Source organism: Tinamus guttatus, unplaced genomic scaffold (genome assembly GCF_059628265.1).
Source record: "Tinamus guttatus ecotype Peru unplaced genomic scaffold, ASM5962826v1 Tinamus_guttatus_pri_ptg000035l, whole genome shotgun sequence".
NCBI classification, from domain to species: Eukaryota; Metazoa; Chordata; class Aves; order Tinamiformes; family Tinamidae; genus Tinamus; species Tinamus guttatus.
In genome coordinates, this window is record NW_028288569.1 from 8,910,072 (window position 1) to 9,050,994 (window position 140,923).

A 140,923-nucleotide genomic window follows, 5' to 3' on the forward strand; every position below is an offset into this window, starting at 1 on the left:
CTGGCCTGAAGGGAAAGGATCCTTTGCTTCCCAGGAGATGAGGAGCAGACCTCCTTGTTGCACACTGACTCATGCTCCAGCGCTTCCATAGCTCTGAAAAGAAAGTGCTCAAGGGCTACCTGCTTTCAAAAACCTCACATTTCTAGCAACTCGAGCTCTGGGGAATGCTGCAAGGATAATTTAAGACCCTGGTATGCCTTGTTCTAGGCCCTGTCAAACATCTCTGCCCTGCCAATAGAGAAGGAGAAGGTCTTAGGATCATGGTCAGCTGTACTAGGTGACCATTCAGCCCATTAGCTTGGTGAGGGCTGTTGAGGAAGAGGGATCAGTACCAACATGTGGAGCTGCAGCCCACTGAGTGTTTGCTGACTGTACTTCCACTTGGCAGGGAGTCAATTTGGGCAAATTGGAGTAGCTAATTTGGGCAAATGTTAGGGAAGAACAGTACGGTTATTCCCAAGCTTAAAGACAACCCAGCCTGTATCTTTTAACATTGGCACTAATCTTTTAGAGTAAGCTGTGCTTGCTTGATATGCCAATATGCAGTACAGATCTGCTGACTGCATTATGAAATCTGCTCTTTTGTGGGAGCAAGTGTCAACTATTAATATAGTAAGTTAGGCAGGAACATGCTCACTTAGATATGCAGTTGTCGGGTGCTCATCACAATTTCCTGGACTGATGTTTGGGGGGAAAACTGGAGCACTGATGAAACAACATCTAGAGCAAAGTAGTAAGTTGTGTTTATCATTGACATCACACCATCTAACATGTGCTCTGCCCTAAAATCTGTGTCCCCTGGGATGACTTCGGACATCCCTAACCTCTGAGCCACTTCAAAGAACAGCCTATAAATTTCTTTTCCTCAAACTGGTGACCAAGCAAACAAGCAAAAACTTTAGCAGCCACAAAAATGTGAGCATAACCCACTTTCTGCAGAGCAGAAGCATTTTACAAACCTCTACTTATCTTGACATTGACTCTCCAGATGAAGGCCTTCAGAAAGACCTGCTGCCCCATCTGCCTCCATCACCATACTCTAAAACCTAAATTATTATTTGTATTACAGTACTGTCCAGAAGTTTTACCCAAGACTAGACCCTGCTATGTAAGACACTAATCTATAAGGGAAAAAAGTTCTTATCTCCCTATTCAAAACGGTAAGACAAACAGAGTATAGGATATGATAGAAACAAAGCATGAAGAAGGATTCACAGGCCCCTCGGCCACTCAGCAGGTCAGGGTTTGTGTATAGCGCAGACCTCATGTTGTCTGACGGAGCCCCATGATTTAGCCTCCGTCTGGGCCTGCTCTTCAGATGAGGAGGTCCAAGCCAAGCATTGCTTGGATTTTGCCTATGGCTGTTGTTCCTTGAAGCTCTCTTTTGCATAGAGTTGTCCATAGCGAGGTCTCATCTGCATTAGCTCTCACCTCACATCAGTCAGTAGAGATCTCCGAGGATCCAGTGAAGAGCTGCCTCAGTGGGGGCACCTGGTCCTGCAGACGCTGTTTGCAGAGTCTTGCTGCTGTGACATGCCTTGCACCCCGGACAGACCGCTTGTCCTGTAGGGTTGAAACTCACGTCTGTCTGCAGAAGGCAAAAGAACAAGAGGTCTGCTGGGCCTCTGAGGGATGGCAGGTGGAGAGCAGGAGTGCATGGCTGAAGGGGAAGGAAAGGAGCCAGTTATGGCTTTAATTCTGTCCTGTCAGCTAGTTTTCAAGTTGCGGCATCATTCTTTGCAAGATAGCTGGGAGAGCAGAGAGCCAGTGTAATAAATGTGCATGCTGCAAGCAAAACGTTCTCATTATATAAATATTGTGTACCTCCTTTCTTGGGTGATCTGGGCCTGTGCTCCTCATGCCCCAGAGGCACCAGCTTTTACTATGCAGGCCAAGGATGAACTCTTAACAGATGCTGCTAAGGGTAGGTACATGGCATACATGACACAAGAGGACACGGTTGCTCACCTCTGCGTGGTCAGTGCAGAAGTACCTCAAGCAGCGCAGAGGAGACACGAGTAGCTGTAGAAATACAAAGAACTGCTCTTCCTCAGGGCTCAAGACCACATTGAACAAATCACTGAGGACCCACAGGGGTACACAAATGCTAACCCAACTTCTGCATCTGCATATATCCCAAGATGGAGCTGCCGTGATAGCAGGACATGAGCAGGACTGATGGCAGGACATGAGCGGAGCCAGCCTGAGCGCCCCACTTGATGGTGTAATTGGGAACCATCTCTCAGGACCATAGGGTTGCTTCAACATCTGGGCAAGTCCCCCTACCTCTCCTTTCTGCCCTTTGACTTGACAGCACTGCTTTGGGAAGCAAACGGGGATGGGGCTTGCACAGGCTTCCTCCTCTGGCACCTGCTTGTCTGCTGGGAGTTGCAGGAGAGCTCTCGGGTGCTCGTGTCCTGCTGCTGGATGAGTAACAGCCTGCACTGCAGTCAGATGGGGGCTTTGCATAGAGGAATGCTTTGAAACACATTGTTTTAATGGCATTTTGTTGCCAAGGGCTCTTTGTGGTTGGATAAAGAGATGACTCCTTTCCCTGCGCTGTAGGGAGAGGAGCACATTTGAAGCAGGACTCCTCAGTTTTGTGAGTGGGTTTGATCTGCAAACTGAAGAATTTAATTACAGAGGAGATGTTAGATGAGGTGTTGGGGCCTTCTGGCTACTCCCGGGCTGAGTAAGTGCCTTTGGAGTGGAAGAGCAGTGGGAGAGGCCAGGCAGCTGCAACAGTTACAACTTCTTCTCTACTGTCTGCTCCCAGGTTTCTCCCCACGCATGAAGGACTGGCGGTTCACACCGACTCAGCTGTTGCCTTTGCTTTTGTCCAGCTGAATTAGGTTGTGAAATGGGAAAGGTGTCCAAAAAAAATGGGTTGTGGCATTCCCCTACCCTGCACATAGTGAAAATAATCCCTCTCCCTTTGCCAGCGGAGGGTTTCTGGGAGTCTCCAGCAAGACGAGGCAAGGGAGAACTGGATTATATCTGAGCCTGCGAATGTGCACACTCCGTTCCCCAAGTGCGTGCTGCCTCCTAAAGGATGCGGGGGCTGCCGCTGGGCCCCGCGCCTCCGCTCTGGCCCATTCCCTGGCTTTCATTTACCCTCCCCGCCTGAGGTGCCAGTGCTGCAACGCCAGCTGCCAAGGCTGGGAAAGGCTTGTTGGGCCGGTGCCGACTGCCCCTGTCCTTACTTGTTTCGGGGAGGGCTGATAAGGAACGACTGGAGGTGCCCCTCGAGGCGCCAGCCGGAGAGCGGCTCCCAGGCCCTGCCGAGTCGGGGGCGAGCGCGCGGCACAGGCCTGTTGGAGCGGGTTCGGGAGCCCTCGCCCGGGAGCATTACTGCCTGCTCCTGCAGGCAGGGTTGAAGCCTCCCCAGAGGTTGCTCCAGAGAAATGCAGGCCTCCCCTGCTAGAAAACCATGGAGAAATACAGGCCTCCCCAGCAGGAAAACCATGTCTCTCCTTCACTTGTCCCCCCTGCATCTGCCAGACTGGGTCTCTGGGGTTCAAATGCAACATTTTCAAATCTCTGCTGGTGTTGCCGATCTCTCAGCATTTTGCAATCTTGGAGGTTTTAGTGTTGACCTGTTTCCCCACCGGCACCTGGAGAAACGTCTAAGTGGGGAAGGGTGGACGTAGTCCTGGCCTGTCCCTGTGTGTGCAAAGGGCAACCAGGCAGTGTGCCAAAAACTCACAGCAGTCTGTCAGAGAGAGCTACAGCCAGGCAGATCTTACCCAGGAGCTCCAAGCTTTGTGCTTCCAGAGCGTTTTACAAAATACACACGTAAATAAAAGTTAGCAATAGGTAAGGTAGATCCGAGGAGGAGGAACCAAAATAAAGACCCTTAAAACGGCATGTCTGGGGCACACCTCAAAAAAATGCCTCTTCCAGAAGCTTCTGAATCCACTTTCCAAAGGTTTTTCTGTGGAGAAGCCCTTTTTTTAGTGTCCAGCAGCAGAGCCTCTCCAGAGGCTTTACTGGGGGTCCACGGGCCCAGAGGCTGCTCTGGCTTTGTTACCCTCTTTCACACAGAGGGATGCTCCTCGCAGATGTTTGTTATCAGCAAAGCAAACAAGGGGGTGGAAAACAGACAAACTTCAGCTGGCAAGAAATGCAGAGGGAAATTCTCACTGTCTCCCTGTTAGGCTTGTAGAGGGAATTCTGGAAGCTGCTGCTTTTTGTCCCATTGTTGCAGTTTATGTTCATAGAGCTGCTCTCTTTAATGAGACTATTAGATCCCAAAGCATGTTGTACATTTTACTCTGTGAGAACAGTTTGCGTTACCCATTGCACGGCAAAATGTGGCAGCTGTGGCACTGGATTTAAAATCATGGAATAGACTTTCCTCAAAACAAGCGGTTTTTAATTTCTTTTTTCAATCCTAAAAGAGTTTGTGGTATTTTCCATACTGAGAAATGGTCAGTAACTTCCCTATAGCTAATTCTGAGCTTGGATTTCTTTTATATAGTGGACTTGTTCCCATTGCTACAGGAAAATGTAAACTCCTTGTTCCCTTCCACTTCTAATACTGCAAGTGTGGTCTGTAGCAAGTGACAGTATTTAACATAATCCATAGGTCAGGATGATATTTAGGTAGACATAGGCTGAGCTGGTCTGCAGCTAACTTTGCACTGAAAGTTTGAAGTGAAAGTTTCTTCTAGAGGCATTTGGTAATATGGGACCATCACGGATTTTTCTTCTCAGAGAAAGCGTTGACAGTCTCTGCAAGCAATTAGAGACAAATTTCTTGAGGGGGAAGATGTCCCTCTTATTATACTTCTGTAGAGTACCTAATACTAAGGTCTTAAAGAAGTTTCTGTAAAAAAGTAAGAGAATAAGATATTATTTATTTTCCATTACTGGGCAAGTAATGTGAGGGCAAGCTTTAGTAGATAACTGAGTTAATAGCAGAGACTTTATTCTCCCAGGTTTGTGTTGGGTGAGTCTTTAGAGAGGATCTGATCCTTTCTGTGAAGCACCTCTCAAGCAGACGCATCTTTTGCTTTAAAAAGGTGTTGTGGATTCATAAAGCAATTTCCAGCTCAAAAGCATCTCAGTCCTTTATGAGAGAGAGAAGTAGTAGACTTCCCAGCTTGGATCATTGCTAGGGTTTTTAAGGATCTCTTGTGCTTAATAAATGAATGGTTGATTCCCTTCTGTTCTGCTTCTCCTGGTATCAGCCCTCCAAGGCCAAGTACTTGGCAAGCGATTTTGGTGTGTCACTTGTCCCGGTGTATCTTCCTGGTCCTTTCACTGCATACAGTTTTCTCCAAAAGTGACTAAGCATTTAAGTCAAGGGTTGGGTTTTATTCTTTTTTTTTTTTTTCCTAACCCTAATCTAGCACAGACACTGACCACAGTCATGCATTTGTTTTGCTCCCTTACTTCCAAATGCAGTCACATAACAATAGCCTGGAAAAAAAAAATAGTGGCAGCATTTTGGTCATGAATTTGTTTCCTTTTTTGGGCTGGAAGAAGTGGGTTAGTGTTTGGGTGAAGAGGGTGCGAGCTCCAAGCCATCCCCTCCAAGGCTGAAGGGTGTTTAAATGGGCCCCATCCTGGTAGATGAGTAGTCCTGTGGAAAGGCATCCTTTAGCACTTCCATTGCTTTGGGGCCTCTTTCTGAGCCGGCCCAAGGCATTGCTTGTTATTTATATAAGCCTAAAGTCTTGTACAGACAGCACTAAACAAACTTTGTCTGCTGCTGCCAGACAGAGAGGACAAGAAGAGAAGTGCTGCCTCCCATATCAGACTTATTCAGCAGTAGGACATAATTTTTTTCCTCAACAGACAGCTCATAGAAGGTGCTGGGTGTTGTTGTAAATGGAAGTGGGTGAGCAGGACCACACTGGTCAAAAGGGGCTTTGGTGTTAAAATCTAAGACAACACAGGCAATGAAATCTTGGAAACCCATGCGTGGTTCAGTGGATTTGGTCCTTACAGGGGAGAAAGAGAAAGCAAGTGGAGCTTATGCACAGCCTAGAGAGCACCGTTTGATAAAGGCTAGAGCAGTAGGTGAAGTTTTCAGATCACAGGAAATTTGCTTTAAGTATTTATTTATTTATGGCTTTGCTGAGAAACTTTCAACCAGCTGTGTTTAAAAATATAACAGTAGTGAGATACTTAAAAAAGGAGTTAATCTCTCCCTCTCTCTGACATGCCACAGAGTGCCAGCTGTAGTGTAAGCAAAGCAAACGCCGGGGAAGTGAAATGACACGGCCCTGCTGCCTGCGGGCCGAGGTCGGCTCTGGGAAAGCCAAACCGAAGAGAGGACCGCCGGGATGCCGCGGGGACGACCCTTCTGTGGTTGGGCCTGAGCAGCTCCTCGGGGCTCCCCAAATCTCCATGGTTCCCAAGGGGAGGGCGGTGTGGCCGGCTGCCCCCAGGGCATAAATGCCGAGTGGTGCTTCTGCAAAGCCTTGAACTGTCTCTGACACCGCTGCTGGAGAAACGCTGGAATGAGGAGGAGGGAAACCAAGGGCTTTTGTACTGAGGAAAGGAAAACATCCTCTGCATGTCCATGGGTTCAGCACGGACAGACTCCCAGACTGGACTGGTTACTGTTTGATTTTCAAATGCTTCTTTAGCCAATCTGATTTTTTTTTTTCTTTTTTGGGTGGTGAAGTTTCTTTTGTCAGCCTGAGCATCTTCATCTGGTCCACCCAGCCCATCCATAGACCGTGTACAAACAACCCCTGAGGGCCAAATTTCCTCTGGCATTCCTGTAGCTCTACCATGGCCAAGCATTCCTGCTTGGTAGCATGGGCAGACTGGCTGTGCCGTGTCCTCCAGCCTCCATGGACAAGGGCTTGGAGGCAAGAGAAGGCGAGGGAAGTGTTGCCTCACATCCCAGGGCACTAGAAACGCAGCCCCTTGGCATAACAGAAGTAAATAAGAGCATTTGGTCTTGTCTGTCCCCAGGAGGAGGCTGGCAGGGAGGATAACACTAGGAAAAGGGGTGACAAGGAAGGGTGTTTATGGAGTTGTCGCTGGTCCATCCACAGAGCAACATCTGCATTAAGCAAATTTCGAAAAAAATGTGGTAAAAAAAAATGTATGTAGTGATTGATAGGAATCACTACAATAGTGACAGGAAAATGTTTTGAGGAAGATGATAGCTCTTATAATGATGATGGGGGTGGCACGTCATGGGCCAGAAGAGTAACGCAAGTTAGTTTTAGCCGTAGATAGGGGACCGTGTGGAGACTGACTCATCTCCTCCAGCCCCTTGGCTTCAGCTTCAACATGACATGAGATATCACAAGACAAAAATCTCCTCTCCCCACTGTTTCCTCTCTCCACTGTTGGTAGTTAATCAAGATTCAGCTTTAATGACTTCCCTCTACTCTCTCTGCTTCCTCTCCCCCTGCCCCACACATGCCTGTTTTTATATTATTTTTTTATGCATTTCTTTTTGGCAGGAGTTAAAACGCAACAAGCATTTGGACCAAGATGAAACCAGTTGAGGAACATGTTGGGCAGTGCAATGCTTTGTTCTGAGCTCGGGGGGAGACAAGGGGGAAGGGAGGGAAGGCAGGGATGTCATTTCCCAGATGGGGACCCTGCCAAAGATAGTCTTGCTTTGCAAAGCAAAGAATATTTTGAGACTATCCCACGTTTAACCTTTTGTCATCCCCCTTCAGTCATGTGGGGGAAATCTTTGTCCTAAAAGGCGGCTGCATTGCATTTTGTGGCCCAGGTGACCTGAGCGGTACCAAGCAAGAGCCTGCTATTCTGACTAAGCAGTGATGACTGTTTGAGGTGTGGGTTGCTGGAGAGTTTAGTGAGCAGATGAGAAATCTGCATTTGTTTATCTGCGAGGATCCAGAATCGGCGTGATTGCTGTTCAAAGTAAGTTAGCCTTTTCCTCGCAGGGAGCCGGGCCTGCTGTGCTCTGTTTCCTGCCCTGCCAGAAACACCTGGAGAGATTTGGGATGAAACTCAGCTTTGCTTTGGCTGACTCCCATCAGGGGGGCAGAGAAGGCTTTTGCCTCCCGATGTGAGCAGCGCTTGGGAAGCACCTTGTCCTTCCGCACCTCCTGCCGAGGGAGCCCTGTGAAAGGGGGCACTGCTGGCGCCGGGGCAGCAGCGAGCCCCAGGTGTTTGGGGCATGGGTTGCTGTGGGATGGCTTGTCCAACAGCTTGGCCAGCTGGCGGGAGAGCTTGGAAGTCACAGCGCTGCCTTCTCCCCACTGTTTCCAGCCAGGCAAAATCGTGTTGCTGCAAAATTGGTTTGGGGAGGAGAAGAAGAGGACCCTACATAGTCATGTTCTGCTGCACTGGTGACTGCCGTGGGCCATAAATATTGCATGGTGCGTAGGCTGCTGATTTACTTGCCCCAGGGCTGCTGTACAGCAAACTGAGGGTGAGGGAAGATACAGAGGAAGGAAAACTAATGCAACAGGATCTCATTATTAAGTTGTTTTCCAGATTGTAAATACTTGGAGCGCTTGTGTCAGGACTCCAGCGGAGCTCATGCCCTTCCCAATTAAAAATCCCAAGAGTGTGAAGGCTGGTGCTGGGCTGTTTATTGGTATGGATATCCAGCCTCCTTGACCTGGATGGGATTCTCCTGGGAAGCTCCTCCCCGCAGCCCAGATGTTAGAGGGACCCAGTGCCGCATACAAAAACACATGAGATGACTTTGTATAAACCCAGGCCGCGTCACTATTCACTGCCACCAAACCTGGGAAGCCCCTCTCTTTGCAGGAACCAGTGGCCTCTCAGGCCCTCCAAATTCTCACAATCCCTTTTGTTCAGTTAGAGGGAAAACAGCTTTCCTAATCCCCCCGCCAACCTCCTGAACATAAACACAACTTTCAGCTCTAAAGGAGGTGTCAGTGACCTCAGGCTGCAGCCCGTAAACGCCTTCCTCTCCCCGGCAGCCTCTGCTGTAGCACGTGAAGTTTTAGCCTCGTGCACCAAGTGCATCTGGCCCCAAAAGTGCTGAGGGGTCTTGCTCCGATGCCTATAACTGGGATCAGTCATTATCATGGAGGACTCCCTTAAGCCTGGAGTTCAGCTCCATTTCACGTGCCAGAGTTGGTCAGTTTAGTATGAATACACTGCAGGAAAATCCCCGCTATCCTCGCTTACACACAAACCTTGCATTGGATGAAAGTATTTTGAAGGGGTGAATTGCTGCTTTTTCAGCTAAGCTTCTGCAGGCTCTTCCCCACGTAGCTCAGACCCCTGGCTATGTGAATGCCTGCGGACAGGCATAGCTGGACCCTGGCAGCTGTCCATAAGGCATTTACAAATGGTGCCACATTGACTCTGTTGAGGCTGCTTCTCCGTTTACTTAGTTCTTGGCAGCGGGGCGTTTCACTGTTTGCTTGACATGCACTTGCCCTGGAGTCTGTGATTATGGAGCGTTTAGTCTGGCAAACCCCGCCTGAACTGCCCTGTTCTCTGTTGTCAAAAAGCTCTTGGTTGCTGTCTCCCTTAACCGCAGTGTTTTGTGTGCGGTGCAGACTCTGTTTCCCTCCCCTGCTTATTGCAGTCAGCCTGCCCCTCCCTGCTTGATTCTGTTACTGAAGCTGCAAGTCTGGGATGCTGACATGGCTATTTTACTCATCCAGAAATCCTGGGGCTACTAGGAAGCAGTATATATAATAAGCCTGCATACCTATCTAGCACTTTGCATCTGAGAGCCTGAAATTGTCTGACTCATGTTCATCTGGTTACTGCTTGTTCAGTGTAGGGGGGGGCTGCTTTTCCTGTTTTTGCAACCTGGAAAGCTGAGATACAGCCAGGGCTATGCTTTGTCTACCAGATCAGAAGTGATTCCAGAAATGTGGAGTAATAATCTTCATGACAATGAGTGTGGGCCGCCTCCTTGTCCTGTGCTAAGCATAGTTTGCCACCAAAAGTAAAGAGACCAGACAAGGTTGGCTGACTGGCTTTGAGCAACACCTTATTTCAGGTGATCCATAGCTTTTCTGGCACTCCAGTAAATACCCTCCGGGTCAGGGAGCAGCTGCAAGATTCCTGCAAGGTAAGTCACATACCTTGGCTGCAATCAAGTGTCCGTAATACAGTTTGTAGGAAGGATGATACCTAAATCTTATCTGTTGTTGTCAGTTTTGTTGTGGTTTAGACCAATGTTGAGGCACGAGCGTTGATGCTGGTTCTGAGGAAGGGAAAGCTCTTGCCTTGTTTCATGGATGGTAAAAGGAAGGTGAAAATGTATCTGCAGGTGTGTGAGCCGTCAGCCAGGCCTGTCAATCTGTCCAGCTGCTGGCCTGGTTTGGACACAGCCAAGGACCAGGTAGGACACTGCGGGCTTTGCTACCACCTCCAAACATAGCTGAGGAACCTTGCAAGATATCCTGGACAGGCTTACGGTTTTGAGCGGAAACCATACATAAACAACATAAATTGCTGGATTCTACCCCAAACCAGGCAAAGGGGTGGGCTTCTGTTTAGTTCTACATGGAGAGGACCGAGAGGAGAGAGGTGGAGGAAAAGCTATAGTAATTCTGTTCTTAAAGATGGTGGATCCCATTCCCATGGCTAAAACGTTCCCCTGTGAGCAGAGGAACATCCGAGCTGACATCCCCTGCATGCTTGGTTGCAAGAGGAGGACTATTTTGCCTTCCATCCTTTCATACAGGGACAGTTGAGAGGGAGGAGGGAAAGGACAAGAGGATTTGGCCACATATATGTCCTAAACACCTGTAAATTTCAGTGGAGGGGACAGAGGAGTTGGGTGTTTCTTGCACTGCGGGGCATGCCTGCCTCCCACCCCAGAGCGCAGCGTGTAGGGAGGCAATTCAAGAACGCATCAGAGTGAGGGGGGATTGCAGGCGCAAGAAGGTAGAAGTGTATTTATTTTCCACATGTTGTACCAGAACATGCTACATTTTGCTTGGGAGGGAGGACAGAGCATGTGAACGGAGTTTCCCTCCCCAGGGAAGGGCTGGGGGAGCGTGTCTCACCGCGAGTCAGAATCCATGTGTACAGCCTCTCACATGTGTGTACTAGGGTCTTCCTTATGGCCGTGTTCCTCCCTAGGGGCAGCAGCTCCCTCCACTCCACTTCTCCCTCTGCGCTTTTATTCCTTTTCGCAAGGAGCGGATGCCAAATGCAACCTCACAGCTGGCTCTGCTCCACATGTTTGTTTTCTGTGCGTGCGCAGCGCTTGCCAGCTCCCATTGCGCTGTTGCTCCGTGGCGGCGGTGGGGAGAGGAACGGGAGCAGGCCACCACTTTCCAAGCCCTTATTTGTTTAAAGCTTAAGCCTGTTTGAGAGTGCCTTTTCGGAGTGAGGGGTAAGTGGCAGGGGCGGGATGCAGGGGAACGGGGAAAGTAAACTGTGCGTCAAGGGAAGCGAGTGCTGCAGCTGGAGCTGCTGGCGGGGCTCACTGTGTGAAGAGCCTGGGGAGGTGCCTCGGGCGTCACACTCACACCTGGCCTTGCTCTTCAAACAGACAGAGAATCACAGAATGGCTGAGGTTGGAAGGGACCTCTAGAGATCATCCAGTCCAGACCCCCTGCTCCAGCAGGGACACCCAGAGCACGTGGCACAGGGTGGCATCCAGGCAGGTTTGGAAGATCTCCAGAGAAGGAGGCTCCACAGCCTCTTTGGGCAGCCTGTTCCAGTGCTCTGTCACCCTCCCAGTAAGGAAGTTCTTCCTCACACAGAGGTGGAACTTCCTGTGTTTCAACTTGCACCCATTACCTCTTGTCCTGTCACTGGCCACCACGAGTGTGAGAGGGCCGGGAGGAGAGCTTCGAGCCAGGGACCAGCCTGCACAGGCCCCGTAGCATCGTGCCTGCAGCCAGGCCTGCACAGCAGCACCTTGGCATTTGGCAACACCCATAACATCTTGTGCAGGCAGTCACTTCTGTCTCTTCATTTTGCTCAAATTCAGCTTCATCCTCCGCCTTTTTTTCCCCTCTAGTGACACGGGGGAAACTTGTCCTTGCAGAGAGTGCTAGAGGCTTTTGACCTGCTCCCATAACAAAAGTGATTATTGTTAGTGAAAAGCATTTAAGTGGCAGCTATGGAGAGCAAAAACTCCAATTTATTCCAAAGTTTAAAAACATACAAATCTCTTAAATATGATCTTCAAAGGAAAAGAAAAATGGGCTCATGCTCATTTGCATCCCAGCAACAAGTCATTGCTGAAAGGAGTTCAAACCGGAAGGCAGTTTTTCTTTATGGTGGTGATGGGGATGGCTCTAAAGGCAGCCATCTGGGGATTAAACTTTGTATTGATGTTACTGGTGAGGACTTTGTCCTGTCTCTTTTGTATGCTTTTCTGGATTTTGATTTTTAGCTATGTTAAACTAGTCTTGCACTTGTTAATGCAATTTCCTGGCCTGCTCCCATTCAAGTCATGGCAAAGATCCCATTGATTTTAGAGGCCACAGGATCAAGCCCTCTGTTATGAGCTTCTAAATGCCTTGCTTTTGGGATAATCTGCTGGGGGGCTGACTTGTAATAAATTTGGTCTTTTACTATTAACTCTGCAATTGTTGTAGGTGCCTCTGCTTCTCAAATAAAAACTAAAAGAGATGAAAGAGGCCTTGAGTTTCCTTTTTTGTTATCTCTTTCTTTTAAACTAAGCTACAAAGGGATTGCAGAGTCATTCAGGTAGTGCAGGCTACCAGAGTTTTATAAAAGTTGTGGACACATAGGTGACAAAACACTCGTCCCGGTCAGTGTGGTGGAGCTGTGGGTAGCTGCGTGTGCCACCCCTCTCCCCAGCTCCCCTTAAATTCCCAGCTCCCCCACTTCTCCCACCACTCCGTGATCCCCTCATCTCTATTTAATATTCCTTTTTTTTTCCCCTTCCTGCCTCTTCCCATTTTCCTTGGTACCTCACAGAGCTTTTGCCCAATGTTATTTTCCCTGCTTCTGTCGAGCCTGCCTCTTCTCTGACCTCTCTCTAACCCAGCAGGCAATTAAAGCGTCAACCTCAGACTGCAAGTTTTGTGTTTTTTTGTTTGGAAAGGACGGGAATGGAAAAACAAAAGCAGTGCCCCAACTAATGTAAGCTAGCCACAGGCACATCTGTGTGGCTGCAACCGATGACGGCTCCTGGTGGGAGCTGCCCATCCCAGTCGGGTTCCCTTCTGGTGCAGCTGGTGACAGGGAGGGGAATAACCTGATGCCAGGCACGGGTTGGTGGGGGAGTGAGCAGTGATGGGGCTCAGCCCCACGCTCAGCCCCACACCAGCAGCGGCGTAGGGCTCGCTCTGCCTGTCCTGCAAGTCCCACTGCATCAAACCCTGGCTAGCCCAGAAACCCAGACTGGGCGAATGGGTGTTGCTCAGGTGGATGCTGTACTTTATTCCCGTCCTCTTGACCTATGATTACACTGTTATTTTTATTTATTTGCTTGCCTCCCATTTTTAAAAGGCTTGTTTATTTCTCCGTAATTCCTCTTTTCTAAGGCCAAGAAGGGCAGGAGCAAAAGGGAGCCTTCTACCTTCCTGGCTTGAGGTTAACGGCTGGGGGTGGCAGAGGGAAGTGCGTCTGGTGTCACCTGTGCAGTCCTGAAGTTGTCTTGGCATCGCAACTGTCCTGTCTAGTGCTACCAAGGGTCTCTGCAAACCTACAAGGCACAGGCCTGTCACTTATGCTGCCTCTGGGTGAATTTGGGGAATACAGAGTGCCATGAGCAGATAAGAACTGCTTCCTTGGCCCCATCTGTCCAAAGAGGAAGAAGATATAGATAGGTAAGTTCTGTTTATCCTCAGTTGAAGGAGTTTGAAACAAGGGGTATCTGCCTAGTCTGTTGTGTAAACTGTCTAGGGCATAGGCTGGTTTTTGCTCTCTGTTTTGTGCAGCATCTGTCACCATACAGCTCTGACTGCATTGACAACAATCTCCAGGTTTAATTGCAACTGGTAGTTTTTTTGTGTGGCGGGAGATGGGATACTTGAGCTGATAGGCAAGTAATGCAATTCAGTAGATCACCTGCATTAGATTTAAGATGTGTTTTATAAGGCACACTTGTGTTGTTGGGTCAAGCTTTCATACTTTCTCCTCTGTGGTGTTTCTCGTGACAAAGATGCAATATTGTCTCTTTGCAAAGTCCCAGATGAGTCTGAACATCTTGCTGTACCATGACTCTTCGGAAGTAGATAACTGATTGCAAGCATGTGGCTACGTCTCAGTTTTATGGGGTGATGCTGACCCTTTCTCCCAAACCCAGCACACAAACCCGGGCTCCCCAGGCCACCCTTGGCATGCCAACTTTGGCTGAGCCACAAGCCCGTGTAAAATTGCTTGGGATCTCAAAGACTCTCAAAACTAGTTGTTCAGCAAGGTTTGCCAGGTCCCTGACACTTGCTTCTCTAAGTGCTGGAGATGTTCGCTCTTTTGGGGAATTTCCAACTTTCTAAGTTAGGGTGTTCACTGAAAGGTGGAAGAGTCTTTCAACGTTTCGAGGAAGAAAAGTACAGGGAACACAGAGCAAAAGTGACTCTATGGCAGCTCTCCCAGGTCACGATTGAAGTTGACTTGAGTCTTGGGAAAGGGTCTTGGCCACTGCCACATCCTGCGCTGGCCCCAGGAGGCAGATCCGGTGCCTGCTCTGGGACTGCATTCCCCTCCTGCGCTGTTTGGGGAAGGAGCCAAGGGGAAGGCAGGAGTGCGTGGCTTGTTGCGGCAACAACATCTGCTTCCGAGGTGCACTTTGTTCCTCAAGAGGCTGCGCAGCATGCTCCATCTGCGCCTTTTTGCGTTCCTTGCACCGCCTTCGGCACAGGAGCGCGGAGGCGCCGGGGGAGGCGAGCGCGTCCCTGCAAGGAGCCGCCGCGGCGCCCCACGCAGCGTCCTTGCAGCGAGTGTCTTGACAGCTGGCCTGCCGCACGCGTATTAGTGGCCGCTTCCCTCTTGCCCTCCACCTCTCCTTCGTGTCGCGAGGAGCGCCTCGCCTTTCCCCTGCCCCCTGCCTGCTCCGAGCCCATGTCCCTTCCCGGAGCCCCCCGGCCTCTCCAGATTAGAGCTCTCCAGGGACTTGGCCCTTTTGAAAGGAAGAAAAAAAAAGGGGGGGGGGGTAGGAGGAGGGAAGGAGGGAGGAGGAAAAAAAAAGAGAGAGAGAAAAGAAAGAGGGGGGAGCAGAAGAATGAAAACAGACCCAAGGGGCAATAGTCCCTCGAGCCATTTCACTGCATTACAATGAATATGGACTCTATTAAGCTCCGTTCTGCCTGTTAGTGTCTCCCGGGGCAACCCAGCTCCCATATGGCAAGCATGCAGCAGATGAGGGGAGGCCCCCGCGCCGCATTGAGCGCCCGCGCCCTCGCCAGCACCCGCGCCCCCTCCCCCCGGCGCCTCACACTTGACACTGCCTGTGTTTATCCAGAGCAGAAAAGGGCCCGGGCTGGGGGACGGGGCTCTGGGGCGGGGGTGGCCCGGGCACTGGGAGAGGGCAGCCGGGAGGGGGCACGGGAGGAAGGGACGGGAGTGGAGGATGGAGAGGACGAGGCGGCAGCGGCGGCGGTGGTGGTGGTGGCAGCAGTGGTAGGGGGCTGCGGCGCTCATCCATATTCAGGAGGGGGGTCTTGAATGGGCAGAAGAGAAATAAAGCAGATGGAATTCGTGTTAAAGAACAGCCACAATCGCCCTCCAAAAACAAGGAAAGAAAAGCCCACTGCCCTAAAGGAGCGCGGGGAGCAGCGTTTATCCAATTAGCAGGGTTGTCAAATTGAATTTACTCAGAATGGCGGGGGGAGCGGGCGAAGGAGGGAAATTAAGTGTCTAGGGCATGGGGGAAGCACTATATTGAAGAAAGAACGTGGGTTTTCTTTCTTTACCCTCCCCCTCACACACACTTTAGCTGGGAGTTTTGTCTTTTCAAGGGTCCGTGCTGTTTTTGGGCACACGGAGCGGCCCAGTGAGCGCGGCTGTAGCGCATGGCTCCTCTCCGGCCTGCCCTGGAAGAAGGGAGGTGCAGGGCTGGCATCGTGATGCCCTGCCAAATTTTGCTTGGACATTTTATTCCTCCCAACCTTAAGCATGAATTTACCCTGAGATGGGGTGATCAAGGGCCATGTTCCCTGAGCCCTGAGCTGAAAGCACACCCTGGTCACGAGTAGTCAGTGCTAAGGGGGAAACCCAACGAGCTTTTATCCCTGCGTGCGTGATCAGTGTGTCGGTACGTCCATGGCTTCAAACACAGACACGCAATGGTGGGGGCTGCCTCTCTCTGCCTCCTCCTGACACTCGGGCTTCTGACTCGTCCGGGGCAGCGAGGACTTCCTCGTCCCCATGCATTTGTGGGGGCCAGGGGGCGCCTGTCCTGCACCAAATCCCTCCTTTGCCAGAAAGAGTGAATGTAAGCAATGGTGGGAAGTGCTGAAATTGAAATTTGGGCTGGTGGTGGGCTGAGGTTACTCTTGCGGGTTATGGTTTAATGGGTTTTTGGAGTTGCAGTTTGCTGCTGTGGTTCCCAGGTGCCATCCGTGCGAAGGAGTCGTGCAGGGATGTTGCAGCTGCATCACCTGGGTAGCGTTTTTCAGCTTGAGGATGTGGTTTTTGTGTGCTTGCTTGTTTTGTGTGTGTGTGCGTGTTTTTTTTTTTAAGATCAGCTCAGCTTTGAACACAGGTAAAGTGCAATTTCATGAGTCAGTCTGAGCACCCAAAAGGCAAGAAATGTGGATTATGAAATGGAGAAGGTGCCTGTCACCTGCAGGCTCTGAGTGTGGCAGCGTCCTTGAGCGTCGCAGTGCTTGGTGCTGCCCTTGCACTTTCCCTTAGAGCTTCAGGGGGTCTTAGTGCTTTGCCTTCCCGGGCTGCCCCTGCCTCCCTGCCCGGAGTAGGGCCAGGGGATGGTTCCTATTTGGGAACCCTGTAAATCACCAGCGGCGAGGCAGTAACACGGACTGCATGGCCGACCCTTGTTAAGCAGGAGGGGGCTTGGGGCTGTGGGCAGCGTTTCCTCAGTAAAACCTTCAGTCTCTAATCAGCAAACACCTCTCGTGCTGCCTGGTTTAATTCATTCAGGTCGCATTTGCTTTCCCGCTTTATCTCCCCCCTCTCTACACACACATGCACACACATAGCCCTTTCTACCCTCTTCATACTTTCACCCCCTCTTTTATATTTATACATATACATATATATATATATATATATGCTTTTTTCTTGCTCCTTTCCCTTTGCAGTCTTTGCCATCTCCTTACTGCTGCGTCCAGGCATGTACATGGACTTTGGCGTGTGGCGGGAAAGTGAGCTGACAGATTTTACACCCACCACCTCTGATGAAGCTCTCATTAATTTTATTCTCTTAACGGCCTCTCCTTTGATTTACTGGGCTGTCTGAAAGGGACTTGGAGCATTTGCTTCACTGACAGGAAATTGTTATTTTAACCTGACAGGAAAGAATTTAAAAAAAAAAAAATTCTTCCCCTGCTGAAGCTCTTCAGATGATCTTAACTCTTTCTTTTCCAGAGTGGCACTTGAGTGCGAGGTTTCGAGACTCGGAGTCTCCATGGCAGGAGGGAAAAGCGCTGTCAGCAGCCAGGGGTATTTCTTCGAGGACCTGCCTTGAGGAGAAAAGGTGGCAGAGCAGGCTCCTGGTGCAGGGTGGCTGGGGTGCTGCTCCATGCGCAGCTCCCTGCCCAGCAGCACTCGCTCTGGAGCGTGGTCGGAGTGCATGAGGCACCCTCTGCCTGACACCCCTGCCGCCTTTCCCCCTCTGCCAGCTCTGGGGCCGCTTGCAGGGATGCGAGGCAGATCGAAATCTGCTTGGTTATTAAAGTTCCTTGTTTTGCGCTACTTACAGACTGCTTAAGGGCAACATTTTCAAAAGGGGTCAGTTCCCATTTAGGCATCGAAATAAGTTGGTTGCCTATTCAGAAGAACTCAGCATGTCAAGGACTGAATGCTTTTGAAAATCTGGCTTCAATTGTGGAAGCTGAGAATTTCGAAATCTGGCCCTGGATCCTAATAGTTCTTTTGGAATTGGTGTTTTCATTCATTTTCCTCATTATTTTTATGCTAGCCATTTACTTTTTGTACTTCACTCAGCTGTGAAAGAAATGGCCACATGTCCCTATTTAGAGCTCATGCTCTGCCTGGAGGGTTGAGGAGGTACCATACACTTGTTTCTACACACCTTCTCTCCCCGGTCTGTGTTCAATACTGCTTAATCTGCCTAGTGCATTGGCCAAACTTTTTGATCTTTCCTTTTTTCTTTTTTTTTTCCTTCCACCTATTGCCCTTCATCTTTTTACAGAGCTGGGGACGGCCAGTTTAGTCATTGCAGAGATATGCCTGGGTGGTCCTAACTCATGAAGGGTCCGTTACACATTTTTGCTCCTTTGCCCTCCTGGCCAGAGGTTCTGCGCTACGGAGAACTGCAGGGAGGTCTGGTTCTGGGGGGGAACGTTTTCGTCTACCCCAAGAAATGGGCTCCAAGAAACAGCTCTCTTCTCTGTCCAACATTTTTCCATCCCTCTGCCAAACTCATCCAGATAGGACGAATGAGTCAAGTTTATTCTCTAGCCTTCCAGCACTGGGAAGCAAGAATTAAATCCTACCCCAAAAAAGTTTCTTCTTCTAGTTTGGTGGACAGCTTCTATCTCCAGGGTATCTTATGATGCAAGGTGCAAACACTTTAAGTCTAAAACTTTAAGCCTAAACAAACTCAAAGTCTTTTCTAGTTCAGTTTAATTTGTGGTGCATTGGTGGTGTTGGTAGTGCGTGCTCTAGCATGGATAGAGGTCAGGCACTTTTGTTGCTGCTGTGGTTTTGGTGGTTTGCCAGAGATGGCTATAGTGTAAGGTGGACCACTGTGCTAGTTGTCTTACATAGGGAAATGAACTCTAGTTTAAGTAAGTCACCTTTTAGATGCTCTTCAAGCTAATAGCTACAGGGTCTAGTCCTACTGTATGTGTTGGTTGATTGGTTGGTTGATGGGGAAGAGTCTTCAAAGGCAAATTGTTGAGACTTTCTTTCCTCGTCTGGGGAGAAGAGTGATGCAGGCAACGATGAAGAGCATGGAGCTAATGGTTAGATGTCCCTACTTGAGCAGGGGGGTTGTTCTAGATGATCTCTAGAGGTCCCTTCCAACCTCAACCTTTCTATGATTCTATGGTTACCAACAGGGCTCTTCCACGTGTAGTGGGACTATGAGCTGCAGTAAGCAGAGTATAACTGTACGTAATCATTCTGGGTGTCATCAGCCTGATGCCTGAAGGAAGGGAGCTCTGTCCACGCTCCTGGCCCTGTCAAGCATGACCTGATTTACCCTGCCTCTCAGCAAGGTTTATTAGCTTGGGCTGATGGCCACGCTAGCCATAGGTACATGACTTCTGGGAAAGAGCTGGCTTGCATCTGGCCCATTCAAAAGGCACGCAGAGCGAGCTCTCATCAGCCTTCAAAACACCATGTAAAGACGTTCTTTGTGGCATTTGCAAAGCTCCAGCTGCAAGTCTGCTTTTTTGGCATCTCTTCCTTTTGCAATTCCTCCTCAAAGGTGCCTTTTCTTTTTCCCACCTCCTCTCAACTTGAAGCTAGTGTCTCCTTCATGGCTTGTCTCCAAAGCAGCGCCCTGGACACAGAGGGGCAAGGAGCCAGCTCGTGATGCTGTCAAAGGGACAGCACAGTTTGCGGACATGCACCCGAACTAACTTTCTCAGTTCCTGCTGTAGCCATGTGGAGCTCAGCAGAGCCAGCCACGGGCACTGTCCTGAACACTGTGCTCTTGGACCTTGGCTGGCACCATGACTTAGGTGAAGTTGTTGGAGGGTAGCCAGGTAGATCTCCACAAGTGCTGTCGTTCCCAGCAGTAGGTTGGCGTTTGAATGACTCACCAAGCACCTCACAGAGAGTCTGTGTTGGTCCTTGCTTCACAAGTCTCTCTTTCAGAGGTTTTATCTGATGAAATTTCTCTCCCTTTTCTGGCTGAGATGGATATGGAATGGATGTGCTCAAGCCAGTGATGACTAGAACATAGTGAAAGTAGGTAATATTGCTCTGCAGGATCCAGATGCTCTTGAAGATGGTCACTGTGATTAGAAAGCTGACTCTGTGTTTGCAGAGGGAGCGGGAAAAACAACTGCTGATTGAGCTGGCTACTGTGGTAACTCTGTACTTTGGGCAATTCTGATGCCAATGTGGACACACCATGGGAGCAATTCTGAAACACCTGTAGACTTACAGGTCATTTTCTAAGGGCTGTTCCTGGAGGTAGCTGAGAATACTGTAGCTGTGTTGTGATTTCCATAGGGGGATACCTCTTCTTGCTCTCAGCCCTTCACTCTGCGCTGAGGATGAATCCCATCTTAAGTCAAAGGCATATTGGATGGTAGCTTCTGGCTCTAGCCACCTAGATTTTTAATCCTTCCTGCCCGGTTTGTCTGGTTTAGGATTCATTCATGACAGTTTCTCCAAAACAGGTGCTCAGGTGTGGAGCTCTTCACAGCAATGTAGGTTGTGACAGGTGGCCTGGGGCTTCAAGATTTTTGAAGATCATTGATGTTTTCAATGTGGATCTAGTGGTTTATCCAGATAGGGCATTTCAATTCAAAATAGGCTGTGCACTTCAGGGAGAACAGTTCATTTGAATTCTTTCATACATTGGATCTCTTTATCTGAAATAGAAGTAAAGTGTGATAAGCCAATTTAGCTTAATCCAGCTTTAACACAGGGGACTGAATTTAAACAAATTTGGAATTGGTCATTTCTCTTCTCCTAAAAAGGTGTATCCTCTACTTCAGAATAATTCATTGTAGAGAAACTCTTAGATCACAGATAAGGAGTGATTTGCCTGAACTTGCACATGGGTATGCTCAAATAGTGGCATGGTCAAAGGAACATACAGAGAAAGTGGGGAATCAACTCTGTTTTCTAGGCTAAGGTTGTACTTACATCTAATTTACTTTCTTTTTAAGATAGATTGTGTTCTGCAGACACAACCAAGAAGTGGCAGCAACACTTAGTGCTCCAGTAGCGTTTTACTGAAAGTGGTTGTTTTGCTCCTGAAAATTGTATGATATTGATTGCTGACACAATACAGGCACTTGCTTTGCTAAATCTGAAATGGTGAAAGGGAGTAGATGTGTGCGTGTGTGTGCACGAACACGTAAATTTGTACTGAGTACTGGGGATATGATGTCTTGAGAGACTAACGACCATGCTTGGGGAGATGCCAGGGAGGGAACTGCTGGTGTCGGCATCTGAAGCCTGCTCAGCCCACGGATTTGGCGAATCCCTGGGAGTTTGAGGGATATTGTTAAAGAAGCCAGGGGAAAGCAGAGGAAGGCGAGGGTCTCATGCCATCATCTCTCTTGTCATCCACAGGAAGGTGCTGCCCCACCTCCACTGCATCCTCTGAGGCAGCTTATGGGACCCTTCCCTGGGTGCCTCTGCTCCAGAACATGCTGCATGGGATGGCAGTGACACGTGGAAGGAAGAGACCAATGTTGCCCATCCCCTGCCTGATCCTCACAGCTGCTACCTGCTTGGCCACGCTGAGTGAGTTTCCTTTGTTACTCCTCTATTCCATCTTGGTTTATGTTTTGTGTTGAGGCAAATAAAGGCTATTAAACTCAAGACACCAGATCCCACTCCTCTCTCAAGAGCTTTGGCTTCTCCCATCTCCCTAAGAGACATTTTACAATGTCCAGCCTCACTCTGGAGGTGATTTCTCTCTCCATTCCTTTCTCTATAGCCTTGACCAAAGGTCTGGGTTCAAACACTCCCCAGAAGGATAAGGGGTTACAGCTGGAGTTAGACATCTCAGCATGACAGTGGCAAGGAGAACTGGGGCTGATGTGCATCTCCAACCATTAGGGCGGTGTGGGGGGCAAAGGGGACTGTGCAGCACAAGTTTAGGCAATGACAAATGCAAAACATATCAGCAATAGTTTTTCCCATCTTGCGTTTTGCTGAGACTCAGGATTTTCTTACTTCCTTTTCTTTCCTTGGGTGTAGGTGAATCTCTGCGCGTCACTGTCCAGCCTGCCTCCATTGTCCAAAAGCTGGGGGGCTCAGTCAGCCTCGGGTGTGTGGTGGACCCCCCCAGGGTGAACCTTACCTGGAGACTGAACGGGAAAGAGCTGGTCGGATCGGATGACGTGCTGGGCATCCACATCGAGCGAGGGAAGCTCGTCATCGCAGCTCTCAACAACCACACCGTGGGCCGCTACCAGTGCATTGCTCGTGTGCCTGAAGGAGTCATCGCCAGTGTTCCTGCAGTGGTAACCTTAGCCAGTGAGTAGTTTCAGTCTTCTGCCATCCCCTATGCTGCTCGGGCTTCCACTTGTGCATCTTGAGAGGTTCATTCAAACTCATGTGTCTGTGCTGGTGCCAAGGGAGTGCTCACTCGAGCCATTTTATAGCATTTCCTACTATAGACCAAATATTGTGTTTTTGTCTGGCCATGACTTAGGAAGTTACTCTGCATGGCAGGCTACAGACCTGCCCTGTGGTGAGTTTACAGAAACCCACAAAGAGCAGGAGCAACATCAGCTAATTTTGTGTGTGTCTGATTCCCTGACTTCGTGTTGACTGAGAAAGGGTAACTCACACCTACTGGTAGAAGGAGAACTGCCCTTGTTTTGAGTCAGAGTCTGATCCTCTGTGACTTGCTGAGTTCCTAACTGAGATCACCAAAAGGTACCTGCTGGTGCTGGTCACTAAGCCATGGCCTGGGCTGTTACCAGCCAGGGGTCAATATCTACTATCTTTTGCTGCCTGCCTGGCCTACAGAAAGCATGAGTCCCTTGCCCCACTCACCCTGTACTGCCCCAAATTCATATTAGGGATGTTCCTACAAGAAAAAGGGAGAGTTGAGGGAGGTGGTGTCTTGTTTAAGGAGGGCTTTGAATGTATGGCGCCAGTGAAGGCAGAGGCCTGCATTGGCAGGACACTGATACAGAGCAGCAGAGTATCTAGAAGCACTTGTAATATAATTTTTATCTTTAAGGGGCAGGATGCTGTGTTTACTATAGCCACAGGGATCCCAGTGGGGCAGGCTCTCCTTTCCTGGAGGTTTGTCCTCTTTGTATTAAGTTGCAATGGCAATGGCAGGTAGCAAGGGGCCACCTTGTTTCCAAGCTACAGATTTGGGTGCTTTGATGCTGTCTCTAAGCTCATGTCCTCCTCATTGCTGCTGTCTTGTGCACACCTCAACCGAGGAGATGTGTGTACATAGTGAGGAGCATCTTAGACTGGGGAACTGCTCTTATGGGGTCAGGTTTTTGCCAGATGTTATGCTCAAATCGGAGAAAGTGATGTATTTGGATGCACCTGAGGAAGGACAACCCACGCCTGCTGGTGGAAAGATAGAGGGAGGGAAGGATGGTGGGAGGATGGTGGAAGGGGAGAATCGCCCCTCTTTGGCAGCAGAGTCTGCTGCTCTCCAAGACCTGTGCAGTTTCTGACAGCAAGTTCACGCAGAGGAGACTGCTCCCCCTGGCAGTTGCAGGGCTGTCTCCTGCCCCCTCCTCTGGCTTGGGGAGGCCTCCATCTCCCTGGAAAGGGGGAGCTAAGGTTTAAAAAGTGAAGGAGTGAAGATATTTGTGTAAAGCGGAGCTGGCTTTGCTCTAAAGCCAAGAGCTATTGGCTTGTCACTGATACATTAATCAGAACTGAAATGTTTAGGCCGGGCTGGGTAGGAGGAGGAGAGGGAAAGTGAGGGAGAGTCCTGAGCTCCAGTGCAGGGCGGGAGGGGGTTGTCACCCGGCTGAATCCGTCGGGGAATTTGGCCGGAGCTCTGCACCGAGATTAAGTTTCGGAGAACACATTCCAGAGCAGAAAGGGGGCTGTGTGTGCCGGTGGCCTGGCAGAGGGAAGAAGAGGAGGGGAGAGGTGGATGGGATTACTAGGGGCATGGTTTGCATTTAGAAGAGCAGGGTGTGCTCCTCAGCCTGATCTCTTCATTCCTGGACTGAAATTCCCCCCACAGACACATGTACTCCTCCCTACCCCCAGGTTGGCCTCCTAGGACCAAGCACTGCTGTTTGGCCTATCTGAGCCCTCTGCACTGGAGTCAGTGGTAGAGGAAAGGCAGATCCTAGCGCAGGAGGTCCCACCATGTCCCTCAGGACAGATCGAAGCTCTAACCGAGTCCACTTTGATTTAAGTCCACTTTGCAGCCCACACGAGTCTCGGGAACACGAGATGGAAGCTGCTGTGAACAGGTCCGATCAGAACTGATCTGCCCTGTGATTATTTGCACCTTCACAGACCTCAGCCCTCTTCAGCCACTGAATTGTAACTAGTCCATGAAGGAGCCTCCCCTGCTACCCTGTGTGGCTCCCCTGTCTGTATAGGGGAGCCCAGTAGGCAGCAACTGTGTAGGAGCCTGGTAGGCGTCAAACACAGATTTGGGCAGTTTTGAGCAACAGAGAGCTCCAGATGGGGAAGGTTTGACAGTTGGTGAGTGGAGCGAGAGTGGGAAGCCCTAGAAAGGTGGGGGCCTGAAGGTGTAGGAGGGAGATCTCTCTTTGTGGGGCCAAGGGGAGGGAATCAAAAGAACAGGTTCATCTCAGTGAACTTTCTAAAGCAGCTCTGCGTAAGTCTGAAACAGCAGAGTAGGCAATGATCTGTAGTGGGACTGAGTTTGAGAGCAGTGGCAGCAGATGCGCCATGGGCTGCCGCTTCAGTTCCAGACCGTGTCTGCAGGGCCCTCCTCAGCGCTGGACTGGTGAGACCCTCCTCTCGGGGGAAATAGGGAAGCCCCTGGCAGGCAGGCAGGGCAGTTTACTTGCCAGATCACCTTTGGGGCTGAGAGGTGTTAAAATAAAATCGCTCTGGACGTTTTAGCCCCATCCCAAAACATCTTGGGTGGAGGGAGAGAAGTGATGCTGGGCTGTGAGTGAAACATGCTGGAGACACGAAGCATTTTCAAGGTGTTCTTTAGAAGAGGGCCAGGTTCATTAGACAAGTTGTCTTACTAGCTTTGGAGGAGGTAGCTGACATCTTATGGCTACATTTTAAGCTATTCCCCTATTTTTTCTCCCCCCCCTTTGGGAGAAGTGCCCTAGAGCACCGCAGACTGTGTGCGCCGCACTCCGTGGTGGCAGCCTCATGCTTTACTGACCCTCAGCGAGCAGGTCACCTTTATCCTGCTGACAGCTGTGGCCTTGGGATGGCTTCCTGCTGCCCACGTCAACGATGCCTGTTGGCATTCCTGCGTCCATCTCGTTCTCCTTGGGTTGGAGGGCTGGCTGAAACCAGCAGTCCCTTCCTCAGGCAGAGGGGAAACAGGTTATCCTATAGCGAGGGCCCAGGGGAGCAGGGATTTGCAGAAAGGGAGGACTTCTTAAAGGAGCAGCACTTCAGCTATTACATGAGCAATTTGGAGCCCGTTCTGGGTTTTTCTGGGTGAGGAAAACGTCCCAAATCTGCCCCTTTTTGGGACGAAGCCGCGCAGAACGTGCAGCCGCTGTGGGCAGGTGGCCCCTGGGCCCTCCTCTGGCCGGGGCCTCTCTCCGCCCGACTGCCCTGCGCGCTCGGCCGGTGAGCGGCACGGAGGGCTTCGCTCGCCCCGCGCATCTCCCCAGGGCCTGGCCCCGGGGCAGCGGTGAGGCCAGGAGTGGGGTGAGGGAAAACAGAGGTGGCGCTTCCTGCGCTGCCGGCCGGGAGGAGGGAGCCGCTGCAGTGCAAGGTGACACGGGGAAGGGGGATGGGGTTGGGGAGATCCTGCCATGGGGACCTGGCGGGGCAGCACGGCCGCTTCCCAGATGGAGTGAGCAGAGGCGAGAGCTGTAACCCTAAGCTGCTCCGACAGCCAAGGAGGGATTAGCAGGGAGAGCTGCTCCCGTCACCATTTGGGCCGGAGGACCCCCCTGTCCTGGCCCTTTCCTGCTCTCCAAGGCTCTACCTTCCCTCCCTGACCTTCCCTTGCCCTTGAAGTGAAGACAACAGGGAAGAATTTCACCTTGAGGGGCTGCTTCTATTTACTATTGCTTTTTTTGTGTGTGCGTGTGTGTGTGCAAGTTATTTACGGCCTCCCGTTCGTTTAATCTGCTGCGTCTGGCCTGTCTCGTTCCTTGGCCCCGGGCCCCGGCTCGGCTGGCTTTGCTCCCCAATGACAGCAGCTCGGCCAGCCGCAGGCCTGACCCTCCTCGTGCTGCCGCTCGCTCACGGGACCACGGGATCACGCCTGTGCCCGCGGCGCGCGCGGACGCGGGCAGCGGCCTTTGCTTGCACTCTCTCTTTCTAATAAAGAAGGAAAGGAAAAACTTGCTGTTATCTCAGTGCAGCTGCGATGTGCAACGCTCCGCCTGCCTGCAGCGCCTGGGGACTCGCAGCCTCCCTGTGGTCAAGGATGTCGTTTAAGGACAAGGCCCCGTGTTTGTGTGTGTCTGCTGCCCTCCGGGCTGGGCGTGCGCTAAAGCAGGGCTAGGAATGAGGCAGGAGAGCCATGCAGGCTGTTGAGGAAGCACTGGCCTGAGGATTTTGCACGTGACCACCTTTCCATACTCCCTCCCTTGGGGTTGTCCCCATCCCCAGGGTCCCCGTGGCATTGGGATGTGGCCCTGCTCTTAGAAAAGCAAGTGGACTTGCAGCACCCTCATGGCTTCCCCCATCTGCAGGTCTAACTTTAGAGAAGTCCTTCTCTGCTCCGCACCCAGTGCAGACCGGAGCTGCCCTCTCTTACCGGTCTCTTACTCTTCCTGACATCCAAAACCTGGTGGTGATTTTCCATGCCGGGAAGGCTGGTGTTGCCTGGCGGGCGCCGCTGCCGCAGGGGCCTGGCTCTGCTCTTTCTCCTGCCTCCCTGGCTCCTGGGCCCCTTTCCCCTCTTGTGGGGCTGTGCGTGTGTCTGCGCAGATCCCTGCCAGCGCTGCTGGAGCCTGTGCCTTGGCTCCGAAATCTTAATTTGGATGTGATGAATTCGGACCACCAAGGCGCACATTAATTTTCCTGATGCTCGTTTATATTTTGTTGATCGGAGAAGTATGTGTGATGTGGGCAGGCAGACACTGGGTTCTCGCCTCCTCTCCACCTCTTTCCATTTCCGTGGCTCTTACTATTTTATTCCATGATCAAGTAGAAAAAGCGAAGGAGAGAAAATAAGCAGCTGCCTCCCCCTCCCTTGCAGTAACTTTCGTTGTCGAAGGAGCAAAACGTGCTGCCAGCTTCTCACAAGTCAAGAGAGTTAACCCTCATCTGGCTTTAATACCCAGTGGAAACATGGCTCCCCTCCTCAGCCTGTCTTAAAGGATTAATCACATTTCTGAACTTCACTCTTATTCCTCCTTTTTATTATTATTTTTTAATTGAATGATGCCAAGAAATTCCAGAAGTATTAAGCATGTTCTCTGCAAATCATTTTTATGACATTGCAAAACCTCCCCTTCTCTTTTCAACCTCCTCCCTGTTCCTCAAATCTGGGCACGGGAACACTCGCTCCCCCGACGGCCCGGCAGCGTCTCCAGTCGCCGTTCGGGGAGGCTTCTGCGCCGCCTTGCCAAGAGGACTGGTTTTTATTTAAACTTTATAAAGGGTCTTGCTTTAATCAGAAAGTCTGTTTGAGAAATTTCATGTCACTTTTCCATGACTGTGGGTGGGAGAAGCTTGGAGCCAGAGTTGTCTTTTGCTCTTGGAGCGCTGCTATATTTCCCAGAGAACAAAAACACATTTTTGTGCTCACTGGAGCTGCCAAGGGAGGGCCGTGTGGAGTCCACTCTCCACGAGCCCTTGTTTCCCCCTGCCGCTCTCCAAACTGCCCCGGGTCACAGGCACCGCGTGTTTGCCTTGGTTCGGAGGGGCGGCGGAGCTGTTGACAGCGCCTGGCCTGGCTGTGGCTGGCGAGGGATGCAGCGCGTCGCCCTGGCATGGGGTTTTGAAAAGAAAACGCGGTCTCGGCCTGACTTAGCGGCGTGCGGGACGCGGCCTGCGGCCCGTCGGCACTGCCGAGCCCCGGCGCAGCTGCGGGACTCGCTGCCGCCAGCGCAGCGCTGTCACCCGTGGCCAAGCAGACTGGTGCAGGGCGCTATACACATGCGCGAGCGGGGCTCTTTCTTCCAAGGAGGGTGGAAAAATCCCAGGCAAGGACGCGCAGTTTTTTCCATCGCAACTGCCAGCCTGTCGCTCCCCAAAACTCAGGGCCCCTTCCCTCGCGGGTGAAATCAAGCAGACCTGGCTCCAGCCTGCACTGCCATTCCCGTTTCCCAGATCAGGCCTATGAGGAAAACAACTCCCCTCACGCGGTGCCGCCAGGTGCTGCCGTGTCCGGAGGCTGCCGTGTCCGGAGGCAAGGGCAGGGACGGCGGCTTTTGAGGAGGGGGCGGCTGCGCCGCACAGGCTGGACATGTGCTGCAGATGGAAGCCCTCAGGCGCTGCCGTGACAGCCTCTTCTGGCCCAGCAGCTGGGAGAAAAGCAGGAGGGAAGGGCAGAGGGCTGAGCTGTGGGGAGCTCGAGCCTGGGAAAACATCCCCCCCTTTCTGATGAGCTTCCCAAATGGATGTAGCCAGCAGGCAGGTGCAGGTGCGTGGTCAGAGGCCTCTCCTGCTGAAACCCCATCCCTTCCTGCTATTCTGCTACTCTCATTTACTTCTTTTTTTTTGTTTTGTTTGCAAAGCTGCCGGAAACGCAGTGCAAGAATGGGGGGCTCACGAGCCATCGCAAAAGCTGCCCCGACGCAGCTCCTGTCCGCTCAGGAGCCTTCCCGTCCCCGCCTCCTGTTACCCTGACAAACCATCTCGGCTGCTGCGAGCAGGCCTGCCTGGGGCTCCGCTCGCTGCCCCCTGGTTTTCCTCCTGCTCTTTGAACTGGGGTGCAAGCACCGTTGAGACATACTGAAATTATGGTGGTTAACCAGGGCTTTGGCTGTAAAATATTTGGCGGGAGCAAGAATTCCTTGTGTGGAGATGTCAACGGTTCAGGCCATGGGAGAGTTGGAAGCGGAGCTCTAGGCCTGCAAAACACATGCTGAGAATGACACCTTTCCTGCCTTGCATTCCCTCTTCTGCACTTGCCTTTCAGAACAGATATTTCCCACTGGCTAGTCAAAATAGTCTTTCTGAGGTCCTTTGCATCTAAACCTTGTTGCCTGAGCCTCCCAGTTTTTGTTCGTCTTCACTGTTGTCTGCCTTTCGATGCGAACCTTCTAACCTGGTTTCTCTGGAAGGTTTCTGAGGTGGTTTTCTGAGGAGGTCTCTCTGGAGCCAAAGGCAGGATGCTGAGCCAGCCTGTGACCTGCTGTCCTTTGCTGTCTTTACAGACCTCAAAGATTTCAAGTTTGATGGCCAGCACGTGATCGAAGTGGATGAGGGGAACACGGCCGTGATCGCCTGCGATCTGCCTGAAAGTCACCCCAAGGCCCAGGTCCGCTACAGTGTGAAGCATGAATGGCTGGAGGCATCCCGAGGTGAGTGCCAGGCAGGGATGAGCACCTGGAGGGGTCTCACACAGCCTTCAGTTTTACCTTTCCCTAGCAGTAGTAACTTTATCTGCTGCCTCCTTTCTTTTCTGTTCCTTCTGTGCTGGCTTGAGCATGGGTTATTTTAGAGCCTCTGCCAGGTCTCTTGGATTTCCCCCACTAGCTATGGCTGGGGAGACATGTTTGACACCAACTCGTGAAAGGAGAGAGGAGTCAGAATTAGCTAATATACCACGTTGCTTTTCATTGGGCTTCTTTGTTTGTTCATGAAGCATTCCTCTAGTCCAGTCCCTCAATAAGGATGACTCTGAATCTGAATTTGGGGGAGACTTTAAAATTTGGATCTGAATTTTGCAACATCTCTCCACTTGTTGCACATACCTGTCAAGTTTGCTTCACGCGACGCCCTTCCCCTCTTGCTTCATTGCCACCAGCACCCTGAGCAGTGCTGGAGCCAATGGGGTCATTTCGCTGCTTCATTGTTTCTGGAGGGGTACTCCTTGTGACCAGGCACCATCTCCCCTCTCTCCTTGTAGACAACTACCTTATCATGCCGTCTGGGAACCTTCAGATCGTCAATGCCAGCCAAGAGGATGAGGGAACTTACAAATGTGCTGCCTACAACCCCGTGACTCAGGAGGTGAAAACCTCAGTCTCCAGCGAGAGGCTCCGTGTGAGACGTAAGCCATTCCCTCTCGCTGCATGTCCTCCTAAGCGCTCCGAGCCCTGGGAACACATACCAGTGCTGTTCCAGCTGGTTTTCTCTGTGAACTGACAATAGCAGCTGCTGGGAAAACTCCATCCCAGCATCAGAAGGCTCTGATCCCCAGGGTATGTGTGTGCAACGCCTGGGGTTATGGGTACCTCCTCTGGGGTTGCACACACGTACCAGTGCAGGGGAACAGCACTAACCCTACCATTTCCACTACCTGTGCTCTGCACAGGACACTTCCCCACCGGCCACCTTCCTTCCCGCCCACCTCCTTTCCTTCTCTCCTTGGCAGGCTCCACAGCGGAGGCAGCTCGGATCATCTACCCGCCCGAAGCTCAGACCATCATCGTCACCAAGGGCCAAAGCCTCATCCTGGAGTGTGTGGCCAGCGGGATCCCACCGCCACGCGTCACCTGGGCCAAAGACGGCTCCAGCGTCTCCGCGTACAATAAGACACGGTTCCTGCTCAGCAACCTCCTGATTGACCCCACGAGCGAGGAGGACTCTGGCACCTACAGCTGCATGGCTGACAACGGAGTTGGCGAGGCTGGAGCCGCATTCATCTTCTACAACGTGCAGGTGTTTGGTGAGTGCTGCAGTAGCCCTTGCTCATAAACGGTGTACCTTAGGTGTTTCCACTGTGCGTTTGTCCTCTTCTGACAAGCCTGTGTGTACATAATACATGCCAATATTTTGCTGGAGTGCCTTTTGTCCAGGTGCTGGCCTGTTGTTGGCACCAGTACAACTTTCAGAGCATGGTGTTTCAGCTAAGAAAAATGGGATTATTATGTGCCTACTGTCATGGACTGATAGGAGCAGCTGCCCTTGGACCTGCTCTCCTTGTGGCTCACATAGATGCTGAAGGGGAGGAGTAACAAAGCAGACCCCTGTGTGCCCCTGGAACGGAAGCAGGACTAGAAGGGCTGAAGATCTGTGCCTTTAACCTCATCCCTGCCAGGGAGGACAGTCCAAAGCCAAAGTCCAAAGCTGTGCTGCTCGCCGGGTGATGCTCAGCTGCTGTCTTTTTCCCCACACAGAGCCCCCGGAGGTCGCAATGGAGCTGTCCCAGGAAATCATTCCGTGGGGCCAGAGTGCCAAGTTCACGTGCGAGGTGCGCGGGAACCCGCAGCCCTCGGTGGTGTGGCTGCGCAACGCCGTGCCCCTCACCTCGAGCCACCGGCTGCGGCTGTCGCGCCGGGCGCTGCGCCTGCTCAGCGTGGGGCCCGAGGACGACGGCATCTACCAGTGCATGGCAGAGAACGAGGTGGGCAGCGCACAAGCCATGGTGCAGCTGAGGACAGCCCGGTCAGGTAAGGCTGTGCCCAGTCTCTTCTCAGAGCTTGTGACTAGCCAGGCACAGAGTTTAATGCACAGGGAAGGGTCAGAGAGGAGGAGAAGGAAGTCTGTGTGAAACCCTCGTGCCTGTGCAGGAGCTGTCATGTTCTTCCCTCCCTTTCGCTGTGCCTAAACCTTCCCTAGGGTTTCTCTGACTGGGATCTCTGAATTTCCATGTAGGAATGAATGATACCAATGCCACATGAGCCTACCCAAGCTAGCTGTGCATGAGAGACATAAGACAAGCGGGTGTAGTGCCTTACCTCTTGGCCTATTGAGCTCTCTATATCTGAGTTTGCAGTAAGCAAGAGCCTAAATACTGATGTGGGTGGACATGCCTGGGGTAAAAGAGATGCCACCTGTTTATTTGGTCCGTGCTGAGCTTTTCCAGGCTAGGAGAACTTCAAAGGGGTAGGAAACACCACGTAGCCATGATCTATTCTGGAAGATGCCTCAGAGAGACAAGTTACGTTTGTACTGGGAGAAGGAGAGTCTGTTTCTTACATAGCTTAAGTGGTCCAGCAGCCAGCACAGCCTGGGGCCTGACACCTTAAAGAAGCCTGTGCTGCAACAGGAGGGCACCTTCAGGCTACTGAGAGGATTAATTTAAGGGGCTCCTCATTGCCCTGCCTTCACAGCAGACTGGACCTGGCATTTGCCCTGCCTATCTCACTCGTTCACTTACTCTGGGTATCTGTTTCAGGCACTACCCTGAAGCCTGGGCGAGATGCCTGGCCGGGCTCAGCACAGCCTCCGACACCACCTTCCAGGAACAGTGCTCCAAAGCTGCCCCTGGATAAAGCTGGATTCCAAAAGCCTGGGACAACCCCTCTGGCAATGTCTCCAGAGTGTGCAGCCAACAGAGAGCCCGTGTTCCCAGCGGAGGCCCCCATCATCCTCAGCTCTCCCCGCACATCCAAGACGGATAGTTACGATCTGGTGTGGAGACCTCGTCCTGACAGCAGAGCCCCCATCCTGTATTATGTGGTGAAGCATCGCAAGGTATCCCTGTCTTGCCCTGTTCCTGTCTTTCCTCTGCACCCATTTCATAGGTGGCCTGATGGCCCTATTGCACCTTCATACTGCACATTTGCACACCCCATGGGGCACAGGCACCCGATGCTCACTGGCGGTGCTGCTTGGTGTGACCTCTGCCGCTGCAGCCTCTGCCCACAGAGGTGTGTGTGAGGAGGGCAGGCTGCGAGGGGGTCGCTGGGCTTTCCAGGAGCAGTGGCCAGAGTGGAGCACCTGGCCCAGCCCCTGGGCACCCGCGCTCAGCGACGACGACGAGTGAGCACAGGGCTGTCATAGCAATGCTGCATCTTTGGGGGGGCCTGAAACCACCTGTACCTCAGGGTTCTCTTCTGGAAGATGAAAGGCTCCATGCAGTCAAGCATGGCCCTCGGGTGACGGCACAGAGCAAGGCCCAGGGGTGCCCATGAGCAGGGCCCTGGGGGCTCCTGCCCTTCCCGGCACTTCTCAGCACAGCGGGCAGGCTCCATGCAGGGCCACAGCCCAGCTGCTGCTCTACAATATCCAAGCACCAATGAAACAAAAATTTGAAACAAAAATTCAGCTTTCGAGGTGATGCCAGGCATCTCTTCTCAATTTACTGGAGATTCAGGGACAGGGAAAAAAAAAAAAAAAAAACTCGGATTTAGCTGTGTGCTTCTTGGATTTCTTTTGAGTATGCAGGGAGTTTGCAGCTGAGTGGTAAGTTTTGTCCTGGGGTTCAAGTACATTCCAAATCTGGTATGTTTTAGATTCCCAGGCACTGCAAGGCACCATTTTCAATTATATATGTATCTGTTTTCCTGGAATCTTTTGACTTCATGAAAATATTTGTAATAATAGGAGGCTTTTATAACCCCTGCACACATCCTTGATTTCATTCTAAACAAAGCTTAAACTGAGGGTTTCAGCTAACCAGCACTTTAAAGAGCCCTTTGAAACAAAGACATGAGATGCCAACACAAGAACACAACAGGCAACTTTAAATAAAAAAGCAAAAAAAATGCCAAAAGCCACACCAGACTATTGGGTCTCTTTGTCTGCCAGGAAGTGATGTGTCCCCCGATGGCATATCATGTAACAACTAATTCTGCATGTGATCTTAACTTGCAGACTGGAGTTTGACCATATTTTATTTGTTTTTTCAGCGCTTCACCTGGAAGGGTCTGTAGGGCAGTGGAGGTCACCGTGGGTCACTGCAGTTTGCAGTAATATGTTTTCAGTGTAGTCCAAATTCTCAGCTGGAGACTCTTTCTTGGGATGCTTAAGGCTTGTATGGGAAGGGCTTAGTCCCAATAACCCTTAAACTTGTTTAGAAAGAGTGTCTTTCCATCAGAGATACTTAGAATCAAGTTATATAATGATCTGGGTTTAAGATCTCTGCCTGGAACTGCGTGTGTGTGGAGAGGGAAGGAATCAATTCAGCCTCGAAAGAAAAGGCTCTTTGTGTGCAAGATGGCTAAGGAAGGCAGAACCTACTGACGGGAGACTTAAATTTGTACTGTGCATGGATCTGTCTCTCCTCTGGAAAATAACTCAGGATGGTTCTTTTCCCTACTCCTACACTGCCCCTAAAATCTCAATAGCCTGCAGGCACTCAGATGCTACACAGCCCTTATCTTTGTTTCTTAAGAATTTTTCTTTTTCCTGGATATTAGCAGTCTTTAGAGCTCCCCTCTTTGGCCTCACAACTCTACAGCCTCAGGAATAAAAATAAAATGGGGCAGGCATTAATCAGTCAGTGTCAAATGCCTGGAGAAGATAAATGATAGAGCAGAGTCTTGGCATTTCCGTTTTGTTGCGTTGTCTGCATTGCTAATGCTCCTTTCGGCACTGGGTCACCTCCATGTCCTGTGCATTTGCCTGCAAAAATATTATCCTTGCAGCTGGGGAGAAAGAGGAAGGTCCCACCTTCCCTCCCCCTCTCTCTGGGGCATCAGGACACGGCTGAAAAATGAACCGTTTTCAAGCACAGACATACGTGCTCTATTCCTCGCTAGACTTTAGGGTTCCTCCGTTGAGCCAGGAAATGCCGAAGCTCCGTAGACTTAACTCCACTTGGCTCTAAGTGTCCTTGGGCAGGCGCAGCTTCCCAAAATGCCATGGTATAATGTGCAGTGGCGCAGCCTGAGAGGGGCCTGGACATCCCTCTGTAGCAGGCAAGGACCTGGCAGCCCCGAGGTGATGGTCGGCCTCCCCCTCCAGCAGAGCTAGCCAGTTAGCAGGGCAGGCCCTGCGCAACTGGAGAAAAAGCCAGGCTTTAAGTGATTTGGGTCCGTATCTCCTAAATGGCTCCCAGGCACCTCATTCCATGGAGATGGTCATATCAGAGTTTGGGCGGTAGGAGAGATTTGGCTCCTAAACCCACTAGACACTTTGGCTAACTCTACCTTTGGTGAGCATGAGTGCTGCTCTGTGAAAGCAGAGAGGAGCCGCAGATAGAGCAGAGGTGAGCGAACCTCTGAAGAAAATACCCCATGCCTGGTGGCTTGTTCTCTTTATACCCAAATCTCCCTTCCTCTGCAGAAGAGCAGCAGGGCACTGAGGCAGGGACGTTAGCCTGGGTGCTACCACGGGTACCGTGCGCCTCGGAGCTGGGGCAGGCGGGAAGCCGGGCTCACCCACAGGCCTGCAGCGCATGCCTCGCTCCCTCAGCAGGTCACCAACGCCTCGGAGAGCTGGGCCGTGAGGGACATCCCCGCATCGCAACACCGCCTGACCCTCACGAGGCTGGACCCTGGGAGCCTCTACGAGGTGGAGATGGCCGCACACAACTGCGCCGGCGAAGGACAGACGGCCATGGTGACCTTCAGGACTGGTAAAGGTCAAACCTCTCCCTGGGTGTTTTGCTTTGAAGGGCTCTTGGAGGCACTGGCCTCTGGCCTCAATGGTGCTGGCCCTGCCCTGACAGCCTCTCCCAACCTTCGGGAGCAAGGGGTTGTTTCCGCTCTGGAAACATGTCCGCCCCTGAGCTTAGAGCGACTCTGTCCAAAGGGAGGGACAGAGGAGGGGGAGAGTGGCATGACTGAAATGGGGGCAGGGAAAATAAAGTCTTCCCTTTTCCTTGGGATGGAGTAAATGGCTTCCTGTCTGGGGCTCAGCCGGACACCTGCGGACCCGTAGGAAGTAGGTCTGCATAGGGCATGTCAAAAGGTCATTTAATCTCTCCTCTGCCTACAGGCAGGATCAGCTGCACAGGGGTGGTTCCTGGCAGGTGTTTATCTAATCTGTTCTTAAGTGTCTCTCCTCCACTAATGGAAACTCCAGGCTCTCCTGCAGTCTCTTCAGTATCTCCTCAGTATTGCTACCATTAAAAAGATGTTCCAGAAGTCTAAGCTGAGACCCCTTGCTGCTCTGCCTGTGCCCGGCAAGCATGAGAAATGACATTCGTTTGTGGCAACTGTCCCCATAGGGGTAGAGTTGCCCCTTCTCCCCTCAGGCCTCTCTCTTGTGCTTGTTATCAGCTTCTCAGGCAGAAATCTAATGATAGCTTTTTAAGAAAACCCAGCAAACTTTAGAAAATAAAATGTTGGGGATGGGAGTAAAGCTATTTGTAATTTATCAACCCTGCGTTTTAGTGTAGCTTCTAATGCCTGTCTGCAAGTAGAGTGCTTCGAACTTCTGGACTGTTCTGGCCCACAGAGGCCTTATCACAGCAACCTTGCATGGGAATATTTTGTTTGCCCATCAGAACAAAGATCAGCTTTCTACCGTGTCTCCTCCTCCCTGATGCCACCTCTCCCTTTTGAACAGGCCGGCGCCCGAAGCCAGAGATTGTCGCCAGCAAAGAGCAGCAAATCCAGAAGGATGACCCAGGCACAAGCACTCAGAGCAGCAACCAGTCTGACAACAGCCGCCTGTCCCGTAAGACCCTGCCTGAACTGGGCAAGGAGGGAGGGTGAGGAGTACTGGGCTTGGTCTGGGTAATAGAGCCCAGGCTGTGCTGGAGTTGAAGTCTCCACCGAGTAGAGTGAGACCTTGCAAAGCTGAATAGTTCATCGGTACCTCCTGACACAGTCCAGTGCTTCTTGGACACCTCTGCAATTGCTCTGGCGGGCAGACTCAGGAGAGCAGGTTGATCCCCATGGCCTGTCCCATGGTTAACACAAGGAACCCCTTAAGAAGCCCCGTCTCTTGCTGAGAACCACCTGAAGGGTTCAGGAAGCCCCACTAGAGAGTCTGCAAATGCCCAGCACCTGGGAGAAACAAGCTCCCATGCACCGTCACATGCTGAAGGACAGAAGAGAATCCAGTCCCCACAGGTCCTGGAGTCCTTATTTCTTAGCTGAGCCCTACAAAGGGCCCTCTCTAGGGCTGGAGATTACTTCACTCAGCCATTTTATTTCACTGGGGAGACATTAGTTGCTTGGTTAACCCAATTCATTGTATTGTGAACTGTGTCTGCCATTACTGTTATTCACTGCTGCCATGACGCTTTATGTGAATTTCCTTGTAGTCCTCCTTCCATCTCCTGTTCATTCCTGTGTACCCTTTTTTCATCTCCTCTACAACTCGGTCAGCCTCTTTCCCTCCTGCTTTTCAATTGTCTTCCTATCTAGCTATATTTCTACAACGCAAAACTTTTCCTTATTTCCTCCTCAGCTGTTTCCTCTGTTCTCCTTCACCCACTGTTGCCTTTCTCTCCCTAGTGTCAGTCTCCCCCTACTCACCGCTTCCACAGCAGTCAAGCTTTCTTGAGCTCTCCCAGGCAAGATGAATGGGTCTCACGTCTTGGTGTCCTTCTCTGCAGCTCCAGAGGCCCCAGACCGTCCAACCATCTCCATGGCATCAGAAACATCTGTGTATGTGACCTGGATCCCCCGTGGCAATGGTGGTTTCCCCATCCAGTCTTTCCGTGTGGAATATAAGAAACTGAAGAAGTTGGGAGACTGGGTCCTTGCCACCAGTGACATTCCTCCCTCTCGCCTCTCCGTGGAAATACCAGGCCTGGAGAAAGGTAGGTATACGTTCCAGGAAAGCTGTGCAGTCCACGTAGGATGGCTAGCCATCTGTCACATCCTGCTTAGCCCTGGGATGTGTGAGTAGAACTTTCCCTTCCAGCCTTAAACGCAAGAGGAAGTGCTCCAGTTTCTCAGATACTTGGACCAGCATCGATTTGACCTCCCTCAGGGAGACCTGCAGATGCTTTTCTGTATTACAGGATATAGTTACTAACGGCATAGGAGTGTCCTGGTTTTGCCACTTACGAGACATTGTAGATCCTGTCTCTTCCTGGCTGCAGGCAAGGCATATTGGCACAAAAATCCCATTCACATCAGGAAAGAGGCATCGTTGAGCTGGCCTGCTTAAAAGGGGAAAATATCTAGTTAAATTTAAAGAACACAAAATCAATGTTTGGGTAAACTCAACTTATACTCTGAGCTTTTAACTCAGATTTATCTATCTTAGTTCCATATAGTGAAGGAAGGAAGCCTTTCCAGACCTGTTTTGGCATCAGGATGTTTTTTGTCTCTCTCTGAATCCACTCGCGCACCTTTCAGAACAGAATTTTGCTGGATGGCCTCTACACTTTCCATAGAGGAATGTGGGGAGGGAAATAGTAGCAGGTTCAGTTTAGCACATGGCTGAATTCTGGCCATTCAATAACTGTGTTTCTATCAAAGCCTCTCCGAAGGCTCTCCCTGCCTTCTGGAGAAGATGTAGCTCCAGTGCTGACCGTTGAAGTCATTGAAGTCCTCACTACTGTCTTGGTGCAACTCTTATTTCCAATTTCTCCCCTAGGCACTTCTTATAAGTTCCGTGTCCGGGCACTGAACATCCTGGGAGAGAGTGAGCCCAGTGCGGCATCGCGGCCATACGTGGTGTCTGGGTACAGCAGCCGTGTCTATGAGCGCCCCGTGGCTGGGCCATACATTACCTTCACAGATGCCATCAACGAGACCACCATCATGCTGAAGTGGATGGTATGACTTGGGCTTGAGAGGTGGGAAGGGTGCAGATCCGTGGGTGCTGCAGTTCACAACCCCCAAGGTTACCCAACTGGAATCTGTCACCAGCGCAGAGGGAACTGTGATCCAATAGCTTTCTGGGCATGATCCAAGAAGGAGCAAGGGAAGTCTGAGAACGCAGGAAACATTTTGTCCGGACCTAGCATTGTATGCAGGAGGCATTTCACCATGTAACTTCAGGGTCTTGATCATTTTACTCAACAAGCATTGATGCACGGGGTGACTGCTTGCTCTGCTGACCAAATTCTTGACATTCACTAGTACCCCTGACTGTCCCAGTGGTTTCCAGCAGCCATGCCCCTCACTTACCACTTTCTGGGTAGTGATTCTAGCTGCTGGTAATCATTTACAGCAGTCTAATCCAAAGGATTTTTAGTAGGGGATAGGAGTTCTTGGATCACAAGCTCAAATTCAAGCACTTCCAGACACTCAGAGCCAATCCAGAGGGATGCATCCCCCTCTTCTCTCTCACCTTCTTATTGCCAGAAATTGCTGTATGGCAGGATGGGCGCTGGTGTTACTTTAATCACAAGCAGTAACTGATAACAGCTTTGCTGAGGAGGGGTGGTCTCTTGCCAACCTCTGCAATAAAACACTGGGTGAAAGACAGCAGGAACTGCATGGCCTGGGACAGCACGGCCCAAGGTGGGATAGGAACAGAGCTGTTGTTCAGCAACATGAGTCCTCTGGCAAAAGGTAGTTTGTCTGGAAGCCCAGAGCCTAAAGTCTCCTTGCTGGATTGTCCTCCCATGCCACCCACTTTCCAGCCCAGCTCCCTACCCAGTGCACTGTGGATAGGAGAGCAGGCCACGGCTGCTCATTTCTGCCCTTCTCCCCTTCTCCACAGTATATTCCAGCCAGCAACAACAACACTCCCATCCACGGCTTTTACATCTATTACCGCCCCACAGACAGCGACAACGACAGCGACTACAAGAAGGATGTGGTGGAAGGTAGGAGATGTTGGGAGACTGGTCCCAGCTGCTGGTCCCTCCTGGAAGAATCCCGGGCTAGAAAGAGCCCTATGTGCAAAAGGCAGGAGACCTGCAGCTGGGCATTCCTGCTTTAGCTGGCGCTGCTGCGGAGCAGCACCTGGTCCCAGAGGAAGCTAGTGACGCAGTGTGTGTTTTCCCGCCTCAGGGGACCGGTACTGGCACTCCATCAGCCACCTGCAGCCAGAGACCTCCTATGACATCAAGATGCAGTGCTTCAATGAGGGCGGTGAGAGCGAGTTCAGCAACGTGATGATCTGTGAAACCAAAGGTAAGGAGCTCTGCAGGGTGCGCTGGGGAGAGCAGCCCTGCGCCTTCCCTGCCTGCAAGTGTCCAGAGCACAGCAAGGCAGGTACCAGCCCTGCCTGGTGTCCTTCATCGTGCTTCAGGAAATTAGATAGGGGCAGCTTTGGGGCTGGGAGAAGACAGGGGTAGGTTTGCCGATGCCGTTGCTCGGTATGTGCACATACCCATACGCGCAGCACCTTCTTGCAGAGTCCTGCAAGTCCATTGCCATTTCCCTCAGCGTGGTAGTTACCTCTTGTCTCCCTGAACGTTGGGTAGATGGTGACTGGGACAACTTTTCCTCCCTGCTATGAGTTGCTCTGTTTGGCTTTAAGTAGTCCTCAAAACAGCTGTGCTGTCATGGTAGCAACAGCGTTAAGTCCAAGTGGGTGTTTCGGATGAGCATTTCCTTTATTTCTGTTGCTTTAACAGCCTAAGGGACTGGCAGATCTGCAAGTTATGCTCATAGGACCTGTTGATACTGCTCTAGGCGTTAGCCTAGGAAATCCTCTGGCATCCAGGAGCATCCCTCTAAAGCCACTGCAGAAGTCTGGCCAGTCCATAGCAGTGTCAACATCTCTGGAGTATCCTGCTCTTCTTGCTGCTCTTTGTTGCCATAGGGTGACATGCCTACATCCAATTCCCTGTCCTTTCCCTTCGCAGCTCGGAAGTCTCTTGGTCTGCCGGGGCGTCTTCCACCCTCAACGGTGCCTCCCCAGCAGCACCCCCCACTTGGTGGTGGGCACAGTGGCCTGGGCGCAGGGGCCATGGTGGCCCGTTCCAGCGACTTACCGTACTTGATCGTAGGGGTTGTACTGGGCTCCATCGTACTCCTCATCGTGGCCTTCATCCCCTTTTGCCTTTGGAGAGCATGGTCCAAGCAGAGTAAGTAACCTTTCTTGAGGGCTAGTATACAAGATGTGCTCTGCTCCGTGGGTTAGATCTGATGCTGAGTGTATTTGGCTCAACCACCCAAACCCACAAGTGCTCCACATTCTGGGAAGCAGCGAAGGGTTGGGTGGAGAACAAGTCCCAGGTGCCTTGTGGTAGCCCGTCTCAACAAAGGCCACCCTTTGCCCCTTGTGCTGCTTACCTGGTTGACCTTGTTGAGAAGGACCTCTGGGACTAGCCGTAGAGAAAAAGGGCACCCCTTTCTCCTCTCTGGAAGGTCTGTTTCCAAGGATGGCTTTGAGTGGCCAAAATAGCTGCCTGGTAGGCTTCACCTCTGCTCCTGGCCTCAGATTTCCTTTTTCTTCCCATTGCAGAGCAAACCATTGACATGGGCTTCCCAGGAGCGGGGCTGCTGGTGTCATCGTGCCAGTACACCATGGTGCCCCTGAGGGGCGTCTCGGCTCCCCGTGCCAGCGGCCACCCCTTCGTTAATGGGCAGCGCTTTGCCAGCGGGGCGCATCTCAACGGCATCTGCCCCTCCGCAGCGGCGGCCTATGCAAGCACCAAGCCCCGAGATTACAGCCCAGAGGACATGCAGCAGGTACGAGCACAGCCAGGGCACCGCAGGACAGTCATGGAGACCACTCCATGACTGGCCATGAGGCTATGGCTGCAGTGGCAGAGCTCTGTTGGCATGCCGGGCACCTTTTGCCATGTGGAGAAGGAGGAAGCCTGGCTTCTGAAGAGAGGTTTCCTCTTTGCAGTAGAGTCCGTGAGATGGGATGAGCAGGAAGGTCTGCACAGTGTAGGTGAAGAGTTGATTTCTTAGGGTGATGGCTCTAGGTATAGAAAAGGCAGTGAGCAAAGGGATATCCTTCATACCAATAGTTCCTGGTTTCGCTGAGCAAATCTCACAGGGACTGCTTGTGTTGTAGACTCGGTATCTGTAAATGTGACACAAGCCAAGGTAGTGGCACAATTAAGCCCATGAATTGGCTATCAGCGCCCAGTAATTAAGCAGTAGGTGAAAAGTGAGATTTTCAGTGCTCATTCCCACTGTCTCCACTGTAGCAAAAGAAACTGTTTCAGCTTTTCTGTCTCCTTTCATAAGAGCTTCCTCATTCTGCCCCATAGCTCTGGTTCTGTATCCCAGATCAGCACCCACCTCTTAATGCTGCCCTGTGCCACTGCTTTGCTAATCTCTTCCTCTCTCTTTCCAGCCACATGAGGAGACCAACACCTTGCTGCAGGCAAGAGTGCTGCAAAATGGAAATGTCCAGCATGACTACCCGTCCTCCAGGTTAGACGTCCTTACAGTGGGGGAGGCTGGGATGATCCCGACATGTGCCAGTCCTCAGTGTACACTTGGAAAACAAATCCATGCTGAAGCACTAGACCTTCTCAGTCTACATTTTTTTTTAAATAAACTTAATTCCCCTTAAGGCCTGAGTGAAGGGTAATTTCATTTTAGAGATGGTCAAAATCTACCTTTTTCCTTTTTTTTTTTTTTCCTCCTTTTTTTCCTTCTTCTTCCTCTGCTCCTAAGTGGGAGAGTAAAAAGGAGGATGAGACAACTGGTGTCTATAGATGGGTGCTAATAAACAACTGCCCAAGCAGCTGGTGATGTGCAGGTGCAGGTGCCTCGCTCTTCAGACTTCAAGTCACTGCTCCTGTGCACCACACTGCCTCTCCCAGCTTCCATAACTTGCAGGTTTTCCATCATGCATGTCAGTTCCTATCGCCTCACTTGCATTCTGCAAGGACATCCCAATTTGCCATCTTCCCCTCATTCAGGAATGCTGTATACCATTGCATTTAAAACAGTTGGCTCAGATATTACCTAGGTTGTATCTTTTAAGGAAAAAGATCTGTGACTAGTGCTAAACATCCTTGTCTGTTTGCCTGCCTCTCCAGATTGTCCAGTTCAAGACCAGAAGACAGTTCTTTCCTCTACAGTCTCCCAGATGACTCCACTCACCAGCTTCTCCAGCCCCAAGATGATTGTCCTCATCTTCAAGAGCACTTTGTTGGCCTGCATCATCCAGTGATGGGCAGCAAAATGGGCCTGGATGTTCGACGGGATCCCATGTTCCACCAAGGTCAGTGGTCAGGAAAGCTCAGAGCTTGCTTCATCTCATTGTTTTAGGCAGATCTTGCAGGGAAATCTCCTTGTAAAGCCTTCTGGAAGGATGTGCTAGTGCTCAGTAGTGTGGTACAAGAAGAGTTCCTGCAATATTATTGCAGAGAACAGTGGTGCGAAAAGACCTCGTAACAGTTGGAGACTGTTAACTGCCCAGGCCAATTTTAGAGAATGGATTCTAATTTCTCCAAAAACTAACTGCTGCTGGGAGGCACACGCCCACCCCCAGTTGCAGGGACACTGTTCCTTAGCCCTTCTTAATCTTCTAAGCCTACCAGTCAAACACAAAGACCAATTGAACAATTACTTGAATCTATTCCTTGAGGGCTTGATCCAGCCTTCTGGCAGTATGGATCATGTAGCATTTTTTACGTATGTACATTTAAGATTGTAACATCATGTGAAAGCATGGCAGCAAATTCCCATACAGGCAGGACTTTTTTCATGTGGTTCTTTGTCTTTGATTAGACTACCTACTTTCATAAAGCAGGCTGTTGACTGTAAAGCAGCCATGGCATCTCCCATTGCTGTATACATTGTAATCGTGTCTTGCACGTCTCTCTTTCAGGAAGCCCTTGCTGCCTTGGCCTAGTGCCCGTCGAAGAGGTAGAAAGACTAGATTGCTGCCAGTCCAGAGGAGACGTCCATCCCCAGAATTCACTGATCACACCTTTGGATCAGGACCTACCAAGACAACTGAACAGCAGCCCACCACCACTGAGGCCCTTAGAGACTCATTCTCCTACCGGTTAGGGACCCAGCTGCTTTTTGCAAAAGACTTATTCTAAAGAGAGAAAGAGAATGAGTATTTATTTTTGTATAACACCTCTATTTATATATTTATGCACTTGTATATAGATGTATATGTGCCTTTTATAATGCTATGGAAACAGAGGGCATCGTCAGCAACGCAGCAGGAGGGGCCAAGAAACAGGGCAGCAGCCAGATAGGGCACGGGGCTGTTTCCAAGAACAGAAGACTGAAACAGAGCAGCAAAAGAAACACTGTGGGACACAGGCCCCAGCAGAGCTGCTGCCACTGCCTAGCACCCTCTTTGCAGCAAGGGCTTCGTGAAGGATGAGGCTATGGAAAAGGTTTTTTCTTCTCCCCCACGGGAAGGCATCTCCCAGGAATGGGCTCGCATGAATGGACGGGAGTTATGCACTTGCCTAATCAACTTAATGACCTTACGCGTACACACCATCTGCAGCCACATATCTGTAAAGAGAAACCCACGCTTTAACATCCAAAATAAAGGCTTTAGTCTTTTCTGGGGCTAGCTGTATGCTAAATCCTCCCATAGAAGGGGCCTACGTGTTTTTTTTTTTCCCTTGATAAAACATAAAAAAAGGACACTTAGGAAAAAATTATGTTTTCATGCCATTATAGGCTACTAGGTCATCTGATACGGAGCACAAGAGAAGAGGGAAGAGCCCTGTGCCAATTAAGTGACATACAACCTCTAGTGAGGGGTGCAGGTGGAGAAGTTCTCATTTGTCTCTCAGCATAGCCGCAGGGGTTTGAGTGGGAAAACTCAAACCTCTGCAAATTCTTGTCTCCTTGCCCCCCCACCCCGTGTTTTTCCCCCACTTCAAAGGTTTTCAGCATCCATGTCATTTTTTTCCTCCCCTCTCCTAAGGAAACAAAAGGTGCTCAGTGAGTGAAAAGAAAAAAGTGGCAAAAGGCGGGAAGCAGGAAAAGCTAGAGCATGTGCAGATTGTGGTTTTGTTGTTGATTTTAATTAAACAAAAGGTGCAACTCTTCCGTGCTCAGAAGCTTTGCACTGAAAGATCTGTGCAATAAAACTCCACTTTGGGGTTGAAGGAGCTTTTCACATAAAGACAGGGTAAGTGCTGCTGTAGCTGTTCATTCACTGCTAGCATCCTAAATGACAGAGGAATGAAAGAAAACCTGAGAACATAGAGAGCTTGGCTGTGCTCTCTCTCTGATCTGTACAGGCAGGTGCCGGTCAGCGGAATTGGAGTCCAACTTCACCTTTGCTCTGGCTTCCTAGTGCTAGACAAACACCCCCTTCTGCCCTCCTCCATCAGACCTTCTTATTAGGGTCATTTCCCACTTCTATAAAGCAGAAGAAAGGAGGAAATTATTTTATTGGGCCCATGCCCTTCTTAACACTGTAGGTCTTGAAGAGGAAGGACCCTTTGCTTTTCCAAACAAATAGCACTTCCCTTCTCTTTTTACAGTGGCTTTAAATAGCTCAGAGGGAGAAGAAACGCTCTCTTAGGGATCGGAGAAGTGATTCTCAGCTGCCATTGCTGTGGGCACGGTCAATTGGTAACAAAATACAGCTTTAAGGCAGACCCCTTCTACTGTATTTGAGAATAACAGTGCCAAACTCAAAAGTCATCCTCTTGACCAAGAGCTAAGAGCACACACACATGCTTCATCTGTCCAGTGCAAATTTCCACCATGGATTGATAACAGTATTTACTGGTTGTATTTCTTCTTTTTATTCCCATTTGTCACTACAATCATTTTGCAAAGGAAAACAAATGCTAACTTTTACAAATAAACCATTGCATAGCCAAAGCAGTTCCTTTCACACTTAGAGGGATTATCTCCATAGTTAACTCTGTCTTTGTTTAAGGGGCACTGTGTGCATTAGATACCCTTTCTGGTGTAGGAATAGGGAATGTTTCAGCTGGTGTCTGAGAGTCCTGTGAAAGTGATGGTTGGAGAAAGCCAAAAAAATGGGTACCTCTAACAAGAGGGCGGTCTTCTTTTAGACACATATCTTTTCTGCTTAGGAAAGTAATTTCTTTTTTTAGGATTGCTATCTCACTGGCCTTGCAGGTAAGCTGTGACTCCAGTTTGGCTTCCTCCATGGTTTCAGTACTTCGGGGGCCCTGGAATTCTGCTCCCTATAAAGAGAGAAAAGAGCTCCTATAAACCATGGGAGAAGAGATGGTGGGAACTTATTTCAAGTGTGAAAAGGAGGCAGATCCGCTCCATGACTGCCCTGCTCCTCAGTCAGAACTACTCAGAAATCACCAAGTAAGGACCACTAATTTAGGCTTGCACAGCTGGCTGGCTTATTCCCTGGCACAGAGCAAAGAAAATACCCCAATTCATTTGTCTGTCTCCATGCAGCAAGGAAATAGCTTTGTCTTGCTGCAACACCCTTTCTAATCATAAGTATGTAGAAAGGAAGATAGGTTGTTTCAATATTAGAAAATGACTAAGTAAGAAACTAACAGAGAAGCTAAGGTATGGCCTGCTTCAGGATCAGACCACCCATCTGCCTTTCAGTAAGAACCAGAGCAGCCCTTGAGGCTGCTGTTGGCTGCTGGGGCTGCCACTAGGCACTGTTAGACTGAACTGCTGACCGCAAAGCAAGATCTTAGACTAGGGAACCAGTGGGGCCAGATAAATTCTTACCATTTCTGGACAGCTCTAAGCCCTCGTGTGGTATAATGGCTATAAGGCTTACCAGATCATTCTTCAGGGAATCCAGCTTGGTTTCAAGTCGCTGCTTTTCAAGGCAGAACTGGTTCAGCTGCTGCAGCTTGCTGGTGTTTTCTTTTGTCAGCATCATTAGCTGCTGCCGCAGGTCTAAGATTCTTTCCTAGAGAGGTATAAACAGGTGAGGCAGGATGAGAGGTAATAAAAATTATGTGAAATAGGGAAGAAGTGCCAGGCAGGAATATAAATGGTACAGAAGAGAGGTAGACACACGGACAGACTCTGATCCTGAATGCACCACACAATCCTGTAATACCCTTAATAATGAAGGTTTTCCATTTTATCATTGTTATATTTTAATACTGCAAATGACTCAGCAGTTTGGGTTGCTGCACAAACCTAAAAGGAGAGGTGGCTCACTACAAGCCTGCTCGTGATCTCACCAAAGTCAGTTATAAAAATTTTGAGCCAGACCTGGATATATTCTCTGTTGAAGGACACCAGACTAAGGAGTAGTGCATGTCCCCAGCGAGGGGAGCCCAGAATATGTGGCCAACTAACATGAACAGGAAAAACGAGAAGTCAGGAAATGTATCAGATATATGTATAAAGGTGATAGTGTTTTACTGCACAGGGAAAAAAAAATCTTCATCATCTTAAAACAGGAAAATATGATGCTTGCCCAGAGAGATTTTCTGGATCTTTTGTGATCTCCCCCAGGCTGTTTTTAAACTTTTTCTCTCCATACATTATACAGTGACATACACTGGTGCTTTGTGAGGACAGTGCAAGACTGCTGCCTGCTCACACTATCACAGCAAAGCCTTAGGCTCTCCAGATAGTCATGCACTTTTCATGCTGCTAGTTTCTGGAGTTCTACAGAGTCTAACGCCCCAGGTATGAGGCGGAACCTTCTGCATTCAGAAAAGTGATAGCAGAAAGCAGATAAGGTGGGAGGAGGCAGCATGTGCTGAATGCCAGTTGAAAACAAAGCTTTCTAGGAGAACCTGACCTACACACTGAATGCAGAAGGATGTACTTGAGGAAAGTAAAAACAAACAAACAAAACAAAACCAGGTCAACTACTTCAATGAAAAAATAGGCTGTGTTATAGCAGCTGGAAGAAAGACAGAAGATGATGGGAAATGAGAGTTGAACATTCTGGTTTGTTGATGACAGGTGGGAAAAGAAAAACAAAACAAACAAACATGTTACCAAAAATTCTAATGTAGCTATTCCACCCCAAGCAAATGAGGCCTTGGTAGACAGCATTGTCATGCATAGCCCCTCCTGATGTCCTTGCTGCTTACCTCCCATTCCTTGAGTTCCTGGGAGTGCACATGTTCCTTCTCCATCATTTGCACCTTTAACTCTTCCAAGCGTGTGTTAATGGAGTGTGCCTGGAGAGCTTCCAAATCAACCAGCCGGCCAAACTTTGTCATCATCAGCTGATTACACTTCTCTTCCAGTCCTGACCGAGAGAGCATGGCACACATTGCAGAACCTGCTTTTGCTCATTAGTGAGGATTTGTGGCTTATTCACAGCCCCTTTTGTCTGAGCTCTTTGGTATGTGTTCTCTAATGAATAGGTCATAGGAAGCTCACAATCAAATATTGCCCTCTGTCCTGGTGCTGACCAAACCTGTGTTGCCAACAGCCCACATGCCAGACCAGTCCTGGTCAGTCATTCCCATGCCATAGGCTATGTGAAGCTTTGGCAGTTCCACAAAGGTGAGTTTGGCAGGGATAACCAGACATCTTTGGGTTTGGTCATTCAGGAACTGTTTTGAATAGGGCTTGTCTTGCTCTTGAAAGGAAGAAAGAGGAAGAAATTGCTAAAAAAAACTTTATGTGGCTTTAGAGAAAGTACTTTTTTTTTCCTAGCAGTTCTGACTTAGAGCCAAAAATAACAATCGTGTGTCCTGATTTCCAGTGTCTCATCTCAGTCAGCTCTCCTTTCGCTATGTTCCTCAAACACTCAACAGAGCCAAACGACTCTGCAACACTGGAGCACTACCAGTACTTCATCAAAACAGTCCACTCAATCCATTCTTTCTGTTTTATTTTCTGCAATAACCAGCTGGGACATCTGTGTGGGTGTAAAGATGACAGACAGCTGGTAAGTTACCCGCACACAGGGAGGGACACAGGAAGAGCACTAGCTAACTATGTTGTCTAGAGTCTCTGTTACTCACGCTGAATCTTTGTCTCCATCTCCTTCTTGTCCTGGAGAAGCTGTTTATGTTGCTGCCTGGCCTTCTTGAAGATCTCCCTCTGCATTATCTTTTCATTCTGTAGGTCCACAATTCTCTTCTGCAGATACTCCAAGGACTGGTTGGTAAAAACCAAAGCTTGGGAGAAGTCATTGGGTATCTCTCCATTAACCAAGTACTCCACCTGTCAGAAACAGCCATAAACAAGGCTGGCTTACTTACTTTCTAAGGGTGCTGGTGATCTCTCCGGATAACAAATGTGCAAGTGTTAGAGAACTATCAAGTGAAGCAACACTAAACATAGACACAACTTACATCGTGGACCAAAGAATCACTACCACTAAACAAAGCTCAGAGGCTGCTTAGAGCTATGTGTCGATTTCCTCCACATGAAGTGGTCTGCTTTTCCTCATACGGCATCTGGGACTGAGGGGGAGATAGGAATTTGTGCTTTCGGATGACCTGGGAGCTGCAGACTTGCAGCCAAGTGTGAGACTCTTCGGTCTTTCTTACCAACGTTTTAAAGAAGAAAGATAAAGCAAACGGAGAGAGCTGAGCTTGCCTCAGAAGCAGCTGAGCCAGAACCGGCAGAGGCAGATGAGGCCTATCTTCTTTCTCTGAGGACAAGACTCAACCCCGAGGAAATAAGAGCATTGTCTTCAGTTTTCTTCTTCATTTTCTACTCATTATCCATGAAATAACAGCTGTGTGGATGAATGCATTCCATCCAATTCAGCATTCTTGAACTGGGCAAAACTCCCACTAGTTTCAATAGGGATTTTTTTTTTCCAGGAGACTATCAACAGGCATAAAGCTGAAGAAAAAAATCCCATGCCAAACCCGTATGATGCTTGAGGGCTACACACATTTCGCAATAGGCCAACCTGCCTGTCCTTACCCATAGGAATATACTACCCATAGGACAGTATAGGAATACGGAAGGAAAAACATAAGCAGTGACAATGAAGATCAATTCATATAACTGTCACTCCAAGGATAATGTAGCAAATTCAGAACTAAGGGCCCCCCAAACCAGTAACACTATTTTCCAAAGGTGCACATGCTATTTTGCATCTGCCAAAAGTAGAAGTGCCAAATGCAGAACACATGAATTACCTGATGAAGTTTCAAAGGCACAGCTACATGCAACTCATTCAGCTTCTGCTGCTTTTCCCTCTGAAAGGTCTCCAGTTCCCCCACTGCTGTGTCCAGGCTGGCTTCTATTACTTTTGCCTGCAGGAAGATAAATGTGGGCAAACACAATTCTCAAGTAAGTTCTCAAGTGAGGAAGTAAGTTCTGTGTTAGAATTCTTGACATGAAGGGAAAGAAGCATGGAAAAACAAGAGCGAACCTTTTCTCTCTTCTGTTTTAGAACATGCTGTGATACATGAGATTTGCTAATATGAGATTCAGTTTCCCATTCAAGCAAGACTCTGTGCTGAATACTTCTGCACGCACATAAATGTCTCTTTACTGGAGAAGCCTCACATGTATCCAGAAACAGCTGCTTTGTTTAGTATCTAAAACACTTCTAGACTTACAGAGCCTGCAAGATATTCTTATTGTGCTATGCCTGGAAATGCTTACTGATCCTGAATGAGAAGGAAACCATTCAGACTCAAATGTCAGGCCCCAGGGGGAATATGTGGCAGCTGGCACTTTGGAAAGCCTTTAAAAACTAAACAAACAAACAAATAAAAGTTTTAAGTTAAGCATATTTGATGGGACATTTTTGAGACACAATAAAAGGGAGCCTTGCATAATGTTTTTTTGGCAGAACTCTCTCTCTCAATCCCGGATAACCTTTTAAATTAATATATTTTTAAATTAATACAAATCAAATGCCTCAATGAATGTAGAAACTGAAAAAAGGCTAAAAAGAAAACTTACCAGTGACAAAGGGCAGAATAAAATAACTAGAAGAGCAATAAATAGATGCAAGAGCTGGAGCTCTTACTCTCCATTTATCTGAGCATGCATCTGTGTTAGAACAAGGATTCTCTATATGTTCCATCCCCATGAACTGGCATACAGGGTAGGCCAGGCTACATCAGGTGTAGCATCTGAACCAGAGCCCAAGTTCTGATGCTGCATGAGGATTAGACAGCTGGAAAGGAGCTAGATCTAAAGCCTGGATCCAGTTCCAAAGCAGTTGGGCTTGGGCCACCTTGATTTCACCATTTCAGGGTGACCCATGTTGAGTCTGGTGTTGTGAGGCTGCATCCTGCTGCCAAGCAACATGGTTATCTCTCTTCAATTTCAGGTCCTTTGAAAAGTTAGTATTCCGGTTTTAAATCTCAGCCAAACTCACTATCATGGTGTTCACACTCTGCTGGAGGCAGCTGATGCTTGCAGAGAAGAGGACACACGGTACCTTTTTGGCCAAGGCATCATATTCCTTTCTGAGGTTATCAGCAACTTTCTTCTCCTCTATTAAGGCTTCCTCGAGGTCTAACCGCTTCTCTCGGAGCTGGATGGTATTTTGGAAGAGCGCCTCATCACAGTCTGAGAAGGAAAGGGTCATAGGAGAGCTTAGTTTTATTATGACTGTAGTGTAATTGCAGGCTTGAGCTAGTTGCTTCTCCTACTATGCAGGTTGCCCATAATAACACCAAACTGCTGGTTCCTTAGAGCTTTGTCAAACTACAATGGTTTGGGCTGAGCTGCTCCATAATGGTGACTGAACATCTTGGATGGATCTTTTTTTCTTTACATCCAGTCAAAATTGCTTGTTTCCACAACTACACATGCACCAAAGGCAATATTAAATTCAGATGCTCAGAAGTTAAGTTGTGCAACTAATTCAGTCCCAGTAGCTAATATGTGTTATGGTGCACCCTTTAGATATGAGAACATATGGTTATTTATTCATAGCACCTATCAGTATAAATGATGAACATTAAATGGGGATCATTTATAGCTCTATTTGCAAAGGCAACTGGTGTTCATAGGACCTGCTTCATTTGTTTCATACTAAAGATTCGTGAATTTCTGTCTGATGCAGTGCATTAATAATACTTTTCAACAGCTCATAATCAACCCAAATCATTTGGTATAATAAAAAAAAATGTCCAATTAGGGACAAGACAAACAACAACTAAAATCTCAAACACAAAGGCACAAACATAGCTTATTATTTCATCACTAAATTAGTAATCTGGATTGTTTCAATAAAAAGTAAAAATCTTCTATATTTCTTCCTAACTTTTCATTAAAAAAAAAGAGATAGACAAGGATTTAATCAAAAATCCAATTTATGAAAATGAGGGGTTTTAATTCAGTTTAAAAATGTGATAAGGCAATTTGACGGTAAATTCTAACTGAAAGCAGTCTTGTTAAGAAGTCCTTGTTTTATCACTCAAAGATTTAAAAAGAACCTTAGAGGTTCTTTGAAGGGGTTATTTTAAAATTGTTTAAACACTATTTAAGTCTTGCCTTCATTGAACAATCGAACGAGGAGATCTTTGTAATAAAAGAGCTCCTAACCATTCATATGCCCACCAGAGACAAGCCTAGCAATAGGCAATTGCCACATAATTCCACGAGGTGGTAACCAAGAGCTTAATTTAATTCTGTGGGAGAGTTTTCCCAAAACTCCCCTGCACAGGCATCCATCAGCAGGAGCCAGCAGGTTCCTGGGGAGCATCTGCAGCCCTGCTCCAGCTCTGCTCCCACAAAGAGCATCTTCTCTACAGAAAACAGCCATTAAAGGGGAATGGTCCTTCTCACATGGTAATTGATTCTTATCATTCAGCTAAGGTTTACTTCTTCCAAAGATCTTAATTAAGATATTCTATACCACCATTGGTTTCATTTTCTTCACTGAGATTTCCTAAGGAGAAATGTCCCTCTCAAGAGGAGTGAATACATTCTGAACCTTTCTAATGGTGCTGTTGTGAAACAAATGATGAGAAAATCTTTCTTCATTTTAAATGCACAATATTGCATACAAAGTTAAATAGGTAAACAATTCAGAGAAACAATGTCTGAGGTACTTTTGGGGCAAACAGAGTCATCAAAGACTTCATCTTCAGATCCTGAATCTTCTTCATCGCTCTCTAAGCTGGATTCTTCCTCACTCTCTTCTTCACTCTCATCTTCTTCCTCTGGAAAAAAAAAATGATATTACTGTTGGTCTGCAGAAGACCCATAGATCCAATAGCTGAGCAGCATGCTGATGTACTGGTGAACACTAATAATCCAAGAAAAAGCACTCTAGTAATATGTGGACCCAGGCACCTTTTGCCTATCCCATTGATTTGATGATTTTGCAGAAAAGAAGAAGAAAAAAAGAAAAAAAAAAGAGAGAGAGAGATCACCCAGTAGCACCATATGCTCAAGCAAACACAGGCATATTTGGAGCCACTTTCTTCAAAGATTTTTCATCTCTTTATATGTACTAGATACTTGGAATTTAAACCTTGCAAGTTTACCATTCAGCTACACATATTAACCAGTCAGGTAAACTGCACAGAGGCACAAAAACTATCACAAGAGTATCACTGTTACGTGTACTTTTTGCACCTTGTGTCACCCTTGAAATCAATAATCAAGTCAGGGATGGCAAAAATAGGTTTTAGCTCAGCAACGCTGTACAGCCTTGATAGATTAAAACCTAGTCACCAAGATAAATGAAATCATTTTATATTATGTTTAGTCCAGTGACTAATGGATGATTATAAATTGGATTTGTGATCTCTCATTAGTGAACGGCCAGATTAAAGGAAAGTGTCATGAATATGGCAGATAAATTACCTACCCATAGCTCCCACTGGTAGCACTGGAATTAGCTATTAAGAACTTTGTCTCTTCTTCCTACCGATTATAAATATATTCACAATACGCAAATCAAATATAATCATGCCAGAGAGTGAATTACACCATTTTTATAATTCAGAAAGGCTGCTGCAGAATGAAGGTTTGCATATATGCAAAAGCTAGGTAGGTCTAATCTATTTGTTTTTTTGTACTAAGTTGAAAATTCAATGCATCTAGGACTCCAGGTAGATTGGGAAATATTTACTTGATAGCAAGAAAGGAGGTATAACAAATCCCTAAACCAGAAGAGAGGAAAAAAATAGACAGGAAAGTGTCTCCAACCTGCTTCTTTTACTACTTCTTTCTTTTTAATGCGCTTGATTTTTTTCTTCAGAACTTTGGTCAGGAAACGGGCAAACTTGTTATTTTCTCCCAGAGATGCATGGAAGGTGGCATAAAGAGCTTTCTCACAGTCCTGAAGCCTTGCAATCTCATGTTTTCTATCCTCCATCTGTGCATGGTAGTTATTTAATTTCTGCTATATATATAAGTAAAAAAAAAAGGCTCTTAACTTGTATGATTTGTCATTAATTCACATCATTAAATACCCATTAAAATAAACTTTTCTAAATCTTAATAATTGTGACTACTTCAAGTTAAAAATGACCATTATTGACAGCTTCCTATTTCTCAAAATTAGCACTGGTACTAAAAAGAAGCAAAGATAAACTATCATTTATTTTATGACTTGATTTTGTTTTAGGCCACCCATTAACTGTAATAGGAAATCCAGAGGCATGTGGACTACTTACTTGCATGGCCTTCTGCTCACTGAGGAGAGTATTAACACGGCCCTGTAGAAGGTCCTCATGTTTTTCAAAGTTCTTCAGGAGAAGCAGCTCTTCAAACCATGTGACGTGGCACAGGTCAGCACATTTCATCTGCACATCTAGCTTCAGTTTCATGTGTCGCAGGAAGCGGAGCTCAGCATCAAAGTTGATGACCAGTGCATTGATCTGGAGCATATGAGAAAGGCAAACCAGGGATAGGGAAAGTATTAAGTGGAACTAAATGTATCAAGCTAGAGAGAGGAGTAGAAGAACTAGTCAAGTATCTGAGAGCTGAGAATATCATGTATCTATGAGGGTATGGTGATACTTAATTTTTTCCCCTCCACCAACTTCCCAAATAATTTCTAATATTCCACTGGTAGAGTGGGATTGTTCAATCAGAAAAAAAAAAAAAAAAGTTTCCTACCCTTTTAATCAAGGTCTCCTGTAAGTACAAGTTTCTTATCTTCTCCCTCTGCAAAACTTCCAGTTCCATTTCTGTAGGCTCTGCCTTCTCAATCTCAAAAACCTTTGGCTGTTTTGCCTGCTCTGTGACCACAGATGGTGCTGGTTTTATTGACCGCACACTTGTGGCCCGCGACATAGGCTCAGGCTCTCTGATGGAAGGACCATGAAGAAACCTTTCCTTGAAAACACCAAGGGATGGAGATCCTTCCAGCTGTTCATGGAGTTTTCTCTTGGCCTCCTGCTCATGTTTGAACTTCATGAGGATGTCACTGTCAAACTGGAATTTTTTTTCTGGAACTTCCTCTGGGTGTAACTGAGGAACTGGGGGAACAGGGAGCTTTTCAGATAAATCCAAGGCTGCCTGCACAGATTTCAGTTCTTGCACTAAACACTTGATTTCGTCAATAATAGAAACCTTAAGATCCCGCAGAGACATGATCTGCTTGTTCATATTTGCTTTCTTCTCATGGATCTGCAAAAAAAAAAAAAAAAAAAAAAAAAGATTCCCCGGGGACATAATATATGATATATACATAATATATGATCTTCCCCAGCACATGTAATGGATAAGTGGCTTGTCATACTGAATTTCCTTCTTTCCATATTAGCCTTCTTTTCAGTAACTTCTCTGTATACTAGCATCTCTTAAACAGTTGTCCCTCAATCCGTGGTTTTAGATTCTTTGGGGCCACCTCCCTTCTCCCTCACAGCGGACAGCAAAGGTGTAAGAGGGAAAGCAGGGCTCCCCTCATGCCTCAGTTCTGATTTGATTACAAGTTTATTGACATGAGATGCTGAAGCCATGCAGAAAGCAGGCACAGACTGAAGATGAACTGTGGTGCTCTAAAAGATCAGCCATTTGATCTGTCTCTGCCTAAATACAAAGAGTATCTCTGGCTTTTATATGTGGCCCTCCATTCAGGCAGAGAGTAATAAAATAGTTATCTACAGTGTTTTTAAAGCAATCTTTATCAAAAACCCTACCAAATGCACATCTATACAACAATTCAATCTTCTCTCATGTAGTCTTTGAAATAAAGCAGTTACACAGCCTCAAAAATATGAGCAGTTCTCTATATACGTACGTTCGGGAAGACGAAATTGTCTTTTATATGTGAAGCTGAAAACACAACTACTGTGGGCCATCGAAGTAAAATAAGTGCTGGAATTTTCAAAGTGCAGTAGATAGCAATATTAAATGCAAGGAAAATTTCGCAATTGGATAAAAAAATCAATAAAAAAAACCTATCCAGAACTAATTCTCTCCAGGCCTTCCAACAATCTAAGATCCCAAAGTCAACTCAGAAACTTTGGGATCAGCTAAATATTTTTCTCCAACTTGAAGATAATCCATTAATCTAAAATGTAAGATGCATAAATTAAACAGCTGAGTGCATCAAAATGTATTAATAACATCTTGCTTGCATCTTGACTGACCTATAGACAGGTCTCAGTAATAAAGTGGCACTGCATTCATTAATTCTCTTCACAAGAATTAATAATGGAACGTGACCTAACATATTAATGCATTTGGCAGAAACTTTTCTAGTTTCTAGTCATCTGAAGTAATTGGAATTCTGCATCTGTATAAATCTGGGATATACAACAAGAATTATCCCTTCATTTGCATTGGCTTATCCTACTGCATTTAGGTTCACCGCTGGCTGCAGTGTAACATCAGCACTCAGGGAAGTACTGAAGCCTAGTACTAGCCTAGCCTAGAATCATAGAATGCTTAAGGTTGGAAGGGACCTCTAGAGGTCATCTAGTCCAACCCCCCTGCACATGCAGGGTCACCTAGAGCACGTGGCACAGGGCTGCGTCCAAGCGGGTTTTGAAGATCTCCAGAGAAGGAGACTCCACAACCTCTCTGGGCAGCCTGTTCCAGTGCTCTGGCACCCTCACTGTTAAGAAATTTTTCGTTAAGTTCCTGTGGAACTTTCGGTGCTTCAGGTTGCGGCCATTACCTCTAGTTCTGTCGGTGGCCACCAGTGCAAAGAGGTCGGCCCCATCCTCCTCACTGCCTCCCTTGAGGTACTTATAGACACTGCTCAGGTCCCCTCTCAGCCTTCTCTTCTCCAGCTGAACAGGCCCAGCTCCCTCAGCCTCTCCTCATAGGGCAGATGTTCCAGTCCCCTGATCATCCTTGTGGCCCTGCGCTGGCCTCTCTCCAGCAGCTCCACATCCCTCTTGTACTGTGGAGCCCAGAACTGGACACAACATTCAAGATGTGGCCTCACCAGGGCCAAGTAGAGGGGCAGGATCCCCTTTCCCTCGACCTGCTGGAGACGCTCTTCTTAATGCACCCCAGGATCCCATTGGCCTTCTTGGCCACAAGGGCACACTGTCCTCACTCTTTCGCACTCGAGCTAAATAAAATAAAATAAAACCCATGAGTTGCTATGAGAGGAAGGAAAATAAAAAAGAAGCCACAAGGAAACCAACAAAAATGCACAATATTTGAGCTTGTTAAACCTTAGTGGTTAAAAGGCATGTAGTAGCTGTAGGGATACTCACACAGTGAGGTAGCTCTAAAACATCGGGTTTCCCAGGAAGATTCCATTGCTCAGCACCCAGGAGCTATGATTCCCCCAAGCAGAAATATGAAGAGGCTACTCTAAAAAGACTCATCTTTGCTCACATCCCTGTTTCTATATAGATATCTCATGATAGAGATTATTTACCTCAGTGTTTTACAGAAAGCGTATCACTGACTAGATGATAGGATTTGTTTGGAAAAATTGAAAGACAGGTGATCCTACTGAAGTGCTGGAAAGAGTAGACTTTCCTTCTTAAGAAGGGCCAGCTGAGAGTTACCCTGGATTGATTCAAGCTTGAGTGTCATGAAGCACTAATAGTTTGCAAGAGGAAAGTTGATTCGTAACTAAAGCTGACTTGACACAGCCTATTCTTTAAGGCTTCCCACATTCAACTTGATCTCCTTTCAAAAAAGAGCATCAGGACTAACGTGTTACTTTCCCTCCTCAAAAAAGGGGAACACATTCATAGTAGTGTGTCCTTTTACCTACCAACACTTCCAGGGATGCAAGTTGCACCATCTTCTTCTCAGTGTTCATACGCTTGTGTTCAGGGACTTTGTAGTCAGCAGCTGTCTTCAGTTTATAATCTCCCATATTTTCCTGTGCTTCTTTGATGTCCTGGGCATCTTTGGGATTCTCATAGTCATCACTAGGTTTGTTCTTGTATCTGGTAGGTACAAAACAAAGCAGAGCTTTAAGACAGTAAGCATACAGATGAAGAAATAAGGTCATTTAATACCTTCTGATTTGTGCAGCAAGGCTTGGGAGATGAGTGGGAGATCAGGAGGAAATCACCTTCCTCTTTCACAGACCAATGGATACTTTGAGAAGCATAGCTTGCATGTTTGAAGGGAAAACTTAAGTGGATTATTTGTCTATCCAAAAACTCTTGTAACATAGACCTGCCATGGGATGGGTTAAACCCTGGCACTTGGACGGATTTATTGGGTTACAGAGTACGTGCTGCTCCTATTCTCAAGGACCCATGTTTCAGCAGTCTGCCAAGAGGTAACACAAAATACCTGACAATATTCTCTTTATTATTAAACAGTCAGTAGCTTCAAAAGGGCTTGTGCTCTGACACTATATTAGTTCAATTTCCATTCATTTCCTAATGAAGTTTCTGTACTTCCATGAAAGATTTTTTTGCCACCCTTGCTTGTCTCCCAAGATGGGAGCCAGCATGGAGCACAAAGGCACGTCACAAGCCCACTCTGAGGTAATGGTTATGATGTTAGTGCAACTAATTTATTCCGGCTGTTGCAGCATCTGCTCTGTTTGCTGATGATGAGGTTAACTAAGGGTTGACTGTAATGGTTCATTGGGTCCATAAGTCATCATCAATTTAACCCCTCTCTTTTTCCCTCTCTGAAGATACAGTTACCTAGCTGAACCAGTGATCACCTCAGATTGTTAATATTTTAGAGGAGAACCACGGTAGCTAACTGAAAGATTTTAATTCTCGCTTGAGACTCATAAGAACATAGAAGCACATATATTTTAAATTATAAACATTAGAATAGTAAGACACTAGGTAGTGATATGATGGTCCCGTATGATAGCTAAATGGAATAATTTGACTTCAGACAAGAAGCAGAACCAACACGGCATAGATTCTGATTCGAAACTCACAGTTCTTCCCATTCCTCCTTTCTCTTCATGATTTTAGCTTTGATCTTGTCAGATTTCTCCATAATTTTTTTGATTCTCTCGCGCTGGCTTTCTATAAGCCGTGTAGTCACCGTTCTTGCCTCTGACTTTTTCCGCTTTTCTGCCTCTGATTCCCCCTCCATACCTCTAGCACCTGGACCAAAAAAATAACCACATGAACATATAAGCATTGGGCAACACAGTTCAGTCCCAGCTACTGGAAACCCCTGGGACAGCTCCTAGAGAGCTGGTGTAGACGAGGATTCTCCATCTCAGTGACCATTCTGAGTGCACACAGGTTGTTTTGAGTTCACATTTTACTCACAGAGTTGGCAGACTACATCGATTATGTATGTATATATGCCACTGTAACATACTGTAATTTATTTATTTTGGATAATAAACTGGGATGAAGGATAGAAACCATATTACTGAGAAGTTTTAAATGATCACCACTAGTCCTTTGCAAATGCCTTGACTCGCTCATAATGTCATTTTGCTCTGTCTCTTTCCATTCTTGTTTAAGTACTGTCTTCTTCCATGTCTCACGCTGCTTGTCTTGGTAGCATTTCTCAGAGAGTGCTAGAAGTCTATAGGTAGAAATTTTATGATCACTTTGAATAGCGTGAACAATGACAGTGTCGAATTCCAAGGAGTCCCGAAACCTGAAAAAAACAAATTAGTCAGAACTGTCTGATTTCAGCAGAAGCAAGTACCATTTTCCCCTCTATGACCAAAAGGACACAAGTAGTGCAAGATACTAATTACAAATACAACCATTACAGGTAAGTGCACAAGTCAGTAACTAATAGCACAAAGACATCGGATACTATCTATTATTTTTCATCCAATATAGGAATGAAGATGCTCAAGAATAAACATATGAAAAGGTCTCTCTGTACTGAAACTTGTACCTGGTTCTTCAGGGAATATCTTTCATCCTCAGCTAAGGAGTGTTTAAAAGAGGTTCATTCAAATCTCACTGCCAGGGGAACACCCAGTATTACATGCTATATTTCACCAAATCATTTCTGTTAGAGTCTAGATTTTTATTGTGAGTTTATTTTTATAAATTCATCTTTTCTTATAATGCTTATATTTAAGAAAATAAAATGCATTTGCATCGACACTAAAATATCTGACGGCATGCATCATGCCTGAAGAACAAGGATTTATTTCATAGATTATTCTTCAATAAAATTTGAATAAAAGCTTTGGATCTCATTGATTTTACTGACAAAACACAGACAAAAAAAAAGTATAGAACTGAACCAGATTTAAGTTACTTTCTTGATCTGCATATCAGAATTCTCACTGAGAATTCAAAAGAAGTAAACACACCCAGATATCAACACATACTGTTGGGCATGTCCTGAGCCATATAAGAACAGAATTATAACAGAAAAGGAGAAACATTCATTATATAATATTTTTTAAAAAAAAGTCATTATTTTTCCTTCTGGCAGATACAACCTAGTAGATGATAAGCTTCATGCAAGATCAGAAGCAGAGGTAGAAGTGGTACTTACCGATTTTGTAGCTTCCGCAGTCCAATTAATTGTTTCTCTTGCTCCCAAGCCATCTCCTTTTGCACTAACTGGATTCTCTGTGCTTTCTGCCTATCCAGCTCCTCAAAGATCCTATGGTCCATCTCATACTGCTGCAGAAAGACAGTAAGCCCAGCATCACAGTACCTTGGCTACAAGCTTTTGGTGCATGCTCTTGCCCAGATACCAGAGTTCCACACACAACACAGTTGTCTGCTTCAGAGGCTATATCATCTTCATGGAGAACCAAGCTTTTCCCATATGCCTCTTAAATGGCATAAATCACTAGCTGTGATTTAGAACTCCTGGCAAACTATGTATTCACAGGACTAGATTGATCCACAGGGCTGGACATGTTTGGCTCTAATGTACTGGGTGGCAACACTGGAAAAAGAAGCCTCTAAAGGTAAAAGAACCTTATGAAAACCATATGTACCTCTCTGTGCAGCTGCATATGCTTTGGCAACTCCTGATTCTTTCGAAGCAAAGAAAGAAACTCCTGTCTCAGTGCACTTATCTCTTCTCTTTTCTTGTTTTTCTTGTCTTCAGCCTCCTTCATTATCTGTTCATACTCCTTTCTCTGCCTGGCTTTCTCAATGCTGAAAATTCATGAAAAAGGACATGGAGCATCTCAGAGGAAGAAAAGAAAGATCATAGTTTGTGCAACCTTCCAACATTCCTCAATACCTTAAACTCCCAGGGAACTTAATTTCTCAGAAGGGCACGTAGAATGAAGCGCTACCCTCTAGGCCTTGCAGGGAGAGGCCAATAATCCTACTATGTATTTGCATGGTCTGGGGCTCTGACCTTGGTCATATGTTGTCTCCTTAGTCTGATGTTAAATATCATACTTGTTTCCACAGAATAAGGAGATGAAATGGAGGGAAAAGTTAAAAAGACCATGTGCATGATGAGGGAACAAACCAAATCCAGGGTAATCTACTTTCCACTCCTCTTAGAAAGCAAGAAGAGATATGTGATTGGAAGCCAGAGCTACCAGTACTTGAAAATCCCTTTTTCTGTTATGCAAGCACTTCTTACCTGTAAGCATTGGGATCCTCAATATCTTCAGCAGCCTTCTCCTTCTCAAGACCACTCTGGAATAAAAATATTGTCTTATCTCAGATAAGACTATTACAAACATTAAGAGAGATATCTTATCATCTCTCACAAGTCAGACAATGTTTGGAAAACCAAAAGAAACCTTTGTGATCCATGTTGCTATAGAGGTCTTAAAATCAAATTTTAATGTGTCAAGAAAAAAAATCAAATTATTCTACATATAAAAGAACTCATGAAGGCTAGTTCTTATGGGCAGAAAAAACAAACCCAATATCATGCCCATATACATTTATCCCAACATGCCTGCATGTCCCAACTTCATTCTGTCCCCTAAAATCTTTGGTTCTCCACACCCTCAAATCCTTCCATCACTGCCACTTTGACAAGAGACAACACATCCTGGGCTAATTCCAAGTTACATGTGTAATTCATCTGGTTCACTACTGCTAAATCCAGAATGGATTCCCAATTATTAGCTGTGAAGAATGACAGATGGATAGACACTGCAATTGCACAAGGCTCATTTCCTTAGGAAATCATGCTCTAAAAAAAGAGTTGGGGGGGCTATCACCCTACAGTGAATACAGTGGTACTAAATCGATCTGTAATATAACTCAATTAGTTTCAGAAGATGTGTATGCAATTCTCTAAGAATTTCATTAAGTTTAATGATGATGGAATTTTAAAAATCTTCCACATGACTTCCAACTAAAATAGATACTTAATGAAGATTTACTTTGATAAGGCAAAACTCTATTAAGATGGTCATTAGGCAATGTTGCTAGCCTGAACAATAGAAATTGCACCATAAAGATGTTAATATAGGGCTACTTACATATTCAAAATGATAAAATTATATTTATATATATGCATAGGCATATGTAAATAGGGGTGTGTGTGTTTAAGAAAATAATGTTTGAGTTTATTCTCAGTGTTACATACACTTGTGATACTAGTAAAAATTCCAAATAGTCACAAGCAGTTCTAACTAAATGACTAAAATCACGTTTCCTCTCTTCCTCCCTTGCAAAGCATCTTTCCAAAAGTATCTTCCAACTAATACTGAAAACAGTTAAAAGCTGAATTTGATTATCCTCACACTTCGAAGGGCTCTAAACTACACCAAATGCAGATCATCTCCAAAACCCCTTTGCTTTATAGTACTTCCTTATTCAACTGCTTTCACTACTTCCTTTCAGTTTGATTTACTTAATTCAATGATTCGTGAATTTTTAAACTGTGTATGATTTTGGAATGATGCAGTAAAGTCAGAACATTTTAGAGTGGATAAACAAAAGTCTTGCTCTTCTTATGCTTTATCAGAAGGACTATTATCAAGCTCCAGTATCATCTCTGCAAACCTTTTAAAGGTTTGATCTGCACTGTGATTACAGACACATGTAGAATCCTTACTCCTGATGCCTGGAAGAGCAATAGGATTAGCATCATGCTGTGCTACTTTGTGAATTTTAAAATCCATTTTGTCAGTTGTGTATTTATTGTACCAAAAGCACTGAGAAACTGCGCACTTGGTATTCTGCAACACTGTTTCTAGATCCCCCGCCAAAACAGAATTGTACTTCACTGGAAATAAATCTAAGACAGATATTAAACATGCAAAATATTTGTGGTACTTTCATCCTATGAAAATGCAAGATTATACCTTTGAGTGAGTAAGGATAGTAGAATATTATACATGAACAAAACAGACTTTGCATATTTGGAGGGAAACATAAAACATAAAGAAGGTGCAATTCAGACATAGGGCCTATGCATTAGGAAATGTTTTGCGTATTTTTTTTTCAAATTGTTTTGGAAACTCATCTTTTCCTATTGAAGATCTGCAATCCAAAATACTGGGTTTTGCCCATTTGCAGCAATTTCATAGACCTTATTAAGTGAAAGAAGATAGCTAGGAATATATATATATATATATATATTTAGAGTTGTTCTGGAATCAGAGCTGCAGGTCTGCATACAATCAAAACATTTTACCAAAGAGTTTGGGAATTTCTTTGTTTAGTGACTTACCCTCGGAGAGGGGATTTTAGCTTTTAGCTCTTTGTGAACAGCCTCTGGAGACAAGATGTTGAAGGCAAAAATGTTTCCATCTCCACCACAGGTAAGCAGAAACCTGTCATCATAGCTAGAACTGATCCCCCGGATCTGGCCATAATCATTGTCATGTACATTGAAGGACCAGTATTCCTTGAGGGTATTTGCTGAGAGGTCTTTGTCTCGGAGAGGATAAACACGCAGTGCCCCATTCTGCATCCCACAGAACATTAACAGTCTGCTGGTACTGTAAAATAATGAACCAGAAACAGTAATAGGTGACCTGTGACATAGCTCAAAACATGATGCTTCTAAAGTAGAGCTAATATAGCTGAATAAGCAAAAACTTTTTGAAGTGTTTAGAGTGGGACCAAAGTAAATATACCATTTAAAGTCAGCATAATGCTCCTGCAACCTTCTGGCAAGCTAACTGGCTGCTCAGGAATACTCCAACTTCTGCTGGACACCATGGAACTGGTGTCAGCCCTGATTCATGCAGAGGAACAGAGACCAAGTTCCAGGATGGAAAAAAGATTTCCCCCTGCAGCTTTCTATCTAGTAGAATTGATAGATCTGCAGATCAGTTCTTCTGATCTCAACCTTCCTCCTTAAAATCAGATCACACCTGTCCTGACCTGAATATAACACTGGGAGTCTGCAAATAGTTCTCCTTTTCATTTGTACAGTTCACACTGTATCCTGAAAGACCTGTATTCTCTCCACAAGAGGGGTGAACTGCTCCCTCTGTGTTCGCCTCGGGGGCTAAGTCTGCCTTCTCTTTGCTGAATAATGAAGAGAACTGGTATTCCAGGGATCATAATTTGCAACCCAATAAAAAGGGCAGCAAGGTTTCTAATAGCTCTCCTCAAGAACAACAATGTAAGATTTTTGTGGCCTAATTAGTACCTAATTAGTAATTATTATTAACGTATTTTGCTAGCTATAGAATTCCTAATGGACAGTTGCAAACTAAGTAAAACTCACTCAGGAAACTAGAGAGAACTCCTGCATACTGGAGTTCATTAAAAAAAAAAAGAGAGAGAAAAGGAAAGGAAAGGAAAGAAAAAAAAGAGAAAAAGAGAGAGAGACAAAGAGTGGGAGAGAGAGACAGGAAGAAGACAATACATCATCCTCTGTCACAAATTCATCAGGAGCACTTTTTTTTTTTAATTTTTTTTTACCAGAAAGAGATCTGGTGGATGGGATTGTCATCAGTTTCCTCCATAGGAATCACTTCAAAGGGTTCATCTTGCCTCTTTTCAATGTCATCTTGGTGCTCATTTGGGGAGAACGTACAGTGATAGAGGAACCCAGAGTCATATCCTCCCTGAAAAAGAAAATAAATACAAATAAATGGTGAAAATACTGAAGAAATTGACCAGGTAAATGCAATTTTATGAATAATTTTTTCTCTCTTAAATGTCATTTTAAAAAACTTGATCTACTATAGGTGGAAAAAAAAAGTTACTTCCAAATACCTAGAGATTCTGTTTAGCCATAGAGAAAAATCAAGGATTGGCATAACAAGCCATCCTACCCCTAAGCTAAGATTTTACTTTCTGTTAGTCAGAGAACGGGTCAGTCTTTGTGCCCATTTAGGCCTTACCAAGAAAAATGAAATGTGTGACACTACTGCTTTACTTTAGACAGACCACTGAAACTATCAGATGAGAAGGGAAACGTATGCCCCAGAGATGAGAGGTTTCAAATATCTGATTGCTAAAATATCTAGATGTGAAGGGAAGCTTGCCACAGCATGAAATCCCATAAACATGAAGAATAATTGATTTACCAAGGAGAGCCAAAATTTCCCTGGTGTTGAATAAAACCCACAGAGGATGGGACTGGGCTCCTCCGGTATGTAGAGAGGTGGCAAAGGCTCCTCTTCTTCAGATTCCTCCTCAGGCTCTTCTTCTACCTCTGTTCCCATCTCCTGTTGCTGCTTTATCCATTCGAGCTTTGCTTTCTCTTTCTCCTTCCTTTTTTCCTCTCTACGTGCAATCTCCTCTTCCAGCTATCAAAGCAAGCAGTGAAACATGAAATCAATGTTTTCCACACATTACTGTCTCATAAATGAAACAGAAGATCCCAGACTTAAATACAGAGAGACTGTCTAGAGAAATCTCTTTTCCTTCAATTCAGCAGATATCAGACCTTACTTGAGTCTCTAGTGGAAATGCCCTGTGTTTCCCTCCTCCCAAGTATTTTGACTCATAATCCTTTGGAACAGAAATCATTCTGAATGAGAAGCAGACGTCAGCATTTCTTCAGACAGATTATTCCCAATAATTCCCACTAACATACTACCTCTGCAGAGCTCCCAAACTCTGTCCTCTGTTGGCTGAAGAGAAAGACTTTAAGCTGGAAACCTGAACTCAGATTCTCAAGTTCTAGTGTATCAAGGATGTGAAGCAGAACAGAGAAGGTGTAAATGACTTTTGTTCGGAACACTAAGTGGAAGAATTACTGACATTGGCAAATTTATAAACCTTTAAAACCTGCTTCCATTCAAGCCTATCTTAGCATAAACAAATATCAAACATTCTCTAAAATAGGCTTTTCCTAGGAATATATTAGATAGAGAAATGTTTTAGACCTTTTTCTATGTTTTTCTAAGGGGTCATTTTTGTCCTCAGGCAGGATCACCTACAACTTAAATATTCCTGGCAGATATTTGTCTGACTTATTCTCTCTAAAAAAAAAAAAAACTCATGTGATGGAGACAGTACAGATTAAGCAACCTATTTCAGTGCTTTACCACCCCTCACTGTTAGAAAGCTTCCTTATATCTTATCTAACATTCATTTTGCAGCTTATTAATTATTGGTCTATTTCTAGAGCAAAAAGAAAACAAGATTCTTTCTCTTTTCAGAAACCTTTTCTGTATTTACACTGGCAGTGTTTTGCAATGCATTCTTCTCTTTTGATTAAAAAGGAAAAAAAAAGGTCAAGATAACAGTCATATTCTTTCAGTCTTTCCTTACACATAATGCTTAGCAGCCTTGTGATCATTCTTGTGGTTCCTCCTGTGAGGAAATCACCAACAACTCTTTCTCCTGAATACTGAATTCCTACAGGTTATAATGAGAAATGAGGCTTTGCCTGACAGGAGCAGTAGGTAGAAAAATCAATGAAATCACAAGAGAGGCTGCTGTGATCTGGTGAACTGAACATGGTGAATGAAAACCTGCTCACAGACACACTGCTGCTGATCTGGACATCATGTATATGCAACACTACAACTTGTATTTCTTCAAAGAAGTCAGTTCTGATTCAGAAATGCTTAAATTTCAATACTGAAGATTATTCCTTCACATTAAAAAAATGTCATTTTAAAGTTATTAAAGTATGCAAAAGATTAGGACTACTTAACTGCTGAAAAAGAATGATTTTTCATGTTTGCCTCAAAGGAACCAAATGGATGTTTTATGACTGCATTCAAAGGAATTTCCTGAAAAGTCAAGGTCAACAACAAGGAATATCCTTTTTTTTTTCTGAAAAATCACCCAAGTGAATATTACATATATTACCTTGCAATTTAAATTGTTGAAACTCAGTCACAAGTGGACCATAGTTGGCTTTTCTCTCTGAGAAGCTTACCAAAAATACCATGCTGCAGTACAGAGACTAGACACCCCCTGGCACATGGGCATCATGGAATTCTTCCACAGGACAATTCTTTACCTTGATTCGTGATTTAATGCTGTAAAAGTGGAAGCACTGCGTGGGCAGGTTTTTGATTTCATAGGTGGACACGGTGCTCTCTTCCTCAGGGTGAGGGGTGGGAACCTGGAGAGCAAAGCCGTTCTCACAGAGGATGAGCAGAGTACTCTTTTCCTGTAGAAAAGCACATAAAACACATGCATGGGAAACATGCATAGAGTTGAGAGAAAGGATAGAGAGTTAGTCAGAAGATGCATACGCACAAAACCAAGCTCCAGCTAGGAGGCACTAACTCTAATTGTATTTTTATTTAAATGGACACCAGAAATCGGGAGATTCTGTTATACTGCATATCCCAGGCAAAGTTAATGAAGTGAGGACATCCTTGCCATATTCAAAACAGCTATTGTTCTGACACTCTTTAGCTTGGAAACAGCACAATGATATTTTGGGAGTTTGATCATTTTAAAGGATGGACCTGACCCAGACGTTAGGGGCTGTGGTTTTGTTTTGACAAGTGCATGAAAGTTCATATGTTTCTAAACTATCTAAATTCCTTACATCTTCAGGACTGGCCTGGGAATATGGACAAATGCTATTTTACCTTAAGTTTTTTGTATGTTTGTTTTAATTGCTATACCTGCCAAGTCCCTTAAACTGCAAAGTTAAGAAAAACAATTGAGTTAAGGGAAATGATGAGTGTTTTGAGATTTTAAAAGGCAAGCCTGTATTTATCTTCAATTTTCAGAAGTTATCTAGAGAAGAGAGACAAGGTTCTTTTATCTCACTCCTGATTAACAATGTGTGAAGGTGGCATATTATGGGAAACTTAACTAGGAATAGTATTATTCTTGTGTCTCCAAAGTCTCAGTCCTAAAATGTAATTAATTTCATATGTAATCTTTAATCATCAAGGTGCTTATTTTAAAGAGGGGAAAAAAAGGGTAGTATAAAACACTCGGATGCTTCAAGTATTTTTATGAAGTACTAACATCTAGCACTGGTGCCCTGACACTGGTAGACAGAATTGCTCTGTCATATCTTGAACATAATGGGTGCTTTTCTACTAAACTGGAATAAGGTTTCAAGAAAATGACCCAAAATGCAGCTGTGAGACCAAGATTTGTTTTTTTCAGGAAAAAGATAGTGTTCAGGAAAAAGAGTTCTTATGCCAGCAGAATTTCCCATGAACAAGCTACAATAGCAAAACATCCCCACCATACACCAGATAATTGCATCTCGCTGGACACAGTATCAAAATGTCATGACAAATTGCCCCTCTAAACAAGATAACTGGACCAAAAAATTTCACCTACCACTCCAACCTTCTCAAATTTTTAAAGTAAGTCTTTGTTAGTGAGAATCTGAGTAAGTGACTGACCACCTTCAGATACGGCGTGTGAGTTCAGAGAAGCATCCCAAAGTTTTCTTTAGATGTTCTGAATGCTTTGCCTAACAAATGCAAACACATGCTTCCGTGTGGGCAAGAGGCACATGCAATATTGCTCAAGTAATTCTTTTACCAACAAAATTTAAATATTTTAAAAGCTACAGCACAAGCTTGTTCCTTCAAAAAAGGAATTCAAGATAGTGAGCAGAATTTTGCAACTTATATACAATTCTAGTCTTGACTATCCAAAGTTCAAAAAAGGTCCAGAGTGACTAAACTGGAGCTAAACAAAATCTACCTGCCCTTCTGAGTAGCCTGAGGAACACAGTAGCAGACAGCCTACAATGTCTGTAGACAACATAGTTGGTGTGATGGATCTTCTTCTACGTTGATCAGAAGTTCTTTTCAAAATGACATTCTATATCCTGTGGGAGGAAACAAGCAATCGTTCACTACTCACATGAGAAGGTGGAGACCACTGCAATGCCTGCACAGGCCCAGGAACACAGATGAATCCAATTGGCTCATACTTGTCTTCAACAGCAAAAAAGAAAACAGTTTTGTCTTTACTCTGAAAAGAAAAAGATGACTGAATCAAAGCTTATCCTAACCATTTGTCAGACTGTGGGTACTCCATGAAATGCACATACTTCAGACTGCTTGTGGCTAGAGAAGGGAATCCTCCACATGCCTTGAAGGCTTAGAATTGGATTTTATGATGCTGAGAAAAAATCCTACTTGCCCTGCTCCTGGGCTTTCAGTGCAACCCCAAGCTTTAATTGCCCTGATGGGCCTCCCTTGGGAGCTCCAGAGAGTAGAGGTCTATGAAAAACTCCCCTTGATCATTTCCTGTGGTCATACACCTGCCTATTACAGAGGTAGCTGTTACAATAAGCCCTGCCCGATCTTCCCCAGATAACCAGAAAATCCAGAACCCGTGTACGACAAGAAGTCTGGCTGCTCAAATACTGTGGTAGGATGATTCAGCTCCAGGAATGTGGAACTGCAAATGAATTGATCACAGCTGAAAGATATTTTATAAAAAGAGAGACTGCACTGAAGACCACAGTGACTGGAAAACATCTCAAAGACTTGCAGGCACACTGCAAGGCTGACAAGCAGATTGGTCACTGCTGTTGTAATGCAAAGCGGTGCACGGTAGCAGCTGGAGTGCTGCCAAGGTAGGGTACAAATGAACTCGCTTCTACTAATTCCAAGCTACTGCTAAACTAATTCCAAAATGAAACAAATCCATCTTCAAAGGGGATTACAGAGCTCACACTAAGCACTCCAGTAGTTCACAAAGTGAATTGTATCATTTGCATGGTTGCTTTCCTTCAGAAAACAAAGGTGAATGCAAACAGATCGTACATCACAGAGAATGATTACAAGCAATCAGAAGAAATACTGGAAGTATGACGTGTTGTTAGTGAATAAACTTTACCTTATAGATATATAAACGTATATATATATATATATATATATATATATATATATAAAACAATCTCTACAACTGGGTCTTGACAAAAATAACTGAAGGAAATGACACATACCCCTGTAGCAAGCACATCTCCATTTCGTTCATATGCCAAGGCTGTAACTGCAGTGGTGTGAGGTTTGAAAGCTTGTTTCAGATTCATCTCTGCTTTCCCTATATTAGCCCGTCCTGCCACAATGGCCAATCCTTTGGGGTCATAAACTTCAATGATGCGCACAACACCATCTTCAAAGCCCACAGCAATCAGACCTCCTTTAGGATTTACCTTTGAGCAGAAGAAGAAGGAAGAAAAAGAAACTATAGTGTATGTCAGAGGGCTTAGACTAAAGATCCATATGGATGTACTCTGGTGTCACCTGTAATATATTATATATCCCATGCTACACGGAAATGGTGATAATGCACAAAGAGTATTCCACACATGAAGAATGTTGTTTTAAATTCATTCTATTGGGTTATTGTTTGTGCCTTTTTTTTTCCCCCTGAGAGAAGGAGGATTATTAGGCATATCGTGCCATAGGGCCTGTCAATGTTAGTAAGGATGCAGCTTCAACTTAAGGGGCAGAGGTGGTTCATTCTGATATATATCATCAGCTTCTTATGGAGCTTGAGCTGGAAATAAGAGGTTTGGAGTGGCTGGCATTTATTGTGATAATCAGCTTTCCTCATGAAGGGATACCTCGTCACCTATAGCATCACTGCAAGTCTGCATGGCCAGAATTACAAGAGCACTGTCGCATTGTTACCCCTCTCCTTGAAAATTCAAGGAAAGCAGTTTCAATTTTCTCCTTTTTTTTTTTTTTTGTATAATGAACCCACTAGGCTTGCTATATTTCCTCAAGAACATAACCAGGCAAAATTTTAATTAAAATTGGGAAATATGTCTAAAAGAGATAGACTCAACACTCCACAAATGATCAGTTCTGGCCACAAGTTCTTATGATTTATCTGAAAATGTTTGCAGAACGTCTGGGCTGTCATTTCAAAATGTGTTAAGTAACTCATTGTAACTGACAATAACTTTGCTTGGTTTAAAAGGAGCTGTTAGTTTATAAAATAAGATTTTCTGCAACTATCCACCAAGGTCTGATTTTTAATCTCAGCAAGACAAAAGAGAAAATCTGACAAACCATGGTTAAGTCAAACTGTATACATAACTTTTCATATATTACTATACATATACACAAGATTATACAAAACTGTAAATATGCCTATTACAGTAAATTCCAGTATGTCCTGAATAGTGACTTTTCTTGATTTTCTTATAGATGCTTTACGAATTCCTATTAACACACTAGCAACTTACTACACGAGGTGCCCATGTCAGTGCTGTTCCTCCTTGTTTAAACTTCATTTCACTCAATTGACTTTTGCTGATGAAATCATAGATACGGACTGATCCTGTGGGAAAAGGAGACAGTAGGAACACGGGTTTTGCTGTGTCATTTATTATCTAAGGCTCGTGGAGAAATTGCCATTTCTTTTAATGAAAAGCTGGACAGAAATGTATCATCCTTTTTCTTTAAATATCAAACACTCATCTAGAAAGGCATGAATGATGGATTATATAACACTAAAGCTAGCACGGTGCCCACAAATAAAACATAAGTTTTCCTACCTCTCTAACTTAAACACTCCCGAGACTACTAAGGGCAGAAAGTTGTCATAAGAAATCCCATACTGACCACCATGTGAAATTCTCAAGTAATCACAGAATAGTGGCATATTCTAAGGGAAATCTGTACTGATAACAGGAAATGAAGATATGCTGATACTTGGAATTGCCTAGAGAGAAAAATATTTAAATGTATGAAAATGGGAGAATGTCCAAAGAAAATCCATCCTCACCAGAGGTGAAATTAACAGATTAGTAGATACACATATTGGTCTGCATAAAATTCCATTCCAGCTGGCACATATCCTAAATGTCACTTGCTCGGCTGGTAGGAGTTTATTTTTAGGCTAGGAGTGGATGCTTATTGCATAACACAGACAAATGACAAGAGACTGCTGACAAGCAATTTTCTTAGAGACCTTGTAGCATTTTCTCAGCAGCATAAATGATGTTGTTAATGCTCAGGCCTGTGGCTCTTTCAAACCACAATAAAGCTAAATGTGAGAAGCTTAAATAGCAGGATTTATATACGTTAAATAAATGCCTGTAATTTCATGTTAGCTTTTGAGAGCACTATAAATATTGCATTTGCTAGGAAAGTGACAAATATTAATATTCACAATTACTTATACAATGTTAGAAATGTATGTCGTTTCTAACAAAACAAAAAACACAATACTCATCAATCCAGAGCTTTGAATACAAATGTTGTTATTCAAACCAAAGGCCTCATCTTACCAGACATTCCTTCAGAACAAATAGAATTTACAAAGCTTCCCATAAAATTTCTCTCAGCAAAAACCTCAGGCTTAAATATGAAGCAATCCTAACACATTACTTCACAACATTAACAATTTGTCTTAACTATTAAAGAATGGACCCAAGGAATAACAATTGTCTGGAAAGCAACTTTACAAGAATAAATATGCAACCTCTGTTCACAACAGAGTAGTCCCAATACAGACACCCCAAGCGCCATGTTACTTTTCGAAAACCGTAATTAAAGGGCTGAGAGAATAGAATAGCGTACTTACGGTCAAGAGCAGTGGTGGCCATAAGATAGGTGACAGGAGAGACACTCATGGCCTCAATCTTGCCAGAGTGAAAGGTATACAGGCACTCTGGATCATGTGTCTGCAGTGCAAAACATAGGAAGAAAAATCCTGATATAGTTTGGAACAGCCCTTATAAGGTCTTATCACCCATATCTACAGTGAACCTGAAAAATCTAGACAGGGCTGCCTCCATGAACAAAATATGGACTGCATTAGGTGCCTATGTGATATTTTTTTTTCCCTCACCATATAAACATTCATAACAAGATCGTGAGTGAGTTAGTGTAGGAATATTTATCTTATTTTTAAATCTTCATTTTATATTAAAAAAAAATCACTCAAGTGTGATTTTCACTAAGTCAAGTCTGGAGTTAACATTAAGAGAGTTGCCGCTTTTGTCACAAAAGCTGTTGTATTGGCAAAGAAGGTGCCCTCAGGCTTAGGGCTTATACTGCAAGGAAATTCTTACTATCATTCAAGGACTTACAGATTTTTCCTATATATTTCTACTATTAGTTTTTGTATCATGCTTCACATGTCTCTTTGCCATAAAATTCCTGGACCTTCATTTATCTTTTACCGCAGAACATTATTCCAAAGGGTGCATTCATGATTAATAGATATAGAGCAAAAAATGAAATGTTAAAACTCCCTTAAAGTATTTTGAATTTTAAGGAATAAAATAAATTTGAGGAATAAACTAAATAAATAAATATTTTTAATAATCACGTGCAATCATTATAAGAAAAAAAAAACTGCTTCAATGACAAAATTTTTATCCGTGCGACTGTAAAAAACAAAATGCATTGCATTGTATACAGTATATTTAAATCAAGCTATTAAGCTATTGCAAGGAAATTGAAGAAATCAGAAGAAAGAAAAAGAAAATTAACTTACAATATTTGTAAAAGTCAAATCCAGCTTCCATAGTGCTCCATTGGCATCCTAAAGAAGAGAAGACAAAATATGTCACCTGAATGTTTTCAAACTCATTCCTTAAAAATTCCTTCACGATGGTCCTTGTGAAACTAAATGGCTGAATGTGGTCATATTGTGCCTATCATTATCCCAGGAGAAAGGAAGTTTGGCGATACGTTTTGACGTTCTCCAATTTCTATGTAATTCTGGCTCTGAAAGACAGGGTATTGCATATTATACTCTAAAAATAGATCCAGACAAGATTTTACAGAAAAAAAAACCTATATATGTGTGTATATATATACACATATAGACTGGTAACAGACTCCTGCTGTTACTTAATACAACCTTCCTCATTCACAGCTGCATACACTTGAGTGCATCTTACCTGAGCGTACCAAATGGGCTGTCCACGATCATGAATTTTCACCATGAAACTCAGATTGACAGTCTTGCCAACCAGAAGTTCATTCATAGGTTCTATCTCCAGTAAACCTGTTTCATCCACAGTATCAGCAGCATCTACTGCCTCAATGTCCCACACCTTAATGGAGTTTAAAGCAAAAAAAAAAAAAAAAAAAAAAAAAAAAAAAAAACTAAGTGTTCATTAGGCCAGAGACCAATATGTCCAAATCATGTTTTCGCATGCAATTAATATGGAAACTCTAAATGACAAGAAACTAGCGAAAGGTAGATCTTGCAGGCAGAGCATGAAAGCTGCCACATCTGCTTTACTTGTTTGAATATAACCTGGAACACTGACAGCCAGCTACTATCAGCTGGTACAGTGAACTGTAAAGCAAAATATATTATAAAATATCTCAATCCACTTTTGAGAAAACAATGCCATAAATCCAACCCTAGCACTGGCAAAATTCTACATGGAAGTCTCAGAAATATGGTCTATCTGCACTGTACATTGCACATACTGCAGCATCATGAAGAAAGAATAGAAAATATTTCATATTCATGTTCTGCTGTGTGGGATGAGGACAAGACATCAGCTGGCACCCTTTACCTTGGGTGAACTTTCCTAATGGGATGATACCAATCTATTAAAAATAAATAAATAAAAAAAAAGCATGCTTGAAAACCTCTGTTGTCTCTAACAGTAAGATTCAGCTTCCTGATGGTTATCTGAGACTCTCTACATCAGTAGAAGGCACAATTTGTTTTCCCTTAAAGAGCAAGTGAAAAAGATTGCAAAATCCTTGATAATTAGCAGGTGAAATCATGTCCATCTCTGATTAAGGAAATCATGTTGACCTTTGCCCAATGCTTTTTCTTCTAATTGTTACTGTGTTTCAATATGTATATCTCTGAGATATTGATTAATATCTATGCCATTTTAACATAAATCATCCAAGCACACAGATAATCTGAAAATTAATTTCAAATATTGCCATGTTTGCCCTTTGTCATAAGAATAAATGTATTAATAAATCTGAAAATTATAAAGATTAACAGAACTATACCTGCAAAGAGATTTATTAGAATGCAGGCAAGAATAAAACTTCCAGAGAAACACTGAAACTAGTTTTCATTTATTAGAGTCAATGGTGATTAATGTAATACTATCAAACAAAAATGTTATGTAAATACTATTCTATTCAAGCACCTATGCTGTGGGGAAGTGCTCTTATTAAGTTTGTTCTAAAAATTCATTCTCAGAAAGCAACTCCATTGCAAATGTGCCTCCAAAATAAGCTCTGGCAAAGAAAATAGGTAACATTTAGCTGCTAGCCACAAACTTGCACATCCAAATGCAGAGCACTGAAGAAAAACTCACGCGAATGAAGCCATCTTTTCCAACAGTCACAAGCTCTCCTTCATCCAGAATCAACTGGCTCACTGGGCCGCTGTGACAAGGCTTGCGGCCAGTTCGGCAGAGCTCTACTTTGATGAGGCCTCCTTCCCAAAGCAGCAAGTTGCCCCACTCAGCCCCTGAGATAACCTTCAACACCAACAAAAAGTAGCACGTAAGCACCACCACTTAAACACACAGAAATACTGGCAAGAATCTAGTAAATACTTGGGGCTTTTTCCTGTGAAAACATTACATTTGTAGCAATATACAAATATTTGCAAGAGAAAGAAGAAATAAATGGTGAGGAAATTCAACTTTTAGAAATGCAGCTTATCATTTACCATGTATCATTGCACTGAAATGTTGAAGGATGAGGGATAATATTCTTTGATTTCTTTAGTTTTAATGTTTTCACTACTCCATTACAGAAGCCTCAGGTATAGGCTAACATAGAACTTTCCTCCAGGAATTATAATATTAACTGTACTTTTCAATCATTACAAAGCAAGGTATTTTTCTGGCAAATTAATGTCAATATTAGCTTATCATGGCAGTGCAATGCAAGTTTAATTCCCCTCATTTTGAAGCAAACAGTAACTCTCCAACTTACTCAGTAGAGTCTAAAGCCCGAGATGGAACTTTCTCTGACTTACCTTCCCGTCAGGCAGCTCCACGTACCCTATCACATCAGTGACTGCCGTTTTTCCAAATCTGCCCAAGGCTCCTTGTAACTTGAGACCAGTGAACGTGAGGGCCATCTTCCAGAACCTGAGTATAGAAAATAGGTCCCTTTCAGATACAAGATTTCCAAAGCCCACTCTGCCTTTGAAATAATCTTACCAGGTATACTTCTGAGATGAAAGCCATTAATTTATTATTCTATTTTTTTTCCACCGGAGAATTTGGGTTTACCTTTCTAAAATCAGATAAAACTTTCTAACTACACAGTTTTTATCTATCCTAATCCTATGGAAAGAAATACAGAAAAGGGTCTGGCAGGGGCAGAATGAGGGCTAAGCTGCTATTTAAAATAAGCTAAAAAAAAAAAAAAAAGATCAACTCTTCCTGCTACATCCATTATACTTGAGGAAGTCCATTTTACTCTTGCTATCTCTGATGTCTGATGTTCAACTTATTCAAGTTGAACATTTAAGTGACTGGATCCTCCATGGAATTTCATCCAAATACCTCCAGGGACTAGACAAGACTACAAAATCTCACTGAGAGAAAAGTTTCATCCTAGATCTCCACAGCTATTTCTAATTCATCATTAAATTTATAGCAGTATAAAACATATTTTAAATTACCATATTTTCAAAAATAATAACATTTGCTGCAATTAGGGATCCTCTGTGTGCAGAAGGCATATCACATTTAAGACAGGAGTTGGAAATCAGAATTGAGACTACATTTGATTTATGGTTCATGTATATTAATGTTATAGAAAAAGCTCTATCAGTCTCTATTCACAGTACTGTACCTCAAAAGAAAGACTATAAAAGAGCTTGATTTTGTGTGATTTCCATTTCCATTCCATTCCACTAATATTTTCCAAGCCACATTTGTTCTGTATCTAAATAAATCATTTCTTATTTCAGATGCACCTTGAAACTATGTTACACCTGGAGATTTTGTTCTGATACCTCTTTAAACTCAGAAGTCTTTAGTTTCAACATTCAAGGCAGACTATTCCTATTCCCAAGAGCTTTGAGCTGTGATTCATTTTTCACTACAAAAGATTCCATGAACTTCCAAGAGACAGGAGCATATGGAAGCATATTTTTAAGGGTTTCTTACATGTTTCTTATGGTAAGATAGGTGTCTTGAGCCATGTCTTAGCAATTAGTGCTAGCAGCTGCCCAAGCAGCTGTTGAGCTCAAAAGTTGAAAGGTGGAAAGCCCCAGAGGCAGAGGGGGCATGTATGCTATGTTTGCAGCTAGAAGAGATGTATATAGTTTTCATTAATTCCGCACAGTGCTTTTGGAATTAAAGAATGGAGCCAGTGGTACAGGCATTGGACACTAAGCATCATGCCTTTTGGATAGCAAAGGTGTTAAAAGAATTGGCTGAATAGCTGAAGAAATTAAAAAACTTTCTCATCTTTGTAACTGTTATGGCCAGATAAAATAGCATTCCTTATTGGTCCATATTTGCTAGTGGCACATTTGATGTTAACTCAGTTTCTAGACATTGTGACTTTACAGCTCATGCACATTAATCATGAGTAAACCTACTTGATGTGTCCTGTCCCAGACGTGGTTAGCTGCTCTTCGTTATCAGGAGAAAATGTGACCTTGTAAACATCCTGGGAAAAAGCTTTTGACCTCAGCACAATCTTTTCCTGTTTCCAGTCCCAGATTGTCAACATGTAGTCAGGACTGCTACCAACACTGGCCAGCAAAGTGCCAGAATTGTTGAAATCAGCTGAAACGTAGGCTTCCTCTGTTCCGCCTGAAGAGACATAGAAGTCCCAATTTATATGTGTCCACAGAAAAGAGGAAGAAACAGTATGAAAAATTGCTTAAGACAAATGCATTTTTTTCCACCAGCTAATAGCTCTCAGTCTATTATTTCCACTAAATAAAAGCTGTTCCACTAAATAAAACCAGTGAAGAATTCAAAAACTTTTAATCAGTGCTTTTTATTCTGCTGTTGAGTATCGAAAGGTTGTATGTTCTTCTAAACTTAAAATGAACCTTTAATCCATTTGCTGGGATCTATAAACACTGGTTCAATTGTGCAAAATAAATAGTACTTTTTACGCTACCTCGCAGTATTCTGTAGGGTCTCAGTGAAGGATACTCGTAGATGATGAGGTTTGGCTTCCTTCCTTTTTCTCCTACTGCAAAGTACTGCTTAGTAGGGTGTGCCTTGAAGAAGCAAAAATCCTTTTGTATGCTTTAACATCCTCTTTGTTGTATTCAGTTAATTATTGAGATATTGTATTTACTTGTTCATGAATCAGTTGATATTATGGCTGACAGATTGCATTACTCTATATGTTTATTCTCAGCAACTGCCAAAGTATTGTTCATTACAGGAGTTAAAACATTACACATACATAAAAAAAGATATATTGCACATATACTGCAGAACCATGACAAACTCTGGAACCATATAGTAATTCGCTTCATCATGCATTATTTTACTATCTCTGCCTGACTCAACCGACTACCTGATCTCTTCCTGAACAGCACCTGAGTCAACAGCCACCTACTTTTTCAGAGTGTAACATAAAAAGAACCGCCCCCTCAAATGCCATTGCTGTGAAAACATAAGGATGTAATTTGATTTTCCACAAAAGACTGTTTACAGTGGAGTAGAACAGCATGAGGCTGGGATTCTGAAAACCTCGCTCCTGTTAAAATATTACTGAGAGCTCATAGGGCCATTGACTGGATAAGGGGCTTCAAAAGCAGAGAAAGCATTTTCAGAACCGAGGTTCTTGGTAGGAGATGACTAAAATTAAACCAAATACTTTTGTCTTCATTCATCTAGGTACTTCTAAATTTTAGCTACAGAAAAAACACTAAACTAATATCAGTTGTGACTAGGAGAGATGAAGTGTTGTACGAGAGTGCCAATGCAACTGTAGAAATCTCCCATCAAGCAATCAAGTGACTATTTCATTTGTAGAAAGGGACTGATATCCTAAAACAAACAAACAAAAACCCTATAATCCATACTGTGATAACCCCAATTCCACCATTACTGCTGCTCCGGAGGTAACTCTGAGATTTAGCTTTCAGGTCCAGGAGCACCACGTAGTTGCCTGCAATATAGAGCAGTGTTTGGCTATCCATCATCGATAGGTTTACAGTTCTCATGCAGTCATATCCAAAAGAATGCCTGAGAACACTTAATAAGGAAAATATTTGATACTGGGTTTCTAGAAAACTTTACTAGATGGAAAAAAGCAATGCATACTTCAACCAAAACTGAGATAGGAATACTAAATCTGGTGGCTTTCATCCTGATGTCAGGGAATTGTTTTGTTCAATAGATAGTGAAGGTAAAGTGCATCAAAACCCCCTATAACTGAGGGTAAAGTACAAGCGAAGACCTTAGAAATTTTGTATTTCATCCTTCCATTTCTATTACAGGACACTCTTCTTGCCTCTGCCGGATCCTTTGTGGTTGTAAGGATTCATACTCTACCAGTTCAGTGTTCTCTTTTCAAACAACATGTAAGAGATGTGCCTCAAATTATTAGGAACTGGGCTACAACAAGTGATCAAACTAAGCAACGCTCATGTTCACTTCTTTAATATTTATGTACAGATATAGACAAGCAAAAATCCAGTCTTCAATAGCAAATTGACCATGTCTGCAGAGGAAACCACAATCACTTCTCAAATCTGTATCTCCTATCATATGTGACAATACTTATCAAAGGTCATCACTTACTAGTCATCTTTTTTTTTTCGTTGCACAAGTTTGTCTTCTGAGTATGAAAGCTAAGAATCTACCTTATTTCTTTCCCACTCCTCCCTGTGCAGTTCTGTGAAAAAAAATATGAGGTACACAGCTCCTCTCCTGCCCATGCTCTCCCCTGAGCTCCTTTGGGGATGCCAATATGGTTACACAGAAAAGAAATACAGTTACACAGGAAGGGAGTAGTCTTACCCTAGTCCTCTAAGTTACTTAGTCCACTAACTTGGTCATGATGTGATTCTGTGGGAATATTTATGAGGGTAAGCATTATGCACAACGAAAAATTCTGTTGAGATCAAGATTATGTTTACAATAAATTTACCCACGACCATGACCATCCAGCGTCTCACCCACAGGTATCCCACTAATGCCACATAGGGTACTCAAAATTAGGCAAGTGCAATTTTAAGAACATACCTTAAGAAATCCCTAGTTCTAAATTTGCACAGCCTCAACAGAAAGGATACTCAAGAGTAAGAAGGTTAATTGGAATCCCAGAGTCTTCAGTGACAAATGGCCGTGAGCATAAATCTTCATAGTTATAGTAGAAAGTTTCTGAGATTTTCTTTTCTACCTTCTCAGGCTTTTTTTCTGGCTCTGAGCTTACTTCAGTATCGGGCTGCTCTTCCACATCATCTTCTGCATCTCCAAAATGGGAACATAAAGGAAAATTACAATAGTTGTAAATCTTAGATTTCTTGTAGGTGCTTACACCTAACTGCAAAAATGAAGCATTCTTAGATTCCTTGCTCTCTTAACACACTATTATGTACTCAGTAGCAGAAAACAGGCGTATCATGTCTTTGTAACAGCTTGTCCTGGAACATTCTGTAACAAGCTCCCCCTTAGGTTTTTAAAAACCTTACTGTGAACGCTCAACATTGAAGAAATCAAAGCAAAACTTTTGAGTGTGTTTTAAAGACATTGATTTTGCAACTAAAGACCTTAAGATACTGTAAGTAATTTCAGTTCAGCTTTGTTTGGTGCTTAGGTCTTAGCTCTGGAAATCAAACAAAGTTTAAGGTGTCTCATTTAAGCAGATATTGAGAGCACTTTGTTATACTAAAAAAATGAGCACACACTCTTTGCTCTTTCCTCTACAACAGACTACAACCAGATGCCGTTGTTGCAGATAAGGGATACTGCTAATATGTAACTAAGCAAAGTTCTTTACTGAACTGCAAAACAGCATCACAACTTGAAGTCCAATTAGTTACAAGCACTTTTTAAATGTACTTTCAAGTTTGATTCCTCAGGCTGATTCTCTACTATCTTTTTGTAAGGTGATGGAGATTTTGATTTTATGAACTTAATCACCTTTTTTTGTTTGTTTTCCTTTGTTTTTTTTCCTAGATGTTATATGAAAAATACACCAAAGATACTGTTGTATGAGTGATAAAAATACAACGCACGCTCCGCAACATCAGAGTCAGATACTAGCCCTGGGAAAGAATGAAACAAACTAGACAAGGTAAGACAGTTAGAAAGAAGAAAAGAAACTCACTGGGTGTAACTTGGTAGCTCTGGTCTGAGACAAACTAGGAAAGTAGAAAGCAGGAGAATTTTTACGGACACACCAGGAACTCCTCAGTGGGAAACAGTACTCACGAATTAGATCAGTGTCAGATTCTACTTGCTCCAATTCTTCCTCAGTTGGAGATTCCTTTGGAAGGTTAGTTTTGCTTTCTCCTGCAAAGGAAAATTGGGATCACTAAGTAGGAATATACTCAACCACTTAACTCATAAATGCTGAATTTAAATGAATATGTATTATTATATTATATTTAAATAAACACATAGTAGTAAAAAAAAATGACTTCTGTTCATCAATGAATGTTCTGTTGTCTACAGAAAAGTCAGACCTCAAATAAGCACATTTTAGAACTTAGCAAAAGAAACACATACTATTACAGAAAAATATATATATATTATATACATATTATAGGAAGATCAAGTAAATGACAAAAAGAATGTGTCAGCATAAGCCTTGCAAAGTTCTGCAGATGAGTCACTAGCATATTCTGTTATCTATGTTATTTAAATCTAGTGTGTTAGGTGACATGCTGAATCTCTGGTCACTGGATTCAGAGTACCTATACAGGCATTTCAGTATAAAAGCAGTGTTAAAGATGACATACAGGCCCTTGTGATTGAGTTTACATTTAGTAACCCGGAGCACAAAGATGAATTACTACTGAATTAATTGCCGTATTGGCTATGGAGACATTTCCAAGAAGCTAGAATTGTCAAGGAAAAGGTTTTGTGGGCTGAAGGGCAACTGGAGCTGCAAACACAGTGGCCAGCCCAGAAATTCTCTGGAGGGGAGACCAGAGATAACATTAAACTTGACAGCATCAGGAGTAACAACTGAAGATTCACACTTACTAGTAAGGGAGTGGGTAAGATGTGGGAGAAGCTAGAAGCTGTGGCAGGCTCAGTATTGTAATCCCTATATAACAGCTGCAAATACTCACGGACACTGCTATGATCTGCTTGGGCACCTTCTGCTGGCTTCTCATCTGCTCCCTCCTGTCCCTCTGCAGATGATGGCACATTCTCTTTAGCTGGTGGTGACGCAAAGACACTTTTGTTATTCTTGTCTTCTGCTATTCAGGATATTTCCATTTCCTCTCAAATGCTCTGAGATTTCCAAACATAATATTTGCGTCTTGTCTGCAAACTACAACTAACCCAGGGATATGTCCAACTCTATGGGGTGAACTCAGGGCTCAGTTTTTGGCACTTCTACAGTCATGTAGAAGTTACAGACAGGAGAAGCTGAAGAGAGATTTGCATGTTTGGGGCTTCTCTGATATATTCAGGAGATATTTAGCTTTGAGGGAAAAAAAAAAAACATTTCTCCATCTTTCTGGTGAACTTCGAAAGGTCTCAGGAGATCGTCTGAGGTCATCTGACATCTCCAAAGGAAAAGCAAGAGAGGTGATTTTTTTTTTAAGACCTTCTTCAAAACACTCAGTATTCCTTGTAAGTAAATTAATAAAATGAACAAAACTAGAAAACCTTAAACATCTTAGTTCCTACCCAAGCAATTTTTCAGCTTTTGGACTATCATTTTACAGTGATGTAATCTCACTACTTATCACTATGGCCTGGAATGGAAAAGATTTAAATTTTTCAAATTAAAAATGTGCACATGGATCTCACATAAACTTTTCTGCTCTTCCACAAAAGAATCAAAAAGGGTAAATAGTGCTCTTATTCTAAATTTGCTCTGCATTTTGACTTCAAACATAGTGTTCATTTCCAAAGAAAACAATTTAAAATTAACATTGGAGGAATTTTCTACAAATACTACTGCTATAAAAAAATCCAAATTTAAAAGTCAGGAGTTGAATTTAAAGAAACCTAAGTGTTCAGATGAGCAAATATTGCCAAAATCAAAAGAAATTTCTTTTTATGAGTAAGGTGAACTTTGATACCAAGAAAACAAAGTCCCTAAAAATGCATTTTCTGTTCTTGGCATTGTATCTGAACCCATTTGAGAAAAGAACTTCTGGTGCATTTCAGGAAAGCGAAAATGTTCAAACGTATCTGTGTATTAATGCTATCAGAAAGATGGTAAGGGCAAACATGTATTGTACACTGGCCATTATATAATCAATCTGTCCTACTTTTCTTCTGACAGTTCCGAGGCTTTACCAGAGTTTGACTTTCACACATAATTTCATTTAAGAACTAAAATTATTTTTTCTCCCTCAGGTACATTGGGAAAAATTTGAAAGAGACATTCAGAAATTTTTAAATTCAAAAAAAAAAATCAACAGAAAACAATTCAAATAAATTTATATATAGTTAAAAAAACATGAGTTTTTAAGGGAGTAACAAAACTGAAATCATTGAAAATATAGCTACAGATCAGTTATATAAACCTATGGTTGAGTGTTCAGAGACCTGAATTCTAATTCTAGAGCTAGGAATGGCATGTACAATTTGTATTCACATTTCACCTCCGGCTGCCTCAGTTATCTCTTGTGAAAAATGTGATAATAATACCCATCTTAGCAAACTGTTTTGATATCCATAGAGAAAAGCTCTATAAAATTTCAAATTATTGCAACTAATTAGAGATCATTTATCTTCCAAAAATTAAGACTATTAAGACTAGTTTTCATTATAAATTAATGCAACTCTGGAAAATGCTTTAGGCTGAAAGATGGCATGAAAATTTCAGCCTGCATCAATATGTGGGTTCTAGTGATAGAAGGTTATTACACTGACGGCGTTCGAATACTTTGGCAATTTTTGAATGTGTAGATTCTGAGGAATGTTCAAGGAGGGAATGTCTGCTCTGGTCGCAGATACTGGGTTTCACTATCCACAGAACTATGGTACAGGTTCACTGTGGCATCTGTGTGAACACCGATTTTCTTTCCCTGTACATATGTTTAGGAGACAGTTTCCCTGAAAAGCTTAGATTTTTTTTTTTCAATACTGAACATAGCTCTTTCTCTTACGATAGCTAAAAGACTAGAGAAAGAGGAGAACAGAAAACACAAGTTTTTTTGCAGAATTAAGGATAAATACTTAAGGCTATTTTCCTACAAAACTAGAAGTGAAGGCCGCGGGGGAGGGACAGTTAGGGCCGGTAACGTCCAGCGGGGATGGCGCAGGGAAGGGGCTGGCTGCCCGGGGCAGACCCGCGGCGCACGGGGAAGACCGGGGGCTCCCCTGTGGCCTGGCCCGGGGCCATGGGGCGGGTGTCTCCCCATAACCGCCCGCCATCCGCGGGGCAGGAGCGGCCGCCCTTACCTGGCGCCCCCTCCATGGCGGCTTCGCCGCGTCTCCAAGCAACGGCTCCCGCGGCCTCCTGGGGGCTGTAGTGCGGCGGCGGCCATTACGCGGCGCATTAGGCGCGCGCCCAACTGCCGCTTTTACGACCGATTAAAGAGTCTAGTGGCGGGTCTTGTTTTTGTTTCTTTGTTTTGCTTTGTTTTGTTTGAAAACTAAAATCCCGTTTGACCACCCTCGTAGGCGCTTTCGAAGCTAAACGTGAAGGCAAAATCAATCCCCCCAAACCCTCGGGTGTTTTTCTCCTGCGGTGTTTCCCAGCGTTTCTGAAATGCACAGAATTGCTGTATTTTCCCTGCTCACCACTGCCCTGAACGGCAGTTGTTGAAATAAGGTGGCTCGGTGGTATGACAGGCCCAACCTGCTGCAGCTTCCCTGGGCCTGCACAAGAGGAGATGGCGGTTCCTGTGAGACCCCTCCGACAAAGGACATCACAGCTCCAAGGAAAAGAAAACAAAATAATACATTTGGGTTGTATCTTCCCACCACCCATTTGGTTTCGTGTCCATCCCTCAAGTGAAGAGGGAAGGCACTTCATGCTGTGGACAGTTGCGTCCGCCCTGAGCAGTTTGCACATTTGAAATGCAACAGCTATGCAGGGAGCAGTGAATGGGACGTGTGAAGACATTTATTGACTAACTCGGCTCAGTCAGTAAAGGCCCCGCAACCGTGACAACCAGGTTCGGTCAGAAATTACAGCAGCCCGAGGTTACGAAAACTCCCTCTTGCTGCTGGGGCTGAAAATGCTTCAAAAACTTATGCGTGAAACTTTCCACGCTTGTTGTGCTTTGTTTTGCGTTGCCTTGTTTCCCCCTCGGCAAACCCCACCGGCTCAGCCGCCCCTCGGGCTGAGGGCGCCTGGAAACCTCCCCCGTTCCGGCGGGGCGAGGCGGGGGCAGCCCGGGCAGGGATGGGCGGCCGGAAGGAAGGAGGGAGGGAAGGGCCGGGACAGGTGCGGGGAGGGCACAGGTGCCACCCCGGGAAGGGGAGGGCCCGCGGGCGGAGGAGGCCTCGCCATGGCCCCGCTGCTGGATCTGCTGCTGCTGGCCTGGCTGCCGGCGGGTGAGTGGGGCCCGGGCGCCCCGCGCGCCGGCCCGGGGCTCGGCGGGGAGCGGCGGCCCCGGCGGGCGCCCCGCGTTGTCCTCGCGGCAGGTTGGGGGCGGAGGGGGAGGGGGCCTGTGGCCCGTTGCCTCAAAGTGTGCTCTGGCCCTGGGTGGAGGAGCTGGGCGCTCCTGAGCGCGCAGCCGAGGTGCGTGTGGGGACATACTCGCAGGGGTGCAGTCACCCCGGGGTGAGGGGGTGCTGGCTGCCCTCCTAGGTGCCCAGGAAGGGGGTTCCTCTCCTCGGTGGAGGGGAAAAGGTTTCCTCTCCCAGGTGGAGGCAGACAGGTTTTCTCTCCTAGGCTGATGGGAGGAGGTTTCCTCTTCTAGGCCAAGGGGATGAGTTTCCGGCTTCCCTGCAGCCTCCTGTATTGCTGCCGTGCCTGCAGGTTTGAACCTGAGTACCAGGAAGAAGCCTGAGGACTCGCCAACGGCTTGGCCCAAGCGCTCAGCTTTTGCTGCTGGCAGCTGCTTTTGAGTCCTGGGGTAGCTGCAGTGCTCTGGTTCTTAGTAGATATGGATGGGAAAAGGAGCTTCTCTTGACACCTGCAGGCGGCCTTCAGCAAGCAGAGTTGTTTCTTTTCCTCCAGCTTCTCCTATCTTCTAGGAATTGACCACAGTGGTCTTGGATATCTGGTTTCTTGCTGATGGTTTAGCTTTAGATGCTAAAGATCAGTTTCTTGCAGAGAGCCACTATAGGGAGGAGAACAATAGGGAGGTGTGCATGTTGGTTATCTTGCTAAGCAGCCACATTCCTGCACAATGTTCTCACAAGCTAAAAATGGGCCTCGCCTGGTCTGAATGTCAGTGCCATTTCAGTACAGATCTGAGGTAGTGGTAACTTAGATTGGTAAGGCTTGAATTATCCTTTCCAAGCAGAGAGGAAGGGCAGCAGAAGGTGGTAGAGGAATGCAGTTCAAGTTTAGGAGCTTTCCTTATTTTCACAGCTTTTCAGTTGTCTTGTGTGATCTTGTTCAAGGAGTTAGTATGAAACATCAGAAGTGCTGAGACATCTGATTGCCATCCAGTGGGAACAGTAGATTTTAAATCTCTTTTAAAAGGAAAGAGAACTTGTCTTTCAGCTCTCACCCTTTTGTATAACAGAGGTAATGACAATGAGTAGCTTTCCTAAAGAGCTTTGCTTTCTCTTAAGAGAGAAGCACATGGTGATTTTCGAGTATTTTATTCTTGTCTGAGAGCTGCCGCCATAGGAAACCCATGGAACATCTGTTCAGTTTTCATGAGGCTAGGCAGTTCAAAATTCATATTGCTTGCCAATGGCATCAAGGTTTTGTCAATCTTTTGATCATTTGGATTTGGGGTTCATTCTGTGTGCTTTCCTCCAGTAAGATACTGTGACTTAGCTGTTTCACAATGAAAGCCTCAGATGAAACAAGATGTGCTGAACTGCCATGTAGTTGAATAAGAACCACTGTAACTACCTGTCACCAGTCTTGATCTTGCCTGCTATAGCACTGTGAAAACCGAGAGCCTTTTTTTTTTTTTTTTTTCTCCAGGAAAGCCTTCGATTCGAAGTTTAGCTTGCTCCTCTGTGTGGCATTTTTCAGGCAGATGAGTTTTCTCTACCTATGCTTCAAGCTGGTGTGTCAAGAGAGTTTGAAACTATGAACTGAGCAGTACTGCACTGATGCACATACGTATATATATCCTAGGGCAGAACTATTTGTTAAGGTTGTGTTGCACCCCTGCAGCTATAGAGTTTCCACCTGGCACAGACTATGGATGGATAGAGATCATGTTTGCCTGGAGAATACTGTGGAGACTCAACCTAAAAGGACATTGAAAGAATGGTGCTTGCAGATATGATCTAGATATTACTGCAGTGCCCCAGTTCCTTTGCTGTCATCCCAAAAACACGGAATGAAGGGAAGATTTTAAAGATGCAATGGAAATGAGTGCTAGTTCATGATGACCTTTTTGACTGGCATCTTCCAAACCTTCCTTTTGTGCTTTCCCACTTCCAAAACTTCCTTTTGTGTTTTCCCACTATCATGCACCCCACTTAAGGGCCACTCTACCACACCGCTGCAAACACTGTCCTGTGCTCTGAGGTGTACTCCAGACCGTGTATCCTACTCTTGCTTCGCACTGTTTGCACTGCCTTATCGGAGGGGAGCCAGTGATAACTTCGCTGTTGTTAATGACAAGCACGATTTATTGTGTTATCAAAGTTTAAATAAGATAGAGGTGTCACTGGAGTGTGGCTAAACTCATGTATAGCTGAGAACCTCTGTAACACCTTAGTTGGTGAATGTGGCTGCCTGGATAGAAAATGCTGTGAAAGCTGTTATAGATGTGATCAGAAGGTGAAAAACAAGAGCTTTATGGAAAGAAAGAAATAAAAAGGAGGAGAGGAAATTGATGTGTATTGTTCTAAAGCAGGACTGGAATGTTAAAACCTAAAAGCAGTATTGTCTTCATCGGACTGGAATGTTAAAACCTAAAAGCAGTATTGTCGTCATCGTAGCCTTCTGAGGGCTACCTTAGCAAGATATTGACAGTATTCATCATCGTATGAACAGCTGGCGCTGCAGACCTGATCTGGTTAGGACGACCAAGCAAGGCAGTCCCATCCTGTGCACTTTTGGGCCCAAAGAGTTCCCTCCCACAGCCTGGGGGGGACAGTCCTACCCAGCAGAAGCAGAATATGAGCAGTGTGTTACACAGCGACTGATAATGTCCGCTTCAGAGGAAAAGGTTCAGTCTTCAAGACACATGAACAGCTCAAGCTGCGCCCTGTTAGGGAGAGAGGACTCGCATCCTAACCAGGAGTTCTGTCTCTGCACAGCGTAGCCAGAGGGGCTGTGAAACATCCCTTCACACCCCATTTGTCAAGCACTGTGAGGTCTCTGGGTCTCAATTTCTCTATGACGCCAAGGGAGACCTACTTCATTTGTTGGTGTGGTCTGGGCTGAAAGCTGTGAAGCGATGTCTGTTTCTGACAGACAACTGTCTTCTTGTCTGCAGGTTGCCTCTCCTTGCTGGTGACAGTGCAGAACGTTGAGCGTTACACCACCTTGTTTGCCACTGTGGTCCTCAAGTGTGACTACAGCACCTCTGCACAGCTGCAGGACGTGGTGGTGACCTGGCGCTTCAAATCCTTCTGCAAGGATCCCATCTTTGACTACTACTCAAGCTGTGAGTGTCAGGCTTGTTCTCCAAGGATTTCCTCTTAAAATGACAGCATGGGGGAAGGAGCCTTACTGGGGAATCATAGAATCATAGAATCATAGAATCATAGAATACATAGAATACAGGCTTTTGACCTCTCTCTGCCCACGGGTCAGGTGAAGCAGGTCTGGGCTCCAAGAAAAAGAGGGCATGACTGTCACTTCTTTTGCAGCATCAAGGCTTTATGACACCCTATCATAAAAATCCTTTCCAAAGCAGCCCATCTGTCCTCTTTGGCCTCAACTTGGAAGTCAGGGAGCTCTGCTGTGTTTGGCACATGTCACACTTGGCAGCCCTACATTCTGCCAAAGCAGGAAACACAGGCCCTGCAACTTAAGGATTTTATGATTTCATGAGGGGCTCATAAGTAGAACTAGTGGCCAGGGACTAGGTGTTACTGGTTTTAGGAAGTAGAAACACGTGCATTCTGGAGGGCAGAAAGACCTGTAAGCGGTAGCACCTTCTGTGCAGACATTCCAGTGTGTGTGGCCTTGTTTGAGGGGTGTTTAAAATGGTGCTTCAATACATTGAATAGCTTGGAGACTCTTAATGAGCTTTGCCCTCTCCACTGCAAGCCCAGTAAAGACAATCTTGAGTGTTTGTATGAATTTTCTCCCCTAATTTCATCTCACAAATGCAGTGCAATGTAACACTGAACCAACAGGCAAGTCTCTCATAAGAGTAATGGACAATAATTGCCCCTAATCTTCCATCAGTTCTGTTGAAGTTCGGCATGTAATCCTGAGGTAGAATCAGGTGATGGTTCTTTTCTGTCTTTATGAACCACACAACATGCAGTGGGGTAGAGGTGGGAAAGGTAGACAATTCCTACAGCAGTTCATATGTGTCTAGAGATTTGGTTTTGAAATAAACACAATTTTGATATTCCTTCAGTAGTGCTAATGAGTTGTGTGACTTTTTTCTTTGCTGTTTGTCTTCATCCTTGGAGCTACCCTCCTGCCTGTCATCACCAGCTTCTTTCCACTGTCATGCTTTGAGTTGTAAGTGCAGGCTCCATCTCTGCATCTTGTGCGTTCTCAAAATCTGTCAGTTCTGTAGATCTGCTTTCTTTTAAGAACACTAGAGTGGCTTTTGAAACTGCAGTTCTTATTACTAAACCAAAATAGATGCATGTAAAGGTTTAAGAGTTTCTCTAATATTTACAAGAGAATAGAAACCGGACCTTTGAAATAACTCTTGGCCTCTGATTTGATGATGTTTGTAGCATACCAGGCCGGGTTAGCCCTTGGCCAGGATCCATCTGATGACTGCAATGACAGCCAGCGAAAGGTGCGCATTGTCATCCAGAAGTACGGGCAGAATGAGCCTGTGCTGGGCGTCGATTACCGCCAACGAAAGATCACCATTCAGAACCGTAAGTGACACAAATTCTCAGCGGGCCATGGACTTGGTAACTAAGGTAACTAAGTGAGAAGAGAAACATGAACATGGCTAATAACACCTGTAGCTTACATATTCTGAGAGGTTGCAATGAAGTAAAAGTCATCAGGAGCCAAGTGCCCTTTCCATGGTTTGAGAGTGTTCAAGGCTGCAAGCTAAGGCAGAGTTGAGGATGTACCTCCTGGTATGGTAACCCATATTCAGTGTGCCATGGCCTAACCTGAAATAGCTTTAAGGTGTGAGCTTGTTTTACATCTTAAGTGTGGTAAACATCTTAGGCATGTTTCTTTTATTGTATAATTGTTCTCTTTCTGTTTTATTTGTTGTGATTTTTTGAAACCTTTCTGCTTCATCTCCTTCCCATGCTAAAACAAGATGATTTCTTGATAAGAGGAGAGGAAGGTACGGAAGACTATAAAATGTGACCTTAGAAAAGTACATGCATTTCAGTGGTTTTCTGTTTTTTTCATGGAGTTAATGAGGTGTCTTGTTGACAATGGGGTTGACAGTGCTCTGAAACCAATGTCGGTAGTCAGCAGCAGCAGATCTCTGCTAAAATCTATCACCCAGCAGTGCTCTGGTACTCCCTTCCACGCAGGATTAGCCCCGCTTGTAAGTAACGTGGCTTTGCCGCAACACGAAAGAGAAAAGTGATCAGCAGTTAATGCCATTTACAGGAGTTCTCCATAGACTAAAATGGGACTACGTTGTTTCCATCTGACGATGGTGACTCTGCATTGAAGGAGGGGAGTTGCAGCACAGTCTCACCTCCAGGAACAGGCCTGAAAGCAGCGCTAGTCTTGAAGAGCCTCTTGACCTCTGTGTCCCTCTCCTCCAGGGGCAGACCTTGTCATCAGCGAGGTCATGTGGTGGGACCATGGCGTGTACTACTGCTCTGTGGAAGCACCGGGAGACACATCAGGCGACCCGGACAAAGAAGTTAAGCTAATTGTTCTCCGTAAGTGCCTGGCGTCTGTCCCCTGGGTGTGCCCTGTCCTTCTCCTCCCACCCCCACATGTCTCCTGGAGTGGAGAGGTGCTCAGAACTTACTGGTTATTGGTACATCAGGATCCTCTCTCTTTCTCTGTGTCTCCCATAGACTGGCTCACCGTACTCCTTATTGTCCTTGGTGGGCTCCTCCTCCTCGTGCTGATCGGAGTGTGCTGGTGCCAGTGCTGCCCACAGCACTGCTGCTGTTACATCCGGTGCGCCTGCTGCCCAAGGAAGTGCTGCTGCAATGAGGAAGGTGAGGTGTGAGCAAATACATGTCCAGCCATGGCTTCTGTCAAGGCAAAAGCCTGACGCACAGCTTGCTGTGCTCCAGGTACTCCCTGAGCTTCAGCATCAAGACTGGATCTTTCTCTGGCCAATATAACCTTCATGTAATCTAATAGGGAAGGGGAGCTACAATATGTGGATCCCACCCTGTTCCTGTGGACTCCTTTCAGAAGTTCTTCCCACTTAGAGCTTGCTGCCAGCGCTCTCACATTATCCAGGGCATGGTCACTCCCATCATATGAATAGACAGTTTTCTTCCGTGGTTCTCCTGCTTGTGCATCTGAAGGAGGCAAGTGAATGCCTTGTCCTCAGTATCATCATGCTGTTCTCCAAACTGGCCTAGCCTTGAATTGTGCTGCTCTGAGAGGTACCTGTGCAAAGTTTGAGACTTTGTCTTGTGGGTATTTTAGATCTATTCCTTCTACAAGCAAAGAGGCTTTCTAACTTTTTGAGGGTCAAGAGGGACGTTGTCGTGCATAGTTTTCATCAATAATAAAAATTCTGAAGTCAGTGCTTGTTCTGTTAGGAGGGCCAGCTAGGGATAGCAATGGAGTTCACTCGATTGGGGTTATTTAGCCTCTGTGCTCTGGTATCTGAAACTTTGTTGTTCTGCAGTGACACAAGCTGGAATAGACCTCTGTATCTTACATGCTCTGACAGGAACCAAATGCAACAAATAGATTTACTGGTCACTGAAATCACTCAGTCCTTCCTAAATGCTGCAAGGAGAGAATCTGTGAACAGGAGCTGCAGTTTTTGTGTTCTTTACCTAGAAAGAGTTTTGTGGTATACCTTGGTGCACTTAGCTATTTCTGCAAAAGCTGCAAGAACCTACTTTGAAAGTATTAGATTTAAGCTCACTTTGCTTAGCTATTTTGGAGGGAGAACAGAGTATCTGTCTCATTTGCTAAAACCAAAACAAGCAAAACAGTTTCTACAGACTTTTTGCTCCCTCAAGTGAAATGCTTGGTGGTAAGGAGGCTGTGAAAACTTGGCAGAAAAATCAGTTTTTTTGAGGGAGAGAGAAGTGATGGAAATAGAAGGCTCATTCATCCAGGCTCCCTGGTTCTCACCAAAGGAGCATTCAGAAGCTCTTTTTAGTTGTTTTTCTGTGTAATGGGAGATAACAGCATAGTCCAGACTGTTGTTGTCTTTACTGCCTTCTACTGAGGATAGGCAGGAAGGATTTTCGTGAGGCTCCCCAAAACTCTTCCTTTGATGAGAGAAGTTACAAACCAGTCCAGCCTCATTAACTGGCTGCCAGATTCTCTGGCTGTAATTTTCATCCCACCTACTGCCCTGTATCCACATTGCCAGGGATCTGTGTGTCAGTTGCCTGGGTCTAGTGCATCTTCACTTCTCCCTGCCTCTAGATTTTTTTTGGCGTCTAGGGAAGGAACAGGAGATCTGAAAAAGCAAAAAAAAGATCGAGACAGGAGGTATCTTTTAAAAAAAATAGTTTTGAGGAATAACCATTCTACACAACCAAACAGCAGAAATCCTCGGTTAAATGTTAGAATGAGTCCAAACTGAACGTGCCTGATTCCTTCCCAGTTACTGGCCACTAGAGGGTAGCCTAGATCTGCTGAATGGGCAAAGATGCTACTGGAGCGAGGTAACACTGGGTGTTTTAAAAGTCAGGTCATTAGCTTGCATGGTTGTGAAGCTAGCAATAAAAGGCGAGAATTGTTTGCATAATTTAGAGTTGGCGTTACAGAAATATTATATATGCCCCAGGGCAAGCCAATTACTTTCCCTATGGAAAGCTCTGAGAAAAGTCCACTGATAAAAACACCATTTATATATATATATATATATATATATCTATAATGTACACACAGGCGTATATATATATACATATATATATATTTTTATTAGCTGGTTTCTTCCTGTGCACTTCTCCCATGAATGAACTGGTGCAAAATAGGATATACTTGCAGATGAGTCTGAACTAGGTTGCAAAATAAATTTTTCTATAATTGGATTTGGCCCAGCAACTGTAAAATCTGACAAAGGTGAAGAGCAAACTTTCATAGTGGGGAATGTGTGGGGGGAACAATGAGGCATCCTCCCAAACTCTGATAACAGTTATGAATTTTGGAACTGTGAGGAATCTGACATTCTTCAAATCAATTTTTTTTTGAGAATTAAAAAAAATAATAATACATTTTCTTTACAGATGAGAATCCAACCAGAGTGCTGAGCTTAGTGCTTGGTGTATGATGTTCAAACGGGAGACAAGCTATCTGGGAAGGAAGGGAGGATGAGAGCATGTAGGAAGTCCAGCTGTAAGGAGAGAACAGAGAGTCACAGAGATGTGAAGATTTAAGTCACAGTGACTGCCTTCACAACCTGAGGAAGGAAATCTGTAGTGCCTTCTGCTCCTTGGGGAGGATCTCAAAAGCTAGAGATGTGCATTCATCAGGTAGAACCTGCAGGTAGGACAGTCTCAAGCTGATAATGGGAGGAGCAGGAGAGGATTCAATAATGCATTTCCTTTGTTTTTCTCTCTCTACATTTTCTCCCTCCTCTCTTTGTTTTAAGAGTAAAACCTGAGTTCAAGGGAAACCCTTAAAGATAAATCAATAAAATTTTAAAAAGGCAAGTTTGACATAAAACCCTTGAAAGCTGGTACCTTAGGCCACAGTGCTTTGAAGAAAAATCACAGTATTAGGATTAAACCCCTGAAGTTTCCACTTTGATTTTCAGCCTGTTTGGAGCCAGACTGAAGAAGGCAGGAGAGTTTGGAATGAAGAATGAACAGGAGCTGCCTGAACTGTGGGGAAAGCAAAGGATGTGGTGGGATGCAAGGGCATTCCCTATTTTGCTGAAAACTTTGGCCTATGTAAATTCAGTGAAACAGCTAAAGGAGGACATGTATGTGACCTGCTTAACAGCAGGAGTGCTACATGAAATGGAGGAAATGGCTCAGTCCCAAAGCGTCTGAAGACTGCCTGCTGCACATGAACACCGGAGGCAGAATTAACTGGAGCTTAGCTGCAGCCTGGTTTGTGCAGAAGCAGCAAGGTCTATGCAGATAATCTGTTTGACTGTCCTGTCTCTTCCAGTCCTATAGTTTTTAATTCTTTCAGCCAAATTCAGCCAGATTTATCAATGGGTAGAGATCTCAAAGGTCAGACGTTACTGTGTGTCTCCTGAAACCTATAGCCCCGTATAGTTCTGTTAGTGCCTGACATGAGAAAACATGGCAGTGAAAGCCTGCCTCTTTTCTGACTCCAGAGAAGCCATGTAGGAGCAACCTTGCAAAGACCTGAGTAGCAGAAGAGCTTCACACAGCAGACAGACATGCACAGCCAGGTTTTGTAAGGTCTGGGGCTTTCAGAATTTAGTTGTTCATAAACTGGAGTTTTGATCATTTGTGATAGAAGGAGTAAGTGTCTGTAAGGTGATGCTTTTAGATATTCCCCAAAAAGAAGCAGCAATGAGAGATAATTTTGCAGACAGACCCAAAAGAAGCAGCAATGAGGGATAATTTTGCAGACAGAGTTGTTTTTGAAGAGGAAGTGATATGGAAAAGCTTCAAAAGAGGGAAGTGGGCTTTGATCCTGACCCTGCCAGTAGGGATCTGAAGTTCATAGTGGAGGAAACCAGTAAGAGAGGAATTTCCATTGGGTTTGCTCCCTTGGTCCACAGGACATCGCTGTTGAGGAATTTTAGTTTGTTCACTGGTTTGGTCATGCTATCCTAAAGGACTTAATTTTAGCACTCACACAGAGATAAGTAGAAAGAGATAGCAAGAGGGGGTGAAGGATTGGCAAGGGAGAAGCTGGACAGTGCATCTCTGAGTGCTTTATTTGTGTCAGAGAGAGGAAAAGGTGGAGGCTTTTAACTGTGATATGGAAGATGTAGTCTGGACAGAACTTCCATGAAAGGCACAAAAAAGGTCTTGTTTAGCTGTAAGTTGAAGCCAAATGACAGCTCCGATGGAGAGCTGGAAGAGTTTTAAGGGGAGGAAAGCAATGTAGTATATGTTGCTGCATAAGACATTATTTCCCACCTTTCCACAGCTGTACTCATAATGATGGGGCAGGTGGACAGGTGCGAATAAGTCTTCTATTTGGTTATATGCTATGAACTTCATCCTGATGCCAGTAGATCCCAGTTGCTGGAGCTGTAACCTGAATGTCTGGCACTAGCCCTTCTGTTTTAGATATCCATGTGAAGCTGTGCAACTCTCCCTTGCTCTGTAGGATGGAGAGCTTTTCATTCTGTTGTTTTCTAATAAGTGATCACATCCAAAGATGCAATGTTTCAAGCAAAACAGTGCTGTGTGTGTGCTGCTGGCTGGGGTCCGGGGACAGATGCTGTTAAGCGCTCTTCTTTTCCAGCACTGCAACGGCATCACTTCGTGAAGCAGGCTCGTGCGCTGGCGCCTTGGATGGCACCTAACATGTTCTACAAAGGTGGTGATGGGAATTCCCAACTTTCTTCTTACCTGCTCAACCCTCTGTTGCAACGAGGTGAGACCATGGGCATCGTTTCAGAGGGAAATCAAGATGAGAAACGGTCGCTTCTCACAGGGGTTCAGCAGTGAGGCTTTAGCCTCTCTACCACAAAAGCAAAAAGCAGTGAACACCAGATCAAAGGAACGTTGGCTCTGTTGTATCAGCAGTATGTTTTAGATTCACCTGGGTGGATAAATACTATATCTTAAGTGCCTTCCTAGTCTTGGTGCTGGGGAAAATGGTATAATGCTAAGTGGCATGTATTTGTGCTACACCACAGTGACTGCAGGGTAAATATATCCAGCTTATCTTGCTTCCTGTGCTAGAGGAGGATACTGTCGCTTTGCTCTGCTCTGCTGGTCACGGTCAACTCCTTATAGCCAAAGTTGATATGACAAGTGAAGTGCAATTTGTTTGACTTCTTATCAAATGCCGAGTCTTGATATGTTTGAGGACAAACGGCCTTCTGTGCAATAGCTCTGTCCTGCATGCAGTGAAGAATGAAAGGCTCATTATTGAACCAGGAGGGATTTTCCAGATATTTCTTTCCAAAATTAGTTATTTTCATTACAGTAGTATCATTTATTTGTGACTTTACTGGAGGAGGGAAGATGGAGTATCTAAAGTTCTAGAGAAATAAGTATTATCAAATAAAAAAAAAGTGAATAATAATTTTTAAATGTTCAAGAAAAGTAGGGAAATTCAGCATAATGAATTTTCCATATACTTTTGTAGTGAATTTCCATCTGAAATTATCTTTCCATCACTATCTGGCAGTCACAGATTTATACCGTGTCTGGTTGTTTGAAGAAATAGTTTGCAAACATATTGAATGCTAGAATCAAGGTGTTTGCACATACACTTTTTCAGCCTGCTGGTTAATTCTATAAAATTACCATTTTTTCCAGCCAGGATACCATTTCTCTTTAGGAAGATGTGGTGACTGAGCCACGATGATTTAAGACACTTAAATGGGTTTCTTAAAGACATGTATGCATACTAGGAGGAAGTTCTTCAGGCAGTCTTTTTGGTTTGTGCTTTCATAGTTATCAAGTCTTTTGTGCTTAAGTTTCCACTAAGTTTATTTAAGGTCAGCTTTGAAACTGTAGAAATGTTGGGTAGAAGGGGGACGTCTAAGGCCATCAAGTCTTAGCTCTTGCTCAAAGCAGGACTGTCACCCACCTAGAACATGCCAAACATTGCTTTGCCTAATGAGTTTTGGAAATCTCTGTGGACGGATGCCATGACCTCTTCGGGTACTTTTGTCAGTGCTACACCAGCTTTCTAGTGAGGAAATGCCCTCATTTGCTGCTTAATCTGAACATATGTGTGTGTATTTATATATACAAAATTTTCTTCTTTTGTAGTATTGGCTCATATTGCTTCCATTTCAACAAGATATAACAGGAAAGCAGAACACTATAAAAGTTCTGATTTTTTTTTTAACTGAAATTTAGCACTAGTGCTGCAGGAAAAAAAAAAAAAAAAAAAACTTCCTCTTTCTAAGCATATTAGCTGGATTTCCTGATGTGCTGAGTGATCGATTTCTTATGTCCATGCTGCTCAAACACAGATAATGCTGCAGTTCACCAGTTACTGTGATTGCCCCTTACCTTACACAGTGTGGACGTGCTGCCTATGGTGCTTGAGATGTGCATGGCTCTTGCAGAGGCCTATTTGCAGTGAGGAAGAGGAGGAGTAGAGATGCCTAGGAGGCTTTCAGCCAAGATTACCTATTCAGAGAGGCCTTTTCTTCATTGTTTTACCTTGACTTGCTGCATTGTCCTGTGCTCTCCTTCAGACGTGTCTCTGCAGGGCAGTATTCCGCTGGCGCAGCCACAAGGTCAGCTTTCTTCTAACAAGGGCGTCTTGGACTACCTGGAGTCTGAAATCCAGAACCTTAACCTGTCCTCCCACCAGCGGCAGGCCGTGCCGCACTCCAGCATGCTCTCCTCCCTGGGCTCCGAGATCATGGATTGCAGAGCGACACGTCCCCCCATCGACCCTGTCCCCTCCTTGCATGGCAGCAGCAACTCCTCCCGCCCGCAAAGAGATGCTCGCACGTCGCGACCCTGGGACTCCCCATCAGAGAACCAGAGGGAGCACCGGCAGTGGCCTCAGCATCCTAGTGGAGATTTCTATTCCACCCACAGTCGTGAGCCCTGGGACAGGCAGCAAGAGGAGCGTCCGCCAAGGCAGGGCTACAACAGCAGGCCGTGGCGCCCCAGGCAGGATGCATCACCTGTGCGCCATGCCGAGAGGGGCAAGAGTAGCAACAGCAGTGGCAGCTCCTACCCAGAAGAGAGCAAGGAGCGCTCCAGCCACCATCGTGAGCCAAGAGAGCCGCCCGCGGCGCGGCGAGACTACCAGCACCACGCGAGGAGGGCCGACGGCTCCGGCCAGCGGCGGCACAGCTACTCCCCGCCTTCCCGGCGAGGATCGTGGAGCTCCTCCGAAGAGCAGGTCCGTCTCCCAGCGGCCAACCGCAAGCGGCACCGCCGGGCTCGGGACCGGCCAGAGGACAAACCGCCCAGCTATCGCTCGCTAGAAATCCTCCCCGATCAGGACAGCAAGCATGGGGAGAGCGCGGAGCCACGCTCGGTAAGTCAGCCGCTCTTGCTGCTTCCCAGCCAAGGCAGGAGGCTGGTTCCTCAGGGGTGAGGGCGGTTGGTTGCTGTTCTCTGCAACCTGTTCTCTGCAACCACTGGAGGGCAAGGAGTGCTGGATGCCCTCTGCAGTTTAGTTTCCAAGAGGCTGTCAAGTTCCCTCGCTTCAGACATATGTTGCATTGCTCTAGCATGTTGGGGGGCAAAGTGAGCTGTCAAATTAAGTAGTTCCCTTATCCCTATACCCTCCAGTCCCTACTTAAAGCATCCATGCACTCGTGTTAGCAAAGCTGCTCTCCTAGCCTTGCTTGGGAAGGAGCATGCCCAGAGAAGGCAGCACTACTGGGAACGTCTTTACAGGGTTCTCTCTGGCTTTGGTCCACTTCTGTTTTCTTTCGTTTAATATCTGCATAATTCTCCTGTTATCAGTCTCCACCATTTAATATTTGTAGTGTCTTGGTGGTGTTTCTAAGACGGTTCGTATGGAAAAGCTTCCAGGTAAGGTGCCTAAAGCTACCTGAATTGGACTTTAAGATCATGGGTGGCTATGGTGATGAACAACATGTGATCCTTCAGGCCAGGCTGGAAGAGAATGACCTGGGACTCCTGAGCACTGGACATGCATTATGTGGCAATGAACCACCATTTTTCTCAGCTCATCTTATTTCAATTTATGCTGGGGCTAGATATGAAGTAGCAACCCAAGTTGAGAAGCTACTTGGCTACTTGAAAAGCTTCATATCCAATAGCCAGTTGTCAAGTTAGCCAGTGTGCCTTCTTTTGGTTTTAAAAATTTCATTTTTTAGGTGTTTTCATATGACGTACATGCAGAATTTTTCCTCGTGACTCTTCTCAAAGAATTGTATTTTGCAGATTACCAATCTCCCCTCTGAATTTTGGAAGGAAATGCAATTTCATTCCCAGCTGAGATGTACATTTGAATGGCTTTGCTATGGTGCTGAGAGCTGGTGGGAAGACTTATGATTTCTATGCATCCTTCCGTGTTCCTGAATCTCTTATTTTCTCTTGCAGGAGCGAGCAAGTTCCCGCAGTGGAAGAAGTATAGTCATTTAATGTCAATGCTCCAAGACCTGAGATTTCCACTAAACTCCTCTTACCTGTTGCAACCTGTAGGCTAGGATGGCTCCTTTTGATTGGACAGGCAACAAGCAAAAAAACAGTTTCTTCCCATGAAACTTGTAACTGTCAGGAATCTATGTCCAGTGCCCATGAAAGCAATACCTAATGCATTCTTACTGCTGTTTTGCTCTGGAAATTTAGGTTTGCAATGGGCTGTGGTCTGTTGAAACCATCCTGTTGGAAATTATGTATTTTTAGTGGCATTGAACAAGAGGTTATATTCCCAACCTTTATTTAAAGGACCCATTGTCCTTGGTAGGGACTCTGACACGGCAAGGAGACACGGCAAGGAGCCCTGCCTGTAGAAGATCCTTCGCACACTGCTCACTAGTGAATGGCTCAGGGACTCAGAGTTGCATAATCACAGAGCAGTACATTGGATCAGAAGAAACCTCAAGCAGTCATCTGGTCCGGCCCTCTGGCCTCCTGGGAGTGAGATGTAGTGAGACAGAGCTTTCCAGAGTTCTCTGTTGTGCTTCAGAATAGGTAAGATTTGCTTCTTCTGCCTTGCTGCTTGGCATAAGGGACAGTTGCTTCCTTTCACCCCAGTAGCCTGTCTCCCAAGCAGAAGCAGCACACTGTTAGAAGCATGTCTCGCTGCCTTAAAAAGGGCTCACTAGCACGTCTGAAAATTGCCAACTCACCTACCTGTCACTGACTACTACCGTGCCCTACTTTAGCCACTTGTGGTTAGAGTGCTTGTGCTCCCTTTAACCAGTCTTGCCTTTATTTGTAAATTTAAGGGGTTGAATTTAACAAGATTTGGCTGTCCTCACAGGGCCTGAGCAAGATATGGCTACTCTACCTGGTATTGTGGGCCTGTAATGCCAAGAAGCAGGATTTTGATGGATATGTATTTCCTGAGACATGCACTCTTTCACATGCATTTCATGTTCTCCCTTTGCAATTTGTGCCATCTGTTGTGCATACACGATGTGGTAGAAGGTTCTGTGAGAGGTCTTACAGTCACTTTTACTACTGCCCTAGCAATGATACCAACTCCAAATGTGTTGTGCACCTGCGCTGTAGACAGATTTTCTTATTTGTTACTTTGCAACTAGAATAGAAATTTATCTGTGCTCCAAGAACAGCTGCTAAGGAGAGCAACTTGCTGTTTCCCCTTGATGTGATTCATCTACTGTTTCCGTGAGAATGTCCTGGAGAAGCGGAGATATTCCCTGCATCCTTGTAGTTAGATCCTGGCTGCCTCTACAGGAAACTGGCTTTCCGAGCGTAGTTCTTGGATTTGTGAGACTCAGCGGTTTGTGAGGAACTTCTGCAGCACCTTGTGAGTTCTTTTTAACGCAGAGGAACTAGTCATTCGCCAAGGTTATACTGCCTGGGTTATTTCCTAGATGGGACCAGATGGGACACTTTCCACTATTTGTTTTTTAATGTCCCAGGTGATGATGTGCTTATGCTTTCCCTTGGAAGACTGACTTGGAGATGCTTTCATTTTGTCCACCTCCCTTATTCTTTTCCTTCGACAACGACAGGAAACTTCTTGCATCGATTGAATGCTTCTAGCTGGATACCTGAAGCAGTTGCTGGTGGTCCAAAGGCCCGTATGGGGAACACTACCTTTCCTGCAGTTCTTTGGCTTGGCAGCGCTGATTTCTGTGTACAGAGAGAGCACAGGAGGACTTGCTTGTCTCTCCAATAGGAGTTGTTTCAGAAGTGGAGGCACACTTTCTGGCAACGGAGGGCCTGTTGTACAGCAGGTGTTGTCTAGCTCAGAAAGGAATTAAATGGGTCCTTCAGAGCTGCAGGAGCAACTCCAAGGTTTGAATTCACAAAGGGGAGCCTGTAACAAGCTCAGTCTTTCACTGCCCTAGACCCAAACTGTGAACCACATGAACTGACTCATGAGTTATGCTTGCTGTGTGGGGAATTAAGCGTGTTTGCAGAACTTGCAGAGCCAGTATCATTCTCGAATCTGACTGCTGAGCTCACTGGCTGCAAATCATTTTTGTTCTTATTTAATGACATGCTGGTGATGGGACTTAACGTTCTGAGGGTTTTATGCATCCCTTGCTTTATGGTTGGATTTTTTTTTAATTTTTTAATTTCAGAGGAGTCTTTGGTGACTGTAGTGATAGAAGATATGGGTTTTTTTTTTTTTTTAATCTGGCACCTTGTTCTGACTTTAGCATTGCCTTTTGCCAGCTACTAGTAGTTACCCAGGGTCTGGAAGATTGAAAGCTGAATTAGTGATTTTTGGGAAGCTGTATTAGTGGCTTAAAAATCGAGTTTCTCCTTTCCTTCCTATATATCTATGCAGAAAAACCTCTTCTTCCTATCAGCTCAGCTTTACTCAAAAGTCCATTTCAGGAAGGACCGCCCTTCTCTCCATCAAGATCAGAGTCTACTGACACCTGCTGAGATCCGAAGATGGTAGCACAGGGAACAGTTTACTCTCTTTCACATGAAAATACGTATAACCAATATTTGCCCAGCAAATTTTCCCAAGAGCTGCCCCTGCCCCCACACACTGCAAGAAAGCCCAAATGACTTTGTGTAACAGCAGCAGCTGTTTAAGTTTGCCACTGTAGTATGAGCAAACTAACTGCAGATCCAAACTTTTTGACCCAAATTCTATGCGGGAGCTGTCCATCTTTATTCCTTGCTTGAGTCCCTGTAATTGAGCTAGGGTAGTGAAATTTAGATTTTGTAAATTCACAAAATACATGCTGTTTGAAGTCTGAAGAGCTTTACCATTACCATGGTAAAGCTGGTAATTACCATTACCAGCTCCTCTTCAGTCACTTTGTTCATATTATAGAAACATCGAACAAAACTCTTCGTGGAAAATTGATTGTATCTCGGCTTAATTCTGTGACTTCTTAAATTGCAGACAGAAGTAGATTAGGTCATCCAGCAGGAAATCAGAAATGGTACAATATTCACTAAAATCTGCTCCACAGACCCCTGTGCTTCATAAAATATCAATTGGTGGGCTGTGAAATAATTAAAAAGGAAATTTCTATATGCATGCTCCATGACTGCAAGCAGACAGAAAAGTAGGAAGAAAATAGGCTATACTTTGAATGCCTGTTTCTCTTTTTAATTGGCTGCAAATGAAAGCCATTTGACAGCACTGCACATTACTGCATGGACTCTTTTTCTCTAGTAAGATTACAGGGTCTATTGACTTTCAAAAAGACGCAGAGAGAAAAAAATCAGGCAGCTCCAATACTACACACTGAAAAGAAAAACACAGTAGGAAGTAGTGTAGCAGCCTAGTTCTTTCTGTGCTATAATATATTCATGGTTAATTTTCAGCCACTGCAAAGAGCTGGTGTTCACCTGTCAGCCCATGTGTGGTGGAAGAACTAGAGTACGTGTCGCATCTGGCAGTTATTGCCATTCTGGACTTCTATTGTTTATGCAATTGAAGGAACATACCTCAAGAATGAATTTGTCTATACCATTGATGTTAAAAGTGCCTTGATAGCATTTGGGACTACCCTAATGAAAGTAAGAGTGTAATGAATAAGGGACCATGGCATGTGGGGCAGATAAGAACGTCCATGCTGCTCCTGCCAGCTGCTTTCCACCAGAGATTTGTAAGAGATAAAAATCATGTCATTTTTCTTTGATTAAGAAAGGACTTGCATTATCTGTCTGTCTTGCTTATTTGCAGAGCACCCTACCATTCCAGAATGCCATTCCAGGAAGAGAGGCCAAGGGCTGCTGCTTGTGTAATCATTGATCTGGTCTTGGCAATTGCCTGCTTGGCAGGAGAAAGTGCTGAAAAGCCCAGTTGCTATCTCTGGGATTGGGTTCATGATACACTAACTTCAGCACTAGCTAAAGTTAGGCTAACTAGGAAGTTACCTTGCACTGACAGCAACCACAATGCAAAGCTCTTCAGCAGTATGTATTACTGCGCAGGGTAGCTAAGTCCCCTCTCTGTCCCCGTCCTGCAGCACATCAGTTTAAAGCACCACTTAATATGGTTAGAGACTTTAGTTTGTGGTCCTGACATAGGAGAGAGTTGACTTTTGAGATTATATTAAATGAACATCCACAAGTAATGACTGATCCTTCCTATTTCTGTTAAGTGTAATGCCTATAATGTGATTTGTACTGGTATTCCAAATGCTATTCCAGCTGTAAAAGCAGGTGGCAAATGTGTAGGTTTTCTTAAATGATTGTCAAATGTGTAATTAAAAAATGTGAGAACTTTTAACCAGTTGTTCTCGTGTGTTCTTCCTAGACCATAAATTGCTTTTTAGTGTTCGCACCACTACTGGAATTGAAAATTCTCTGCTTAGTTTTGGAATGAACCTTATTAGAGATTAGTAAGATGTTGTTTCGGGGGAAAAATGCAAAATGGTTTGTTTCTTTTTTGGGGGGGGCATGTTGCTCATATGTTGGAGGGCTTTTTCTTTTTGTGTATGTTTGTTTATAAAGAAAATAAATAATAATTCACTGAAAGAATGGGAAAAGGGCTGGGAAACCACTGGCAATCCCCTTAATAACATGACCTCAGTTGTGTCACTGAAGCAATCATTGACTTGGCTTCTATGTCTGCCGAATGAGAATAGTTACTGTTTAGTTCTATACTACTTGGAGCTCCTCGAGAACAAAAATCACCTAGAAAACTTGTTTGGTTGACAAACGAAAGCACTCGTTGAGCTCTTCGCTAGAAGGTTGCCTAATAAATGAGCAACTGTGATGAGTACAAGAACAGAAGTCTGTTGGGTCTCATTTGACAGATTTAATTTATACCTTAGATCTTCCCCTTTTCCCTAAGCTATGCTTGTAGTGCAGTGTTCCAGCCTTTCTGTCTCTCCTGCTGAATGTGCCATATATATGCCACATACACATGGTTGACCTGAGTGAAGACCCAGCGGGCAGCTGAAACTCAGGCTATGGGAAGCAGATGACCTTCTGTGGCCCTGCAGCCACTTTCTGGTTAGGTCCAGGTCTCTGGGGAGCCTGCTGAGAAGTTAGGTTTTCCCTGTGCAAGTTTCGACAGCTGGCTCAGGTATATGCACATCTCATGAGCCTATGTAGAAAGTGTTGGACATGGAAAAAGAAAAATCTGAGAGGGTTGTATATATGCACTCACCCACATGTGCCATTTTGCTGAAGTGTTTTATGGAAACCAAGTGCAAAATCTATATGAACGTAACAGCCATAAGTAAGTCCAACCATCAGAGTTGGTGAGATACAGGACAGGCCTTTCCACAGGAATAGTAAGAGGAAAATGCAGCCCAGCTACTGCTCACGTGGAATTTGGTTAGCTTATGAAAGGGGTCTCTATGACACAGTGGCCAGCAAAAACAGGGGACTCAGTGACCCAGAAGCTGCCTTCAATGTCTCTTAGGCTCAGGTCAGGCTGCCCTCCATTATCAAATCCCAATCATGGGTTCAGAGTCCTACATAACTTCTTGCCCATCCTAGTGAGCTGGATCTACTTACCAAAGAGCAAATGGGGAAACAAAATAAGACCTTTGACCCCTCGCTATCCCTATATTAGCTTTGCGTAAATGCCAGTGCCTCAGATGAGCATCTAGCTCAGCTTCTGCTTGTGAGACAGAGAGGAAGCAGAACAGGTAAGAGCTGAACTCTATATTTGGTGGTGTTGACTTTGTAACTGGCATATCTAGACCATATGGGAATGAATGGAAGTTTTCTCCCTATTTTGTCACACTTTTCTTACAAGACAAAGTGTGAGTTCTTCTCAGGCTCCCTAGCTAGGAATATTGCTGAAATGCAGGAGGGTGGTAGCACCTGAGTAACCAGGACAGAAGTCAAATGTTGGATGTTGTGTATGACATATGGGAGGGTCAAGCCCATGACAGGTTTCACAGAGTTTCAGTTCTGCAAGATACATTAGCTTTTTCCAAGCTGCTCCATTTTGGGTCTGCAGACTTGAAAGCAGGTAAGATCTTGATGTTCTTTGAAAGCAAATTTATACCTTGCATCTGTGGAGGTGGGAGCTGGCTCTAGGATTAAAAAGTAAGGAGAGATGGTAACTGAGCAACTACTGCTGGTCAGCAAATGGCTAGTGAAGATGGGGTGATAGCTTTTGGAGCTAATCTGTGTATAACCGGAAATTAATAAGAATGGAAATATTACTGTGGAATAATAAGAACCATTGACTAGCAGCTGACCAGCACAGATATTAGCAAAGGCATGTGTAACCAATTTGCAGCCTTTCTTTCCATGCAGTTCCTAACACTGTGTTACTTTGTTCATGTTGCCCAAGTGATGCAATCCTTTTCTCTGGGCATAAATCAAATTTAACTTCTAAATGCCTTTTTAAATGCACAGAATTCGAAAAGCTTATTTAAATATTATGTCATGCCTTTCAATTACCAAATACTGACTCTTGGAGAGTTCTCTAACTTTGACTTCTGGAATAGGCAAAATAAAGGTTAAGTGAGGGTAAAGTTTGCATTTATTCCCTTTTTGAGAACTTGTTCTGTGTGGGTTCCTAACTGATAATGATGATGCAAAAATGATGAGGGGGCCTCATTGGCATTTCTCAATGATAGGAATACAAAATACTCAGCTCACTAAATCATTAAGATGAGCATCTTATGTGCTACACTGACCAGAACAAGATTCTTCAACCCAATTAACAACACCAACAAAAAATCAAACAAAAAAATCACACACTGTGAATTCTTCAGTTGTACCTGTGTGTAGAGGAAACTTCTAACCTATGCCAGTTTTAGTGGTTTGTTCATATGCTGAAAAAGGGGATTTAGATCTTGTATAAAAGAAGTAACTTTAACATATTTTATGCTCTGAAATCCATCATTTATTGTGGATATTTATGTTTATACAAATCAAGAGACTGTCATTTTTGAACTATCTTTTTGTCATTTCTGAAGACGAAATGCACCATGATCTTTCCTTGCTTTATTTCTCTGATAATATACCAGACCTGGTATATTATCTGGTGATTCCAGATGGTCTTTTGATACACAGGGCTGAACTGACACTGCAAACCATGCTGCAATCCAGGGTTTTGGTATTAGCTCTCATTCTACTCCTTGGCACCACTTTCCCAGGTAAGTCTGAAAAGCCTTTCTGTCTGCCGGGGGCAAGGCTCTGATTTACAGGTTCTCACTTCAGGGAAGTCTCTCCTAACCATAAACAGGACTGAAGCCCAATAACACAGCCTATGACCATGATGTTACAGTGCTAGCAAGTGTGAATCCAATTGGTAGGCCTTGCATGGAAGTCTTCCATAGCTAGTGCAAATACTCTGCCATTTAAATGCTAAGACCTAGGTGCCTGAATATGAGAGATGAGGTGCTCCTGGGTGCAGAGGAAATGTGAGGGGAGGAAGGGGCTTTGAATCTGTGAAGAATTTCTAGTCTCTTCCCACTGCACCTCCAGGCAGGCTTCAGAGAGATGAGTGACTGGGGAAACCTCACGGTTTTTGCTTTCTCCTTCTCAGAAGTGCACTCAAAGTCCATCTTTGAGAGGGATAACCGCCGTGACTGGATGGTCCTCCCCGATTCATTTTTCGCTGCCTTCTATAACGCTGTGAACGATGTGTCCCCTAGAGCCGCTAAGGTCTTGGAGAATTTTGCCCAGATGCCAGCAGTTGCTGGTACCAGGTATGGAAAGGTTTTCTGTGCTGGTGTTGTGATATCCACAGATGGGGAAGGTGAGGGGGGAGTGTGAGGGAGCAGGGATTAATCCAATTAATCCCTGAGGAGATGCAGGGAGCAATGAAGAAGTGAATGAAGCCTGATGCAAATGCAATGGGCAGGGGCTCTTGTGGGAGTAAGATTTCACATGAAAGTGCAGTGCCTTCCAGGGGCTCATGTTGAATAAGGCAGTGCTAGTGTAATTGCACATATCTCTTCATGTGTAAGCAGTGAGGGCTGGTGGCTGTGCAGATGCTGTGGATCCACTTGTGAGGGGCTGAGTACTGAGGTACCAGGAAACACTGGTATTACTGAGCCCAAATCACAGAACTAGCTCTGGCTGTAAATTTATATTCCTTCAAGAAAGGGAAAAAGAGCTGCTCGCCTCTCAAAAGGAAAAATGTGATGGCCCAAGAAATGCAGTTTCATATAACTCATGGCAAATACAGATTGCCTATTCCTGCTCTCTAGGGAAAGCACCTGCAGGACTGCTGAGAAGCTTTGAACTGACAGGCAGTGTGAAAGAAGGGTAGCTTGATAACTACTGTAAACAGAGATTACACTTTCTTTTATTTATGTGTCTTGTATATCTGTGTATCTTACCACACGCATTCTTGTCCCCTGCAGGAACTACCTCATCAAAGAGACAGCTAAAATCAATGCACTGATTGAACACCTGTTAGAAAAATTAAAGAACCTGTGGAATACAAAAATCCTAGGCTACTAGTCAGATAAAGACAAGTCAGTGTTTCCTGATGTGAGTTGGTAGCATCCTGCAGTGTCCTCTTTCTCCCTGCCCCTACTACGGACCAAGATCAGTCAATAACACAGAATTGATGCTCCTGCTAATGCCACTAGAGGGAACCCAGCTTCAGAGACAGGAGGATTGAAGACATCCGTTGAAGACTCCCCAAAACGTGTGAAACACTGCTGGGTATGGGGAAGACAATGAAATTGCAGAGCTCTTCTGTAGCCAAATCCTGAAAATTAATTCCTCCTGAATGGCTTGGTCATTGCCTCTCTAATAAAAAATATGTTGGTTGTTACACTGCCTTAAGTTTCCTGCTTGTTACTGAGTGTTATAAAATCCCGCCCACTTTTGGCCTCCCATCCTGCTGAGAATGAAGTTGTGACTCACAAGAAGTTGTTATGGGCTATGATATTTTACCTTTACTGTTCAGGCACCCTTCATGAAGCTCAGGCTCTGCCCTGTGCGAGATCATTCAAGCATTTTCTGGGGCAGCCACAACACGGCAGGTACAGCAGTGACTGACTCAGATCAGAAAAGACCATGAGAATCTGTAATGCTGAGTCAACTGACTGTGCTCCCTGGCTGGATCGGGAGCAAGTGGGTGCACCTGTACAAGTGTCTGAAGACTTCAGACCATTTAAGAAAATTAATGTGAGCAGGACCTTCCAAGTTATTTTAATCATTAGATCAGTGAGGTCTCCAAAGAGCCTTTTCAGGGGAGAAAGGAGGGGAATATTCCTCACTAGTTTCAAGATGGCTGTTGACCTATGTCGAGCACCATCTATGAAGGCCTAGAAGGTCCTTCACAGTCCTGTGTAACTGTGCCTCATCTCAGAGGCTCACACTGGACATAGAAATCCATTGACTTCTTCATCAACTAAGCAGAAACAAGCAGAAAATTTGTCTGAAATCAAGACTCTGATCAGCCCTACCGAGCTGCCCTGCCCATGGGCCCAGGAGTCCCATTCAAGCTCAGGCACCAGAGTTCAGGCTAGTGCCTGGCCTTGCTGTCCAGGACTACTGATTTTCCTGGGTGGATGCTGAACCTACATTATATGCAGTCTTGTGTCCATCCCTGCCTCTAGGATGAATCTAGGAGCTATGCTGTGGCTTTGCCTCTAGATCTGTGTCCTGCCGTCCTGGTCGGGCTCCCTAGATGATATCAGGAGTGAGCTTGTTACCTCATGTTCTCTGGGGCTGTCAAACGACACTGTCAGTACTGTGGCCTACAGTTTGGGTTTGTGGAGCCCTGTGCTAGTTGGGGCACAAGCTGGCACTTCGGCTGGAGTTATCCTGGACTCCTGGCTTTTCCTCCCTCCTGGAGCAGCCTTGCTCTTGCTGTTCACTGACACTATTTCTAGGTTCTTAGGTAATTGGCAGCTGAGTTTGGGAAAAGCATGAGAAAAGAGGAAGCTCAAAGAAGAAATGGGAGCCATTTGTTTGGCCTTTCCCTTGGGCAGATGTGTGGAGAAAAAAAAAAAAAAAAAAAAGAAATCACAGAATCACAGAATGGTTGAGGTTGGAACGGACCTCTAGAGATCGTCTAGTCCAACCTCCCTGCTCCAGCAGGGACACCTAGAGCACGTGGCACAGGGTGGCATCCAGGCGGGTTTGGAAGATCTCCAGAGAAGGAGACTCCACAACCTCTCTGGGCAGCCTGTGCCAGGGCTCTGTCACTCTCACAGTCGAGAAGTTCTTCCTCACATGGAGGTGGAACTTCCTGTGTTTCAACTTACACCCATTACCCCTTGTCCTGTCACTGGCCGCCACTGAGAAGAGTTTGGCTGAATCAGCTTTACATTAAATGGTGGGTGAAAAGGAAGAGGGGGAAGCAGTATAGACTGAAGGAAGAAGAAGAATGGGCAATGAGAGCTTTAAAGGCTGAATGTGTTTCCTCAAAGGTCTCCTTCCCCCAAGCCGAGTTTTAGTATGCAAGTTAACATAAAAAAGCTAATTAACAGGTGAGAGCTGTACTCCATCCGGCACCTCTGTGCCAATCTGCTAGCACTGCAGGGAGAATTGCTCTGACTGCATATGCACAGCCAGACCTGTATTTTAACATGTGCTCCACACTTAATAGCATCATTTGGCCACCTCCAGAGACTGGGCTGTGTCATCCTGGAGCTTCAGTTCTCCTACTTCTTGGGCAGCATATAAAGAGTTAACTGAATATCCTAATCTAATAGACAGGATCTCATTCTCCACTGACTTCGCTGACTATTGAAAATGTTTTGTGGACATTTTCCTTCTACATGGTCAGAAAGACTTCCTGAAGGCAGTACCTGATTCTCCAAAGTTTCTTTCTTGCCTCAGTCTGAATTATCTCCCCCAAGGTCTTCCTGAGAAGAGGCTGCTTCATCACGAACCTGAACATGTTCTAGCTGCTGCCCTCTTGAAACTGTCTGGTAGGCTATGAGTAATGCAGCAAAGTGTTCTGAATAAATGAGACTTGTAGATTTTTATTTTTTTATTTTTTTTATTTTTTTATTTTTTTTTATTTATAAAAAAGGCTATCAATATAAGCTTCCATTTAACTACTTGTCTGGACTAATAAGGCTCTTCCCACATTTTCTGTGTCTCAGTAGGTACTTGGAACCATGGACATCCCTATGCGGAACGGTAAGTGTTCTTCTATCTCTAGTTATTTCACCTCCTCATCTCTGCAGACCTCTTCTGCATTTTTTTTTTGTTATTGCCTGTTTTGACTAGACTATCTACAATGCTTCTCTGGTCACGCACAAATATAAACACACAAAGTACGCAAATGCACTGGTACTCAGAAGAAGGTTTAGAAAAGTGCATTTTGGGCTGGTAAGAGCGTTCACCACATGAAAAGACCAGAAACTTCAGCTCCTGCTGCTACAGAAATATTTCCTCCCTGCTTGTTTTGCATGTATCCGCTCGGTCTTTCTTCCCTTATGTAACCTTTGTAAGCAAAGTCCTGCAGTTTAAATTTATTCTTGCCCTATCAAAGCAGACGACATTCTGAGAGTTTTCTCAGGATAGTGCTAATTCTCATTTGTCCAGCACTTCAGAAGTATTTCTCTAAGAGAGATAAATTCAAGAGCTGTACAAAGGAGTCTTAACTTGCTCTTGGAACCATTGTTTCAGACTTCTGAATCTTCCCATAGGCACTACTCAAATGGCAGGAAAAAGCATGGAACGCATAGGGGATTCCTGCTGCACTTAAAGTCTTTGACTTTGTTTATGTTGCATGGTGAGAATTTTCTACTGTACCATTTGCATATTTATTTCAGTTATGTTGATAAGAATTCCATATTAATACTAAAGAAGATTTTTTTTTTCAAATGCACTTAGTTACAGTAGAATTTTAATTCCTCTATAATGTCACCTCCAGTGAATCCTAGCCAGCCATATGCTGGCTAGCTATGTGTGATATGTGACTGATTTCAGTGTATGAGCAAATCAGCTGGTGGACCTCTGCCTTTGGTCTTACTAAATCCTGAGATCATGGGCTTATTTGTACCTTTGCATGCTTTAAAAGTAGTAGTCTGAAAATTTCCCAGCTCCACAAATCTGCCAGTTAATCTGCTGTACAATCTGCTGCATAGAGCAATCTACAAAAAACACTATCAGAAACTTCCCACAGCCACTTTTGATCCTTGACATTACTGCCATCGTCTTTGGCTAATTTCTTCAAAAGCAGAAACTACAAGGTAAGCCACCAAAAAAGCATCCATGTAATGGCAAAATAGGAAAAAAATAATTTTATTCCAAAAAAAAAGATTCTAGGGCATATTCATAAGACCCTCTCCCCATCCCATACCTTGAGTCTTATGTTTTACACTGAGAGTTAGAATATCATTCACATTTACTCCCACTTTTCAGTACCATTAAACAACTTAATCCTTACATGTTCATGTATATGTGTGTGTATATATATATAGAGAGAGAGTTTGTTTTTAAAATAGAGATAAAAATCGCATCCCAAGTCACGCACATCTGTGAAAGTTCACTAGGTGCTTTGTGATTCTTAGAGAAATTTTAATTAGCAAAACGCTTGCTCAGGGGATATCCATTTCACAGCTGCTTTCTAAGTGACTAATCATCCGAGGCCTGCCAGCCCTGGGAAAAGCTTGTGGTGTAACTGGTTCAACTTAGTCCAGAGGTGTGAAACTTCGAGACATATCGGCGCGCTCCTAATTTCTGAAGAAGGCGAGGGGCGGGGGGAAGACTTCCTTGAAAATAAAGTGGTTTAAGCTATCACTGGCACAGGAAGGATCGGGGCGCTGCCTCCCTCCCCAGCTCACTTTGACTGTGCAGGGTGACCGTTACAGTTGGAAAAACGACGGCGTGCAGGGCGCGCCGGCACTAGTTAACGTCCATTGGGCTGCAGTAGGGGTCGATGGGGGCGCGGGCGGCCGCTAACGGCCGTTGGGCCGTGGAGGGGGAACGCTGGGGGGCGTGGGCGGTCGTTAACGGCCGTTGGGCCGCGGAAGGGGGGCGATGGGGGGCATGGGTGTCTCCTCTTCCCTACTCCTCACGCCGTTTCTACACCGTGTTTTTTAAACGGGACGAGTTTGTTTCTCTATCCCGAGTCTCTGGCCGCACCTGCCTCCTTCCCGCCACGGCTCCCTGGGGGCGGCAGGAGGAGGCAGCGCTCGGCAGCCCGGGAGGCTCCCGGCGGCGTGAGAGGAAAACGCCTTGCGTGCCAGGCGGCCTTCCCGGCGGGCGGGCGAGATCACTCAGCGTCTGTCTCCCTTTTGCTCAGCGGCCGCAGCTCTCACCACCGCGGCGAGCGCTGACTCAGAGCGGGCCCGCCGCGCTCCCCCGCTTCGCACGCGATGCAGCCGCCACCGCCCCCCGGCCCGGCCCGGCCCGGCCCGGCCGGAGCCTCCCGCACTCCGGCCCCGACGCGGGGCCCGGGCAGCGGCACTGCCGGCGGCGGCCTCGGCGCAGGTAGGCGAGAGTGCCGGGGGAAGTGGGAAAAGGCGGGTGGAGCCCAAAAGCACCTCCTTTGCTTCAGCTGTGCTTATTTACACAAATAGTTATCGATACCTATGCTTTATATACATTCGTATGTATAATGCACATTTTAAAAGCTGTTTTGCCTTTGGAAGGGAGGGGGTCCTTGTGTTTTCTGAGGTGCCTCAAAGGCTTTGGCACCACAGACTGTCTCCAGCTTCTGTGTCTCTCCCAGCCCGGGCCTGCTGCCTGTGTTGCCCCTCGTGAGCCTGAGCAAGGCCCGAGCCCTATGGAGGGATGGTTTCCTGATAGACCACAATAGATCTGAGCATCCCTCCAGCTTGGGAAGGGCAGGTGAGGTTTGCAACTCCGGCCTGGAAAGGCTGTTGGGGTCCCCCCCCCCCAAAAAAAAAACCTCTGTGACATGGAGGCTGTGCTGTTGTTGAAGGGGCAGTTCTGGATTTGAGAGATAGGAAGGCAGAGATGTCCCAGGCTAGTGGTAGGGGCAGAATTTGGGCTGGCAGGAGGGGTAACTTAGTATTGTTAAAGCCACGTTTTAGGAAAGGCTGCCCCTCTACAGCACTGTTAGGACTGGCAAGGGTCCGCCCTTGGCGAGGTGTCTGCATGCGGAGACGATAGAGAAGAGTGCTTTGGCCTGGGCTGAGTTAGAAAGATTTGAGCAACTGTAGCTAGGAGAGTATTGGGTGGGGAGGGTGTTATTTCCGTAATATATAGACTGTTTTTCGAATAATGTTTGCCCGCTTACCTGCCCGCTTATTAGCGAGATAGGCAATCCTTTCATTTCGATGAATTACAAGTATGTTATGCTTTATAGATAATAAATCTTGGGGGTAGGATGTCAAACCTTATTATACAGAATTCCTCTTTCTGGTACTTCTTGCAGGGGAGAATGGGCTAGGTAACTTCCCTCCTCAAAAAAATGATTTAAAAAGTGTTACTATTTTCAGTTTTCAAAACCTAGAAAATTACAGCATCTGGGCTTGCAAGTGTAAGGTAACCATTTTGGTACCAGCTGTGATTAAAAGTGACTTTATAAATGCATCCCTGCATTATAACCACTTGAGTTTCTAGTGTGTGCCACAGCATCAGGTACTGTTTGGATCGCGTAGAACACGCTGAGCTTCTTATTACTGGGACATCAGAGTCTCTGAAAATGGTTTATTAGAGAAGTTCCCAGCAACCCAGAGCTGTACTGATTGGTAAAGATCTTAGTAGCAAAATAAATATTTACAAATATAGCTATGAAATAAGCCAGTGAAGTGTGCAGATATATTTTCAAAGCTTATCTCCAGAGTTGCAATAGCATCCCTTTTAAACTGGGTCATATATTGTTTTTGAGGCTGCTTTATTCACAGAATCCACTTGAGAGACCAGAACTGCAAGATTTGCAGATGCAAAACAAGGCTATTTGTTTAATCTTAGAATCATTAAGGTTGGAAGGGACCTCTAGAGATCATCTAGTCCAACCCCCCTGCACACGCAGGGTCACCTAGAGCACGTGGCACAGGACTGCGTCCAAGCGGGTTTTGAAGATCTCCAGAGAAGGAGACTCCACAACCTCTCTGGGCAGCCTGTTCCAGGGCTCTGTCACCCTCACTGTTAAGAATTTTTTCCTTAAGTTCCTGTGGAACTTTTGATGCTTAGTAACACACCTCTCAATGGGCTTGCTGATCCTTTGCCGCGCTGCAGGGTGGTAATGTTCAAGTCCTCCTGGTGGTGGGTTTCTCCCCGTAGAGCAGGGTATGGATCCTGCCAAGCACCCCTCCCTACCTAGGCATGTTCAAAACGGCATTTTCGGGTTTGCTCTGCTACTGGAAGAGTACAGTACTGTAAAGCAGCAGTCCAGTTGTGCGATCCACAGGTCTGCTTTTAATTCTGTGGTCGGTAAATGAGAAGGAGTTCTTGTTTAAAAAAAAAAATCCTGGTAATAGTAACAAGTCAAACTGACATACTTTTTTTGTTGTTGTTTAACACTGTCTTTTGTCAGTTAAACCATCACCGTGTGTGTTAGCTAATTCAGCATTTTAGGTTTCCCATCATTCTAGCCTCTAAGCATCTTTACTTAGTACAAAAGTGGGTAGTCTTTTGTAAAGTTAGCAATTTATACTCATTACATCTTTTTTGGCAGGTGAAAGCTGGCAGTGGTTTTAGATTTAAAAGCAGTTTTCCATATTCTAAAGGAAGATAAATTCTACAGAAGTCATATTTTGTAAAAATAATGGGTAGATATTTCTAGAGGGAAAAATGCTAAATTTATTTCAAGTTATCAAATTTTCCAAATACTTACTTGATACCTCAGAAAAGTAAAGATCTGCCATATAAAATCAATACACACATACATAGGATTTAATACATCAATATTTAAAAGCAGTGTTTCATCCAACATAGCCATGCACCTGATTCCAGAAATCTTGCTGAATGACAGCATCGTATGGAGAGTATATTCTTGTTTTGTTCCTAATGTTTGAGCTGGTCTTTATCTCTTGAGGGATATCATGTGGCTGATGGAGTGGGGAAAGAAATATTTCGCTATTAAGTTTACACGATACAGGTCAGTAATTTTTGCCTGTTCTTGTGTAGTGTTAGAAATACACTGCTGGTGACTGATGTCTGTCAACTTGGAGAAAAATACCTGTGGCAAAAACACAAAAGAATGCCAGCCAGAGCTAGAAGTCTTTCAACAAGTCATTGGCTATCGGCCACTATGGTGGGTTGACAGGTAGTACAGGCATCTAACTCATGTTATTTCATCAACGTGAAATCAAAATGCTGAGCATGAATACACAAAGTACTTCAATACTCAAGAACTGCTTGTTCCCACAGAGTACCAGCATTTATGATTTATTGCTCTAGCTGTGTCAATCTCAGCCACTCATATCTTGGAAGCGTCCGAACTGGCAGGTAGGAGCATGTCCCTCGTCTGAGTGAACTGGCAATCTGCTGATGCTAATAACTGGTTGTGTCCTTAAAGCCCTCTCAGCTCTCTTTTTAAATGAAAGTTAATTTTCCCTCCTGTTTGCAAAGAAAGGGAGTAATGTTAAAAAGGGTAAACTTGCATGTTCAAAAGCAAGTAAAGTGATCCTTGGAGTAGATTTGTATAGGCTCTCACAATGTGAATTATATGATTTTTTGAGGAGCAATCATGGTCTACTCTTGTGTATGTTAGCAGGTGTATGTCCAGATTAGTTTAGGTATGTTTGCTCTTTGTGAACTGCCTAAGGTCTTCTCTAGCTGTGCTGCCCTGGTAATTACCACCCCTGTTAAAGCATGACTCGGAAAAAAAGGCTTCCTTTCTTGAAATAAAAAGTAAGAAGGTTACATATCGCAATTTCTGTCGATATGAGATACCTCCAGCTCGATAACCAGTGATACTCTACAGCTGTGAGCAGACACCTTGGCCTCTTATGTTTTTACCCTGTAGTTTATCACCTTTGATCTGTGCAGTTCACATGCCAATTATGCCCATCCTAGGACAGAAGTTCTGGGCTTATTTTTCTGGCCCATAAGCATGTGAACACTTCCTTGCAGAGGCTTATTTCTGCAAAAAAAGAACAAATGATGGATGTTTACTGTTAATTTAATTATGAGAATTAGATATATACCTTAGTTGTTGTGTAAATATATACCTTAGCCATGTGCAGTGTTTTGGAAATCCTGTTTTCATTGTGCTCTTCCTTTTTCACTTCCTCTGGACCTTTTCTCAAGACCTGATTTAGAGCAAATGCTTTCCTAATCTGATTTTATGCCGAATTTAGGTATTGGTGGGCAGGAGTCATTTGTCTTGCTTTTCACCTCTGTCTTTCAGTGTAGGTGAATCCTGCGCTGGAGGGTGACAGACTCACCTTTCAGAGGATGCGCCCCTACTGATGCTTTCTGGCTGGCTCCTCGGGCCTAGGGGAGGATGCTGCCTTTGTCCCTCCAAATACGTGCTCCAAATACGTGCACCACTGGTGATGGTTTGCAGAGGAATATGCTGGCTTCCGGTGCCGGCCGAGCTATGGTAGCCACACAGGTAGGGTACCTGAGCTGCTTCATTTGACTAGTTCAGATGACTGCTGTAGAGGAAGAAGTGCCCCATGCGGTCCAGGGCCAGCCGGGAACCCAGAATACAGTCCTGGTCCCCGAGGCTTGCTCTGCCAGTACTGCCATTCCCATTGCTGTATCTTTGAATATCAGGGAACACAGTCCAAAAGCGGAGCTGGAAGCACCTATTCAGGTGACCTGTCTCTCTATATGGATCACTGATAACATAGAGGAATTTCATGGGTCTTCAGACCTTTTGGAGGTGAATTACCAGCATGAACTCTGAAAGGAAGCACACAGATCCCACCGTGTTCACTGCTGGGCACACAGTCTGTGATTGGGCTTCCAGTCCTTTCTTTTCACTCAGATGAACCCCAGCTCTCTTGAAATGAACCATGTAAAAGTCCAAGTGATTTCAGTGAAAATGTAAGTTTCCCCACCAACTTTAATAGGTATTTCTTTGGTAAAGACCTATCGGCATCACTAATCTGCTTGTTCAAGCTTTTTTTTAGAAAGAAATAGTATAGTGGGAGGATTGCATGTCTTCAGTAGTTGAACAATGATGATATTGGGCATTTTTATTAGTGTCAAGATGGCTGCAGCTTGTAAAGCAGCTAGGCATATTTAAATGTGCCACCATCTTGCTCAAGCCTTAGAAGCTATTGGATTCTGAGGGTTGCTCGAGTTTATTCTCTGCTTTTTTCAAGCTAGAGCTATTCCCTTTTTTTTTTGTGCAGGGTCTCTGTGCTAAAATGCCCTCTCTTTTCAAGTGCCAACCAGTTTAATTTCTCATTCTCATGGGTGCCTTGCTTCAGCATGTTTCACATCTGCCCCATGTACTGTTTGTTCTGCTCTTGCACAAAATGTGGGTCTGCTCACGTCATTTATGAATGATTATATTCATAAATAAATGAAATTTCTTTATTGATTTTTTTTTCACTGAGCCTTTCTCCTCCTCTCCTAGTGGGATGTCCTGAGAGGTTTTTCGATTACTACACCATCCTAAGTAGTCTGAAATATGATGTTTAAGCATGTTTCACCTTGTCTACAATTGAGCTGCTATCAGATCTTGGGCTTTCCATTGCACTTTCGAGACTTTTTTTGGCCCTGCCTTTGCTTCTTACTATGCCTGCATCCGTAAGTCCTATTTGATTATGAGGGGAGAGCAGGTTTATATACATATATTTAATGTCTCTTGAGACCTTTCAAGCTTTTACTCTTACCTGCATTTCCTTACCCATCGTAACTCGCACAAGTTCAAAGCTGTAATAAAACAAATGTGCTGCTTTGTCTATTTTTTTTCCCTCTTCTTTCTATAGTGATTTGAATGTTTTGTTCTGTGTGAGATGTGGCTAGATGTTTCTGTGGTTCTCTGAGGAGGGAGGGTGAGGAGTGGGTGACAGGGGAAATGGGTGGTGAGGGCTGTGTGTGTGTGGTCATGCAGGTGTTTAGGCAATGCACAGAGGGAAGTCGTATGAGCGGTCAAGCCAGGTGCACGTTACTATATAGGGCAAACATTTGCTGCATGTATATTTATACCTGATGCTCCTCAATGAGAGAAAAAAAAAAAAGAAACCCTACTCTGCATTTGAACACTGCCTTTTGGTCATTTGGTGTGCCAGCCTTAATGCCAGCCCGAAAATTTGAATCATGTTTAAAACCACTGACCAAGTTTCATTCTCTTGCTGAGCAGAATGCCACACAGTTTCAGAGTCTTTGCCTCAGGTAGAGGGTAAAAAAAAAAGACATCCTTCAAGTAAAAGATGCTTTTTTATGGTTTATATTAACAAGCATTGTCAGTGCGTGTGGCGTGGGGGGAAGAGCATCAAACTTTGAGAATTCAGTTGCACAGTAAAAGACAGTTCTTAAATTGGTGAATTCTGGAAGTAACCAGTTATTTGCTAATATTATTGAGTGCAGCCCTTCTTGGCCTGCTGTTTAGAGAGGGAGCACTCAGCCCTGCCTGGAAATCAGTACTTCCTAAAGCTTCTGAAGATAGGAATTTACAAAGAAAAACCTCTGAAGTCACTAATCACTTAGTGGCAAGCAATTTCTTTGAACAGATATTCTTATTTTGCCTCCCTTGTGCCTTACCACAGTCCCCCAAAACAGCAAAATGCAATTAAAATTGCAAGAGAAATATCAGGTCTTGTCTTTTTTTTGAGCTCTCTGGTTGAAGTGCCTCTCGTACAACCCCACGTGCTCTAGAAGATGTGAAAAGTAAACAGAAGGGGAACTAGATTCAGTGGGAGCTTCTGACTAATAATCTGCTTCCTTATTAATAAGGAAACTATTTCAAAGTTTAGAAAGGGATATTTTCTTACAGTGCATTATTTACATAATTAGTACTGAAAATAATTGCTTGCTTTCAAACCATAGCATGCAGCCTCTGTTTCCAGACCTAATGTTACTAAAGCACAGGTGGGATGAGAGGGGAAAATACAACCTATATATATATTATTTTAATTTGGCTTTGCTGGGGCTTTTCTACTGTTGCTATATTGACCTTGTGAAAGGACACTATTCTTCTTGAAGGTTGCTGACTTCCTCATGCCCTGTATTTCTTGTCGTTTACTTTATAATAAACTCCCATCCTATCTGTCTAAAAGTGCTAGGAGCCAAAATCCCCCTGGCTTTTGCTGAGAGAGCACTGAGTTCCTTTGGTGTGTTTGCTTTCCAAAATTTCCTGACTCTTGCAGTAAGGCACCAGCAGGCTGCTGAAGACCTGCACCTGGAAATGGCTAAGGTATTTGCATTGCCGCTGAAAGCTACAGAGCACTAATTGCAGGTTTTGTGGTATGCTATTACATCAGAGGAGATGGACTATTTGCTTTTTTAGGGCTACCCACATCACCTCTGTGTGTGACTTTAGGTAAGGAGTAAGTAAGTGGTTTTTTTTTTTTTTCTTCTTTTTTTTTTCTTTTTCTATTATGAACCAATATCGGTTTCTTTGATTACGTGCAGAATTCTGATACAATAAATTTCCCATTGCAGGATTGTTGTTAAGCCATTTGTGCTAACTTCTTGCTATTTTTCGTTTGCCATGTAGTTACCTAAAATAGGCTCCTTGCCTGGGTGAAGCCTTGTAAACAGAAGCAGAACTGAAACTGATTTCTATTTAGGCATTTGGGGACATGCAATAATTTGTGCTGACAGCTTGGAAAGCTACTCACAATTCATAAATATAAATGATGTTAAAGAATACCTAATCAGTATTGTAATAATACATAATTGTGCTAAAAGTGTACCTAAGTGCCCCCAGGCCTGAGTTAGTATCTCTTACTACTCTGCTTTAGAAAGCACAAAGAACTTAGAGTGCCTGTACAACAGTCAACACATTTTTACTGTATCTATCCTTGCACATCTTTATGAAGTCAGGAGATGTTCCTGTGATTCAGCCAAATGGAAATGTGAGGCACAGACACATTGTGAGGGGCTTTTCCTCCTGTGTGTCTGCGATGACACCTGGGACAGGAAGCTTCAGATGAAATCAAGTTTTCTCCTTAGCTTCCAAGAGCAAAGCTTTGCTGCAGGACTTGTGGAGGGTCAGTCAGCACTTTTTTTTAGTTCTTGGAGGGTAGTAAGTTGTCCCTACTGCTTTTAGATCTGAAGATATTCCCCTGTCACTGCTTCCATTATTTGACTTTCTCCCCGCCTCCTGGAATTGAATTTCTGCTCTGCTGCTGTGTAGCTGTTGGTGTTACAGCGTATGGCACTGAGATGAATTCTTTGCCCATATAAGTAAGCATCTGATTTGGGTAAAATTTTTCTTTATGCTGAGATGGAACAGCTTTTATTGGAAAAATATTAATTAACTGAAGCCAAGATGAAAAAAATAATGTTTTGGAAAAGGATTTGTATCAAGAAGCAGAGGTACTTGCACTTTGATTGCACACATCTTGGAAAGTGCACTAATCTCTAGAATATTTTTGTTTTTGTTATTTTCATGAAAAACCTCAAAAGGTCTTGATTTCATTCGAAGAACATCTCTGAAATCATGAAAAGCTTTGCAGGATGGGCAGATAAATGTTTCCACCCAGATCTGCTGACAGTTTTTCTAGTATTACTTTGTTGCATTCTCATGACAGTGACAGGATAAATTAGATTTTTAAAAATTTTATTTCCCATCTGGAATCATAAATGGTTTAATCATTTTTAAAAAAATGGTCCAAATTACCAAAACTTGTAGCAGGTGTCATATCAGAACTGTACGATTCTAGCAAAACAGTCTACAGTTATTACACTCCTCTGACACAGAAAAAATAGTCATCTTGTTATTTTACTCAAGCTACCAGATTAAATATTTGAAATCATGGTAATTTTGGTATTGTTCTAGGCTGGACTGAATAATGAATATTAAAATGGAATAGTCAGGATTTGAGAAATAAAGTTTTACGAGTACAGGTTGCTCTTTATTTGGAACAGTTGAAAACAATATTTACATTAAGCCATGAAAACACCAAATAGATTTGCAGTTTGCAAGAGTAAAAAAAAATCTTCACAAGGTCTAGTCCTCTGGACAAAGGCCTGAATGAAGAGTTTAGTTTCATTGAATTAGTTGCTGCTTTTGTATTTTTTCCCCTTAAGTAGAACGTTTGTTCTATTTCAGAGGCCAATACTTAACGTGGAAGCTTCACGTGGAAAATCCTGGTGGATTTTCTAGGATTTTGAGTAGGTTCCAATTTAATATGATGTTTTGGAATATTTAAAAAAAATGATTTTATTTTAGATTGACTTTATACCAAAGAGATTGCTAATTGCTATGCTTCTTTAGATGAAGATTTATATTTCTTTCTAAAATATACATCACTGCATTTTAATGAAACAAAAAGTTACTTGTTATGTGCTAGTAAGGGTAGAGGGATGGTAAGAGATTATTTAGAAGAGATTATTGAGACACAGTGCTCCTAGAGTTTTTAACTGTAACTATCAAACAATAGTGGTAAATATCAAAATTTAAATGGAGGCTTGTACCATTTTCAAACATTGGAAGGTCTGAAAATGTAGCTGGGAATGTTCCTTATTGCATCTGTGATCCTGGAAAAAAGCCTTTGGTTAAATACAGAGAATATCTTTTGTGGAGAGAGGGGAAACAAAGAAAACTGTTCAGAAAACATAGTAGGGGAGAAAATATGCACACATGCATGCAAAAAAAGAAGCTAAATCGTATCACCGTGCCACTGCTTTGTAAGCCTTGCATGTATTCCAGTATCTCCCTGCATGCCAGAAAGTCTTTGATGTCGCCCCCAATTGCTGAAGGCCTCCGAGTGCCAGCTCTCCAGCTGGGTGGCTAGCTCAAATGAGGACCTGCTCTGTTAGACTTTAGGTATATGAGCACAGGCTGGGGGGTTGGGTAAGACGTGTTTTAGTTTGGTATAGAGGTTTGTGGTGCCCTTGGAGGTAGGTCTTGATTTCTCTACTTAAATTAAACATTACTACAGCAAGGTTCTAGGGAAAAAAATGCAAATAACAGCATTTATTCTTAGTCAACACCATTACAGATGTCTATGAAATGCCGAAGTGTGAATGTACCTACACTGTGGTTACGTTAGAGACAGATGTCTTCCAGTGCTGGCTTTACGTTTTTGCTTTCTTTGTTTGTTTTTCCAACATCTGACCAGGACTTGGACCTTTCACCATGCCTCTGTTTCTGGTGAAATATGCTAGCTGGTATAAAGCCGTCTTCCCTCTGAAACCTTAGACCTGCTCTCAATGTGTGACTGTGCAACCTGAAATTCATTGTGTTAGCTCCTCAGGTAGAAAATAGTCTATCATTTTACTTAGACTACTCTAAAATAAAAGTTACTTACTTTCCATCGATATGGAATGTGTCTTACTGCTTTTAGGAATAATCTTAATGTATTTAATTGCCTAGAAAGCTACCCTTGACTGTAGTGAAATGTAAAAATATCTCCCCTCTCTGGCAGCTGCTTGGCCCTCTTCAGAAGGAAATGCCTTTCACTGAACCTCCTGTTCCATATTGATCTATACATTAATGCATGCTTGATACAAGCATGTAAACAGGCTAAAATGATAGGTGCCACCTGTGACTGGATGAAACACAGTGGTATCCAACCACATAGCGTCGATAGCGGGGATATAAGGTATCTTGTTTCCCAGGTGCTTCTTAGACATCCTTTTAGACATAGTAGTAGATCGTGGAGCCGTTTGAAGCGGTCCAGGTACTACTGTGGCAGGTCGTTTGCTTGTGAAACGCCTTTCTGTGGATTCTTCTAGGCAGCTACAGTATTGATTTGTATAGCAGCTTATTTCATTCCTATTAAAGTTGGGAGGCAGGAACACACCTAAACTCTTGAAATCTGACTTAAAACACTGCTGCCCAGTAAACAAGGGATGTGCTATGTAAAAGATTGCATGGAAGTTGTTACCACTTTTTTTTTTTAAGAAACCCTAAGATGTATTTTGGTGACTCTTGTTTTCATTGGCAGAAGTGACTTTGCTTTATCTTACAGGCTTATAAGTATCATGAAAGATCTTTTACTTATATGGAAACAAATTTTGAATTGCAATATGTTGTTCTGTCAGTTAGTGATAACGTGACTCCTGCTGCTAAAGTCAACACCATTGTGGGTTTTCATGATGGCTGCTTCAAAATCTACAAAGGTTTAATGCAAGAAAGAGAGATAGAAATCTTTAAAAAGCATCAGGAAATGGGAGCGTTTTCAACAGTCTCATTCACATTACACTTCCTTGATGTTTTAATATTGATTTATTATAATTATGACAAATAGCAAGGTATTAAGGTAAGCATTTAACATGATAGACAGAATATGTAACACGTTGCAGTGCAACAAAGGGGTCAGTGGTGCTGAAACTTTAATGCTTACTGTAACTGTGCACTTTAAAATACTGTATTTTGGTGTCTTTGTTTAAGCAAGCATTTCTGTCACTGGGATTTAGAAGGATATGAAAGATTTTTAAAATGGCATGTAGTCATCTTTACAGAAGTCCAGTAAGAGTTTTCAGTTGAGCTTCTTAACTCCCAGTTCCTTGTGTGTTCAGCTTATGCATCTACAATGTCCTGCAGCTGTTCAAAATGTGGAGCTTTCTCTGTTCCCTTGTCACATTTGCTGCCAGACACGACCCTGGATACGCAAACAGTATGTGCCCCACAGCAGATGAAAAGCAACACCTGCATTCACCAAATGCTGCTGGATAGGAACATACCACCACAGAAACTCAGAGAGGGTGCTCTGTAAATTCCACACATCTTCTGAAGACTTTTTCAACTCCATAAATGATCAAATAGGGTGTTCTTTTTGCATTCCTTTTCCATGAGCATTCCTGACCCCACGATTTCTCGGCATTGGGTGTTCAGAGAATCATTCAAAGGTTTGAGAAATTCCTACTAATTTGGCTTTTCAGGCACATTTCCACTCAGTTTCTGGCTCCAGCTGGAGAAAGCAGCCCCACTATATGCATATTTACATAAACCCATTGCAGCTAAATAAAGCAGATCTGCTTTGTTTTGAATGGCACAGCATATCACACCATCAACCCAAGCAGTTAGAGATCCCCCAAAACATGTCTTTAAAAGCATGAATGAACATTTTTGTGTTTTATTTATTTATTTAGAAAAGGGTTAAATGCAGGGTTTCTTTGGCTGGTCTTCTGGATCCTCTGTCTGCTGAAATCACAAGGACTAGAAACTTAGTTTAATTGCTATGATCGAAACTGAGATTGAATCTCGCAATCAAGTAGCTGAGACTTCAAGAAAGATGTACATGACAAATTATGAAAACAGGTAACACACAGGTTCATTAAAATGTTGAATTTTTAAATTCAGAAAATCTCCAATAAACATAGTTGATGGGGTTGGTTTGAGGGCTTTTGTTTTTTTTTGTAGTTAGCTAAAGAGAAACACTTCTTGTGTTTTTCTTGCTCTGGGCTGAATAAAAAAAAATCTGCATTTCATTCAAAACTTGCCTTAGAAGGGCTTTGACTGTGAATCAGATGAGTTTTTCTTTAGCTTGTAGTCAATTTTACTGAAGTTCCAGCGTAAGCATTTGGGGATGGATATTTCTCGATATGAGAGTTTCAGATTTACACCGTGCAGTGGCACAGTGATCTTTCTGAACCATCTTTCTGTGGTTATGGTTTGCTGTTCTGTATGAGAGATGTATTTAGTGAAGCAATCTTCCTCTGACCTGAAGTGCTGACTGTGCTACACTTGCCCCTCTGTTGCTCCCTTTTTTTTTTTTTTTTTCCTCCTTTTTCTTCCCCCTTTTATTGCTTTATTCTTTCCCTGCCCTCTCTTGAGGGAGAAGCTCCTTCCTGCACAACCCCAGCTCCCACTCAGAGGGACACTGACCGCTTCCTCTTTCTGGTGGCATATTCCCCTGCTACAAAGTTGGACAAGGAATGACTCAGGCGTGTGTCCAAGGTATCAGAGTTGCTGCTGCTACTGCCCATTTTGAGCCATGGACACAGGCACCTGAGCATGGCTCTGCGAATATAGTTGTCAAAGCAATAGTATATGAAAGGGTTGGCACAGCTGTTGGCAAACGCAAAAGGGCTGCTCACCTTCAGGCCCAGCTGGGCAACCAGGTCAGGAAAACAGTCAGGCGGCTTCAGGAGGCCCAAAACGATGGCCATAAGCTTGAAAAGGTTGAAGGGGACCCAGGAGACGACAAAAGCGGCCACTACAATGAAGACTATCTTGATGGACTTCCTCAGTTTCTTATCATGTTTCCCAGACTTCTGATAATGCACACACAGTTTCCTGGTGATGGAGCAGTAAAAGGTTAAGATACTCAGCAGCGGGAAAAAGAAGGCCAGGATTAAAATCATGAGTGATGCCATCTGCTTTGCCTCTGTCATGGCTTTGTCTGTGCAGTACGTCTTTCCGTAGTGCTCCCTCAGTTCCCTCGACAAGAGAGTTGGCACCCCCAAGCAGCACGATAAGAGCCAGACGCCCATGCAGAGCCCACTGGCGTAGGATCTTGTTCTCACCCTTCTGGCTGTAGAGGGATACATGATAGCAAGGTACCGGTCTGCACTCATGCAGGTGAGGAGGAGGATGCTGCAGTACATGTTAACTGAGATGACATAGGAACTGGCTTTGCAGAGGAAAGAGCCTACCCTCCAGCTCTCATCTGACACCTCCTTGTCCACCCAGAATGGCAGCGTGATGAGGAAGATGAAGTCGGAAGCGGCGAGGTTGATGATGAAGACATCAATCAGCCTCTGGATTCGTCGCTTGAAGACCAAGGCTACTATTAAGATGGAGTTGCCGATGATGCCAACCAGGAACACGGTGGTGTACAGAACAGGGAGGAAAGTAGACATCTGATCCAAATGTTGATGCTGGCAGTTGTCCTCATAGTAGTCATAGCTGAAGGTAACTGGAGTCACGGGAGAAACCTGAGTGCGCTCCATTTGTGGCCAAGCCGTCCTCATCCCTGCTCTGAGCGCGCCGAGTTCCCCCCACCCTTCCCCTCAACGTCAGCTTTAAAAACATGTGAGAAGCGAGGGAGGGGAAGGAGGAGAAAAGTGGTTTTGGGGGATAACGTATGTACTCGTAGCCAATCGTGCAGGAAGCAGTGAAGTGACGAGAGTCTCTGATTAGTCGAAGCCCTATCTTCAGAATAAGCAGTTGGTTTTTTTTTTTTTAATCAGATTTAATTTTATTGATTTTTGTCTTTATTTTAACCATATAAGCAAACCAGGTTTAGGAGTTATTAGTGCAGGGGAGGGAAGGTATTTTTCAAAATTATTTTTTCTTGAAAGGTATTTCTGGTGCAAAGGTTTGAGATTGCATGAGCTCAGAAGTTAAAGAACAGTGAATTCAGGTGTCGTGCTCTTCTTCTTTCGCTTTAGGGGAAAAGCTCAGGTTTTCTGAGGCTTGGCGGTTTATATTCGTGCTCTCTTTGTTCAGTTATGACTGCTGATTTCTGTGGACAGTATTTCTCCTGTACGAACGTGTTTAGGGAAAAGTGTTTAAAACTCTCTGCTCTGCTCTGCTCTTAGTTCTTCTCTATCAACCCCAGGCTCCCACAGCTCTGCCAGTGCCCCTACTCCTGCTCTTCAGCCCAGGGTCCCTCACATTCAGCTTTTCTAATGCATTTCAGACTTAGAGCACAGCTTAGCAGTATGTCGTGTTTTCTTCTGCAGTCTGAAACCTAACTTCCTAACCTAACCATCTTCCTTATCAGGCGCACTCCTGGTTTCCAGATTGGTGGTTTCTTCCTTCTCCTTTTGGGCACACATGGCCCCGAGTCGGTGACCTGGGCCATTCGTCTTAAGAGTTTCCTTCATCTCTTATTAGTAGTTATCCTGCTAATAGCTGAGGGTTAGCCTACAGGTAACCCTTTCAGCAATGCATAAATCAAATGAAAAATCTCTGTTTTTTAAACTGCTGGATTTATTGCAGCTTTTTCAGTGCATGCTAATTTGAAATGACTTCTACTACCGATCTTCATCATCCTTCCTCTCTTCTGCAGATCTTTTCCTACCCCTCCCTCCCATCTGCACGTTTACAGGTTAGATGTGTTTTCAGGATACTCAAAGCTTTGAGCAAATTGATTATTGATACATTCTCTAGCTTCAAAAAGATCACATCCGTAGATGTCTCCACAGGCAAAGAGCAACTCCAGTTTGCATGCACAGCAAATTAATCCCATCCATTACTCTGGGAGTCACTCTGCTTATACCTTGGTTATCTGTTCCTGTCTTCCAGGTACTTGGTAGACCTTCAGCCTTCAGCCTTCCTTTCTGTAGGGCATTAGTGGTCTCTAGCTGGTTGCTTTGCATGAAACTTTTAAATTTGTAATTATCTCAGTGTTATCCACCTATCAAAAAGTCTTTTTGAAAAAAAAAGATCAAGGTGTATAAAAACATAGAGCATTAGATAAACCCATTTGTATTATGCAGATGTATGTGTGAACCTGTAAGGAAGCATAAGCTAGAAATCGTCTTCTAGCTATCTTTGCTGAGCATCTAAAGATTATGGTTACACTGTTTTTCAAGTAAGTATTGTATAAAAATGTGCAACTATCTGACAGTTTAAATCATGTTTAATGGATTAAGTGCTAAGGCAAGTTTGGTTTCATCTTTGCTTATATCTGCTTCAGGGAACGCATTTTTTTTTCTCTTCCCACTTGGAAACCATACGGTGGGGACATTCCCTTCCCATCATTAGAGGATAAGCTGAATCCTACAATCTGCAGTCTAAAAGTTTGAGCTCTTCTGCAAACATGTGCATACATGTTACTCTGCTCTAAGACCCTGGCATCTTATATGCGATCACAAACTTTATAAATCAGGTACTTCTGCACAGATATCCTGGAAAGCTCAGACCATAATGTGCTAAAATCCAAGAAATATCATGAGGCAAGTTGTCACTAGGAGGACACCCTCCATCCTCTCTTCACTGCCCTTTCTGCATCCCTTTCCTCCTCCTCCGAACTGTGGACAGCAGTAGACAAAATTCTCTGCTGGAGCAACAGCCTCTGCCTTGGCTTCAGATATGTAGGATAAATATGATATCCATCTTGTGCAACCCTTGCCACAGCTTTGTTGAGGCAGTCTGGAAATAGCAACAGCCCATGGGTGCTGAGTAATTTTGAACCAGGCTGTGATCCTAAGACTTTTTTGAACCATGTGCTCATTGTAGATGCTGCCCTTTGCATTCAGCCAGTTCTGCTTCAGAACAGCCTGTTTCTCTGATGGTCCTTCTTTCAGAGGTGCCCTTATGAAGTGTACTACTTCAGCGTTTCTACCATTCCCAATAGGAAATACTGAGGAGTTGTACCCCTGGAAAACTGCTAGGTGTCACAGTTATGGATTAAAATACAATCATAAATTCCACAAGCTTCAGCTGCTTTTCAGATAGCAGCAAGAGAAGACATTTCTTAGCACTGGTGCCTGATTCTGTAAAGCTGGTGTGTGATACCTCTATGATGGAAGCCTTTTGATTTAATGACAAAATCAGTACAAGAGATCTGCTCAGGAAGTATGCTGGGTTGTTGATTGAATTTGTTAAGTCCTGCCCTCCGCCGCCAAAGCACACACACAAATTTCTGCAGTTGAACAATTCTGGTAGTAAATTACCTTTTTTGTTCCTTTCTATATGTGTGTGTATATATATATATTCTCTTTCTTACTGTTGTGCTAGATGCCGTCTTATTCTAATGTGTACATGTGCTTTTATATAAGCACAGGTAGTTATATGAAATGAAATATGTATCAGCGAGTTATTAATGATGATAAATGCCGAGAAGGCACAGAGGTTCATTTGGTCTGCAAAAGAAAGTGTAGTAGTTTCTAAATGATTGTGCTTCAAACCCTTTCTGTAAGGAATAGAGATTTGCGGACCTAATAAAGAGAAATCAAATTGGCCAGAACTCAGCCCCATGGCGTTGCAGCCTCGGTAAAAGTAAGTGCAGAGGCAACCAGAGGAATGCTGAGCACCAGCGGTTTCAGCCTGGAGTAGAGAGGGAAGAGCACAACCTATTCAAGTAAGATTTGGGGTGCTGAGATAGTACATGGTGATAGGGTGCAATAGTTTCATACCTGGAAGATGAGTGGGTGTCACTAGACTGAATCTGTACTACTCATCTGGCTAGCTGTCAGGGATTTGGAAAAAGGGGTTCTGGAAGGCCTTCTTTCTGTTTTTTTAAAAAAATAACTAACTAATGGGGAGAATGCCCTCTGTCTAGTGTGTTCTGTGCTGCAGGTATAAAAATACAGAAGACAGAAGTAAAACAGGCAGACTGTAGAAAAAGTTTGAAGAATATTCTATGCAATATTCAATGGATTGTGCCTGAAATCCCAAAATTAAAACTGCCTTTTTTAATTATTAGAGAAAAAAAAAAAACAGTGGGGAAAAGTAGTATCTTTCAATAAGTTAAATGGTATCATTGGAAGACTTTTCAGTGCCTTTTGAAGTCAGAAGAATTCAAGAAGTGAATGAAATACTTGAAAAAGGCTTCTACATTTCTCTTTCTTTATCAATTTAATTTAATATTGCCTCATCCTACAATGTTTGTTTTATTTATTTCTGTAAAATGTTTGAGCTAAAAAAAAAAAACACCAATTTACATGATTTTTTTCTGTTGTTTGGGAAATTGTTGCTAAACTTCTTATCAGTGCGTGAGAACTTCTGTTTAGTGATATTAGCTAATCTTACACCTGATCCAGGCCTGCTACCTAATAAATTTTAGTTCTACAAAAAGCAGGAGCAATTTTAAGCTATAGTCATCAGTGTTACTCACTTTATGCTTTCAAGTACAAACTACCAAAAGACTTTTACTGTGAAAGCCTTAAATAATCCTGTTGTGTAGCTAAACCATTCAGCCAGATGTTCTTTTGAAGCACATTTGGAGAAGGTGGGAAGAGAAAATGAAAAAAAAATTACTCTGTACACACGCTTGTTTATAACATTTTAATTGGGCTACCTTTATTTTGCAGAGAGATTTTTTTTCAGAAAGAAGGTGTTTTAAAATTAAATAAATGAAATAAAAGTGTATCTATCTTCCCCTGTGGCTGTTTTGAGCTTCTATACACATCATACTGACCACGATGGGTAATGAATAGGAAGATACTATAGTCTCATGCAGTGATCTAAGTAGCAATAGCTGTAAAATTTTCCAGAATTGATTCTCATTTCCCCTTAGATGAGAATTTTTAAAGAAAAACCTTACAGACTTGCCAGCGGTAGATAATTTACTGCTATTTATAATTAATGGTTCCACTTCTTGTTCTCATGGTCTAAAATATAGTTGTGTTTTTCTTCTTTTTTTTTTTTCCTCCCCTCTTCTTTTAGTGTTTCTGACTTGAACACCAGATAGTTTTGCCAGGTAAACTGAAGAAACCGTTACTGAGTTTTTGCTCCCTTTTGCCATCACTTAGACAGCAGTCCCTTCAATAAACTATAGACTGACCTTCAGCGATATTCCACTGAAAATTATCTTCTAAATGCTCAGTAATTTCCATGTGCCTTCTCAAACTTCACTTTATCAATGTGCGTTTGAGCAACAAGTGGCAATTCAAGAAGTGACATAACTTCTTTCTTCCTTGATTCCTCTGTTCATAGAGCTGAGATTCCCAGCGCACATTTTGGTTACAGCACCCTACTGGCAGCTGGATACCCATCCTGGTGCCTTTGTCCTTGGCTTTTGGTGCTTCCTGGGATAAAGTCCTCCATCGTGCAAGTAGCACCACCACGCATTGCTCCTAAATGAATGACCTCGTAAGTGACTCTATTGAAATGCATGTTTATTTGTTTCCCACCTTCCCAGCGATCAGGTCACCCTGTACCAGTGCCCTGTCCATTTAATTATTTACCCTTCCCATGGGCCTTGTGTCATCGGTGGAGGTTATCAGTGATGGTGCTACGCTTTCTTCCAGGCCCTCCACAAAAGCATTTCATATTTTAATGTTTAGTATTTTAAGAGTCGACATAAACCCCAGTCAGAGCATTTCCTTGCTTGCAGTTACAGGTTGAGATTTTAGTTAGCCAGCTTTCATAAGGTATGGCATAGTGGGAGGCTTTTTATAATTATAAACAGCCTCCTGCACTAAGATAGAGACATCGCAGAGGGCTGTTTTTATCACTGCTGCCACTTTCACCACCCCAACTTAAAAAAGCCTTGGGGAAAAAAAAAAAAAAAAAAAAAAAAAAAAAAAAAAGGCTTTCTGGCTGCTCTGGAAGGGGAGCTGGGTGGGATCGCTCCCCGGAAGTCCTCAAGAGACACAAAAAAACAGGGTGTGATTCAGTTTTCTGAACATTTGTTAGTTTGGGGAGGGTAAGATCAAATCTCGGCATGGCAATGGTCCCTGAGCAGTTGTTTTTAAAAACCCTCTGCTACTCGGAGAACTTTCTTCTTTAATTTTTATTATTATTATTATTTTATTTTTTTAAGAGGGGTGGGCGAGGAGGGCACGGCCGTTCCCCAGTGACCCCCGTCGCGGCAGCCGTTTTTCCGCGCGCCTGCGGCTGCGCCGGAAGGCGACCACCCCTAGGGCGCCATGGCGGCGCGTGCGCCGCGGGCGCTGCGGGACTACGGCTCCCGGCAGGCGCCGCGCGTGTGGGGCGGGGGCAGAACTACAGCGCCCAGGGTGCTGTGCGGCACCCGGGCGGGGCGCGGCCCTGGTCCCGGCTGCTGCGCGGGCGGGGGGCGGAAGCGGTGCCGGAGTGGAGCGGGGGCCGCGGCGGCGATGGACGGTGGGTCCGGCAGCCGCTGTGGGCTGAGGCGTCGGCGTTCCGGCTCGTGCTCCGCGGCGCCGGGTCCCGTCGGTGCCCCGCTGCGCGGCTGGCCTGGCGGCGCGACGCGGCGTGGGCGGCCGCGACTGGCCCGGCCGCCGCGGCCTGGGGTCGGGCGGGCGGGCGAGGCGGCCCCGAGTTGGCCGGTGCTCTGTGGGGAGAGCCGCTCGTGAGGACCCCTGCCCGCAGCCGTGACCAGCCTTGAATAGGCGGTAGCGGTGCCACCACCACTCCCGTAGTTGTATACCTAACTATTTTATTAAGTAATATTGGGAGATTTCTTTAAATTCAAAGCAAATTGGTGCTGATCTAACAGCTTGCTTTGTTTGCTGTCTCTAGTTCACTTCTTACGATCTGGTGATGTTGAGGAGGAAAAGGAATGAATGGAACAGTTAAGGCAGGTAGGAGCTTACGCTTCATACTCTTGCCTTACTGCAGAACACGGAGAGCAAACTATCCCTGAAGTGACTTGGAATCCCTGGAGCCCTGTGTGCTGAGGAGCTGCTCCTTCCTCCTTGAAGGTAAGGCATATTTGATGACATCTTCACTAATCCCCCATTATCTGAGAGTATCACAAGTAGGATCTTGTTGGTAGTGTTCTTGCCATGTGTATACACCTTCTTGCACCCTCTGCTTCCCTAGGTATCAGTCACATTTGCAAAGGTGTTTCTGAGAATGTGCCAGCACCCATTAGACTGGATTCGCAGTCCTGTTCTTTTGTGGTAAAATGAGTTTCTTAAATGTGAGGGCCTGCTATTGGCTAAATGGAGTTGTTACTTTAGCTGAATAAAGAGTATGAGTCATCTTACATGTTTTACTTTTCTGCTAAGCTACAGTAACTTTTTAAAATGCTTTTTAAATGTCTCCCTTTTTTTTTCTCCCTATTTCCAGTCATTGTGTTAGCTAAAATGCTTGCTTTTGTGCTGCTCTAGTTGTTAGTTATATTTCAGCTTTGCTGCCTTATCCTCTTTCTTCCCTTCTGTGAAATGCATATGTCTTTTCTTTGCATATTACAGTTACTTTGGCCTTTACTGCCTGGTTTGTGTACTGACGCTTTGCGTTTTTCTTGTACTGAGTAGCTACTCCTTCATGCTCTCCAGGTGCATGGCTTTGTTTTGTTTAGAAATTTGCAGTTAATGAACTCATCTCATGCACGTCTCATTTCTTTGAAAACAAATGTAGTTATAACATTGTGAGAAAAACTTCTGCTTGCATGCGTGTATATTACTGCCTTGCCTCGCTTTATGTTCACTGTACATCTTAGTTTATGCCCTAGTGCTTGAAACAACTTGTATGGTTAGAACCAAGTGTGCTGGGACTGTTGTGTGAATGTACCTTTTGTTAAATGATTAAGGTTCTTTATAGACAGAAAGTATTTCTATTTAGTATCAATATTTAAGCCTTATAACTGCTTTCACCTTCCCCACGTAGTTATGTTATTTTTATAATTAATCTTACTTTAAAACACATCATACTTTTTTTTTTGTGCATAACTAATGCCATGAAACCTTCTGCAAAGTGTGGCATAATCTTCCAGTGTCTGTGCTCATAGGCTCTCCCTGGTAAGTATTTTTCACAGCCTCTGCTTACTAGTCCCATGGAGTTTTTGCCTAGGACTGGAAGCATTGTCAGCTGTTTAATATAGCAAATATCTCCTGTTTTTCAAGTGTGCAACTGTCGTCAGTGAGGATGCATTTGGTATACAGTGTAAGCAGGCAGGATAGTCAAGTGTGTGTGGCAGGAAAAACTTCTAGGTCAAAATTTGCCTAAAGTGTTTGCGGAGTTCTTCTTTTTTGCAAGTAGCTGAGACGTTAGGAGATGTTAGGAGGAAGCGCGAAGCAGATCTCAATGACAAGGCATTGGGTGTGTATTGCCCTGTCCACTCCTGTCCATACTGAAAAATACAGAGGGTTCTTCCACAGGCAGATGCAACACAAGCAATGTGCTGTGGGGCTTGGAGGCTGAATCCTCCTCAGCTCCCCTCTGCCTCTCTCCTGAGTTGTACATTGCCATGATTCAGTATCACTGGATAGCCACGTCTCTTTTTTTTTACTTTCCTGAGTATACTAAGCACTGATCACTGTTCTAGTTCCATGTTTGATGTTTAGCCCTTCATTCTGCTGGTGAATTGCTGCCTGTTGCTAGCTGACAGTGACTCTGCCAAGCCCATGGTGTTTTTCCATAGCAAGCTGTCCAGAAGCAAATGGTTGCATTTTAATGACAGTCTAGAAAGAATATTCCCATTGCCAGAGTTTTGGGCCTGGCAACAGGGTATTGTACCTGAAAGCACACATTTTTGAATCAATTGTTTTCTTTCAGTATATTAAGTACCAAGTGATACGACTTTGTCATTTTAAGCGTATGCAATGGTTGCAAACAGGTGGTCCATTGAAGTCCTGGTTGCATTTTCCTGGCACAAGCTACTACTGTGAGGGTGGATGGATGGAGCTGGTAGCTCCTTGTGATTCCTCTTTCCAGAGAGCCCTTTCTGAAAAGAGGAGTCTATTGCAGAGGGTTCTTGTTGTGGCAAATACGTCTACAGTACGTCTACAGTGGCAAATCCAGACTAGCCTGTTCACCAGCCTGTTCTGCTGCTTATCCAAGAGAATTCCCTGGGAAGCTGCTCAGCTGGGCAGGAACAGGGCGACACGGCTTTGGCGCTGTAGATGTTGCTTGCCCTGCTGACTGTGTGAAAAGTTTGGAAAGGGTTAGAGGGTTCCTTAATTATGTCGATTAGGAAAAACGGAGGTTTCAGCTTTTATTTGGGATCATGCTGTTTACCTATTCTGCTCATCTGCTGCCCTGTGTACCTTGGGCTGGGTGTTAGAGTGTCAAGAATGTAAATACATATCCAAGGATTAAATGCTGCACAGTATTTGTCTTTTTCTACGGTATTTTTACTTGTTTCATCATGCAGACTTTGTGGTTCCGTTTGACTTGAGTGTTCAGGTATTTTGGCTTGCAAATGTTGTGCCTTTAGGAACTTGCTGTTTCCAGTTCAGTTTGCACTCTATTCAGTCCGAAAGAAGCTAAACCAAAATATTTTGACCAAGTATGTGAGAGAAGCCAGGTAGAACAACCAACTAACAAGAGCAGATTAGATACAGCCTCCTGTCACCACACTAGCTCTAGCTGTATTAACTTAATGACATTTTGTTTGACAAATACATCAAGCCTGATTCAACACAATCCATAAATTTAATCAAGCACAGAAAATGCATGACCCAAATTGGCCCTTGAAAGTCTCCTGGCATAATTACACCAGATTATGCCGTATTTCACTGTATGCAAAACATTACATGTATTATCAATCAGTTACTCGTTAGAGTGACAGTACTGCCATAAGTGCCAGCATGCCTGGCGTCTCTGTTTTCATGTGACTGCTTTGGCTCTGAGCTTGCACTGTTCACGAGTACAGCCCTGCAAAGGTGTGCATTGGTGGGCCTGTGCTCTAGGGACAATCCACGACACCTTTCAGTTTGAGAAACTGTTGTCCTCTCATGCCCATGGGACGTAACGCTCCCTCTGCGTTGTTCTAGCTCCCCAGAATCACTTCTCTATCACTGCAGCATGTGTTGCAGTCTCCACCTGTCTCTGGTGCTTCCTCCGTCTAGTGTCTAGATACATTTCTCTGCTTTCCAAAGCCATTCCAGCACCTGAGCATGGCTGCTCTTTGTGAAGGACCAGACAAAGCTTTCCTGGCTCCTTTGTGGTTCTTATCTTTGCTATAAACACAGGCTTTGAAAGACGAATGGGTTGGCAGCCTAAAAATAACTTCTGCCCTCAGTAATCTCTTAAAGAAAGATAAGTCTTCCTACTGGGCACTTGAGACAAATTCTCAGTGGTTCCCGACCATTAGGATCACAGATGAGCTGAGCCATCTGCTTAGGGGTCAGGGTCCCTTTTGCTTTGCCACTTGCTGTCTCAGAGAAAGAGCAGCTGCCTCTGGTGCCCGTGTGGGTGGGAGAAGGGAAACTTCCTTGCCTTGAACTCGCAGATCCGGTCAATGCTAACTAATACTGTAGCCTTACTCAATGCTCCTTTGCTTCCAGCTTGTTGGAGGAGATCCATATCTGGAGGGGAAATAGAGGAGTGGTGACGAGAGTTTCACACTGCTAGGGTAACTTTGTCCTTTGTGTCACTCATGCAAAGTTACTCTATTTTTTTTCCTTGTTTTCTGTTTCTTTGCAGCAGCCAGGGCACAATGATGGATAACCGTTTTGCTACAGCACTAGTAATTGCCTGTGTTCTCAGCCTAATATCCACCATCTACATGGCAGCTTCCATTGGCACCGACTTCTGGTACGAATACCACACCCTGTCTCCTGTTGAGAACGTTACTGAAAATGGCAAAAGCATCTGGGAAGAATTTGTGAGTGAAGAGGCAGATGAGAAGACCTACACAGATGCGCTCTTCCGGTGCAATGGTACAGTTGGACTGTGGCGGAGGTGCATCACTGTACCCAAAAACTCCCACTGGTACAGCCCACCAGGTATCTCCAGAGCAATTAGCACCTTCCCTGCTTGCCTGGGGTGGCACATTGCTAAATACCTCACAAGCGCATCCATGCTGCTTTGTTCTTCCAGAAGACCTATTTTTAGCTTCTGTGGGTTTTGAGTAAAGGCAATGCAAACTTTTAAGGAAGTATAGGGCAAAATGTTCTGTGGCTGTTAGTGCCACAGTATCTGGATTCGACACATGATACTTGATTTAAATTTAGTCTGCGGTTTGTTTTTTATCTCCCATCTGCTTTCCCACTGGGAATACAGTTACTCTCGCTCTGCTAGACGCTGTGGTTTTTTTAAGAGATGTCAATGCATCCAGTAACAGAAGAATTACACTACTTTGTCAAAGGGATAGCCATACTTTCTAGCTAGTTGTTCATTTTGCTCATGTCTCATCTGTCCTATCGTGTCCATAGTTCTTGTGCCAGAGTGCTGGATGTCGTTGCAATAATGCAGATGTAAACCAAAATACTTTGTATTCTTTTTTCACGCTGACCGGGGATGGGAGCCAAAGGAAGTGTAAATGAACACTTGTTTTAATCACATCAAAATAAGTTTTGAATACATCCATGCTGTGTATGTGTGTATGAAGCCCTTCATTTTGAGCCCTCTTTTGGGAAAAAAAAGATGTACTGTAAAGCACTTCTGAAGAAAAAAAAAAGCTTTTTTTGAAGTACTTTTTAATGGAAATACCTTCTGGGAGAAAAGCTTAAATTAGCTTTGCTCAGTAACATTCTTGACAAATGGGGGAGAACTGGATATAACACAGCAAATATTTCTCATCTTGTTACTGATCCTAGTCTATCTCATTTTTACAAAAGGTATTTAATAAGCTGTTACATTCTACACACGGAGATAAGCACAGTTCCATTATGGAACAGAGAGTACAAGGATATGTGAAAATATAGACAGGTATCAAATGATTTATTTCTTTTTGCCATTCTGGCAAGTATGGCACAGATCTCTGGGTTATCCGCGTGAACTTCTAGAGTCTGCAGGTTTGAATGCTGTGCCTCACTTTAGTAAATGTACAGTATGTTTGCCCTCTGATAAGGCATCCTGCATATTTATTTGGAGAGCTTTTGTTTTCCTCCAAAATTCAAGTCAGAGGAATTTCTTGACTGAAAAGGTTGAGAGGGGTTGACTGGAGAATGGAGGGAACAATCTGATAGTAATTGTTTTTGTTATTTTGTTTGTTCTAGAAAATGATATGACCACAAATTGCATCAGTTTTTCCCTCTCTGATCAGTTCATGGAAAAATACATAGAGCCTGGAAACCACAATAGTGGCACAGACCTGAATCGGACTTGTAAGTGTCTTTCACCTCTGACAGGGATAAAAAGATTTACACATATATATGTATATCTCCTAGCTCTGGCAGTAGACTAAAATATAAAAGGAAAAGTAGGTGTTGTGGGGAAGATTTTGCCTGTGAATTTGGGAGCTAAGAGTTTTACTTTACTGGAGGCTTCTGTCCTTTCTGACTAAGCTAATGGGGGTGTGTGTAGGAGGGAATATAAGGAAATGGGAGAAGGTCATTTTCTAGTACACCTTGAACAAACTTTTGACACTTCCCCCCCGCCCCCCCCCCGCCCCAGTATATCTCAAACAAAGCTGTGACTCTTGTTTTCTTTTTGGTCGTGTGCAGATCTCTGGAGGTTGCAGTTTCTCTTGCCCTTTGTCAGCCTTGGACTCATGTGTTTTGGGGCTCTGATTGGGCTCTGTGCTTGTGCCTGTCGCAGCCTTTACCCTGCCATTGCCACTGGAGTCCTCCATTTCCTTGCAGGTGGGTTCCCTTCCCACTTCCCCTCCCTCCTCTAGAAGCCACTCGTGTCAGCCCAGGGTGAAGCTTACTGCATTTTCCTGCTTCCTTCGCCAGGGCTCTGCACACTGGGCCTGGTTGGCTGCTATGTAGCTGGGATTGAGCTGCTCCATAAGAAGCTGCCCCTGCCCGATGACGTGAGGGGCGAATTCGGTTGGTCCTTCTGCCTGGCCTGTGTCTCGGCACCTTTGCAGTTCATGGCAGCTGCTCTCTTCATCTGGGCAGCTCGCACCAACAGGAAGGAGTTCACCCTCTTGAAAGCGTACCGTGTAGCATAAGTGCTAGCACCTGGGCTTTAGGATTCCTTGTTAGAGTCTCTTCTTTTCCCAATCCTTACCACTTTTGTTGTTCTTTTAGTCAGAATTCTGCCTTGTTCCTGCGTACTTCTTGCCAGTTGAGACAGTGCAGCCTATGGGTCCTAAAGACAAAGACTTCTGGTCTGAATGAGCAAGCTGTGCCAGAAGTCTGCAGAATTGAATAGGCTTTTTTAAAAAAACATTTTGAAGACAATTTTTTTCTATTTTTTTAATTTGTTTTGAACTTGATTTGATCATTGAATAGCTCCTTTTCCAGGTGTTCGTGTCCCTTCCTAATTTTATTATCCTGTGAGCCTGGAGGAAATAGAAGAGGCATTATAGAGTGCAAGCGGAGTAAGGGAAGAAAAGAAGTAGGTTGGCAAGAAGAGGCACTGAGCACATAAATGATGAGTAATGAGGCATCGTCTCTGCTGTGTGACCCCACAGGCAGTACCTGCAGAGAGCACCTGAGAAACATGAGTGAGCACAGAAACCTCTGCGATGGGAGTGCTGTGGCGACATGAGTGCTGTAGCTTAGCTGTCAGTCTCCTGTTCTCACTCGTTTGCCACTTCTTGTGGCTTCTGCCAAGATTGAGCTAAGCAGAGCAACTGACTATGGCAACATCTGCACAGCACACATCCTGAACGCAGACCCTGGGCTTGATTTTGCCAAGGAGCAGGATAAGTTGGCCTGTGGGGAGCTCTGTGCTGCTGTAGCTACATTGTTTCCAGGGCCCAGGCTAGTTTGGTATCTGCAATGCAAGCAAGTGTGCACTATGATCTTAGCCTGTGGTGCCTTTGCTTGCTGTGAAACAAGGTTTTCCTCTCCTTCATTCTGTTGGAAAAAGCCCCCACACAACTTTTCATTTCTAACTTGTTTTACTGTGTGTATGTATATGTATATAAATTAACTTTTTTAAAGCTCACCTGTTGATCCTGTGTAGCATATGACAGGGTTTTGTGTTTTTTTTTTTTTTTTTTTTTAAAAAAGGTGCTGTTCTCTTTGTTCTCTTCCCACCTTGCCCCAGACCCGTTGTTTAAATGAAATAAAAACAGAGCAAAAGCTCAAAAACTGTATCAGTGTTGCATGAATTTGGGAGGGCAAAGGAATGATCTGAAATGAATTTTACTTGTGAAAAGAAAAGGCAGTGTCCCTACAAAAGGTCTTTTTCTATCTTCATGGAAATGTCACCAGAAACAAGATGTTTGGTCAGATTTCTTACTAAGCTATTGAGCTCCTGCTAACATTATGTTTTCCCATCATGATTGTTGGGGATGCAGTGCAAACCCAATAATTTCTAATTAGCTTATGACCTCTGTATGTTTCTCTTCCATATCACTGCAGGTCTGCCCACATTGGGTGGCATATCTGCTAAAGAAAGCAGCGTTTCAAAGCTGAACTGTGTAATTCTGAGACCTTAAACTCCCTTGTTTCCTTGCTGCCTCTTTAGTTCAAGAAATAGATTTTAGAAGAAATGAATCCAGTCTAAGTGCATGACTGTGGTGGCAGGAGTGAGATGCTATCGAAGAGACTGACACAGAAATAAGCAGTTAACGTTTGATAAGTGTTTCTATCCAGGCTGCATTTGTCGGGTCATCAAACAACCAGGTCACTACTTCATTGTTTTTTCAGGTTTATCTTTTATCTCCGAAAACAATAAACCTACTTCTCCTTTCTTGATCACTGTTGGGATCTTTACAGAATGAAACAAGCTAGATGCATCCATGATGCTAAGAAGCCACGCTCACCAAAAAGAGCTGCACTCTGCCCTGTGCTTTCAAGATAACCTTCTTCACCCGGTGTTCAGTAGATTTTTTTTCATATTTTTTTTCTTAAAAAGGCTTGCTACCCTCTTTAAAATATCAGAGCCAATTCTAAGCCTTAAGAGAGGGGATTGTGCTGCTTTTGTGTAGTATCAGAATAATCAGAAATCCTTGCTGCTGCTATGTCCTGCTGTAGTGCTTTTTCAGGCTCATTACTTATCTTTGACTCACATAGATAAGGCCCAAGTGCCTGACAGCTTATCAGAAATGCTAGGACCTGCAAGCGTCAGGTTAGGTCAACAGGGATAGGAGGTGCTTTTCTGCACTTGGAGAGAGAGGAAGAAATGCCAATGGATATTTTGTCCAGTGTGATGCTTATTTGTCTTCTGGATTCTTTTCTTT

General features: G+C 44.6%; 6 protein-coding genes across 7 annotated transcripts; 4 read left to right on the forward strand and 2 right to left on the reverse strand.

The window, feature by feature from the left end:
- Window positions 1-21,281: 21,281 nt before the first annotated feature.
- On the forward strand, window positions 21,282-43,922 carry BOC (BOC cell adhesion associated, oncogene regulated). Its single transcript, XM_010211874.2, has 18 exons — window positions 21,282-21,450; window positions 21,910-22,188; window positions 29,154-29,300; window positions 29,849-29,992; window positions 30,317-30,610; window positions 31,062-31,334; window positions 32,063-32,361; window positions 35,029-35,188; window positions 36,124-36,234; window positions 37,121-37,327; window positions 38,113-38,294; window positions 39,187-39,292; window positions 39,480-39,602; window positions 40,280-40,501; window positions 40,882-41,108; window positions 41,728-41,807; window positions 42,422-42,606; window positions 43,216-43,922. Exons 1-18 carry the CDS (start codon window positions 21,354-21,356, stop codon window positions 43,398-43,400), a joined length of 3,321 nt encoding a protein of 1,106 aa, XP_010210176.1. The 5' UTR covers window positions 21,282-21,353; the 3' UTR covers window positions 43,401-43,922.
- A 1,172-nt stretch (window positions 43,923-45,094) lies between these two features.
- On the reverse strand, window positions 45,095-84,360 carry CFAP44 (cilia and flagella associated protein 44). Its single transcript, XM_088534094.1, has 35 exons — window positions 84,345-84,360; window positions 82,049-82,138; window positions 81,183-81,263; window positions 80,042-80,213; window positions 78,827-78,989; window positions 77,908-78,010; window positions 77,375-77,591; window positions 75,794-75,908; window positions 75,123-75,287; window positions 73,722-73,877; window positions 73,313-73,360; window positions 72,395-72,494; window positions 71,052-71,146; window positions 69,801-70,010; window positions 68,708-68,818; window positions 66,879-67,031; window positions 64,987-65,208; window positions 64,376-64,521; window positions 63,171-63,441; window positions 61,119-61,174; window positions 60,514-60,676; window positions 60,060-60,190; window positions 58,984-59,195; window positions 58,513-58,684; window positions 57,370-57,547; window positions 54,300-54,812; window positions 53,855-54,058; window positions 53,385-53,580; window positions 52,280-52,390; window positions 50,659-50,789; window positions 49,400-49,516; window positions 48,266-48,467; window positions 47,381-47,541; window positions 46,099-46,233; window positions 45,095-45,529 (listed from the first exon to the last, which is right to left on the reverse strand). Exons 1-35 carry the CDS (start codon window positions 84,358-84,360, stop codon window positions 45,251-45,253), a joined length of 5,595 nt encoding a protein of 1,864 aa, XP_088390220.1. The 3' UTR covers window positions 45,095-45,250.
- Window positions 84,361-85,399: 1,039 nt separating this feature from the next.
- On the forward strand, window positions 85,400-99,807 carry ILDR1 (immunoglobulin like domain containing receptor 1). Its single transcript, XM_088534354.1, has 8 exons — window positions 85,400-85,445; window positions 88,472-88,642; window positions 89,901-90,050; window positions 90,915-91,034; window positions 91,176-91,322; window positions 95,704-95,835; window positions 97,622-98,421; window positions 99,459-99,807. The coding sequence occupies exons 1-8, from the start codon at window positions 85,400-85,402 to the stop codon at window positions 99,498-99,500; spliced, it is 1,608 nt and encodes a 535-aa protein (XP_088390480.1). The 3' UTR covers window positions 99,501-99,807.
- Window positions 99,808-105,088: 5,281 nt separating this feature from the next.
- On the forward strand, window positions 105,089-108,196 carry LOC104565203 (apovitellenin-1-like). The gene is made up of 4 exons (XM_088533057.1): window positions 105,089-105,130; window positions 106,515-106,597; window positions 106,990-107,152; window positions 107,813-108,196. The coding sequence occupies exons 2-4, from the start codon at window positions 106,537-106,539 to the stop codon at window positions 107,910-107,912; spliced, it is 324 nt and encodes a 107-aa protein (XP_088389183.1). The 5' UTR covers window positions 105,089-105,130; window positions 106,515-106,536; the 3' UTR covers window positions 107,913-108,196.
- Window positions 108,197-125,138: 16,942 nt separating this feature from the next.
- On the reverse strand, window positions 125,139-126,326 carry GPR15 (G protein-coupled receptor 15). Its single transcript, XM_010211876.2, has one exon. It carries the CDS (start codon window positions 126,324-126,326, stop codon window positions 125,223-125,225), a length of 1,104 nt encoding a protein of 367 aa, XP_010210178.2. The 3' UTR covers window positions 125,139-125,222.
- Window positions 126,327-132,476: 6,150 nt separating this feature from the next.
- On the forward strand, window positions 132,477-138,815 carry CLDND1 (claudin domain containing 1). Of its 2 annotated transcripts, none has more exons than XM_010211877.2 (5): window positions 132,477-132,653; window positions 136,324-136,625; window positions 137,841-137,948; window positions 138,288-138,425; window positions 138,519-138,815. In XM_010211877.2, exons 2-5 carry the CDS (start codon window positions 136,337-136,339, stop codon window positions 138,737-138,739), a joined length of 756 nt encoding a protein of 251 aa, XP_010210179.1. In that variant the 5' UTR covers window positions 132,477-132,653; window positions 136,324-136,336; the 3' UTR covers window positions 138,740-138,815. The 2 variants fall into 2 exon arrangements, with proteins under 2 accessions (XP_010210179.1, XP_088390235.1); XM_088534109.1 differs by having other exon boundaries at window positions 136,327-136,625.
- Window positions 138,816-140,923: the final 2,108 nt, after the last annotated feature.

What these genes read in the sequence shown, in the direction of transcription:
- BOC (XM_010211874.2), top strand. Translation starts at nt 21,354, where the DNA reads ATGCTGCATGGGATGGCAGTGACACGTGGAAGGAAGAGACCAATGTTG. An exon ending in CTACAACGTGCAGGTGTTTG is followed by an intron (nt 30,611 to 31,061) that starts GTGAGTGCTGCA and finishes TTCCCCACACAG; the next exon opens with AGCCCCCGGAGGTCGCAATG. An exon ending in TGACAACAGCCGCCTGTCCC is followed by an intron (nt 36,235 to 37,120) that starts GTAAGACCCTGC and finishes CCTTCTCTGCAG; the next exon opens with CTCCAGAGGCCCCAGACCGT.
- CFAP44 (XM_088534094.1), bottom strand. An exon ending in GAGATGTGCTTGCTACAGGG is followed by an intron (nt 68,819 to 69,800) that starts GTATGTGTCATT and finishes TTTTCTTTTCAG; the next exon opens with AGTAAAGACAAAACTGTTTT. An exon ending in GAGGATCCCAATGCTTACAG is followed by an intron (nt 60,677 to 61,118) that starts GTAAGAAGTGCT and finishes ATGAATTTTCAG; the next exon opens with CATTGAGAAAGCCAGGCAGA.
- ILDR1 (XM_088534354.1), top strand. Translation starts at nt 85,400, where the DNA reads ATGGCCCCGCTGCTGGATCTGCTGCTGCTGGCCTGGCTGCCGGCGG. An exon ending in AGTTAAGCTAATTGTTCTCC is followed by an intron (nt 91,035 to 91,175) that starts GTAAGTGCCTGG and finishes TGTCTCCCATAG; the next exon opens with ACTGGCTCACCGTACTCCTT. An exon ending in GTGCTGCTGCAATGAGGAAG is followed by an intron (nt 91,323 to 95,703) that starts GTGAGGTGTGAG and finishes CTTCTTTTCCAG; the next exon opens with CACTGCAACGGCATCACTTC.
- LOC104565203 (XM_088533057.1), top strand. Translation starts at nt 106,537, where the DNA reads ATGCTGCAATCCAGGGTTTTGGTATTAGCTCTCATTCTACTCCTTGGC. An exon ending in CCTTGGCACCACTTTCCCAG is followed by an intron (nt 106,598 to 106,989) that starts GTAAGTCTGAAA and finishes TCTCCTTCTCAG; the next exon opens with AAGTGCACTCAAAGTCCATC. An exon ending in CCAGCAGTTGCTGGTACCAG is followed by an intron (nt 107,153 to 107,812) that starts GTATGGAAAGGT and finishes TGTCCCCTGCAG; the next exon opens with GAACTACCTCATCAAAGAGA.
- GPR15 (XM_010211876.2), bottom strand. Translation starts at nt 126,326, where the DNA reads ATGAGGACGGCTTGGCCACAAATGGAGCGCACTCAGGTTTCTCCCGTG.
- CLDND1 (XM_010211877.2), top strand. Translation starts at nt 136,337, where the DNA reads ATGATGGATAACCGTTTTGCTACAGCACTAGTAATTGCCTGTGTTCTC. An exon ending in CACAGACCTGAATCGGACTT is followed by an intron (nt 137,949 to 138,287) that starts GTAAGTGTCTTT and finishes GGTCGTGTGCAG; the next exon opens with ATCTCTGGAGGTTGCAGTTT. An exon ending in AGTCCTCCATTTCCTTGCAG is followed by an intron (nt 138,426 to 138,518) that starts GTGGGTTCCCTT and finishes TTCCTTCGCCAG; the next exon opens with GGCTCTGCACACTGGGCCTG.